The 144179-nt window shown below is 44.8% G+C and overlaps 2 protein-coding genes across 3 annotated transcripts; one reads left to right on the top strand and one right to left on the bottom strand.

Moving 5' to 3' along the window:
• Positions 1 to 23633: 23633 nt before the first annotated feature.
• SGPL1 (sphingosine-1-phosphate lyase 1) lies at positions 23634 to 90704 on the bottom strand. Its single transcript, XM_073574894.1, has 14 exons — positions 90555 to 90704; positions 71514 to 71679; positions 62367 to 62434; positions 59756 to 59903; positions 47424 to 47503; positions 46529 to 46657; positions 43838 to 43926; positions 37575 to 37683; positions 35347 to 35445; positions 34315 to 34461; positions 33689 to 33927; positions 31846 to 31992; positions 29384 to 29504; positions 23634 to 27563 (listed from the first exon to the last, which is right to left on the bottom strand). Exons 1-14 carry the CDS (start codon positions 90564 to 90566, stop codon positions 27423 to 27425), a joined length of 1695 nt encoding a protein of 564 aa, XP_073430995.1. The 5' UTR covers positions 90567 to 90704; the 3' UTR covers positions 23634 to 27422.
• A 161-nt stretch (positions 90705 to 90865) lies between these two features.
• Positions 90866 to 124819, top strand: LOC141088713 (protransforming growth factor alpha-like). 2 transcript variants are annotated; one of them, XM_073574895.1, is made up of 6 exons: positions 90866 to 90915; positions 101529 to 101623; positions 112410 to 112530; positions 113919 to 114056; positions 118059 to 118117; positions 124656 to 124819. In XM_073574895.1, exons 2-6 carry the CDS (start codon positions 101557 to 101559, stop codon positions 124661 to 124663), a joined length of 393 nt encoding a protein of 130 aa, XP_073430996.1. In that variant the 5' UTR covers positions 90866 to 90915; positions 101529 to 101556; the 3' UTR covers positions 124664 to 124819. The 2 variants fall into 2 exon arrangements, with proteins under 2 accessions (XP_073430996.1, XP_073430997.1); XM_073574896.1 differs by lacking the exon at positions 90866 to 90915 and adding an exon at positions 96101 to 96238.
• Positions 124820 to 144179: the final 19360 nt, after the last annotated feature.

Genomic DNA, 144179 nt, shown 5'->3' with positions numbered 1-144179 from the left:
TCTTCTTTAGTATACTAAAGTATTAACCGATGCGCAGCATTAAATTACCACCTATTGGTAAATATTTCAGAGGTCATTTAATAGGTTTACAACAGGTTGCCCACATACTAATATGCGTCCAGAATGATTAGTAATAGATTGTTCACTGCAAATAGGCGGCCATTGTTTTCTACAGCACATATTCCATTTAGGCCAGTTTCACACATCCGTTTTTTTTCCGACACTGAAGATGACAGTGTCCGTGTTTGTAATACTTGCGGCACCCGAGTGCTGCATCAGTGCCAAACGGACAGGTGCCAGGGAAGAAGCGCTACAGTAAGTGCCCTTTCCCGGGTGCTGAAGACGGCTCTCATCCTTGACCCCTTCTCTGTCAGCTGAGTTGCTGCGAGCGCAGCATCATTGACCAGTGGTGACAACATCAAGGTTGACGCCGGTCAGTGAGGCTGCTTTCCCAGCAGGGCTGAACTGCAGTGACCTCAGCACCGTGTAAAAAAGTCAATGCTGAGGTCACCGCAGTTCTTGCTCAGTGACTTCACCGCAGATCACCGCACTGTGAACTTGCTGATTGCTGTGAATCCGTCCACTGACCCTTAAGCTGGAGTCACACATAGTGGCTCACTAGCGATCCCAACAACAATATCAACGTGTCAGGATCGCTGGTGAGTCGCTATGTGATCGCTGGTGAGCTGCCACACAGACAGCATCACCAGCGATCAGCACAGCGATGCCGAGCGCGCTGCGTCGTGTTCGTTAGTTACCAGCGCGCTGATGCAGGGAGCTGGTAACTAACGTACACATCTGGTATCTAAGGGACGCACGTCCCTTGGATACCCGATGTGTACGTTAGTTACCAGCAGATCGCTGGTCTCCCGCCTTTCAAACGCAGCGATGCTTGCTGGCCAGCGGGAGACCAGCGACAAAAGAAATGTCCAGCAGTTTCCTACAGCGATCAGCAATACCGGCAGGGGGGCCGGTCGCTGATCGCTGTCACACACAGTGATCTCGCTGGTGAGATCGCTGTTGCGTCACAAAACTTGTGACTCAGCAGCGATCTCGCTAGCGAGATCGCTATGTGTGATGGGGCCCTTAGGGTATGTGCAAACGATCAGGAATGGCTCAGGATTTGATGCAGGTGAAATCTGCATCTCAGATCACTGGCAGGTCACCTGCGTTTTTGATACGTTTTTTCATTGCATGCATTTTTTTGTCACTTGAAATAACGCTAAATTTAAAGTTGGCTTCTGGCCAGAAAAAAAGTGTTTTCCTGTTTGCAGATATATTGGGGGTATGTTCCCACGGTCAGTAAACACTGCGGGTTGGACGCTGCATACATGTGCAGTGTCCAGATGGTACGGCATAGTTGATAGGATTATTTTTTGCACCCACGGTTTACCTACGGATATGGACATGCGGTGCATTTTTCCATACTGCAGCATGTCGATTTATGTAGCAGAGACGCTCAGTTTTCGCGACGTAAATTTGACAGACTTTCACTGGATGCAAACAACAAAAACAGAGAGGTCCTCCAATGAGAATAAAAAATATTTTATTAGGACATATAATACAAGATAAAATAGAGACGGCAAACCATACTCAAAATGGAATAGCAACAAACACATCCACTGGGTGAAAAACAGTATTTCAAATGTAAATATATAGCTAGTAAGAGTCAAATAGTATTCCATATATAGATATATAGCTGGTAAAAATTATTACATGTAGCATATCAAAGAGCACATGAAGGCAATAATTACATAGAATATATAAAGTGCAAAAAATAATTTTGTATATCAGAAAAGCTGTTTATACTACTTAGTAACATTAATAAATTTCTGGTGCAGCAATAATATAATGGAGAGAAAAATATCCCACAGTTCAAAATATAAAATCAACAATATCAAAAACCAAGATCATGCACAAAAAAGTATTTACATTTATTTGAACTCAGGCATTGCTGGTTTCCCATATTTGATCTTCCTCCATAAGGGAACAAAAGCCCAAATAAAATAGTGATGTAGATTTATAGGAAGAGAATCAGATATAAAGAAATACACCTCATAGCTGTAATGAAAACACATTTACAAAAATAATATTTACCAGAGAGAATCACCCAGGGGATGGATATCTTCCTCAGAAGGGGTGTTGTTTGTACCTGGATTCACGGTCCTCCGTGTTATAACTTTTGCCTCTGAGTATTTTTTCACTGGATGCAGTAAAACCGCATTAGCTTCCTAATCACATGCGTATTAAGTGCGGGAACACAGCTTACTACGCATGTGTACTAATTTAAATAATGCTGAATCTTGTGAAACAGACAGAAGTACATGACAAAGGAAATGGAGGAAAGCACAGAGAGGTCCCCTCCTTTTTTAATAAATAATTTTAAAATAAATAGCGTGGGGTCCACCTATATTTATTAACCAGCCAGAGTAAAGCAGGCTACTGGGACTGGTGTTTCAGGCTGGTAAGGATCCAATATGAAGAAAAGGACAAAAGCGCTCCAGCTCCCATAAAATCGTAGATTTTTATTCTTCCATTAAAAGCATTACACAAATAGCATGCTCATGTGAGCCAGGCTGCGATAAAGATCTTATTGATCGAAACGCGTCGCTTGTTCCCTGAGCTGCCTCACATGAGCATGCTATTTATCTAATGCTTTTAATGGAAGAATAAAAATCTACGATTTTATGGGAGCTGGAGAGCTTTTGTCCTTTCTTCATGTGTTTCACGCTTGTCCTGGTGGAGCTCCGTCCACTTGTGGCAGACCGGTGAGCTGGTTACTTATTCTTTTTTCTATACACAAGGATCCAATATTCTTGAACCTTACCAGCCTGATAATACTAGGCTGTAGCAGTCCTTGGATGGTTAGCCAAAATCGTGGGATCCCCTCCAAAAAAAAAAAAAAAATAGCATGGGGTCCCCCTATTTTTGTTAACCAGCCAAGGAAAAAGCAGATAGCTGCGACCTGGTATTCTCAGGCTGGCGAGGCCCATGGATTTTGGCCCTCACCAGCCTAAAAATAGCAGCCTGCAGCCACCCCACAATTGGCACATCCAAAGATGCGCCAATTGTGGCACTTTACCTGGCTCTTCCCACTTGCCCTGTAGCGGTGGCAAGTGGGGTTGATGTCACCTTTGTATTGTCTGACATCAAGCCCATGGGTTAGTAATGGAGAGGCGTCTATAAGACACCTATCCATTACTAATCCTATAGTTACATGGTAAATAACACACAGCAAGAATAAAGTATTTTAATTGAAATAATGACACGGACTCCTTTTAATAGATCTTAATTAATCCATACTTACTGCAACACCTATTCCACCGACACCCTTGTCTCCTGGAAGAGAATGAAAATAAAAAAGCAACAAAATCCTTACCTGTCTGCCGAGAAGATATACATACTGACCCACGATGAGTCCAGCTATGCTACACCTGGATGCCTTTGGCTGAATGGTGGTATTATGCCACCACTCAGCCCGAAATCCAGAACCCAGCGGAGCTTGAAGCTGTTGACTGGAGAAGATAACATGGTCCCCGGCGATCACATGCACTGCAGTTCTCTCGATCAGCTGATCGTGAGAACTTGGCTAGTGACTGGAGGTAACCATGTCCCGGGTGATCACGTGCACAGCAATTCTTGCGATCAGCTGCTGATCACGAGAACTGCAGTGTACGTGTACTTCCAGCTAAAACAAGGTACGGTATTATTTAAATTAGTACACATGTCGCTAGAGTGTGGTTTTACCCCATCTAATGATAGTGAATGGGTAAGTAACATAGAAAGACGCGCCGCATGTCTATCTCCACAGGTAAGCCGGAGACATCCATGCACGCATAGTGGACATGGGAGTTCTTGAAATCCCATCCACTGTACTGTAACATCTAGACGCTGCGGATGTACACAGCGTCCAACCCGCAGCGTTTACTGACTGTCGGAACATATCCTTATCAATCCTGATATCAGAGCACTGCTCTGAATTAAGCATATGTGCATATGCTTGATTTCCAATTTATTCATTTTCTACGAGATTATCTAAAATAGCGGAGGGCTGCACTCGGCAGTCTCCTGGGCAATGAATGGAACAGATGCCAAGCATGTGCACATCCACTCCATTAAGTACAGTTAGGTCCTTATTTATTTGGACAGAGACAACATTTTTCTAATTTTGATTCTAGACATTACCACAATGAATTTTAAACAAAACAATTCAGATGCAGTTGAAGTTCAGACTTTCAGCTTTCATTTGAGGTTATCCACATTAAAATTGGATGAAGGGTGTAGGAGTTTCAGCTCCTTAACATGTGCCACCCTGTTTTTAAAGGGACCAAAAGTAATTGGACTGATTAAATAATTGTAAATAAAATGTTTATTTCTAGTACTTAGTTGAAAACACTTTGTTGGCAATGACTGCCTGAAGTCTTGAACTCATGGACATCACCAGACGCTGTGTTTCCTCCTTTTTGATGCTCTGCCAGGCCTTCACCGCGGTGGTTTTCAGCTGCTGTTTGTTTGTGGGCCTCTCTGTCTGAAGTTTAGTCTTTAACAACTGAAATGCATGCTCAATTGGGTTGAGATCAGGTGACTGACTTGGCCATTCAAGAATATTCCACTTTGCCTTAATAAACTCCTGGGTTGCTTTGACTTTATGTTTTGGGTCATTGTCCATCTGTAGTATGAAACGACGACCAATCAGTTTGGCTGCATTTGGCTGGATCTGAGCACACAGTATGGCTCTGAACACCTCAGAATTCATTTGGCTGCTTCTGTCCTGTGTCACATCATCAATAAACACTAGTGACCCAGTGCCACTGGCAGCCATGCATGCCCAAGCCATCACACTGCCTCCGCCGTGTTTTACAGATGATGTGGTATGCTTTGGATCATGAGCTGTACCACGCCTTTGCCATACTTTTCTCTTTCCATCATTCTGGTAGAGGTTGATCTTGGTTTCATCTGTCCAAAGAATGTTCTTCCAGAACTGCTGGCTTTTTTAGATGTTTTTTAGCAAAGTCCAGTCTAGCCTTTGAAGCTTATGAGTGGCTTGCACCGTGCAGTGAACCCTCTGTATTTACTTTCATGCAGTCTTCTCTTTATGGTAGATTTGGATATTGATACGCCTACCTCCTGGAGAGTGTTGTTCACTTGGTTGGCTGTTGTGAAGGGGTATCTCTTCACCATGGAGATTATTCTGCGATCATCCACCACTGTTGTCTTCCGTGGGCGCCCAGGTCTTTTTGCATTGATGAGTTCACCAGTGCTTTCTTTCTTTCTCAGGATGTACCAAACTGTAGATTTTGCCACTCCTAATGTTGTAGCAATTTCTCGGATGGGTTTTTTCTGTGTTTGCAGCTTAAGGATGACTTGTTTCACCTGCATGGAGAGCTCCTTTGACCGCATGTTTCCTTCACGGCAAAACCTTCCAAATTAAAGCACCACACCTCAAATCAACTCCAGGCCTTTTATCTGCTTAATTGAGAATGACATAAAGGGATTGCCCACACCTGTCCATGAAATAGCCTTGGAGTCAATTGTCCAATTACTTTTGGTCCCTTTAAAAGCAGGGTGGCACATGTTGAGGCGGTGAAACTCCTAAAACCGTCATCCAATTTTAATGTGGATATCCTCAAATGAAAGCTGAAAGTCTGAACTTCAACTGCATCTGAATTGTTTTCTTTAAAATTCATTGTGGTAATGTCTAGAACCAAAATTAGAAAAAATGTTTCTGTCCAAATATATATGGACCTAACTGTATGAGGCTGCAGAGACCAGTTTTCAGGATCACCGAGGATCCCAGAGGTCAGACCCCTATCGATCGGCACATTATCCATTATCCCATGATTAGGGAATAACTAACAATAAGTAGACAGCTTTCCATTAAATACCGTACTTCTGATCCATTGATTTGTCAGTCAGTTCGTGCAGCCGAAACCACAGGCACAATGAATAGGAGCTCGATGGGTTTCCTCTGTTTCAGATAAAAACGTGGTTTGACGTTCTGTCCAGGGACCAAATGGAGATATTAGACTAGGCCGGTGCTGCCCCATATAGACGTCTCCTCAGACGGCTTCAGGTGATTGATCGATTACATTTGTATATCCGAAAAGATTTGTCAAGCAAGTAGAGTAGCTCCGAAGTAAACTCTCCCAAGCTTCCTTGGCACAATGCGCCTGCCAAGGCCTCCCAGATATTTAGAGGTAATATGGCAAATGGTTTTGTTGCCCTGAGAGGAGTATAATGTAGCTGCATAGACCCAAACTCCAGATGTGTCTCACTTACTGAGCTGCTTGCTGTCCTTCTAAATTGTTATCAGCTACTGCTCTGCCAATGCTGAGCTCAGTATAACACCACCCACATCACTGACAGCTTTCAGTGTACACTGTGCATAGGCGAAAAAAAAGCTACCAATCAGTGGTGGGGGGTGGCATTAGACAGAGCTTATGAATATAGAGGACTACATGGTAGCTAATTTACTGGTCCTCTAATAGGATTTGAGCAGATGTGAATAGCCCATACGTCTCTATAACCAGGGTACAGAATGGTGCAACAAAATCAGGGGCAGGAACATGAAGAAAAGAACAAGTCATTCTTTGACCGCTCACCCCTTTTCTTACAGCATAGTCTAGTCCAGGGATGTCACTCTTTCACTGAGGGCCACATCAGCATTATGGTTGATTTCAAAAGGCTTCTTGTAATTGTAAGCGCTAATGCATATGTACATGCAATACAGTGTGAGCATAAACTGCAAGGCACAGACTGGTCAGTGGCTATAAGAGAGTGGTCCCTGGGAGTATGGCTAAATGAGCTGTGCCAGACCTCAGAGTTCAAGACTGCTTACTATGACAAGTACTGGCTGTGTCTGCTCTGATTCAAAGATGGAACCTCACAAAAGTCCCGGCTGACTGCATTCACTTTTTGTGCTGACTGACATCACTCAGTTTCAAAGATGGCAACCGCGCCTTGCACTGCCGGCGCCCCCTCCAATAAGCGCTTGCTGTGTCCGCTCAGATTCCTTTACATTACAACTGTTGCATTTTTTATTCCACCTGCTGCTCTAATCTATCGCACAGTAAGAGACAGTTATAGTAAGTGATTATAATAGAATCAAAGAAAGGTAGAGTTGGAAGGGACCTCCCGGGTCATCTAGTCCAACCCCCTGCTCTAAGAAGGATTCACTAAATCATCCCAGACCGATGTCCTTCCAGCCTCTGTTTGAAGGCTTCTGTTGAAGGAGAAATCACCATCTCTTGTGGCAGCCTGTTCCACTCATTGATCACCCTCACTGGCAAAAAGTCTTTTCTAATATCTAATCTGTGTCTCCTCCCATTCAGTTAAGTCTCCTGTCTTTTTTGCAAACTAAACATTCCCAAATCCTGTAACCATGCCTCATAGGACAGGGTTTGCAGACCGGTCACCATTCTGGTCGCTTTTCTCTGAACTTGCTCATTTGTTTTTGTCTTTTTTAAAATGTAGTGCTCAAAACTGGACAATGTATTCCAGATGAGGTCTGACCAAAGAAGAGTAGAGGGGGATAATGACTTCACATAATCTAGACTGTATGCTTCTGTTACTACATCCCAGAATTGCATTTGCCTTTTTTGCTGCTGCATCAGACTGTTGACTCATGTTTAGTTTATGATCTATTAGTATACCCAAGTCTTTGACTTTGTGTCATCAGCAAATTTAATCAGTGTACCCTCAATTCCTTCATCTAATTCAGGGTTCCCCAACTCCAGTCCTCAAGGCCCACCAACAGATCATGTTTTCAGGATCTCCTTTGTATTGCACAGGTGAAGCAATTATCACCTGAGCAATACTAAGGAAATCCTGAAAACATGACCTGTTGGTGGGCCTTGACTGAGGACTGGAGTTGGGGAACCCTAATCTAACTCATTGATAAAATGTTGAGCAATACAGGGCCCAGAACAGAACCCTGTAGTACCGCACTTGAGACATTCTTCTAACTGGATGTGCAGCCATTTACGACCACTCTTTGGGTCTGATCACTAAGCCAGTTATGAATCCACCTAACAGTTGCCTTGTCCATTCCATACTTAGTCATTTTTTCAATAAGGATGGTGTGAGATACTACGTCAAATGCTTTGCTGAAGTCAAGATATAGTATATCTACAGCATTTCCCTGATCCACCCAGTCAGTGATTCTGTCATAGAAGGAAATTAAGTTAGTCTGACATGACTTATTAGTTACAAACCCATGCTGACTCTAGTTAGTCACATCATTCTTATCCAGGTACATACATAAATGTTGTTTAATAATTTGTTCAAAGATCTTTCCTGGTATAGAAGTCAGACTCACTGGCCTATAATTCCCTGGGTCCACCTTCTTCCCCTTTTTGAAGATAGGAACAACATTTACTCTTCTCCAGTCTTTTGGGACTTCTCCTGTTATCCAAGACTTTTCAAAGATTATGGAAAGTGGTTCAAAAATTTCTTCTGCTATCTCTTTCAGTACTCTGAAAGAGTAGGTGTAATTCATCTGGACCTGGAGACTTGAATTCATTTAGGTTAGCTAAGTGTTTCCACACTATCTTTCTGTTTATAGATATCCTGGATTCTTCTATTCCCTTAATAGGACAGTGAAGAACAGTTGATGTTATATTTCCTTTCTGAGAGAAAACAGATGCAAAGTTGGAATTTAAAAGTTCGGCTTTCTCACCATTTCATCATTTTCATCTTGTAAAAATCTTACAGCATCTGTGACTTTTACTTTTCCTTTTTTATTCCTTTTGACATCTCTTGCAAGCCTTAATTCAAAGGTCAGCTTTAGTAATCTGATTTGTGCCCTGCAGACTGCATTGTATTCTTTTAGATATGCCTCCTTCTTTCCATTTGATAAACATTTTTCTTCCTTTTTAGCACGTGTATAAGTTCTGTGTTCATCCATCCTGGTTTCCTTAAATGCTTCCTATTCTTTCCACTTTTTGGAATTGTTATCGATTGTGCTTTGAGAATCTCAGTTTTCAAAATTTCCTATACTTCCTGGACATTTTTGTCCTTAAGGATATCCAGCCAATGGATCCCTGCTATTCTCTGAGTCCCTTAAAATCTGCCTTTCTGAAATCTAACCTCGAAGTCTGAATCTTCACGTCTTCCTCCTCTAGTTATCCAAAATAGCATGGTTGCTACCTCCTAGGGTCCTAGCCACTCTTACCTCCTCAACCATTTCCTCCCTGTTTATGATTACATCCAAGGTTGCAGTTCCCCTTGTTTTCTCCTCTACCTTTTGGAAGACAAAGTTGTCAGCAAGAGGATAAGAATTTGCTTGAGAATCCCCAAAAATGTCTGGATAGTTGAAATCTCCCATGACCACTATGTCATATTTTTTGGAGAACTTGGCCATTTGATGCATAAAGAGTTCATCCACATCTTCAGCTTGCACAGGCAGCCTGTAGTAAGTGCCTACAATGGTGTCCTTTCCATTGTTCTGTCCTTGTAATCTTACCCAGACTCCACAGAACTCTCTCTGAAGCTTCAATCTCTGTGCAGATATACGCATTTCTAACATACAATGCGACACCTCCTCCTCGTTTATCAACTCTGTTTCTCGCAAATAAGTTGTATCCTTCTAGCCTTGTATTCCAATCATGTGTATCGTCCCACCAAGTTTCAGTTCAGTGAGTCCAATGACATATTTCTTTTCCTGTGTTAGGCCTGTTTCACACATCAGTTTTTTTGTGTCAGTTAAAATCCGCCAAAATGGCGGAAAGCGGGTCCATTGTTAACTGATGTGAACGGAAGCCACCGGACAGTTTTTTTTTTTACGGATCCGTCGAATCAAGAATTTTAAAGGAACCGCTGCGAGAGACAGAGAAAGAGAGAGAGAGGATTTTTTTTTTTTTCTGTCCGCCAGAAATGATTTCAGGGTTAAATTTCCTCCTGACTTCATTCCTCCAGGCATGCGCTCTATAAAAATGCGGATCATGCAGTACAAAAAACGTTACATGGTCTGTCCAGGCATCTGGGCGGACGCAAAAAAAATTGACGGATCCGCAAAAAAAACGGATCCAACGGATGGCCATCCGTCAAGATCCGCCGGTAATGCAAGTCAATGGGGAAAAAAACCGATCTGCCAAAAAAAATGGCAGATCCGTTTTTTTGCAAAAACAGCAGATTTTGACTGATGGTCAAAAACGGAAGTGTGGAACAGGCCTTAGTAGTTTCAGTTCTCCTTGTTTGTTGCCCATGCTTTGTGCATTAGTATAGAAACATTTTAGTTTGTGATTGGTTTCTCTTTCTCCAATATTTTTATTATTTAGATTTTTTGTCTTTGTCCTTCCTTTCCACTTCTAATAGCAGAGTTCTCAATAACATTTGTCAGGTGTATGGCTTTTTCTGGCCTTTTGCTTCCCTTCCCACATTGTTCTAATTTAAAACACTTCTGATGAGTGTAGCAAGGAGACTTCCAAATACATGTTTTCCAGTCTTCGTAAGGTGCACCCCATCTCTAGCAAGTAGTTCATCATATAGGTAATTCACTGTGATCCAGAAATCCAAATCCTTGCTGATGGCACCATTGATGTAGCGTTGTTCCATGGCCATCCACCAGGAGGATGGATGAGAAGACCACCTGCGCTCCCAGTTCTATCACCTTCTTACCTAAGTTTTCAAAGTCACTACAGATTGTTTCCAGATCCTTTCTTGCGGTGTCATTTGTCCCCACATGTATTAGCAGGAAAGGGTAGTCATTAATTTTTGCACCTGGAAGACAGCACATTTCTCTTGAGGTTATATCCGGTCTGCAGGAATATAGGAATGAATCTTTCCCAGAAACGCTTTTTTCCCTATTTGAGCAGTGTAAACAGACAACCAATCTACCAACTAAAAAAAATGCTTATTCATCGGGTAAAAAGATCTTTTGGTATATCTTGAAGATAATCAATCATTCTTGGCTGTGCATTGTCTTGTGTAAACAGAACCTTTCCCTGTCAAGAACATTAGCTGCCTATGTGAAGTTCGTGATCTGTTAGCCCCTTAGTGACAGAGCCAGTTTGCAGCTTAGTGACCAGGCCAATTTTTACAATTCTGACCACTGTCACTTTATGAAGTTATAACTCTGGAACGCTTTAATGGATCCCGCTGATTCTGAGTTTGTTTTTCCATGACATATTGTACTTCATGTTAGTGGTAAAATTTCTTCGATAAGTCGTGTTTATTTATGAAAAAAGCAAAAATTTTGAAAATGTAAAACTTTACATTTTTATGCCCTTACATCAGAGACATGTGTCACACACATTTCTTAATAAATAACGTTTCCCACATGTCTACTTTACATCAGCACAATTTTGGAAGCAAAATTTTTTGTTAGGAAGTTATAAGGGTTAAAAGTTGACCAGCGATTTCTCGTTTTTACAACAAAATTTACAAAACCATTTTTTTTTTTTTTTTTTTTAGGGACCACATCATATTCGAGGGATGTACATGATAGAAAATACCCAAATGTGACACCGTTCTAAAAACTACACCCCTCAAGGTGCTCAAAACTACATTCAAGAAGTTTATTAACCCTTTACGTGCTTCAGAGGAACTAAAGCAATGTGGAAGGAAAAAATTGACATTCAACTTTTTTTTTGCAAAAAATTTAATTCAGAACCAATTTTTTTTATTTTCACAAGTGTTAAAAGAGAAAAATAAACCACAAAATTTGTTGTGCAATTTCTCCTAAATACGCAGATACCCTATATGTGGGGGGAAAACCATGTTCCAGGTCACCACCTGACAGCACGCTGGAGGACGTCCTTCTTATCCACAGTGGGACAGGAAACCACGAGAGTTCAAAAGGACCCTTCCCTCACCACCCATCAGTGATTTTTCCTGTCCCACTGCGGATAGGAACGACGAGAGAGATCCGATCGTTACGAGCAGATGGTGAGGATCGGGGGGCCCAGCCTTTCCCTTCCCGCCTCAAGAATTCTGCAGGCTGACACCCACCTGAGGATCCCTCAGCAGACCCAGTGTAGTGCTGCTCCTGGGAGATGGAGTCGCTTCCCCTGAAGGGGGCTCTCGACTTCAGGCGTCGCCTCTGATGTCCCTCTGCCGGGCCGCCTCTACAGAAGCTGCATCTCGTAAGCGGTCCCGGCACCATATCACCGCCGAAGGGCATCTCCAGCAGACCAGACGCGGCATCAAATCCGGGACAGCCAGGTGAAGCACAGGGCCGGCTCAGTAGGGACTGCGCCTCTCTGGGTAGCGGCGTCGCAGGGCCCGGCGCCACTTCCAGGTCGCCGGGTCGACTTTACTTTCGGTCTTTCCGGCTGGCCGGATTGCGACCCGCGGCTGCGTCACTTCCGGGGGACGGGCCCGGGCGACGGCAGTACTTCCGGGTAGCGGTTCAGTCACAGCAATTCAAACTGAACCGCGCGCTCCCGGAGCTGAAAACTGACAGGCGACGTCTCCTCCAGGAGGATTTCGGAGCGGGTCGGACATCGCGGCGCACCGACCAGCGGCAGGTGGAGCGGCAGCCCCAGAGAGCCATTCCTACAGAAACATGGAGGATCAGGCGAAAACTGAGACGGGGCCAGAGAGCCAGGGTCACGTGAGTACCTCACCAAAGGTGACTGCAGGACCCTAAGTAGGCAGATCCCACAGGACACATTCTATGTATTCCAGGGGACCCCAGCAGAGAAGAAGGAGTCTAGGAGGAAGGAGAAAAAGTGCGCAATCTGTGCCAAAAAACTAAAGGACACATGGCAGAAGCCCTTATGTGACGCATGCACCAGACGCATAGTGGGGGATGAGCAAGCTACTATCATGTCTAACATGAGATCCATTATAAGGGAAGAGGTGCAGGCTTCAGTATCAGGCCTGAGATGCCCCCAGACTCCGCAGCCAATTCCCCAGGTATCCGGTAAAAGGCCAAGGGAGTCAGACTCCTCGTCGGAGGAAACGTCCGAATCAGGGCTAGACGAGGAGATGAGAGAACCCACAGAGAAGGGGAAAAGATATCTCTTTTCGTCCGGGGATACGGACGAACTGCTGGGTGCAGTAAGACACTATGCAGATCGAGGAACCCCCAGAGACTATCAGTGCAGGACGAGATGTTCGGGGGGAATGCGGTCGCAGACCTTGATGGTCTTCCCAGTGAATACGCATATACGAGCGATGATCTTGGAGGAATGGGAAGAGGCGGAGAAGAGACTCACTGTCCCTAGAGACTTTAAACTTCACCTGCCTTTTGACCCAGAGGAGGTCAAGGTCTGGGAGGAAATCCCAAAAATAGATATCCCGGTTGCAAAAGTGTCTAAAAAGACAGTCATTCCCTTTGAGGACTCTTCCAATCTGAAAGAGTCCATGGACCAGAAGGCAGACGGCCTCTTAAAGAGATCAACATGAAATCCAACCAATAATAATCAAGTGCCTATAAACAATACCAAATCCCGTCCGTCCCATAGGTAGTAATAATTACCCCAAGACAGAAAAGGCACTATGCACAAACAACAAAAATCATTCATTTATTGATAAATATTAAAAAACAAACAAACATGGAAAACCTCTGTTATAAGACACGTACATAGCTATGTAAATCCAAGAGATCATTAATATTGGACAATGGAGAGATCATAAATGCTGTACAATGGATGAAAATGCTATGGAAAAATACACATATGAAAAAAATATTTTTTACCAAGCAGTGAGCCGAATGAATATGCACCTATAGCTCAAAATAGCAATCATGGTAATACTGATTCAAAAAAAGGCTCCTCATGGACACCATACAAAAAAAAAAAAAAAAAAAAAAAGCAAAACTCACTCTCCCTTCAATTGTCCGATACCGCTAGGTAGCGATTCTTGCAACACAATAAGTTATGAGTGCCCCAACAAAATTAATAGCACTACTATATGAAAATCCGTGTTTGCAGAAAACGCTGCACCCGCGATCAGCAACAATTATAGCAAATATTGCTTACATGAATGTGAATAGCTGCGTGTCCCACTCCCCGACGCGCGTTTCGTCCTCTTCCTCAGGGGGCGTGTAACCAAAACAGGAAAAAAGCGGGTCTTTTAAACAGTGCAGCACCAATAGGTGTAAGGCTGCACAGCCTAAGTCAATCAAGAATGATGCTCCATATTGTGGCGCACCACATCCTAAAGCCGCTGCCTATATAAAATACTCTTCAACCCCGGTCTGTGAGACGCAAGGATACAGGTGGCCATAGTAATAGACACGTGCATGCCCGCACTCACCGTCTGGCCGGAGAAATCAGAGTCATGCAGCAGACAAAAGAATGGGCGCGCTCCTAGGAAAATCACTCAATGCTGATCAAAGACATTCCCGTGCATTAAACCATATAAAGTGAACTGTGCTCAATCATATAAAAAATATGTCTACCAAAAGTGATAAACATTAATAATATTATATTATCCATTAATACTAGATCTATTAAATTACAAACATTGTGCAAATACATATTTTTACTACACAAATAATTCATGATGTAATGTATAACCAAAAAACATTCAAATACAATAAGACATTACAAAAGACATATCATAACACCAATCAATATACCCAACGTTTTCAAAATCTTATGCAAAAAGGTATGCAATAAAGCACAGTTTTTCTTCTTATTGATGGAAGTCTTCATTATATCGTTGAAGCGGAAGAAAAATTAGTTTTCAGAACATCCCCGAATGAGAAGAAGAATACACGAGAATAAACTTCCAACTGTATGAAATAAAAAGTAAAATAATTAAAAACCCAAACTATCCCATAAAACAAATTTAGACTCATGTGGCAATACAAGGCAAGATTTTTATAAGAACGCACCGAATCCAAAACTCTCATTAAGGCCATCAGGAACTAAGGAGCCTAACCTATATATCCATTTGCATTCTAATTTAGCTAAATTTTTAGCCAAATCACCACCTCTAGGGCCAGGTTGCAACACATCAATGCCTCTAGCCAAAAACAGACTAGAATCACTGTTATGATATTGAAAAAAAATGTCTCGGTACAGTTTTCAAAAGTGCCACATCGGTCACAGTACGACCCTTGTCAATATCTCTGACATGCTCTCTGATGCGAACCCGTAATTCCCGAGTTGTTAAACCGATGTACAGTTTCCCACACGGACACTCAGCACTATACACCACTCCTTTGGTGGAGCAGGTGCTAAAATGTCTGATTGTAAATTTGCGAGTTCCAGAAACATTGGAAAATTCCTTAGTTTTAACCATGACAGACCGGGGTTGAAGAGTATTTTATATAGGCAGCGGCTTTAGGATGTGGTGCGCCACAATATGGAGCATCATTCTTGATTGACTTAGGCTGTGCAGCCTTACACCTATTGGTGCTGCGATTGCTCGCGTTCCTAGGAGAGTGGCAGCAAATTTCCAGCAGCCCCTGGGTGCTACAGGTGATCTCGCAGGGGTACAGGATAGAGTCCGACTCCCTCCCTCCAAGCAGATTTCTGGTAACCAGCTCCCACCTCCATTCTGCCTCCCCCATGTGGTTGGACATTCAGGACCTCCTGACAACGGCCGCAGTCATCCCAGTACCCGCGCAAGAGGAAGGCAGAGGGCACTACTCAAGCCTTTTCTCAATAAAAAAAAAAGCCGTCAGGAGAGTCCAGAACTATAATAAATTTCAAACCCCTAAACAGGTGGCTAAGATACAAAAGGTTCAAGATGGAATCAATAAAATCTACGATTCCTCTCCTAGGGAAGGGGGTGGTAATGTGTAATAAAAGAAGAAATGATCCAGCTGAAGTGCTCTGGTGATTTATTGAGTGCTGTTCAGACAACAGAACATTGTTTACGCGTTTCTGGCTAGACGCCCTTAATCATAATGTGTACTCTAGATTTAAAGAGTGCATATTACCATGTTCCCATCCATCCAGACCATCAGAGGTATCTCAGGTTTGCAGTCAAGAAAGAGGGCAAGATCTATCATTACCAGTTCCGCTGCCTCCCCTTTGGTCTAGCATCAGCCCCAAGAGTCTTTACGAAACTGATGGTACAGGTAGTGGCCTACCTAAGAATCAGAAATATCACGGCGGTCCCTTACCTAGACGATTTCCTCATCATAGCAGATTCAGTGGCCCAGCTCAGACTCGACTGTCAGTCTTTGTTTTCCACGCTGCAGAGCTTGGGTTGGATTATAAATTGGCAAAAATCAGATCTAATACCCAGGCCAAGGATAAAGTTCCTGGGAGTAATGCTAGACTCAGAAGAAAGAATGTCTTACCTCCCAGAAGGAAAACAGACCAGCACGAAGGAAAGGATTCGCCAGTTCGCAAAACAACGGGTCTCTATCAGGGAGGCCATGAAGATTCTAGGCCTAATGACGTCCTGTATTCCCTGCGTCAGGTGGAGCCAGTTCCACTCTCGAGATCTACAACGGGCAGTTCTATCTTCTTGGGACAGAAGACAAAGCTCGTTGGACAAGAAGATCCGATTGCCTCACCGAGTCAGGAATTCCCTGGTATGGTGGACCGTTCGAGAATTTACGCACCGGTGTCTCATGGATCCAGTTCCTGGAAGTCATAGTCACCACAGATGCAAGCCAGCAGGGTTGGGGCGGACACGTCCAAGGAAGATACTACCAAGGACGATGGGGTCGGGAGGACAGCAAAGAGTCCTCCAACTTCAGGGAGCTTCATGCGGTATGGAAGGTACTATTGGCCGCCCAGTCGCTGGTGAGAAACAAGCACGTCAAGGTACTGTCGGACAATACCACGACAGTAGCTTTCCTTCGTCACCAAGGCGGTCCAAGACACCCAGGACTGCAACACCTAGCCGAACAGATCTTCAGGTGGGCAGGCAGAACAGAACACCCTCTTGATCTCAGCAGTGCACCTAGAGGGCGACAAAAACCATTTAACAGATTTCTCAGCAGGAGAAGAGTAGTCGCAATGGAATGGGAGCTGAACGACAAGGTATTCAACAACCTATGCAGCCAGTGGGGAACACCAGAGATAGACCTGTTCACAGTCAAGCAGAACACAAAGGTCAGGACCTTCTACTCTTTGAACCCTCTGGGGAACCCAGCAGGAATCAACGCCCTATCACAATCATGGAGCAAGGGCCTGTTATACGCCTTCCCACCTCTCGCTCTCATACCGCGGACTCTCAGGAAAATCAACGAAGACAAAGCCAGAGTCATACTAATAGTGCCATTCTGGCCGCAGAGGAGTTGGTTCCCCTTGCTCAGGAAGATGGCAGAGGAAGAACCCATTCTTCTACCAGAAAGAAGGGACCTCCTCCACCAGGGTCCGGTTTGGCACCAGAAGCACTCCAATTGTCGGCCTGGATCCTGAGCGGCAGGTCTTAAAATCAAGGGGCCTCTCAGACGACGTCATCTCTACCCTGCAGGCGAGTAGGAAACCTGTAACCGCCGCAATATATAACAAGATCTGGAAGAGATTCTGCAGCTTTTGTGGAGAGACGACAGTTGAGACTGACCACCCCAACATCCCAAGGATTCTGGACTTCTTACAGGCAGGGTTCAAAAAGGGCCTTAGACCCAGTACGCTAAGAGTACAGATCGCAGCCCTTAGTGTGTTCTATGACTGCGCCCTATCAGCACACCCCTGGATAGCCCGGTTCTCCAGGGTTGTTGAGGCTGAAGCCCTTAATAAGGAAGTCCGTTCCCCCTGGGACCTTAACCTAGTCCTCAATGCACTATGTAAACACCCATACCAGCTAGTGGCAGACATAGGGATTGGTAATCTCTCGATCAGAACGGCATTTCTGGTAGCAATCACGTCAGCAAAGAGGCTAGGAGAACTTCAGGCCCTGTCTATTAAGGACCCTTATCTACAGGTGTTTGACAATAAGATTAATCTTAAGACTTGACCCGGCTTTCCTTCCAAAAGTCGTCTCAGATTCAAACATGAATCAAGAGTTAGTACTCCCTTCATTCTGTCAGTTCCCTAAGAATAAAAAAAAGAGAGCACCTACCATAATCTAGACGTCAGGGAGTCAGTACTCAGGTACCTAGACACAACCAGGCCTTAGAGAAAAGATGATAATCTCTTCATTCAATACAGGGGTCCGAATAAAGGGAGGAAAGCATCTAAATCCACAATCGCAAGATGGATTAAATCTACAATTAGTCTAGTCTATAGGACACAGGGGCAGAACCCCCCAGGGAACCTGAAAGCCCACTCAACTAGGGCCATGGCCACGTCATGGGCAGAGAGGGGGGGGGGGGAGCCTCGGCAGAACAAATCTGCAGGGCCGTATCCTGGTCCAGTCTCAGTACCTTCTCTAGACACTATAAATTAGATGTGGTATCCGCACAATTGGCATTTGGCAGAAAGGTACTCCATGCAGTAGTCCCACCCTAGGACCAGTCTCCTTTGGTACTACTCCAGCGTGCTGTCAGGTGGTGACCTGGAAAACGGTAATTAGACCTACCGGTGATTGTGTTTCCAGGAATCCATCCTGACAGCACTGTTAGTTCCCTCCCTATGATATTCATCCGTACTATTGTGATGTAACATGTATATGTGGAAATTTTGTTGAATAAAAATCTTCTTGCATCCATCCAGACGTGTTACTTTGAGAAATCACTGGAGGGTGGTGAGGGGTGGGTCCTTTTGAACGCTTGTGGTTTCCTGTCCCACTGTGGATAAGGACATCCTCCAGCGTGCTGTCAGGATGGATTCCTGGAAACACAATTACCGGTAGGTCTAATTACCGTTTTATCTGCGCACGGCAGAGCTCGGAAGGGAAGGAGCGCCGTTTGACTTTTTCAATGCAGAATTGGCTGGAATTGAGATCGGATGCCATGTTGCGTTTGGAGAGCCCCTGATATTTCTAAACAGTGGAAACCCCCAACAAGTGACCCCATTTTGGAAACTAGACCCCTTAAGGAACTTATCTAGATGTGTGGTGAACATTTTGAACCTTCAAGTGCTTCACAGAAGTTCATAACATAGAGCCGTGAAAATTAAAAATAATTTTTTTTTCCCTCAAAAATGATATTTTAGCCCGCTATTTTTTATTTTCCTAAGGGTAACAGGAGAAATTGAACCACAAAAGTTTTTGTGCAATTTGCCCTGAGTATGCCGATACCCCATATGGGGGGGGGGGTTGGGAGGAGAACCACTGGTTGGGTGCATGGGAGAGCTTGGAGAGGAAGAAGTGCCATTTTGTAATGCAGACTTTGATGGAATGGTCTGCGGGTGTCATGTTGCGTTTGCAGAGCCCCTGATGTGACTATAAAGTATAAACCCCCACAAGTGACCCCATCATAGAAACTAGACCCCCAAAAAAGCTTATCTAGATATGCGGTGAGCACTTTGAACCCCCAAGTGCTTCACAGAAATTTATAAATGCAGAGCTGTGAAAATAAAGTCTTTTATTTCCACAAAAGTGATTTTTTTTAGCCCCCAATTTTTAGACCCCCAAAGTTGGTAAATAGTGGAAACCCCTCAATTCTTGCTTCAACACTAACCTCAACACACCCCTAACCCCAATCCTAACCCTAATTCACCCTAACCCTAATTCTAGCACTAATGGAAAAATGAAAATAAAGTATTTTCTTTATTTCATTATGTTTGTCTAACTAAGGGGGTGATAAACGGGAGGGGTTATTTTTTTTTTTTTTATTTTGATCACTATGATAGTTTATCATAGTGATCAAAATGAATGAATGGAATCTGCCAGCCGGAGCCTGTAGATTCGCGGCGGGCGCTCCCGCCATTTTCTTCCGGATCCAAGATGGCGGTGCCCACCGGAGGACGCCGGCGGGACGCAGGACCATCGGCAGGGGACCCTGGACCACGGAGAGGTACCGGGGGGGGTATCAAGGACCCCATTTCTCTTTCCTCTGATGTGCGATCACATCAGAGGAAAGAGAAATTAAATGCAGAATCGCGGTATTTTTTTGCGGTCGCCGTTAGAGTTAATACCAGCGATCGCAAAAGCGTGGGGGGGGGGGGTGTGGTCGGTAAAACCCGACACGATGCATTTTCTCTAGGGTCTCGGCTACCCCCTGCAGCCGAGACCCCGGAGAAAATCCAAACACTGGGGGGCGCTATTTACCACGGCGCTGTGGTTTAAGTACCCTTAATTACCGCCGTTAAAAGGCGTATCGGCAGTCGTTAAGGGGTTAAGGCCCCGTCACACTAAACGATGCACCAGCGATCCCAACTACGATACGTTGTCAGGATCACTGGTGAGCTGCCAAACAGGCAGCTTCAACAGCGATCAGGACCAGCGAGGACGCTGGTATCTAAGGTAAATATCGGGTAACTAAGCACGCGCGGCACTTAGTTACCCACTTTTTACCTTGGATACCAGCGTCCTAGCACGAGTACGCAAGTATCTAAGGTACACAGCGGGTAACTAAGTGATGCGAGCGCTTAGTTACCCGATATTTACCTTAGATACCAGCTCCTAGCGTCTGCTTACAGCGCTGGGAGCTCGCTGATCGTCGATCTCCTGCTGCCACACGCAGCGATGCGCGCTGGCCAGCGGGAGACCAACGATCAAAAAATGGCACAGGACGTTCAAGCACGATCAGCGATACCGGGCGGGGGGGCCGGTCGCTGATGTGTGTCACACACAGAGAGATCGCTGTTGCTTCACAAAATCAGCTATCTCGATGTGTGTGACGGGGCCTTTACTGATCAGAAGATGTATGTGGGTTTATACAAGAGACCCAAATACAATTGAGCCAGTCAAGTGGTCATTTTTTTGCTGCTAGTGGAAAAACAAAAACTAACCTCACACATACAGCACTTGGATCAATGTAATTCACATGGCCAATGTCCAGCAAACAGAATGTGCATGTGGAGGGGAGGAATCTAATAGTTTGGACGAGACTTGCCTATTCCAGTCTAAGGCCGTGATCACACTACCGCTGCGGATGCATGTATTTCTATGCAGCCGCAGCTCTGGTCCCGAGTGCTGGCGGTAGCGCCGGGTGTTGATGTGAGAGGCTTGTGCAAGTTTCTCGCATCACACACGGTAGTGTGATCCCAGCCTAAAGGGGGTTTTACACATAGCGATATCACTAACAATATCACTAAAGCATCACCGATTTTGTGACGCAGCAGCGATATTGCTATGTGTGATACTTACCTCCGACCGGCTCCCCCGTTGTCCATTGCTGATCACGCAGCTCCATTTCTCGTTGGGCGCTTCCTGCTAGGCTTCCTGCTGGCGCCGACGAGCGACGCGTGGACGCGGACGGGAGGACGCAGGATTGCCGTGTCTAAAAGGTAAGTAACGACCGCTGTATCGCTGTGTGGCAGCTCACTAGCGACAATTTAGCGATGCACCACCGATCCTAATCGTTGTCGGGATCGCTGGTGCATTGCTAAATGTAAAGGGGCCTTAAGAGTTATAAACAAGCTCAATAGAAAAGAGCTAATAAGCACTGACTATGTTCTAAGAAGATCGAGCAGCATTGGCCCATTTCCAATTCAACGAGCTGTAAAGAAGGTTAATAAGCAGTAAATTGCAAAATAAATGGAAATAACACTTTAAAGCATTACTGCAGTGGTAAAAAAAAAAAAAAAAAAAAAAAAAAAAAAGAACGCTAGAGTTGTGCTTTAAAGGTGTTGTTCACTACTTTGACAACCCTTTCTTGATCGAAATGCTTGGCACTGATAAAGCCTAAACTCCTCTCCCGTGCTGGTGGCATTACCGCGGTGTCTGCACTCTCCCCGGGGCAGTTGTGACACATGAGGCCGGCACCGAGTCAGCGCTGGCGTCACTGTTCTCACCTTTGGACGTTTTGAATATGAAGGTGAAGTCAAGGCTGGAGCGGATCCTCGGCTTCCTCTTCCTGCTCAAAACATCCGAAGGCAGGGACAGTGACGCCAGCGCTGATGGGACACCGGTGTCAAAACTACATGGGAGCCCCAGGGAGAACGAGTGCCGACACCACAGGAACAGCGCAGTAGTAAAAGATAGAATGTAAAAAATAAAAAAAAAATATTGTTATTCTCACCTTCCGACGTCCCACACTCCCGTTCCCAGTAATCCTTTGCGACAATTACCGCGATGACGTCCATTCTCGCGGGATCGCGACGTTGCGCGAATGACCGCGAGACTTTGCAATCCCGCGAGAACGGACGTCATCGCTCGCAAAGGCTTACTGGGACCGGGAGCGTGGAGAGAGGCGGGAAGGCTGCGCGGGACGTCGGAAGGTGAGAACAACAATATTTTTTATTTTAAATTCTATTTTTTACAGGGATATGGTACCCAAAGCCCGGAGGACAGACTCCTCTCCTCCGAACCGTGGGTACCATCCGCAAATGTTCTGCTTACTTTTTGGTGTGCACAGCCACATGCGGAAAGTAAGCAGAACAATGCATTCCTATGGATGCGGGATCGCCACGATACCGCGAAATTGAGCATGCTGCGTTTTTTACCGCGAAGCGATTCCGCCGCGGTAAAAACCGCAGCATTAGCACAGCATTGTGGAATCCCATAGGAATGCATGGGATGCTTATTTTTCGGGTTTTCGCGGCAAAAATGCGTGGAAAATACAGCCGCGGAAACGCGAAAAAAACGGTACATGTGAACGAGGCCTTGTACTTCACCTGGATGTAAATAAAAATTGAATCTTCTTTTCAACAAATATTGAGTGTCAAGTTCAACCCACATCATCCAGTCAGCCTGGGGTCAGAACCAGAGCACTGAGTGGATTTGTCCTGACTTCCATACCAATGATCCCTTTAATAGAAGCCTGGGGTGAGAAACAGAGCGCTGAGGGATTTACCCTAACTTCCATACCGGAGATCCCTTTAAGAGAGGCCAGGGGTCAGTACTAAAGCGCTGAGTGGATTTGCCGTGACTTGCATACCAATGATCCCTTTAATAGAACCCTGGGGTCAGAATCAGAGAATTGAGGGATTTGCCGTAACTTCCATACAGGAGATCCCTTTCAAAGAGCCTGGGGTCAGAGCCAATGTGCTGGATGGATTTGCCCTAACTTCCATACAATGATCCCTTTAAGAGACCCTGGGGTCAGACCCACAGAGCTGAGTGGAACGGTCCTAACTTCCATACCAGGGATCCCTTTGAGAGGCCTGAGGTCAAAACCAAAACCCTGGATGGATTTGCTCTGACTTCCATACCAATGATCCCTTTAAGAGGGAAGATGTGTGATGGGGTTATGGGCAGGGAGGGGGATTCATTTCTGTCATGTGCGCTCTGCTCCTTTCTGGGGGCAGACTATGGCTGGGAGCTTATGTTCCCGGGGATGCTAGATTTCTCCCACCATGTCAGTGTCTGCTGAGGTGTTGTCAAGTGGGAAAACAGTTGCTCATAGCAACCAATCACAGCTCAGCTTCTTTTGAACAGCTCTGGTAAAATGAAAGATGCTTCGTGATTGGTTGGTGATACACACATACATACACCTTTATAGAGATGAAATGCTGCCGAGCATAGCCATGTATGTCCGAGTACGCTTGTGCCACATGGCGGATCAGTCATTAGCACAGTTGATTTTTAGCCTAATATCTGTATGGAATAAAGTTCTTGTTTGTAGATTTGCTTTGAAGGAGGAAAAAAAAAAAAAAAAAGCATCCAATACAAACGCTCAGTATGTTTGTCTGAACATTTGTGCTGATATGCGTAGGATGGTGTGATCAAACGTGATACTTGTGTTGTTCAATTTTGAAGCTTTGGGATTTCATGAACGATGACAAATGTTTAGTAATAAATTTAAGAGTTTTATTACATTATCGTGTTACAGTAAAATTACTCAACCACCTACAAGGTGATAAAAAGGCACTTGACATTCAGCTCAGCTAATTTCTACACATTAATTTACGACAGAAAAATCTATGGCATTTTAAATGACCGTATACGTGAGAAAAACCCTGTTAATACTTCATCTGTTCTACCTGTCATCAGTTTAACAAAGAACAAAACTGCTGAAAAAAACAAGCAAAACGGCATATTCTGAAGTTGCAGTTAGTAATAACATTAGAAATGGCAAAGTATGATTCAGTGTTATCAATACTCCATGGAAAACGTCGTCTGACCCCAAAAGCCAAGATACAGACAAGTAAGGGTATGTGCACACATTGCGTATTCCAGTGCGGATTTTTCCGCGCAGGTTTTGCTAAATCTGCAGGTAAAATGACCTGCGTTTTACCTGCGGATTTAGTGCAGATTTTGTGTGGATTTCCCCTGCATTTTGACACATGCGGATTCCTATAATGGAGCAGGTGTCAAAACGCTGCGGATCCGCACAAAGAATTGACATGCTGCGGATTCAAATCCGCAGCATGTGCACAGCGTTTTTTTTTATTTATTTATTTATTTTTTTACATAGGGTAAAATGGTACCAAATCCGCTGCGGATCTGCAAAGTGTGCATAGACCCCAACACCTCGGCCATTAGCAGTACAGGATGTTCACTTGGAGGTTTATTATATTAAAAAGAATTAAAAAAAAAAAAAAAAAAAAAAATCCAGATTTTTATTACTACTAAAAATACCCTTTTTCAGGTTTACATGGGCTTTGGAAGTGGATTTCTCCCTTTCAAATAAAATTGTTAATAAATTCCACTCCGTCGCACACCCATATTGTTCACCTACCCAAGAAAACATGCTTTCGAAAATCGCTTTTTTGCAGTTTGATAAGGGACCTAATAGCAAGAATGGCGTCCATTGCAGTGCAGTTTAGATCGTACAATAGGGTGTATACCCGTTAGGGTACATATAGCCAGTGAACAATGCCAGGCCTAGTGTTCATGGCGTCTTTGTGCATCTGTCCCATGAGTTTGTGCTTGCCTGGAGCCATAACGTTTTGCTTTCCATTTACTACCAAGGAGTCCTACAAAAAGCGATAGAGGGGTACCTGGAGTAGAAAGGTTACAGTTGAGCATAAATGAACATATTGTGAAATTTCGAATGACATCAAATAAGATGGGGAGCAACCTGTTTGGTAGACAACAGCATGGGCCTAAGGGAATGTTCACATAGCGGGCACGATTGGAAAATTTCTGGAACAATTTAATCTAAAACAGTAGTAAATTTGTCTGATATGACATTGTGAGTAGGGCAAAATAAAAAAAAGCTATACTCTCCTCCTCTGATAACACCAGACATGTCTCCAGCCAAGCCTTGTACAACCCAGCACCCTACAATGAAGCATTTCCCATGGAAAAGCGTTGGAATTAAATTCCTAAACATTTTATTTTGCTTTGCTGTTGCGGATTTTCCGATTGTAAATCTAATCCAAAAAGAAATTCAGCAGCATTTATGCAGTGTGTGAACATATCCTAAAGTTAAAAAGGGAACCTGTCACAGTGGGCGGTTCCACAAGGAACTGACAGCCGACTCAGCATGCACAGTCATATAGGGAAGACGGTCAATGAGTAGGGCCGCCTACTGGACTCCTACAAACAGCGATTTAACCAACTGAAATACAAGTTATAATGACATTGCTATATGTTATTGTGGAGACAATCTCATCAGTTGCTTCAGGTCTACAATGTGTGGCCTGCAGATCAGGTACCATTTTCATCATGGCAAGTTCCCTTTACATCCAACAATAAAAAAAAAAAAATCAAGTTTTACCATTAGAAGAAATGACCCACACTGCACACGTTAACTGTAGAGTAGCTATTCTCTCATTTCCATTCATTCTCCATAGAGATTACAGACGCAGGGACAAATTTAGAAAAATGTTAAAATAGCATCTCAGAATACAGTAATTCAAAAGGCAACTTCACACATACTATTGACTAGTAATATAAAAAATAACAAGAAAAAAGACCCTACTAAGTGCACTTGTCTATTGCCCCGCGATGGCTTCCTTATTGCATGGCCTATGGTGTAACACAGGTAGACTGCCCTTAAGATGCCCTTTATATAAAAGGTAACCCTACAGTTATGGACAAGTTCCCTTTATAAACCTTAAAAGATAGTGGTTGTGCTGTGCAGATCGTGGATCTCAGCTGGATTTCCCTATGTCACTCCTCTGATTTACAATGTGTGGCCTTAAATGAGAAATTTGGGGGCATTTGAGGATAATGCTACAAAAAGATGAAGGGTTTTGTCTGCACTCCCCTTGTTAAACATATATGCCCAATACACTGCATTCTTCCTGACAGATAATATATCCATATGCGCCACAACAGTGGGAAAGACCAATCTGTCAAGGAAAGGACAGGATTTTGCAGAGGGCTGAGGCCATTTACCTTTCTTTTTAAGCTACTATTCAGTAGTCAGAAACGGACGATCCTGAGCCCCAATGCAGAAGCTCCATCATTGCCGTCAATCCCTAGTTACCATGTGCCATTTATAATGGTGTCTTTATCTGGCAAAGGGACGTTGTAGCCCCCACAGGTCCCGGTGTGGCCGCTACCTCTGCCCATCAGTAATGGTTATTTTAGAGATGGGACGATTTTAAGTGCAGGCGGACAACATACAAGTCAACTGACGCACGTTTACGGACCCGTTTACATAGGCTGATAAATTCTGATGGAAACAGAATAGTACGACCATTCCATCCCCATCATGCAAGCTGCAAAACATGCTTCAGAAAAGGAGGATGTTTTATGGTCCAATCATCCGATGAACAATTGTTGGCTTGTGTAAACTCGCCTCATCTCATGCAGCCAATAACATTGTACAAGTAAAGTTTAAAGCGTTTTTGGTCAAGGTCATTGAACTCAGACCTGAAACGACTAAACATGGCCAATAATGGAACGTTAATAATGGACATCTGTGCATTTATATACCATATCCTAAGGGACATGTTCGGAACAAATTTTGTGAGCATACTCGTTGAAAGGAAGCGAACACAATCAATATTAACCGCTGCAGAACAAGCTTGATTAAAAAAAAAAAACAAGCCTGACCCTGACGTAGCGCAATTTTGGTTAGATTTACAAAAATTCTACTTGGAATTACCATTATGAAAGGTCATGGTACTTGTCAGGTATTGGTTCCCCTCTGCTCTATCCCAGCGCTGATGCCGCTCAGCTCAGGATAGACATTGGCAGTACAATCCTAGGATATGCCATCAGTGTGTGGTCAACAATGGTTCCGACCATTGTGACCCCTGAGCAAACATCATAGGTACATAAAACTGGACTTTCCAGTTACTTTTCTAACAGGAACTCATGTTCTTGTCTTGAAGTTCTACGTTACATTTTCTGTGTATTATGGAGTTCACACATCACGTTGTGTCACATTTCAATGATTTCAGCACACAGACAGGGACACATGGGTAAACAGATTAGAGGACATCATATTTCTATTGACAATTCTCAGATCTTACGAGGCACAAAAATTACATTTTTAATTCTGTAGGAAATGAAAAAAAAAAAAATCTTTCTAGGCAATAAGTACCTTTCTCATTGGGCATAAAGGTATCAAAACAGACAATTCCCCTAAAAAGTAATAAAAAAAAGCAGCCTCTGTGAGATTCTGCTGCCCTGTGGAACCATTCGGAATAGTACCGCCTAAAGGGAAGGAGTTATGCCTAGTGCTGGCCATGTGAGCCATTTATCTGTTTGGCACTAGGTGGCAATTCTGTGAGATACAAACAGTCCAGGTAACCTTTGGAAATTTCAGCAACCAGGGATCTATCAGGAATCGTCTGTGCCATCCCATATACTGCACCCTTAAAAGAAAAAAAAGTGAAAATTAGCATTTTCAGATATTATTTTGCTTCAATAATAAACAAGCTATGTCTGATCTGACCAGCCACCCAGTTACACGGCTGCTTGTAGAAATTTAACGAATCACAAAAGAAATTCTCCAAAAATGCTTCATACAATACAGTTGTGGTCAAAAGTATTGACACCCCTGCAATTCTGTCAGATAAGACTCAGTTTCTTCCTGAAAATGACTGCAAACACAAATTCTTTGGTATTATCTTCATTTAATTTGTCTTAAATGAAAAAACACAAAAGAGAATGAAGCAAAAAGCAAAACATTGATCATTTCACACAAAACTCCAAAAATGGGCCAGACAAAAGTATTGGCACCCTCAGCCTAATACTTGGTTGCACAACCTTTAGCCAAAATAACTGCGACCAACCGCTTCCGGTAACCATCAATGAGTTTCTTACAATGCTCTGCTGCAATTTTAGACCATTCTTCTTTGGCAAAAACTGCTCCAGGTCCCTGATATTAGAAGGGTGCCTTCTCCAAACTGCCATTTTTAGATCTCTCCACAGGTGTTCTATGGGATTCAGGTCTGGACTCATTGCTGGCCACCTTAGAAGTCTCCAGTGCTTTCTCTCAAACCATTTTCTAGTGCTTTTTGAAGTGTGTTTTGGGTCATTGTCCTGCTGGAAGACCGATGACCTCTGAGGGAGACCCAGCTTTCTCACACTGGGCCCTACATTATGCTGCAAAATTTGTTGGTAGTCTTCAGTCTTCATAATGCCATGCACACGGTCAAGCAGTCCAGTGCCAGAGGCAGCAAAGCAACCCCAAAACATCAGGGAACCTCCACCATGTTTGACTGTAGGGACCGTGTTCTTTTCTTTGAATGCCTCTTTTTTTCTCCTGTAAACTCTATGTTGATGCCTTTGCCCAAAAATCTCTACTTTTGTCTCATCTGAACAGAGAACATTCTTCCAAAACGTTTTAGGCTTTTTCAGGTAAGTTTTGGCAAACTGCAGCCTGGCTTTTTTATGTTTCGGGGTAAGAAGTGGGGTCTTCCTGGGTCTCCTACCATACAGTCCCTTTTCATTCAGACACCAACGGATAGTACGGGTTGACACTGTTGTACCCTCGGACTGCAGGGCAGCTTGAACTTGTATGGATGTTAGTCGAGGTTCTTTATCCAACATCCGCACAATCTTGCGTTGAAATCTCTTGTCAATTTTTCTTTTCCGTCCACATCTAGGGAGGTTAGCCACAGTGCCATGGGCTTTAAACTTCTTGATGACACTGCGCACGGTAGACACAGGAACATTCAGGTCTTTGGAGATGGACTTGTAGCCTTGAGATTGCTCATGCTTCCTCACAATTTGGTTTCTCAAGTCCTCAGACAGTTCTTTGGTCTTCTTTCTTTTCTCCATGCTCAATGTGGTGCACACAAAGACACAGGACAGAGGTTGAGTCAACTTTAATCCATGACAACTGGCTGCAAGTGTGATTTAGTTATTGCCAACACCTGTTAGGTGCCACAGGCAAGTTACAGGTGCTGTTAATTACACAAATTAGAGAAGCATCACATGATTTTTCGAACAGTGCCAATACTTTTGTCCACACTCTTTTTTTTATGTTTGGTGTGGAATTATATCCAGTTTGGCTTTAGGACAATTCTTTGTGTTTTTTCATTTAAGACAAATTAAATGAAGATAATACCAAAGAATTTGTGTTTGCAATCATTTTCAGGAAGAAACTGAGTATTATCTGACAGAATTGCAGGGGTGTCAATACTTTTTGCCACAACTGTATAAAAATGCAGAAATAAAATCAAGTTACCACTCCAGTGGTTTTGGCTCCTGGATCTTCCATTATCACCGACAAAGATTCTTGAACGTCCTTCACAAAAAGCTGCGCTACTCCAGGTTGTGTGTGCCGCAATGTCAGACATATATGGATACTAAGGGTAAGAAACAAGAAGGTTGGTGAAGCAATCATCATGCCATCATTACAAATCATATCCCTAAATCCCATCAGCTACTAACAAATTCATATAAGGTATAAAATGGGGATGCAGCTGGAACCATCTAATTTCAAAAAAGTGGGGTGCTGTAATTAACCAATTTAGAAACTGATGGCAGAAACATCTCAAAAAAGCTGTGACAGTGTTAACAAAAAACTGAAAAAGTAGAAGATCGTAAAAAAAAAAAAAAAAGTCAAATTTCAACTAGGTCGTGACAATGTATAAAAAAAACCAAAACAATAAAAAAAAAAAAAAAACAAAAAAACAAACACGTTAGAAAGGCAGAGTCTCTCAAAAGCAAAGCACGTCAGAGATTCACCAATCTGATCAACGGCGTCTAAAAATTGTGGAATGATTTCAATGAAATGTTCCTCAATGTGAAAATGCAAAAACTTTGAATATCCCTCCATCTACAGTACTTGATATCAAAGATTCTGGAGGAATCCATGTGAACAAGGCCGACAGGTAATATTGGATGCTAGTGATCTACAGGCTTTCTAGTGGCATTGCATTAAAAATTGGCACAAGTCTATTGTGCAAATCTTCCCACCCCCCCCAAAAAAATAAAAAAGGATATAGGAAAAGCTGCCATAGTAAATGATGAAACATGGAAGAGAAAAGTCCCAATGCGTCATCATCCCCTGTGTGTTTATTAGCAGTGCCAAGTTTTACTTTTTGCTAAAGGTTTTTTTTTTTTTTTAAGGATTTACTAACACTCCTTACATTGTTTGGCATGGGACATGGTCTATGTTCTAATTAAGTGATCATGCATGATTTCTATATAGTAACAGGTGTGCTATATGTGTGCACAATATATTTTGTGGTCATCCAGAATATATTGAAAGACCTACATCTCTTAGTATTTTCAGTTGATTTTGGAATCAATGTCTTGGTCATGTAAAAAAAAAAAAAAAAAATATAATAATATATATATATATATATATATATATATATATATATATATATATATATATATATATATATATATACATACACATACACACACACACCGTATTTTCCGGCATATAAGACAACTGGGCATATAAGACGCCATCCAACTTTTCCATTTAAAATATAGAATTTGGGATATACTTGCCGTATAAGTCGGGGGTCATCCTATACGCCGGATGTATTCTTATACGGCGTGTGCGGAGCTCTGCGGTCGCCACATATGGTGCAGGGAGGTGTCCCGATGAAGAGGTGCCTCACCGGGTTGGTGTAAGCGAATCAAGCCCGCCCTTGTATCCTATTACCTCCTTCTTTCACCCGTCCAGCCCGCCCTTCCCTGCCTTTCAAATCTCATGGGGATGGAAGTGAAGTAGCACATGCGCGCCTGCGCCGCTTCACTTCCATCCCCGCGAGATTTGAAAGGAAGAGAAGGGCGGGCCAGATGGGTGAGAGAAGGAGCAGCTTCACTTCCATCCTCCGGACACTTGAGCGGCAGAGAAGGGCAGGTCAGACGGGTGAAAGAATTAGGTAATAGGATACAAGGGCGGGCTTGAGTCACTTGCACCTTCCCGGTGAGGCACCTCGTCATCGGGACCGTTTCCTGTACCATATGCGGCGACGGCAGAGCTCCACACACAACGAATAAGACGACTCCCGACTTTTGAGAAGATTTTCAGGGGTTAAAAAGTTGTCTTATATGCCGGAAAATACGGTATATCTTTTACAACACCACGCAAGCTTTTTTTTTTTCTTCCCCCAGCTGTAGTGGGGTCACATATCCAAGTTCCCTGCCCCCAGTATTAAATTCACCAACCACCATCTTCATCTGTTAATGGCGCCGCTCCGATCGATCTCCAGCAGTTTGTGACCTGCGAGATTGCTCAAGCATTTGCTAGGCGACTCGGAGGTCACTTCTCAATGTAAGTCCTTATCAGAGCCAGAATGAGGCCAGAACATGGCTCTGATACTTACACACAGTTCGTAAATGTTGCGACTGACTTCCACTCAGAAGTGGTGATCAGAAGATGGCGGATTGGGACAAGATCTGTAAACAGCTGAAGATGGCAGCTGGTGAGTATATTACTAGGGGCTGGAAACTTATATTCGTGATACTACACCATAGCTGAAATAGAGAACGCTGGAGTGACGTTTTAAAATTTGCAATGAAAGTTTAAAGTTTTTTGTTTTTTTTTTTACAATTAACTTTCCTGGTTGCCTATTTCTCCTTTATTGTAGTTTCTTTGTCATGTGGTGCAACAGGTTTTATATAGTCTGAGCCGTTTATTTCTTTTTTCAGGTGTTATGTGTTTTTGCACTGTAAATCACTTACCTGGGTGGAAATTGGAGCGTATTCAGATTCCAACCTTTTGCTGTCAAAGAGTTGGACAATCGATAGATATCAAAAACCTTCGAACCAAATGCGATCACTGATACTTCAGGATTTCCAAAAATAAAAATTTCTTTCATTTTTTGCAACCTTCAATTTAAAAAAAATAAATAAATAAAATCAATGTCTGACAATCATTATATAATAAGCCAGAATTCTCAGACACCATCAGCTCAAAACTGGCAGCAACCAATGGCACTCAGTTAAGCACAAATACTTGGATTAAGAACAATGGCAGTAGGTTCTCTTGACTGAGGAGTCAAAATATAAAATATTGGGCTATATCAGAAAACAGTGTGTTCCACAAGGGATGGAAAGTGATACAATAATGAATGTCTACAATGAACAGTTAAGCATGGGGGAGGTTTTTTGCAAGTTTGGGGCTGCATTTCAGCAAATGGATTTGGGGATTTGGTGAGGACAAATGGGGTCCTCAAAATTATGAAACAGGCAGATATTAATCTATTATGCAATAATTCATTCCTTTGTTACTCTGCCTGAAAATGAATGAATAAACTGAAAGCTGGGTGTTACTATTGCCCTTGTCAATGGGGCATGTCCCAAAACACAACACTGATCATTGACAACATAAGATTGTGAGATGACACCAACAAGAATGATCGCATCCAGATGCAAGATTGTTACAGATTCTAGTAAGAATAATAGAGAAATATCGTCAGAGTTCTAATAAAAAGTTACGGCTTCATTTCATAGGGAATATACACATTTACTGTAATATGTCAGAATTCTTTACAAATCACTAACAGCCAGTCTCAATTATGCTGCAGCATTACTTTGAAAAAAGCTTCACCCAAGAGCGGTCTCAGGAATGTCCTTTTGTCTGCAGCCAGGCTGGTACACAAGTATAACTTCTTTTGTGGGATGGAATAGTGCAATACAATATACTGTCAGAAAACATATCATGGGCAACTAAAGGCAACACGTATCACAGTATGACTATACACTGGGTAAACTGCAGGTGTACATCGGTAGCTTTTCCAAAGATATGCTTTAAATCAAGGCTCAAAAAAGATGAAGAGGCCCATATACATACACACACACAACACTTATTTTTTGTCTTTGCCTTGTGGTGACTAGCTGCCATATATACACAGGGACGTACATCAGAGGTACACACACATAGGAGAGCACCACCGGTGTATAGCCCCAAGGAACATCCTACATACAATAAGAACATAGCCTAAGACTTTACTCAGAGAAAACCAAAAGCAAAACACAAAACAAATATCCTGGAATAAAAAAGTATCCTGTGCATATAAGGGTGTGACCGCCCTGTTTCTGAGTTGGAAAATCCATCCTGTCTGGCCTATACTATTACTGGTGGTTCAGTCCCTCTGTCCTTGTTCACATTTACGTCACTTGACAAGTGGAAAGGTTTTAAATACAAGAGTTAGGACTGTCCCACAAGGGTTGCCGTGACGTGGCGGGATGGCTTCTACATTATTTTGATCAAAATTATGTTAACTAAATACCCTTATTATTACTATTATTACTACCTTCATGCAATTTTTGCAATATATTTTTTTTACTTTTTTATTCCAGGATATTTGTTTTGTGTTTTGTTTTTGTTTTTCTCTGTGTAAAGGTCATGTGTTCATATGCAATTACATTTTGCATGCACATTAATTTACTTTTTCTGCTCAGACCCAGTTTCTCTTAAGACTTTACTCAGGAGTGTACACATGGTAAAGAGAAAATTATATTATAATGTATATACAGTTATGTGATAGAAATGAGTAGAATGCATTTACATAGGCTCACTTACTCTTTTATGATGAATCGTGCGTTTGAAATGATACTCTTGGTGGCTTCGATATATCCATCTTCTCCCATGTGCATCATTGTAGCCCAGCAACCAGCTACAATGCCACCAGGTCGCGAGCCGGCTATAGAAGGAGACGCATACAATCCGCCTGGCCAGTCAGAAGTGACAAAGAACTGGTACTGCCTATAGTCCTTGTGGCTATACAGTATCACCGAAGACCCTTTAGGAGCGTAGCCATACTGGAAAGAAGGCAGAAGGAAAAAAATAAAAAAATCAATATCACTGCAGTGTAATTAAACTTGACGTTATACCTTATTTATTGGTCATGGGAACCCTACTGACACCCCAGTGTTCAAGCCCTCAGCTAAAGGAAGAGGTGTGCACAGCAGTGTGTGGACCCACGGATCCTACATTTAGTTATACACCACGGTGCCCATCCTAACGTATTAGCTGAGCACTTCTGAACTATAGATTGAGCAATCACTGGAGATCTCAGGACTGTGACCCCCCAACAAATCGAGAAGACTTAAGCTGCTTTAACATATTAAAAAAAAATTCTTACACATGATAGGATAAATGGTCTGCCTGGGTAGAATATGATCCACACTTCTGTTTGGTTACCCTACCTTATGAGTATCGGCTGAGATGCTGGTCACTCCTTTAACCCTAAAGTCAAATGGCTTTAGAGGGTAACCGGCTTTTTTCATGAACACAATGAGGAATCCACCTAAACAGGCATCCACGTGAAATGGGATGCTGTACTTTACTGCCAGCTAAGAAAACAAACAAAACACCATCATTAAAAGGGCAAAAAACACATTCAGAGTTCATTTTAACATGTTTAATTATTCCTCTCTTCATAGATGGATTTTTTTTTCGGCTACTGTTAATGAAAACAAGCACTTTCGCAATGTAATACTTAAAGTTTGCAGCTTTTATTGAGAAAAACACTTTTTAGAGCTCAGACAAGACCACTCCTGCAGTTTAGCTTGTACATACTATGCAGAAGGTGGCCGGTATTAGGGGTTAATAGCGCACTCCAGCAATACTGGCCAGGTTCAAAACAGTGCTTACAAGATAGACACAGAAGACTTTGTAAGTACTGCAGGTGTTGTGCTGTCTGAAAATGGTGGTCAGTATCCAAGGCAAAAAGCTGTAAGCTAAAGTCGTACAGGCAGGTCCCCAGCCGCTTCTCCCTGGCCAATGTCAATGACTGATAAGTATATGTGCACATACACTTATCAGTGGGCAGTGAGAAGCCACCGAGGACCCACCTGTACAACCAGTCAATAGCACGGCTCAGTCCCAAATAGCTATTAGAGTATGGAACTGCGGCATTTCAGAGACAAACATACATGGCTGTGATCGTACATCCAGTGGCTGATGCTTGGCGACCACGGTTTGAGTTGCCGGTATCAGATGACAGGTTCCCTTTAATGACTACATAATTGAAAAATGCTGATAAGCCTGCAGAATTGTGATTGCAGCTCCAGGATGTAACTCCAGCCTTAGTACATGGTACATATGGTAACATTCAAAGGCATTCAACAATCCAATAGTTTATTTAGCTTCATTTTATATGCAAAGTTTTAATCACGCTGAGCTTTGGGAGTCAAAGTTTCACAAAGATCATTTAGCCTTCGATAAGAAGTACTTACCTTAGCTACTTCTTCTATGGGGTCAATAATGCCATGTGGAAACTGAGGAGCTGAACACACCAGCATTGCGGTGTTCTTAGAGATCGCTCTTCTCATAGCCTAGAATACAAACGGAAACACTACAGAGGTGCATCATCTAATAAATGGAGCACATACAATCCAGACACCACGTCATGAAGCGTTGGTAGAAGATAGAAATGGAATCAGTCCTCAACAGTCCCGTCCCCCCCCCCCAAAAAAAAAACAAACAAAAAAAAACCCACACAATCATATACCAAGAAAGGCGTCTCCTGACTTCCGCTAAATCTAAGCCTGTGTGGGTTTTTTTTTTTTTGTTAATCATATACCAAGAAAGGCGTCTCCTGACTTCCGCTAAATCTAAGCCTAACAAAAAAAAAAAAAAAACAACTATCAGCCACACTTCCGTAAATTTGCCTTCCCTGGGCGGAATATGCCAGCCACACCATCACTTTGTCCACATGCTCCTGACTCCTCAGACTCCTAATTCTTGCTACTGAATTGAGACTATTGTCCTCCCACCTCCAGATACTTCCCCTCAGCTTCACCCTTTATACCCTCCTGTCCGTTATGTTAGTCCCTCCCTTTGTATCCCTCCTAATTATACGTTCGGAATATGGTTACTACAATGTACCCAGTTTGTTGTATAATTATTTAATACAAATCTATTGTAAAAAAAAAAAAAAAAAAAGAAAAAAAAAAAAAAATATTGTAGACACCATGTCTTCTTTCAAGAGTATATGAGCTTATGAGCTGCCACAACAGCAAACCCCTCACTAATGACACAAATTTTGAAACTTCACCAGAAAAAAAAAAAAAAAAAAAAAAAAAAATTAATCTAGACGTGTGGCGACCATTACATTTTACAAAGTGAAAACTGCAATTTTTCACAAATAATTCTAGTGCCTGTTCTACTGTGCACAGCTTATGCCCCTGACTAGTCCGCTCTAATTATTACACTGGGTTTTCTGATTTTTAGAGACGCCCTGTAGATGGCTCGAATTGTTTTGCCTGGACATAACACATAGCAAAGGCGTGAAAGAGCAACAGAGGCTAAATTTACTGACTGACCACTATAGGCCAATCACTGCAAACACTAGGAGGCGAAATAGAAAAAGAAACCTTGAGACGTGACCCCAATTTGGAAACTACACTCCACAAGGCATTTATAAAGTGGTGCATTTGCCATTTGAACCCAAGTGTTTCAGGGTTCAGTGCACATAAAATCCATTATGTAACATTACAGAAAAAGTACATAATGTAGATTTGTTTTGCTTTTTTGTCTCACATTCACTAGAAAATGGCAAGTTTTTTTTAACTTGAAAGTTTGTATATATTTTTTCTTTAAACGTTCAGGACTTGAATTTAAACTCTCTGGTTGGTAATGTGATACGCTGCAAAATTTCTGAAGAGAGATGGAATCCGGAATTTGATCGTGCCGTAATGGGCACGTGATCAATGCCTGGACCAATCAGTTCCTGATGATATCTCCTGGACCCAAGCAGCTGGATTCAGGTTATGGAGGCACGGTGAGGGACCGCTCTGCCGGTACAATACCCACTGTAAATATACGGCGGTACTGATCAAAGCCCAGCAAGCAACAGCGTCTGCTTACAGTCGTCTGTTAGAAAGACGTTACAAATTTTCTAGAGTTTACATGACCTATACAATACTGTGTCTGCATGGTTGCTGCCAAATACTAACCTGGTGTAGTCTAACCTTATAGGCATTCTCCATTCTACCCATCTCCCAACGTACAACAAACATATTTGATATTTTAGCAATACGGTGCTGCAGGGCTAGTCTGTATACAGGGAGCTATGGACTAGAGTTGAGTGAATATCTTCGGTTCCCCGCTTATTCGTCTAGCTATAGATCTTGCCGTATAAGCTACAGCAGGGAACCCGGCTTCCTGGAGCGCGCCGGCTGATCAGCTGATCGCCGCCGTAGCTGCATGTGTCGCAGCTGTGTCACTGTCACAGCACATGCATGGAGAGCCCAACACACAGGCTCTCCATGCATGTGCTGTGACACAGCCACAACACATGCAGCTGCGGCGTCGATCATCTGATCAGTCGGAGCGATCCTGGAAGCTGGGTTCCTGCTATAGCCTATTCGGCAAGCGCTATAGCTTGCTGAATAAGCGGGGAACCAAAGATATTCGCTCAACTCTACTATGGACACAAAATAAGTTATAATAAATGTAATACCTTCACATCCACTCTCAGGGTTTTCTTATCCAGGGGAATGTGTACCATCTTCATTCCAAAATAATTTGCCGCTTTATCAAATGCTGCATGCACACTCACGGGAGCAATTCTACAACAGAACAGCCCTGTAGCGTTACATACCTATGCCCAGACATACACATTTCAGACATAAAAATCACGAGAAGTAAGAAATGGATGACAATAAAAAAACCCACAAAAAAAGAAAAAATAAAATGTTTGCTTTCTTCCACACAAATAGAATAAAAGCCGCATCATGACCTGTAACTAGAGATGAGCGAACTTGTTCGGAAAATGATCAGCAAATCCAAATGTGCCATATTCATGATAAATTTATGTTTGGCGATTTTTTCTGAACATATTCACTCATCTCTACCTGTGACTAACTGTGGGAGTAACTGCAGTTCAAAAGTATTTATAAGTTGTTGTAAAGGGAGTCTATCAGCAGGATTTTCTACCTCATCTGAGAGCAACCTGATGTAGGTAAAGAGAAGCTAAATCCAACGATGTATCACTTAGGCTACTTTCACACATCAGTTTTTTGCCGTCAGGCAGGATCCGGCTATTTTTAGAAAAAACGGATCCGGCATAAATTTTGGAGAACTGTAGAAACGGATCCGTTTTTTTGCTGGATCCGTCTAGCAGGTTATATCTGTTCCTGGGGGCTGGCCAATTGGATCTGAGCATGCGCAGACTTAAAAAAACCGGATCCGGTGGCTGGATCCGTCTTTTTCTGGATCCAGCGCATTCCGGCGCCCATAGACTTTCATTGTAGCAAAAAGCTGGAAGCGCCGGATCCGGCGCTTCCGGCTTTTTCGCCGGAGACAAAAAAACATTACAGTAGCCGTTTTTTCCAGACGCCGGAATGAGACAAGTTGCCGGATCCGGCAAAAAACGGATGAAACGCAATGCCATCCGGCACGATCCGGCGCTAATGCAAGTCAATGGGGAAAAACTGGATCCGGCATTGCATTTTGCCGGATCCGGTTTTACAAAAAAAAGCCGGATCGCGCCTGACGGCGAAAACCTGATGTGTGAAAGAGGCCTAGCCTCTTTCACATATCAGGTTTTCGCCGTCAGGCGCGATCCGGCGCTTTTGACAGAAACCGGATCCGGCGAAATGCAATGCCGGATCCGGTTTCCCCCCCATTGACTTGCATTTGCGCCGGATCGCGCCGGATGGCCATGCGTTTCATCCGGTTTTCCCCGGATCCGGCAATGTGTCGCGATCCGGCGTCTGGAAAAAACGGCTACTGTAATGTTTTTTGTCTCCGGCGAAAAAGCCGGACACGCCGGATCCGGCGCGGCCGGCTTTTTCACACAATGAAAGCCTATGAGCGCAGCAATGCGCCTGATCCGGCGAAAGCCGGATCCGGTTTTTTTGGTCTGAGCATGCTCAGTAGCTCTGCCCACTACAACCTGTCAAAGAAGGGCTGTAGGAACATGCTATATATAGTTTTCCAGTAGCCAATCCCGTTCGGAAGGCCACAAGGGTCAATTTTAAAAACCGGATCCGGCGTAATCCGTCGAAAAACGGATAGAAAAACGGATGAACCGGATGAGACGGATCCGGTTTTGTCTGTCAAGAACAAGACGGATCCGGCAGAAAACCGGATCCGGCACATCAGGTTTTACAAAACATTTGCCGGATCCGGCATTCCGGCACGACGCCGGATCGCGCCTGACGCCGAAAACCTGATGTGTGAAAGTAGCCTTAGGGTACTGGGTGCAGCGGTTTTGACAGTTTAGATTTAAGCATTGCAGCAGAGCTGAGAAAGCGAACTCCGCCCACACCAGGCTCTGGATGTACAATGTCTATAGACAGTGAGCTGCTTATCAGGGGGCGGGGTCGAGTAGGAACAGGAGGCACATGCTGCTGTGTCCTAGCAATGATAAACTCCTGGTGCTAAAACAATCATTCTAAGAAAACAAAGCCACGGAACTTAATGAAATCTGTGTTTTTAACCCCTACAGAATGCAGTATGCAGATTACATAGCAAAAACCTGCTGACAGATTCCCTTTAAGGGAACCGGTTATGCTGAATATGGGTATGATCTACAGGCGGCACGTTACATAGGAGCAGGAGCTGAATAGATTGATATAACGTTTTGTAGGAAAAGATTCATTATAACTTGCAATACTGAATCTCATAAATTGCTGCTCTCTCTCCAATTAAGAGTCCAGGGGGCGGTCCTACTCAGAAAACGACATCTATGTATGAAGGCTCCTACCAGGAAGGTGGCATGTCACTCACTGGACTCCTATGCTCACAAGAAGAGTGTTACATCAATATAAGTTACACTGAAACATTCAGGATGTCATTACCGTTAGGTCTAGTCCACCTTCTCAGCATAAATAGTTGAAAGGTAGGTCTTTAACAGAAGTTATCAAATCGGCCAGGGAATGGATTTTAAATGTAAGCAGCAATCAGTAATTAATTTTCAATTTTTTTTAGTTTATAAAAATACAGTTTTCTTTTTTCTCAGGCAGAATCAGTATATTCCCCTTCTACACAACATAAACATCTGTACTGTCAAGCCGCTACTTTGAACACCAGGTGGCACCAATATACATCCCACACAATCGCTATCTATCTTGCCATTTTAACAGGGGTGTGGATATCCACTGTGTACATACATTAAATATACAGTTGAAACCAGACGTTTACATACACTATATAAAAAGACACATATGCATGATTTTCTCAATATCAGACATGAAATCAGAATAAACCCATTCCCGTTTTAGGTCAATTAGGATTACCATAATTATTATTTGCTAAATGCCAGAATAATGAGAGAGAGAGATTTAAAGCATTTTTATTACATACTGCAAAGTAAAATGTTTACATACACTAAGATTAGTATGCTTTTAAACAATTCTGGACTGCCCATATGATTATGCCATGTGTTTGGAAGCTTCTAATGGTATTTTTGGGAACATTTGAGTTATAGACACCTGTGGATGTATTTTTAATGCACACCTGAAACACTTTCTCTGTGTAGCATCATGGAAAAAAAAAAAGTCAAGAAATCAGCCAAGATATCAGGAAGAGAATTGTGGACTTGCTCAAGTCTGGTTCATCCTTGGGTACAAGTTCAAGATAACTGAAGGTGCCTCTTTCATCCGTACAATCAATTACATGCAAGTACAAACAAGATGGTCCAGCCTTCATACCACTCAGGAAGGAGATGGGTTCTGTGTCTCAGAGATGAACTTGCTTAGGTCCGACATGTGCGCATCAACCCAAGGACAAAAGCAAAAGACCTTGTGAAGATGATGGCGGAAGCTGGTAAGACTGTCAATATCCACAGTGAAATGAGTAGTGTATCTACATGAGCTGAAAAGACACTCTGCCAGGGAGAAACCATTACTCCAAAAGAAACAAAAAAAAGCCAGATTAATGTTCACAAGAACAAAGACGTTACATATTTTTGAAGACATGTCCTGTGGACTGATGAAAATAACATTGAACTTTTTGGGTATAATGACCATCATTACATTTGGAGGAAAAAGGGAGAACCTTGGAAGCCCAAAAACACCATCCCAACTGTGAAACATGGGGGAGGCAGCATTATGTTGTGGGGTTGTTTTACTGCAGGATGGACTAGTGCACTTCACAAAATAGATGGCATCATGAGAAAAGAAGATTATGTGGCAATACTGAAGCAACATCTAAAGACATCAGCTAGGAAGCTAAAGCTTGGGCAGAAATGGGTCTTCCAAATGGACAACGACCTGAAGCATACTGCCAAAATAATAGAGTTGCTTAAGAATAACAAAGTCAATGTTTTGGAGTGGCCATCACAAAGCCCTGATCTCAATCCTATTGAAAATTTATGGGCAAAGCTGAAAATGCAGGTGCAAGCAAGGCGACCTACAAACCTGGATCAGTTACACCAGTTTTGTCAGGAAGAATGGGCCTAAAATCTGACCAACTATTGTGAGAAGCTTGTGGAAGGATATCCCAAACGTTTGACCCAAGTCATTCAGTTTAAGGGCAATGGTACCAAATACCAATGAAATGTATGTAAACTTTTGACTTTGCAGTAAGTAATAAAAATGCCTTAAAACATTCTCTCTCTCATTATTCTGGCATTTGGCAAATATTAATAATTATGGTAATCCTAATTGACCTAAAACGGGAAAGGATTAGTCTGATTTCGTGTCAGATATTGAGAAACACAGGCAGATGTGGCTTTTCATATAGTGTATGTAAACTTCTGGTTTCCACTGTATGTACACACACATTCTTTAATGTCACCCATAATCTGTAGAAATCAATTGAGAAACAAACTGAATTTATGTGAGGGGGCGGGGTAGGGAATAAAAATAAGGAAACTAAAATAATATGGTTCCAGAAGCAAAAATACCTGGTATAAATTGGAGATGTGGTTGTGTTCAGAATTAGCCAATCACATTTAGGGCACGTTCACAGTAGGTGTTTTTTTCAGCGTTTTTTTTTTGTGTTTTTCAGCATGCTTGATTTGTCTCTTGTGCATGCTGATAAAGTTTAGTATTGAAAAAAAAAGCCCTATTCCAAAGAATGAGGTTTTAGCACAAAAACGCTGCAAAATATGATACCTGCGTTTTTGAAAAAATGCCCAGTGTGAACTTGGCGTTAAACTAAAGGCTCAAGTTAAATAATAGTCGGTACACGGCTGCCATCATATATAGTGATTCTGATTAACCTTACATAAAAAGTTTAGCTGTTCTAGCAGGATTTTCAGCAATAAAGTCATGATTTTGTAAACATCTTGCAACATAACATAGGGATCATATTTTTTTAAATTCATCAGATGAGAAGGTAACTAAAAAATTCCAAGGCATTACATAGACCATGGAACATTGAAGACGGTCATCATAAAGTGTCTTAAATTTGACACAACAATGGAATCGCCTAAAACTGGGCAACGCTAAGAAACTGATGAAAAAGACAAGGAAAAAAAAAAAAAAAAAAAATAGTCCAAGAAGCTGCCAAGAGGCTTACAGCTACATTAAAAAAAACTGCAGAAATTTATGGCAGGTACTGGTTGTGCCCTGCATGTGACAACAATCTTCCCTATTCTTTATATGTCTGGTCTCAGGGGGTATGGGTGGCAAGACGGAAGCCTTTTCTTCATTGACTAGGTTTTGCCACAACCTACATCTAATCTGCCAAAAGCATGTGGGAACAGGTGTTATAGTCTAAAGAGACCAAGGTTAAAACTTTTAGCCAGAATTCCAAAAGGTATTTTCGGAGCAAAATCAACACTGCGCCCCACCAAAAGAGCACTTTAACCACAGTGAAGCATGGTGGAGGCAGCATTATGCCTTGAGGCTGTTTTTTAGCAGCTGAAACTGGGGTCTTAGTCAGAGTGGAGGGAACAAAACCTTCAGCTGCTGCTAAAGACGAAAATGAATTTCACCTTTTCGTGCATGCCTCCAAATCAACAAAACTGTGGCTTCGCCAGGAGAAAATCAAAGTTTTGGAATAGCCAAGACAGAGCGCAGATCTGAATTTAATTGAAAATCTGTGGAAGACCTGAAGAGGACACTGTACACAAGAGGTACCCTCACAATGTGACAAAATTGGGGAGCTACTGCAAGGAAGGGTGACCAAAGATTGCCAATTCTAGATGTGCCATGCTCAAAGTACTACTCAAAAAGACTGAATGCTGTCATGTATTCTAAGAGTACGTCAATAAAATATTAGTATAAGGGTGTGCATTTAAAGGGGTTGTCCACTATTAGGAGTACCCTTTCTTGAACAAGATGTTTGGCCCCAATAAAATAAAGTCTATACTCACCTCCCTTGCTGGTGCTGTTCCAGTGATGTCAGCGCTCGCAGTCCCAAAACCATGGGATCGCAAGAGCTGACACCGACAGAGCGGTATCAGCACAAGAGCAGAGTATAGGCTTTTTTATTTTATCCGGGCCAAACATTATGTTCAAGGGGTTGTCCTTGTAGTAGATAACCCCTTTAACCCATCATTTGCATATGAATGATAGCACCAATTATTTGGGAATGCAGCAACAGATGGAAGAAATATGGATTTACACTTTAAAAACCTGCATGCTCACATATGTGGTTTAGGCGTGTTGATCTTACTGACAGAATAAGCTGCATGTAAATGGTAACATATTGCTCAAATGAAATATTCTCTAACAAAAATCATGGAATTTTTTTTTCTTTTCACAAAAATACATGTGACTTCTGAAGTCCGTATTACGCTGGGATTTCTTGGAGAAGACTGTTACTTACATCTCTGGGTACTTTATTCCCTTTTCATATGCCAGATCTCTGTAGGCTTTGCAGGCCATCAAGATACTTTCAGTTCCTCCAGATGTCACCTGCACAAGTAGAATAGACAACATCTATGAGTTACTGTTGCTCCACTGAGGCGAGCTCAATGAGATTTCGGCATCTAATGATGCTGTGAAGGGAGAGAGACAGGGAATAAAAGCAGCAATAATCAGTTTCATCCACTGATGTTCATGGCTAGTCATGAGGTTTTATCTCAGGAATTCCTCAATATGTAGGTGTCGGGTTGACAGTCCTGCTGGGAGCAGTGATAGCAGACATTCCTTACAAGGAAGACATAACATGCTAAAAAAAAAAACAACAAAAGAAAATAAATAAGTTCTAATGGCCTCAGAGAAAAGTAGGACCCATCGCCTGAAAAATCACATGTGAAAATGTGCAAACATAGCAAAAGTTGTGGCAATACCCAGTGATGGATTTCCTAACGGCTGAGTGTGTGTTGCTCAATGCACAGTAGACGACATACAGTGTGTAACGTCACAAAGCACAGCTGTGTCTGACTGCCAAGTGTCCTCAGATCAGTACAAAACAAGACGACAGCCATGACCTCTGCAGATGAGCAAACAGGCTGAACACCGGAAAACCATCCTTCATTGCCAGTGCAACGGTTTGAGTTTGTTCACCTAGATTTTGCTCTCGTTTTCCTCCTAAATTTTTCTCTTTAGCCTTTTTTGATTGTCTTCAGACATAAGACACATGAAACACGAGATGCAGATGGAATTTAATGGATTCTGGAGTTTCAGGTTGGAAGATCTTGATTTGCAGGGGTTGTCTGGCCTGCTACCAAGCTTCATCGTCCCATGGTTTAGGGCAGGGGTCTCAAACTCGGCAGAGTAAATGGGCCGCACATAAAAAATTTAAGCTGGCGGGCCGCATTCCTTTCAAACTTAATACAGTCACAATTGATGGCAGTATCTAAGGGGTTAAACGGCCGCGATCGGCCGTTCAAATAGGTTGTCAGCTGCGATGTACAGCTTACCTCAGCGGATGATAGTGTTGGCTCTGCATGTGAGATGGCGCTATCATCTCATTGTACACGCACAGCCACCTGCAAAATCCAGCAATGGGGGGAAAATCATGCCTCCGCTCTCTGCGCGCTGTCATTACACAGCGCCAGAGGGATGTCATCAAGCAGGGCCACAGCCACTACGGAGCGGCGCACTCCTCCTCTCTTCTAGCGTGAGCAGTGGCGTATCTACAAAGTTATGGGCCCTGGTGCGAACTTTCAAATGGCCCCCCCCATGCCAAAACACACACACACACACACACACACACACACCTCCACTCAGAACACCTCATACACACGCGGCTCTGCTACATCCACCCTGTAAACCCCTCCTGACCCCACACAAACTTACCCGCATCCAGCACCATGACAACCAGAACAGCAGCATCCTGCATACACTGAGGCCCCTGATCATGTGACCCCTAACTCCTCCCTCTCCTGTGACCTCATCCCAGGTCCTGTGCAGTGCACACAGAGCAGCCATCGCACGCTCCTGATTGCGTGCCCTGCCTTCCCCTTCTACCTGCCTCAGGGGGTGAGACATGTGGTGCACCGTGGGCAACAGATGACTGCCTCAGGGGCAGCATGTTTGAGACCTCTGGTTTAGGGCTTAATCGAGTCCCAGAAATACACCATATTAGAGGGAAGCGCTCATCAAAAAATTACCTATTGTTTAAATCATGTTTTGTTGCTAAATGTGTATTTTTTTTCTTTAATTTAGGCACTGCTTTACAATTTTTATTAATGTGGTTGCTGACTACAAGGACAACCCCTTCTCACTCTGAATTTTTCCTCCGGTTAAAATAAAAATAGTTATGCTCGCCTCCCATGCTGGCGCTGTCCCAGAGGTGTCGGCACTCCAGTTCCCGGGGCTCACCCGTGGTTATGTCATGTGAGCCCAGGGCCCAGTCAGCGCTGGCGTCACGGTCCCTAGCTTTGGACAGAAAATTAATCAACAGGAAGGGTGAGCTGCGGCTGTTCTGTCACTTCCGGTTGATTACTTCTAAGTGCATAGGTGGGGACGGTGACGCCATTGCCGATTCACCTATTGTGAATGGTGGCTCCTGTTATCCACTATGGATACAGGTGCTACCTGCCTCTGCTAATAAATGATCTGGTGAAGACACATCCTAAAAGGACAGGAAGCAAGGAGTCTGAAGATGCCCTGATGGGCACTGTGAAAATTGCAAGACTGCTGATTTTTATTTTTACAAAATAATGGGATTAAAAAAATTATTGTAATACAAGGAACAAAAAAAAGTGATTTAAAACAAGCAATGGGTCATATTCTGATGATTGCCTCCTTAAGGCCAGGGTCACACTTGCATGTGTAATGCAAGAAACTCGCGTGAGTCACTCGCATCAATACTCGGCACTGCTCCCGGCACTCGGGACCGGAGTGTGCCGTTGCATAGAAATACATGTAGCCGCACACCCCTGTCCCGAGTGCCGGGTATCGATGGGCGAGTTTCTCACATTACACACACAAGTGTGACCCCGGCCTAAAGGGCGCAATCAGACAGCCGGATAATTTGTGCATGGATTGCAATGCAATCCTTGGACTGTCCATTGGTTCTCCTGACCTGAGTGCATATTCAAGAGAAAATACAAACTATTTTACTTACCGCTCCACAGGTCTCAGGGCCACCACTGAAAAGGTTACACGCCATTCTGACTATTTCTGCTTCCATCTTACGTACACCAGGGAAAACATCAGGATGTAGAGGATTGCTCCAGGCAAATTCTCCATACACCTATAGGGAAAAGTTTCAGTGCATGAGAACAAAGCCCTGCAGAAAGGATGCAGGGCACCGATACACATCCAACTCATGCATTACACAAAGATTAATACAATGAGGCCGAATGACCGCACATTTCACTTTTGTCCATTGGGTGGCTCTCAGTTCTATCAAAATCGACAAAGTATTTAGGAACAAAACACTAAATACAGTTGTTAATACTACATTAGTAGAATAGAAAATGTGGTTTTTATAAACAAGTTATCCTCAGTTCATTAAAAAAAAACAAAAAAAAAAAAAACAACACACACCATACTGCGGCTTGTACACCCGCTCCGTGTGTGAGTTTACGCAGAGGTGAATAGAAGCACATGGGATTTCTGTAAATCCCATCCACTGCGCTTATAATGTAGAAAGCAGCAGCGTCTTGCGATTCCTGATCGTGGGCACACAGCCTTAGTGTCAACCACATGGGAACAGAAGGAACGTCAACACAGGTGTTCTGGAGGTATACTGTCGGCATCACATTCAGTATATTCGGGTTATGTGCTGCCCATAGTGACTTTTGTGCCTGTATAAATGAGCCAATCAGTCGAGCGGTTTGCTTGTGTGTCAATTGATCAGGGGTACGTTTACAGCGATCACTTATGGGTCGAATTAATGTGGACAAGAAAGCTCGTTCCTAATCATCATGTGTCAATGGACCTTAAGAAAAAAAAAAAAAAAAAAAAAAAAAAAAAATAATATACACCACACATTCTACTAATCTGCTTATATCTACCTTTACAAGAAGCTGGGTAAGCCGTTCATCTCCACTATAGACAGTTCCAGACACTTTGCCTTGTTCCCACGAGACCTCACCTGAAACAGAAAAAAAAAAAAAAAAATCCAAATTAACACTCGAGATTGAAAACAAAACCTCATACTGGAAAAAAAAAAAAAGTGTCTAAAAACTGCAACATTACAGTATATGCCAAATATAACTGCCACAGACCTCATTAGGGAGGCATTAAAGGGAAATCGGTCACCAGGTTTTTGTTACATAATATGAGAGCAGCATGATGTAGGGGCAGAAATTCAGATTCCAGCAATGTGTCACGTACTGGGCTCCACCACTGATTGGCTGCTTTCTATATACACTGTGCATAGGTAGAAAGCTGTCAGTGGTGTGACGGGTTATACAGAGCACAGCATTCAAAGCACTGCTAGATCTGCTGAAGAAGAAAAAAAAAAACAAAAAAAAAAAACAACAAAAAAAAACAACTTTAATCAAAACTACAGCACTCATTAAAGTAAGAGATACATCGCTGGAAAAAGTCTCTGCCTCTACTCCATGATGCTCTCATACATTGTAGCAACAACCTCCTGACCGATATGAGACATAGGCAAGCCATTACATTGAATTTTTAAAAGAAAAATAAGTTAAAAAAAACAAAAACACAGGCTCTCATGTTTCCAACACTTATTTTCCTTTCTATAACCCCTTTCCAACATCGGGTGTAATAATACACTGTTGGACTCCCTCCCTTTCATGTGGGCTCTGGCGCTGAGCCTACATCTTTCCGGGCACATGTCATGTGGCGGAACAGCCGCGGGTGGAATTGCTATCCACCCGTTAATGCCACTGTCAAACTCTGACAGCGGCATTTAACACGTGCTTCCGGCCAAAGCAGTGGAAATCCACCCACCGGTGACCCCCCATCACGTGACTGAGGGTCACTGATGGGCTGGCATGACAAACAGGTCGGGGCTCATAGCAAGTCAGCAATTCTGCTACATAGAAGTGATCATCGCCTGTATGTAGCTGAGCCGATCGGGTTATGGCAGCCTCTAGTATCCCATGGAGACTATTGAAGCATGCCAAAAGTAAAATGTTTGTGATTTGTTTTATTTATAAAAAAAAGTTCAAATCACCCTCCTTTTTGCCCCATTCAAAATAAAACAAAAAAAAAATAAAAAAATAAAAATGAAACAAACACATATTTGGTATAGCTGGTTTCAGAATCGCCCACTCAATATAAAAAAAAAAAATTAACTTCATCGATAAAGAGTGTAACGAGAAAGTCTTAGTTACTCACCGGTTAACGGTATTTTTTGGAGTCCATGACAGGACCACCAGAGAGAGGGGATCCGGCCTTCAGGAACAGGAAACCTACAGATACAAAAAGGGCGGCACCTCTCCCACGCATCAGTTGGATTACAGAGCACAAGACGACCTCCAAGGTTAATGGGTACAATACTATTACTACTTAATTATTTATCACCAGTGGACATATACAAGAAGAAGACGTGCACACCCAAATTAACTAAGGGAAGGGAATATATGGGTGCTGTCATGGACTCCGAAAAATATGGTTAACCGGTGAGTAATTAAGACTTTATTCGGTCGTCCATAACAGCACCACCTGAGAGAATTACAGAGAGTAATAACTACTTTAGGGAGGGACTACAGCCTGCAGCACCCTTACACCAAAGGAGAGGTCTGCGGAAGCACCCAAGTCTAGCCTATAATGACTATAAAAGGTGCTCGGAGAGGACCACATAGCCGCCTTACATATCTGGTCAATGGAGATTTTTGATCTTTCGGCCCACGAGGTCGCCATGGTTCTGGTGCAATGCGCCCTCAGCTTCCCAGGTGCCGACCTGCCTTTTGAGGTGTATGCTAGTGAAATAGCCTCTCTAATCCACCTGGCTAGCGTATTTTTTGACACTCTAAGACCTTTCCTAGGGCCTTGATGGGAGACAAACAGGGCATTCTCTTTCTTCCAGGGATCGGTAACTGCCAGATATTCTATGAGACATCTCCTAACATCTAGGGTGTGTAGTTTCTTTTCCTTCTCGTTAGCTGGATTGGGAAAGAAGGATGGAAGGACTATTTCCTGTGTCCTATGAAAGCTAGAAACTATCTAGGTAAATACGCTGGATCAGGCCTAAGTATTACCCTATTGTCTCTGAACTGTATATAAGGAGGACGCCTAGATAATGCCTGGATGTCACTTAAGGCCCTTTTACATTTAGCGATGCACCAGCGATCCGACCCGGTCAGGATCGCTGGTGCATCGCTAAATGATCGCTAGTGAGCTTTCATACAGAAAGATCTCACAGCGATGCAGCAGCGACGCAGCGTACGATACTCACCTTTCACACACAGCAATCCTGACGTCCTCCCGCCCGCCTCCACGCGTCGCTCGTCGTCACAGCAGGAAGTCTCAGCAGGAAGCACCCGACGAGAAATGGAGCCGGACATTCTCGCGCAATCAGCGATAATCAGCAGGGAAGCCAGTCGTCGGTAAGTATCACACATAGCGATATCGCTAGCAATATCGCTATAACGTCACAAAACCAGTGACGTTTTAGCGATATCGCTTCGTGTAAAACCCCCTTTACTCTACGAGCTGACGTCAGGGCTACCAGAAGGCTACATTGAGGGACAGGTTTTTTATGGAAGCTGATGAGATAGGTTCAAAAGGAGCTTCTGTCATAGCCGCGAGGACTAGGTTCAAGTCCCATGGCATGAATCTATCCTTGACTACTGGTCTGGATCTACCTGTCGCTTTAATGAATCTATTGACCAAGTAATTACCAGCGATGTTGCAGCTAAAGAAGGCCCCCAAGGCTGATACTTGTACTTTAAGGGTACTGGTGGAAAGCCCCATGTCCAGACATTTCTGTAGAAATTCTAAGATTTGAATTATAGGCGCTGAATCCCCAGCAACTACTCCTGAGTTCTGAAGGAATTTTTTCCAAATTCTGAAGTAAATTTTGGTTGTAATGATTTTCCTACTTTTAAGTAGGGTTTTAATCAGGTCTGGGGAGAAACCTTTATCTTTTAGCAGTGACCGCTCAAACTCCACGCAGTCAGATGTAGGCCAGCCACCTGAGGATGGAAGACTGGGCCCTGGGATAGGAGAACCGGGATGTCTGGAAGAACCCAAGGATCGGACACCGACATGGTCCTGAGGCATGAGATCCATGCCCTCCTGGGCCAAAATGGAGCGATAACTATAACCCTTGCCCTGTCTTTTCTGATTTTCCTCATCATTAGTAGAGATAGGGGAGGGAAGGCGTAGGCTAGCCTGAAGTCCCATTTTATCAAAAAGGCAACTACCGCCAGAGGATTCTCTCTGGGATTTAGGGAGCAGAATTGTCTTATTTTCCTGTTTTCCTTGGTGGCGAAGAGATCTGCCTCTGGTTGTCCCCACCTTCGTACAATCAGGTTGAAGATGGAGGTTTTTAGGGACCATTCTCCTTGCCTTAGCAGATTGCGGCTTAAGAAATCTGCCGTGATGTTTTCTTTCCCTTTTATATGTAGAGCTGTTAAAGATAGAAAATGCTGCTCTGCTAGTTGGAACAAACGCTCTGCTACATTCATCAGTGGTTTGGAACGAGTCCCGCCTTGGTGATTGATATAAGCCACGGTGACCTGATTGTCAGAGAATACTCGCACGTGATGGCCCTGTAGATACACAAGGAGCTTTTTAGCTGCCTACTCCACTGCTGTCAATTCTTTCAGGTTAGACGACATTTCTGATGATGCTCCTATGGGCCCTGGACCAGAATCTCACCCATATGGGCCCCCCAACCGGAGGGGCTTGCATCTGTGGTGATTATGCGGGTTATGTTATACTCCCAGTGCACCCCTCTGGATAAATTATCCTTCTCTAGCCACCACTCTAGGTGCTCCCTTGTGTTTCGGGACAAAAGTTAGCTGGCCCCAAGAACTCTTTGATGTAATAAAATCTCACCCTGTAGTTTCCTTGCATGAAACTGGGCCCACTGGACCACGGTGATACAGGATGAGAGAGAACCCATTAAGGGATGTGGCTTTCCTGAGGGACATGGTGGGGTTATTGGAAGCGTTCAGGACCTGATAGTGTAGGCGAACAAGCTTCTCCGGAGGCAGACGGCATTCCTGTTTCTCAGAATCTAGAATTAGGCCTAAGAATTCATGTTAAGCAACCATCCTAACTGCTCTAGGGCAGACATTGCCCTTTGTAGCTGTTCCAAACAATGTTCCGCTGTTTTGCCTACAATAAGGAAGTCATCCAGGGACTACTAGAATGTCCGATTCACGTAGATGGGCCATAACCTCGGCTATAACTTTAGTAAACACCTGGGGAGCGACTGCCATCCCAAAGGGGAGGGCCGCATATTGAAAATGTTGAACTGACCCATCTAACTGAACCGCCACTCTGAGGAAACGCTGATGAGCTGTATGAATGTGTATATGGTAGTAGGCGTCTTTTAAATCTATCACCACCATAAAGCAATTTTGAAAGAGCAAGCTTATTGTGGAATTGTTTCCATTTTGAACGGGACGTATGACCAGGAACTCGTTGAGGGCCTTAAGATTTATTATAGTCCTGAAGGAGCTGTCTGGCTTACGGACTAGGAACAGAAGGGAGTAGAAACCTTTTCCCCTTTCTCCCTCTGGAACCTCTGTCAGGACCTTCTTGCGGCATAGATCATGAACCTCGGCCTCCAGGGCAGCTTTTTCTGATGGGGAAGACCTGAGTGGGGTGACCTTAAATCGATCTTGGGGAACCCAGGAGAATTCTAGTCGTAGTCCCGCAGCTATCAATCCCAGTATCCAGTTGCTACTAGAGATCAGCGACCAGGCCGGGTAGAAGGCAGCTAGTCTCCCTCCTACCAGAGCAACTAGTCATTGGGACGGCTTTTTAGCGTCACAGGCTGAACCTTCCTGGCGCCCCCCTCCTCCAAACATAAATCCTGTACCTTTCCTTCTTTTTTCATCCCATCTGCCTTGATCTCTGGACGACCTTCTAAGTAAATATCCATTCCTGATAAACGGACGTCTATAAGAAAGGTTCTGCAGACTGCGGAATTTCTTTATATCATGTTTTTTCTAACAGTTCGGTCCATGACGGGACCAAATAGATATTCCCCCTCACACGGAATGGAACAGAGTCAGGACCTGGTCTGGATATCTCCTGGCCAACACTTCAACCAGAGCGCCCTTCGGGCTGCATTAGATAATCCCACGGTCCTGGCTGCCATCCTTGCAGAATCTGCCGAAGCATCAGCTAAAAAAGCAGCAGCATTTTGGATGATCGGCAGGGTTTTCCGGATGGACGCTCTCGAGGCTCCGTCTTTCAGCTGAAAATCCAATTGATCTAGCCAGACCATCATGGATCTGGCTGTACATGTGGCAGCCACCGCTGGTCTTAGAGCGCCCGCTGACATCTCCCATGTTCCCTTTGGAAAAGAATCCGCTTTTTTATCCAACGGATCTTTTAAGGAGGCCATGTCGTCAAAGGGTATGGAGGATTTTTTGGAGGCTTTGGCTACTGCTGCGTCAAACTTAGGGGCCTTATCCCATCTGCTTACCACTGGGTCATCAAAAGGGTACCTCCGCTTGAAGGCTGGTGGCAAGGTGCCCCTTTTTTCAGGCCTCTCCCATTCTCTATCAGGCTCTGGACTTTATCATTTAATGGAAAAGCCCTGCGCTTCCAGGGATCTAGACCCCCGATCATCATGTTCTGCGCGGAGAGTTCCGGCTTTGTGTCTGCTACCCCCATGGTGGACCTTATTGCCTTGACTAGCCTATCCATTTGGTCTAAGGGAAAGCAGAACCAGCTAGAGTCCTCATCCGAAGAAGACGAAGAGGAGGCCAGGGACTCTGAGGAGTCATCATCTTTCCTAGGGGCGACCGAGGACTCCGAGCCTGAAAAACTAGCCTCTCTTCTAGAAGATTCCCCTTGTGATGGGGTTTTTATCTCTGTCCTGATTATCTCCCTCAGGCTTGTGGTGAAGTCAGGCATCTCTTCCGCTACCTGCATAAACGGGGAGAGTATAAGGGCCTGTCCATCCACCCATGGACCATCATTCCCTTTTAAACCCTACCGTCTGTCGCACGCATGGCTGACACAACTTTTTAGAGTGGGCATCAGGCAAGGGGCAACTACAGAGGGCACATTCCCTGTGCTTCTGTTTTCCCGAACTTTTCTTCCCCTGCGAAAAAAACCCATAAGGGAACACTGCATCAGGGTACTTTCACGGAGATCTCTTACTCATGCAGTTGAAGCAGGTACCGGATCACGGAGGGAGGCAGGGGGATCCTTGAGTCTGGAGGAACTTCTGCGTCTGTCCGCTCGTTCATCTTTGCTTCTTTTGCTGGCTACTTGTATGAGGCTTCACTGTGGCCTGTTTCTGCGGGCGCTCCTGCACCTCGTCCTGCTGGTTTATGGGGGCTTCCGTTGTATCCATTGCTGCAATGGGCCTTCAGAAGCACCCCAGCAGCGTCCCAGCCTGCCTTATAATGCCTCCTGATATCCGGGTCAGCAGGGTTCTGGCCGAGGGCACCTCCCACTCGGGACCCCGCCCCGTGCTCTGGCCTCCCCCCTCCGGCCGCTGCACGCGACCCAGGATAGCCGCGCTTCTGCGGGGCATACCGCAAAGGCAGCCGGCACCCGACTTCCGGTTTCGGCGTTTCCAGCCCCGCCCTCTCCGCTGCGTCACTTCCGCCGCTCACCTGAGACCACAGGAACGCGCAGAAAGGAGCGTCCCTGGCTCGGTAATGCCTCCAGCCCCCCCGCCCCATGCCTGCCAACTGGACGCCAACATCGGACCCGGATGAGGAGAGGATCGGACCCCGGGGTCCGGGTCCGGCTACCTGGGTCGGTTAGCCGCCCTGGGAATATCCTCGATGATCCATGACGGACGATCTTTAGGAAGTCCTGTCCTCTAGGAACAGGAAACCAACTGGGAGAGGTGCCGCCCTTTTTGTATCTGTAGGTTTCCTGTTCTGGAAGGGAGGATCCCCTCTCTCAGGTGGTGCTGTCATGGACGACCGAATAAAAATAAAGTCAAAACGTCAGAATTAAATTTTTTTGGTCACCGCAACATTGCATTAAAATGCAATATCAGGTAATCAAAAGGTCGTATCTGCACCAAAATGGCATAGTTGAAAATGTCAGCTTGGTGCGCAAAAAAATAAGCCCTCACCAACCAGAGATCACGAAAAATGGAGACGCTACGGGTATCGGAAAATGGCACAATTATTTATTTATTTTTTTTTAAACAAACTTTGGAATTTTTTCACACCGCTTAAATATCGTATATACTCGAGTATAAGTCGACCCGAGTATAAGCCGACCCCCCTAATTTTGCCACAAAAAAACTGGGAGAACTTATTGACTCGAGTGTAAGCCTAAGGTGGGAAATGCTCCATAGATTATTCCCCCATATGGTGTCCCCAGAAGAAGCTCCATAGATTGTTCCCCCATATGCTGACCCCATAAGAAGCTCCATAGATAGTTCCCCCATATGCTGCCGCTGCATGAAAAAAATAAAAAAAAAATGACACACTCACCTCTCCGTTGCTGGGTGTCAGGTGCCGGTGTCACTGCTGGCACCTGAGATACTCACGTGTCCTGCGTCCATGGCTGCTCACCGCTATCTGCCACGTCATCAGTCAGTGACGTTCAGACTGCAGGGTGCGCGGCGCGCACTAACCACGTCACCGCGCCCTCTGCCGTCTGAAGTCACTGACCGATGACAGACAGCAGCAAGCAGCCATGGACGCAGGACAGGTGAGTAACACTATACGTACCCGTCCTGACGCTGTGTCTTGAGCCCCCAGCTTCTCCCCGTGCTCTCTCTTCCTGCCTTCAGCGGTCACGTGGCACCGCTCATTAAAACTCATGAATATGCGCATATTCTTGACTTTAATGAGCGGCACAACGTGACCGCTGAAGGCAGGAAGAGAGAGCACGGGAAGAAGCTGGGGGCTCAAGACACAGCGTCAGGACGGGTAAGTATGACCTGACACCCCCGCCCCCCCTCCCCCTCTGTATATGACTCGAATATAAGACGAGAGGGGGACTTTCAGCCCAATTTTTTGGGCTGAAAATCTCGGCTTATATTCGAGTATATACGGTAAAAAAAGAACCTACACATGTTTGGTGTCTATGAACTGGTAATGACCTGGAGAATCTTAATGGCAGGTCAGTTTTAGCGTTTAGTGAACCTAGTAAAGCAAAACAAAAACAGTTGTGTAATGGCACTTTTTTTGCAATTTCACCGCACTTGTAATTTTTTTCCCCGTGCTCCAGTAGAGGAAATGTTAAAACCAATGGTGTCGCTCAAAAGTAAAAAAACTCGTCCTGCAAAAAACAAGCCTTCACATGGCCATATTGACCAAAAAAATAAAAGTTATGGCTCTGGGAAGAAGAGCAAAAAACGAAAACTCAGACTAAAATACCTCCAGTCATGAAAGGGTTAAGGCCAAGTTCACACAAGTGTATGGGCTCGTGCACACGACAGTGTTAAATCGGACGAGTGCCATCTGTTTTGACTGTGCTGCGCACATGTCCGATTTTCATCGGAGGGTCAAATCAAAATCGTCAATGCAAGTCTACGGATCTGTGTAAAGTGTCAAACCACACTCAGAGGACATCCGATTTTCAGAGACTGACAGAATGGAGGAGGGGGAGAAACTTCCCCCCCCCCCCCTTCTCCTTTGCACTTCTGAGAAAAATAAATTCAACGCTGATCAAACCCTGGATTAGCATCGGACCGTTAATCTCCGTTGGAGAGAATACAGTTGTCAGGGGAGACCCCTTGCTCTAAATGTTCCGTTTTTCATCCAGAAAAAAAATGGATGAATTCTCATCAGAACGGTCGTTTCTATGCAAACTTTATGTCATAAATTTTTATATAATCAACAGTAATTAAAGTTTACAGGAAAAAAATACAGTTCTTGAAAGGGTACTTCCATCTCAAAGATCCTTAGGTGGTGTAATAATAATAAACAAATCCCTCCCATTAGAAATGTAGTACAGTTTTTCTGATTCGCTATGTCTCTTTTCTCAGGCATTGCAGGACCTTAGGTATCCATGTGTTATGAATGGGTCACCGAGGAGGAGAGCAAGCCCAAGCTAAGCCACAGAAAACCAGAGAGGTTGGTATCTAAGTGGATTGCAGACCCCTGATCCTATCCACACAACTAGCAGTAGCCGTGGAGCGTACCTACGATGATCCTAGACGCCTCGGCACAGCCGGAGAGCTAACTAAGTCTAAAGCAAGAAAGGGGAAATCTAAACTGCCCCGGAGCAGACCCCAAAAGGAATAGATAGCCCCCAAACATATATTGTCGGTGAGACAAGATGAAAACACAAACACAGGTAGGAAAATAAGCTGAGCAAATGATGGGGCCCACACTGACTAGACAGGACAGGAAAGGAAAGACGCTGTCTGCAATCATGCAAAAAAAACCCTGCAAAAAGTCCAACACGTCTGATGCAAAAAAACACTGAAGTCGCAAGACTTCACCCACTATATCAGCACTCTGGTATATTCTGAAAGCAGAGCAAAAAGAGGCCAATCTAATAAGGGACAAAACAAACTGGCACAAGCAGTAACATATGGATGGTGATTCAGCACAGCCCCAGCCAGAGCTGGCTGACCCACACAAAACTGAGATCGACAAAACCAGATCTAATGCAAACAGAATAGCAAATGAACACTTAGCTGAACATGCAGGGACTGAAAGGGAAACATCAGACCTCAGGAGGCAGAAGAAAATCACCAGCAGGGATAGAGGGAGACGGCTGTCTTAAATCCCAATCTGATACCCCAGATCTCCAATCGTCGTCCTCATTATCAGGTGGCAAGCCTCTGTTAATCAGATCAGCTCCATTACCTCCAGTAACCACCAGAAGGAGCCCAGAAAGAGAACTCGCAACCCCTCTGTCAATCTGACCAGCTCCACTACCTTCAGTAATAACCAGAGGGAGGCCAGAAAGCGAATTCACAACATCCATGGTTACGACCACTGATATAGTGATGGCTAGTTGCCATAACCACGGATACCTAAGGTCTTGCAATGCCTGCAGATGAGGAAAGAACATTGCGAATCAGAAAAACTATACTACATTTCTAATAAACAACAAAATCCCAGGTACATACAGAATGTATAATCTACATTTGTATCATAAACATCACAGCCGGTATAATTTGGGAAATTACCCTATGGAGCTCCTAACACTAAGTGTCCACAAAAGATTGGAGCAATCAACACCATAATAGCAACAATCAATGTTAAAGAAGTCCTTAATTCAACCATATAAATATTAAAATATAAATATATTATTTACCACATAGTATACAGTGTAACACGAAACAAATATTTTTTCGGGCCAGGAATGCCAGATTATAAACATACACTGCACAGTGAAACAAACATTAATGAGGTAGGAAGTGTATAGCAACTCCCAGAATGCTCACGGCCCCCCAAGGTAGCGACCGCGAAACGCGCGTAGGGGCGCGTTCCTGCACGTGATAACAGACATGGGTAAGGTTAACTCCTAACTATACTTCTTTTTGGGTCTCCTACCCCTGGGTCCATTGATAGGATATAAAGGTGTGATTACTAGGACTTACTACAGGGGTTAATATCAATAGGAGACTTTAAGTGATTTCTAGTTGACATGATGTCTTTAAGTAATGTGATGACATTCTAGGAGTTTGTGTACTATACAATTCCTATCTCATTAATGTTTGTTTCACTGTGAAGTGTATGTTTATAATCTGGCATTCTTGACCCGGAAAAATATTTCTGTGTTGCAAATAATATATTTGTATTTTAATATTTATGATTGAATTAAAGACTTCTTTAAACATTGATTGTTGCTATTATGGTGTTGATTGCTCCAATCTTTTGTGGACAACACTTCTAATAAGAGGTACTTTCTAATAATATTATTACTACACCTACTACATATTGAGATATGATCTTGGAGATGGGAGTAACCCTTCAAGGATGTTAATAACTGCAGTGTATTCATAGAGATCATGTGCTATATGCATGACCCATAAGGGATACAAATTCTGTGCAGCTATAGACTTGAACGGGAGAAAAACAAAAGACTAGTGCATGCCATGCTGCGTTTTTATTTCATTCTGATATTCAATCAATGAAAAAAAAACAAAAAAACAAACAAACAAAAAGCAGTCACATCAAACATAAGGTTGTGTGAACGTAGCGTAACAGATAAGACCATTATCACACAGGTTTGACAGTTAGTTTTGATGCTTTTTTCTCTCCTGCATGAATAAGTAGATTACTTATTACTCACAGTTACTGTGAAAACACTGCAACTATTTCCTTTTTTTAAAAAAAAAAAAAATGCAATAAAAAGTGAATCAAAGACACCAAGTCTGAGCAAGCTGTGAAAATTCATAACTCAGGCCATGTTCACACACTGCCTTTTTTCCCTACAGGCAAAGAAGCGGCTTACAAAAAAAAGCAGGTATTGCTGGGTTTCTGTTGCCTCGTGTGCATGTTGGTGAAGTTTAGTGCCCCCAAAAAAGCATGATTTAACTTCCTTAGGTTCTTGCACATTTCTTGCTGGATTTTTGCACTTACCCCTTTGTTTCCTATGGGTGACATAATGCTGCAAGTATGGTGAAAAAACGCTGAAAGAAGCGACATGCTGCAGTTTGCAAAAATGCAGCAGTTTTCCAAATCAGTCAAGAAAAAAAAATGTATGCGATAAGATTTCTGAAATCTCAGACTTTGCTGGTATTGCAAAACGCAGCTTAAAGCTTGAATTTAAGAAAAAAAAAAAAAAAAAAAAGGCAAAAAAAACGCATCATGTGAACACAGCGCATGTAAGGCCCATTAAAGAGGATCTGTCAGCAGGGATTTGTTATTTAATCTGAGAGCAGCATAATATAGGGGCAAAGAGACTGACTCCCAGTGTGTATCACTAGGTAGGCTGTGTGCTGTAGTTTCAATAAAATCAGTGTTTATCACCAGGAGATTATCACTAGGGGACTAGGTCTCAAGTGCAGGCTGGCCAGGCTAATTTGTGTGAGTAGGGTTAAACAGATCTGGTCATTCTGACCATTGCTACTTCTACAACAAACATAACAGGGACGCAATTAAAGCTGCACCAAGCAGGTCAGTAAGTGACACATTGCAGCAATCAGGGTCTCTGCCCCTGAATTGTGCTGCTCTGAGATTACATAACAAAAAACAGCAGACAGACTCTCCAATTCCTTGAAAGCACAGACATTTGTTCTGCATCGTCCGTTGTCTCACGAATATACAAACTGATATTATGTGAATTAGCGTTCTGGAAGTCATACCTAGAGCAGAGTATTCTTTTAATTTCTCCATAACTTTTTCTTGTTTTAGTCCATTGCGTGGGAGAGTTTTCACAAAGCTCATTCCATCTTTCACATTCAACAGTCGATGAGCCATTTCATCCAAAGCTTTATCCAGTTCCCTCTGGATCTGTGCAAATGAAGTGTAGAGATTAGACTGGTGACCTGTAAGAAACCCATAGTCATCCTGTTCTACCGGTGGTCCGGCTTAGAAATGGAGTGCTGCGAATCCAAACTACAGTACATGCACCGTACGGCCAAGATTTACCAGGTAAGGCCGGCGTCACACTTGCGAGAAACTCACACGAGTCTCGTGTCTCAATACCCAGCACTGCCGCCTGCACTCAAAATACATGGAGCCACACGCTCCGGTCCTGAGCACCGGCGGCAGTGCCGGGTATTGAGACACGAGATGCGTGCGAGTTTCCCCACAAGTGTGACCCCGGCCTAAAAAACTTCTGTCTATGCAGTTCATGTGTACACCTGGTTACTATTACGGCCTAGTAATGGTACACACTATAATATGCAGCTCATTTGCAATTATTTTTTTGCTTACAACACTTTAGAGGTTTGTGCTCCAGGACAATAATCAAATCCAACCAAAATGTGCTCAGTCTGCTCAAACATTCCTTTTTATGGAATGACAGTATATTCAGACTACACAGGGTTTCATTGTAGTCTGTTACCATGGAGACACATTGGCGTGCATAGTAGACAGTACAGTGGATTTTGAACAAACACCACTTGTAAACTAGATTTCATTTCATATGCATCAGAAACAAAACACATCTTGGACTGCAGAGGTATAATAAAACTAGCAGTGGATTACAGTTGTTTGTACTCGGTTAGGGTGGAGATAAAGGATACTTTGCTACACTTATCTTATCGGTTCTGTTAGGACACCGATAAACGGAAGAGGCAATATGCAGGTTTATGGAAGTGAAAAGGTTCAAAGTTTACAGTGCAGTTTAGAAACAATGGACCCAATTCCCCATTTGAATTATCTTTCACTTTTTTTTCTTGTCACGTGGTGTTGGGTTTTTCTGTGAACCAAAGTCTTCAAAAAAGGCGCACACTGTTAAAGAATTCTGCACAAAATAAAAACTGCTCTTTACAATATATATATTAATGTATGTGAGTGCATGTGTGTGCTGTAAGACAGGTAGGACTGGGTTAAATGCTAGCACTACAGGTCTTCATTAGATGCACCTGGCTAGCTCTAACCAAGAACCAGGAAACAGGTTCACCCTGTGGTAGTCTGCTTAATGTTGAGTCGAGTGTGTTGAAGCTGGTGAATGACCAGCCAAAATGCGAGCTGTAGCTGGGAGAGACAAGCCAGTGTCTCTCTCTGAATGAAGACTGAACAAGAATCAGTTAGGAAAACTGAGCAGTCTGTTGTGTTGGAGCTGCAGAGTATAGTGTGGAGGTTGCAACCTGTTCAGTGGGAACGGTGCATGGAGTTGAACACTTCTGTTTGGCGCTGGAACTAAGGCTGAGGGCGCAGTCAGACAGCTGTATAACGCCGCAATGCCTGTGTGAATACTACCCAATGCCTAAAAGAGTGGATCCCTACAGTATGTATTAAGCTAAAAGGAGCAAATCAATTGTAGCAATCTATGACCCTGGCAAAGTTTATCAGAGGAAAGGATTCTCCATTATTTTGGTGTACGAGGCTTATATAATGGGGTATTTCTCTTGCATTCTAAAGCTTTTTGGATCTTTAGCATTTTTCGCAGCTGTCGGTTATTAGTCCATGGTCAGGAATAGGAGTGCCCAAACACTAGAGACACATATGGGATTTTTGCTCCCATAAGGCTGGAAGTACTTTGAATCCTGCATTACAGAAAAACAACATATACACTTACTAGTTAAGCTGGTATAGTAATCTACAAGTCTGACTGGGCCCCAATATAGAGGAAAGCAGTACAAAACAAGGTGCCTATTCACATTTGAGAAAAGTCAGTCCAACTGCTGATCTCAGAGATTTGACAACTATCTAATGTATTACACCAGCTGATGTAGGAGGGAGGAAACGCGCGACATGTTAAATTTCAATATGCCGAATCAGTAGTTCGTTCAGCAGGTAAGTCGTCACCCAAGTAGTCCGGCAGCAATGCATTTTACCCTCCCATTGAGCTTGCAGGAGACGGGATGAATGGATGCCAGCTGAACTAGCAACGATCTAAAGTGTATGGCAGCTTCACAAAGATAAAGGGAAGAAATAAAAAGTCACACTAGGATAAAAGATAATGCAAAAGTGCAAGAACATCCCCCTAATATGCTGCAGAGAAATCTGCAGGACACAGCGCTTTATTTTGCCTCTTTCAGTAGAATGACCTGAAGTAACCTCGGAGAAGGCTGGGGGGAACAAGACACGTGGAAGAAAGGACGGAGAGTCCCGTGATCATGAAGTCACCAGTTTAATGTAAAGAGCCGGCTGGAGCAAGATTGATGGCGTGAAATAACAAGGCCGCTTACGATCCTTGCCAGATAACGGCTGCAGTGTGGGCCTAGAGTTATCCGCTCCTCACATTACAGCTTGTGCAACTACTTCAAAATCCAAGATGAAAAATTTAGGCTCGAGGTCACTTACTTTTGAACCGATAATCGGCAATCTTCTGACCATGCGGAAAAATTGTTTCTTACATCGGGACTTTAGACCTGTAATAAAGAATTCAGAGAACAGACAGTTATGTCCGCATGCCAAGGTTACCAGCACAAACACAGCAAGAGGGGATTTAAAGAAAGCCAGGTTTCCCAGGCCCCCAAAAAACATCAGATATTTGGACTGAAAGATCTGCACAGAAAATAAGCTGCGTTTACATTATGTGGGAATGTGAATCTAATGGCCCCCATGCACTCTGGATCGCAGCAGATGAACCTTCGCTCGTCTGGTGGCTCTCTCAGCCATTCACAGGGGCACCCGCCCTGCCCAGCACTTCTGTGCTCTTCTAGTCACCCCCAGAAATCTATAGTGGGGGCTTAAGTGATAGAAAACAAAAGGTTGGCTGTCCAAAAATGGATATGCTTGTATTCCCCTGAAAACAAAGGCTTAAAGGGGTAATCTGGCCTTAGGCTGCAAGTCTGCACTGACTCCATGTGACTGCAGACTTGTGAATCCTTACATCGCTCACACTGCAAGGATTCACAGATGTCAATGCCGGGAGCGGGCGGTCATATTAGCGCAAGTATGCGATTTACATACTTCCGAGCACATTCCGACGAGACATGTTCAACCTCCCTCAATACACGTGCAGTGAGCATGTCTAGTCGGTATGTGACGCATGTATGCAAAAATCACATATTTGCGGTCATGAGCCTACAGCTCCTGGTATCGGCGCCAGAGAATCCTCACAGTGGGTGCTATGTGAGGACTCACAAGTCTGCAGTCACAGGGTGATTGCTTAGAAGGGAAAAACACTGAGCACAACTTAAGTAATGGTGCTAAAGGTTAGGTTCCCAAACCAAGTAGTTATAAGTTATAAACCTAGCTCTCAACTTTAGGATATTCAGAAGAATATTTATTGTAGTACGTAACAAAAAGTTTCGGTCAAATTTTGACCTTCAGTTAAGTACTGTACCAAATACGTGGTAATAGGTATTAAACCTATTGTGAACATTCATGTGCTCTTAATTGGGGTGGTCCGTCCCACTGCCTGTTGTAGTATGCTTATGGAGGCCAGCAGATGAGGCAACATATGCACGTATGCTGTTTACTGGGGAGATCCGTCCCACAGCCTTGTGTCAGCCAGTAGATGGGGCAGGACGTTCCTCCAGACACAGTATCCACCGCATGTATGTAACTGAAGGTCAAAATTTGACCGAAACTTTTTTACGTACTACAATAAGTATTCTTCTGAATATCCTAAAGTTGAGTGCTAGGTTTATAACTACAGGGTGATTGCTGACTTGTAGCGCAAGGCCAGAGAATCCCTTTAAACAAAAAAAAAAAAAAAGCAAAACTTTAAAGGATCTGTTATTTTAAGTTTGTTTACTGTAAGTGATATCTGTAATTTGTTTGGAATCCCTTCTTATGTACAGCACCATGGAATCAATGGTGATATATATATATATATATATATATATATATATATATATATAATAAAAAGGATATAGAGAAGAAAAATGTAATTCTAGAATAAGTGATAATGGGGACTGATGAGAAACTGGATGTTCTAGGGGAACATTCCACTAAACCATCAGGAAAAGCCGGATTACTTACCGGTAATGCTCTTTTAATGAGTCCACGACAGCACCCACTGGAGGTATCGGATCCGCCCATTTGGAACAGGAAACCCTACAGGAAAGATCAGAGGGGCGGTCCGCCTTTCCTCCTCAGTTTTTCGTTTCAGAGTACCAGAAGGACAGCCAAGGATTAGGCAATGTTCTCTTATTTTAACATCTTTCTTATCCATTATTTGGTTAATATACTTTAACTATTGATATCCTTAGGGGGGGGAAGTGAACGGGTGCTGTCGTGGACTCATTAAAAGAGCATTACCTGTAAGTAATCCGGCTTTTTACTCTTCGCCACGACAGCAACCACTGGAGAGATTCCAGAGACCATCACCTGGGTGGGACCACCGTGCCAAGGATAGTCCTGCCAAAGCTTAAGTCAGAGGTTGATGAAAGATCAAGTCTGTAGTGGTTATAGAAGGTAGAAGGGGATGACCAAACTGCCGCCTTACATATAGTTTCAATCGGAACATCTCCCTTTTCCGCCCAAGAGGTTGCCATTGCCCTGGTGGAATGCGCCCTGATGTTCCCTGGAGGATCTTCGTTTTTTGCGGAGTAGGCTAAACAAATGGCCTCTCTGTTCCACCGGGAAATGGTGCTCTTCGTGACTCCATACCCCTTCTTACAGCCCTGAAATGAAACAAATAGGGCCCTACTCTGCCTCCAACTGTTGGACCTCTCAATACATTTTAGGACAGTTCTTTTGACGTCCAGAGTATGGAACTTCTGCTCTTCCGGAGTAGAGGGATTTTTATAGAAGGTTGGGAGGAGTATCTCCTGAGATCTATGGTATTTTGTTGCCACTTTTGGCAGGTAGGCAGGGTCTGGTTTTAATACCAATCTGTCTTGGTATTCTTGAAAAAAAGGTGGATCTATTGACAAGGCCTGAATATCACCCACTCTTCTAGCTGAGGTCAGTGATACTAAGAGGGCCATTTTAAGTGCTAAGTATTTGAAGGGTATTGTGTCGATCGGCTCAAAGGGGTCTACCGTTAGGGCGTCTAAGACCAGATTTAGATCCCATGTAGGGACGGAGGGTATGTGGATTGGAGCTATTCGTTCACATGCTGTAATGAAACGAGTTATCCACTTGTTGCCTGCTATATTATGGCCATATAATGCTCCTAATGCCGATATTTGTACTCTTAGTGTATTTACTGCTAAGCCTTTCCCCTTCTGCAGAAATTCCAAGATTGGGATTATCGGAACTTCTGCTGTATGAGGTACTGTATGGAATTGAAGAAATTTTTTCCATATTCTAGTGTAAATTTGGGTTGTGGACTGTTTTCTACTTTGTAGCAGTGTAGTAATTAAGGACTCCAAGAATCCTCTTGTCCTCAATAACTGCCTCTCAAATTCCACGCCGTCAAGTGCAAGCTGAGCACTTGAGGGTGGAAAAAGGGGCCTTGGGAGAGTAGATTGGCAGTCGGAAGGATCCAAGGATCTGTTATTGACATAATCTGCAGCCACGAAAACCACGGTCTTTTTGGCCAGAACGGTGCTATTAAGATTATTCTTGCTTTGTCGTCTCTGATCTTCCGAATTACTTGAGGTAGGAGGATCAATGGAGGGAACGCATACGCCAGGTTGAAATTCCATGGAGCTAGAAAGGCGTCCAGTATGTTTGGGTGATCTGACGGAGATAGGGAGGCAAATGTTTTTATCTGCCTGTTCTCCTTTGAGGCAAAAAGGTCCACCTCGGGTTGTCCCCATGAGGCTACTATGTCCCTGAAGACCTTCCGATTGAGGCACCACTCTCCTTGTCATAGAGTGTGTCGGCTTAGGAAGTCTGCCTTTTGATTGCTCTCGCCTCTGATATGAAGGGCCGAGAGGGACAAAAAATAGTTTTCTGCTAAGTTTAAAATTCTTGCCGCTGAAGACATCAGAGTCTCTGATAGAGTTCCTCCTTGTCTGTTTATATATGCCACTGTGGTGGTGTTGTCCGACAGGATCCTTACATGCTTCTGTTGGAGCTGCGGAAGGAAGTTGTATAGAGCATAGAACACTGCAGTCAGTTCTTTTAAATTAGATGAGTAATCGCATTCCTCTTTACTCCACCTTCCCTGACGAAACCCATTCTCCATGTGGGCTCCCCAGCCCTGGGGACTGGCATCGGTGGTTACGATACAGGATGGAACTATAACCCATGGAACTCCTGAACATAAATGGTTATCGTCTAACCACCACTCTAGGGAAGTCAAGACTTCTTGTGACAGGGTTATTTTGCTCTGCAAATGACCACTATGTCGCTTATCCTCCTGGAGGATCTGGTGTTGTAGCGTACGGACATGGTACTGGGCCCACCGGACTGCCGGGGTGCAAGAATTTAGTGATTCTAATAGTGACATTGCTTCTCTCAAGGATACACGTGGTTTATCTATAGCTGCTTGTATTTTTTGTTTTGTGAGGGTGATTTTTACCTGAGGTAGTAGACATCTCTGGGTCAAGGAATCTAGTTGAAATCCTAGAAATGTCTGGACTTTTGGATATTGATAATCCAGCCAAGGCTCTGAAAAGAGGAGATTGCGTCAGTTACGCGTTCAGTTCATGGTTTGACTGAATTCCCAATTATTAGGAAGTCGTCTAGATATGGCACAATTAGTGTGTCTTTTTGGCGAAGGTAGGCCATCACTTCTGCCATCACCTTGGTAAATATTCTTGGTGCCGTGGAAAGCCCGAAGGGCATTGCCGCGTATTGGAAATTACAAATCCTTCCCTCGACTTCCACTGCGACTCTTCGGTATTTCTGGAATCTGTTGTGTATAGGGAGATGATAATAAGCATCTTTTAAATCAATCCCTGCCATTACGCAATTTGGGAAAAGAAGCTTTACAGTGGATCTAATTGATTCCATTTTGAAATTATAATTTTTTTATAAATGAATTTAGCTTCTTTAAATTAATAATGGTTCTAAACGTACCGTCTGGTTTAGGCACCAAAAACAGGGGAGAGTAAAAGCCTCTACCCTGTTCCTCAGGGACGTCAACTAAAACTTTTTTAGCTAGTAGGACTCGAATCTCGTCTTCGAGAGCCTTTTGCTGAAGTGAGGAATTAAGGCGAGTTATAACAAAGAACTCATAGGGGATCCGAAGGAATTCAATCTTTATTCCTTCCTTGATTATGTTCAAAATCCATGGGTTTAACGTAATTTGTTCCCACTTGGTAAAAAAAAATTTTAATCTACCCCCAACTGGTGGGTCTAAACTCTTAATTTTTATCTCTCCTATATGTTGGCCCTCTGAAGATGGTACCCTTCTGCTTTTCGTCTTTCGTGGCCCATCTGTTCGTTCTGTCCGATTGCCTTCTTCTCCCGAATGGCCGTCTTTTAAAGGTTTTCCTATAAAACAGAATGGGAGAATCACTGAAGGCCTTTTTCCTTTCTTTTGCCTTGGCGAGAATTTCGTCTAAGGCCTTTCCAAAGAGGAACTCACCCTCGCATGGGGTTGCACTAATTTTGGATTTTGATTGTGTATCCCCTTTCCAGCTCTTTATCCACAGCGCGCGTCTGGCGTTATTCACCAGGGCTGCCGACCTCGCTGCCAGTCTTAGGGTGTCCGCTGAAGCGTCTGCCATAAAGGCAGCTGCACCTCTTATCAACGGGATGGCTGCACGCAGTTTCTCCCTTGACACTCTTTGCTCAATCTGCTGGTCTAATTGATCTAGCCATACCAGCATTGATCTAGCAGTACATGTGCTGGCTATTGCGGGTTTGAATACCCCGGTGGTGGATTCCCAGGACCTTTTGAGCGAAGATTCAGCCTTTCCGTCTAATGGGTCTGCTAACAATCCTGCGTCCTCGACCGGGATCGAGGTCTGTTTGGAAGTGGAGGATATGACGGCATCCACCTTTGGTACTTTAGTCCATTTTAATAGATCTTCATCAGTGAACGGGTATTTCCGTTTTGAAGCTGATGGGAGAAAACCCCTCTGGTCGTGTTTCTCCCACTCTTTTGATGAGGTCCTTAATTGCCGGTATCACCGGAAATGATCTCCTCTTTTTCTCTGCCAATCCCGCAAACATAATGTCCTGCGCGGTTTGGGCTCCCCTTTCTTCTTCACATCCCATAGTATTTCTAACCGCTTTTACAAGGTTATCTACGCTGTCCAGTGGAAAACATGCACGTCCTTCCATCTCCGAGGATGACGATGAGGACGTGGATGCGGAGCCTGAGTTTAACTCCTGTTCTTCCTCTGACTCTGAACTAACAATGACCTGTTTCTTATGACTGGACTCTGCGGGAGTGCTGGCACGGTTGATGGCTTGTATTTCCTCCCCAATTATGGCTCGGATATCTTTGGAAGATATCGTCGACCCCTGCCTGGTCTCTTTCATGCATTGTTTGCAGAGTTTTTTGGGGTAGGAGTCAGGGAGAGGATCTGAACATAATGCGCATTCTTTATGTTTAGTTTTTTCTTTTTTCTTTGACTGAAGTGAGAGGTCAAAGGTAAAGAGAGAGGGGGGGGGGGAGGGGGGAGGTTAGCTTAATAGGTAGAGTATATACTTTGCACACTCACCCAGTGAAGCTTAATACCGGGTCGGATGGCTGAGACGGTCTGGATCGGGTTTCTGCTGCCTCGCTCCTGCGGACAGTCTCTGTCCTGACGCTGCGGTCCCTGGTGAAGTTGCCTCCAGCTGAATCCCCTGCTGGGGTTTGCGACTCTGCGGGGGACGACATGGTTCCAACGATGCAGCGCTGTTTTATCTTTCTTCTTGTCGTGCCCCCGGAAGTCGCCCTGTCACAGGGCGCATGCGCCGCGTCATCGCCATCCTACCCCGGAAGTTCAACCATTACTTCCGGGGTATAGGAGCGTCGGGTGCAGGCCGGCTTCCGCGCCACCGCTACTCACACGCGCGGCTCATGGCCTCACCTCCACGCTATATCCCCACCGATTGGGGAAGACCGGGCGGCCCTCCCCGGACCCGGTCATTACCACTGTGCCACCAGACGAGGGGGGAGCCGTCAAACGGAATCTCCCCCGACGCTGCTTCCGGACCGCAGCCCCTGCCGTTCCCGAGGAGACCGCACAGGCGGATGCATGGCCCGGGTAAGATCCTGCAGGATCCTGCTCCATTTGGAACAGGAAACCAAAACTGAGGAGGAAAGGCAGACCGCCCCTTTTATCTTTCCTGTAGGGTTTCCTGTTCCAAATGGGCGGATCCGATACCTCCAGTGGGTGCTGTCGTGGCGAAGAGTAAAATGTAGATTCTGTATGGATTAATGATACAAATCGTGGCTTTGTGTAAGGGTTACCTAAGCAGAACAGCCAGGCTCTCTGGCACTGGTAGAGCTGGGCCATTTATTATTCATAGACTGCAGCACTCAGTACTTTATGGGCTGAATAATGATCGCTATATAATGCAAATATCACAGGTGGCTGGCTGAGAGGTCTCTGAAGTTCGGAAAGGGCAGTCGTTATCTCTATGTTAACACAAAGGTTATAGACAATAGTCTCCGGGAGATAAGTCACGCAGGCAGGAGCTGCGCATCTGCTACGGCCCAATGCAGCCTGCAGGCCTTGAATGCAATTATTCCTGAATATTTAATCATGCTCACTCTCAATCACGTCGATGAATTTCCATCTTGGAAACAAAGTATGCCATAACCCCCCACACACATCCCCTGAGTGCCCCTCAATGGCACCTATAGCAATTGGCCCTCTTGCACAGATTTATGGTAGAGCAACGCTGAATTCAGACAGCCCGATCATTGTGAACGAGCACTAGTTACTCTAACTGTGCAGTCTACACAGGGTGCCGATCACCCAATGAATAAGCAAAACGCTTGTTAGTCAGGTGAAATAAGCTTTCGGTTTGTACAAGGATTAATATCCTGCTGCTGACTCCGAGAGCAATCTATTACAGGTCGCTCAGTGCGGATCCGAATGCTGCCGACTGGCACTAGGATAACTCTCTGCATTGCTCAGGGTAAATGGACCCTTCCTCACTTTCAAATCACTTTTTACGCAGTTAGTACAGATGAAAAGAAAAAAAATATCCATTAACTAAGAAAACAGTGACGTGGACAGTCAGAAGGAGAGAAAAAAAATTGTTTAGTTCATCAAGTTCATCTAAACCCCCCACCATTTACGCTTGAAATCAGCTGAGCTACATTTAGACAGGTGTATGAAACCCAGTTCCAGAGGATCACTACTCTCCATGCCACTAACTGACCTGTAGATGGGTCTGTGTGGAGTTCCCTGCACTCATCTACATTGTGGAGAAGTGCAGAACCCGCGTACCATGCATCTACATTGTGGAGACGTGCAGAACCCGCGTACCATGCATCTACATTGTGGAGACGTGCAGAACCCGCGTACCATGCATCTACATTGTGGAGAAGTGCAGAACCCGCGTACCATGCATCTACATTGTGGAGAAGTGCAGAACCCGCGTACCATGCATCTACATTGTGGAGACGTGCAGAACCCGCGTACCATGCATCTACATTGTGGAGACTTGCAGAACCCACGTACCATGCATCTACATTGTGGAGACTTGCAGAACCCACGTACCATGCATCTACATTGTGGAGACGTGCAGAACCCGCGTACCATGCATCTACATTGTGGAGACGTGCAGAACCCGCGTACCATGCATCTACATTGTGGAGACGTGCAGAACCCGCGTACCATGCATCTACATTGTGGAGACGTGCAGAACCCGCGTACCATGCATCTACATTGTGGAGACGTGCAGAACCCGCGTACCATGCATCTACATTGTGGAGAAGTGCAGAACCCGCGTACCATGCATCTACATTGTGGAGACGTGCAGAACCCACGTACCATGCATCTACATTGTGGAGACGTGCAGAACCCACGTACCATGCATCTACATTGTGGAGACGTGCAGAACCCGCGTACCATGCATCTACATTGTGGAGACGTGCAGAACCCGCGTACCATGTATGTAGACACAGTCTCATTTGCAGAAGAAAAGTGGGCATTGACCAACACTGGTCATTGTGCTGTTTGGGTGCAGCCCATGACAGACACGCACAGCACACTGACCAAGAATATGTTTGTTTGAACATAGTCCAAGAGCTGTACTGCATTTCATTCTGGAAGTATTTCCAACAAAAAAAATAAAAAAAAAAAATTTATTTTTATTTTTTTTAAACTATCGCACCTCTAGGAGAGAAAATGTCCAGAATCCAGTATCACAGAATACTTTGCATTTCATGTACCTCTGCAGTCTATGCTCTACTCTCAGAGCTGTAATACACCCCAGTAACCCAGAGAAACATTCGCCAGCAGAGAAAAAAAATTGTATATCTTGGTTGCGAGTTTACATATATATGAACACATTTATTACCTGGAAATCAACTTTGGGGCCTGTACAGAATTGTGATTTTATTGCATATATTCTACCCAGACTATATTTACTACACAAGACACACGTATGACATATGGATGAGGCAAGTTGGATCAAGTTTTTCACCTCTACAACTTCTGCCATGATTTTTTTTTTTTTTAAATAACTGCAATGACTATAAATACTTACTCTCACGCTGAAATATAAAGTTATATACCCATACGGTCACCATTGTGGAGGCAAAGGTCAGCATTATAAGATGACATGGCTCGAGATCTTTGAAGGAATCGTTTACAAAGCTTCGGAAGTCCAGCACATACTGTAGAGCTATTTCTTTATAATCCATTAAGGTTTTCTGGGGAGACAAAAAACAATAAAGCATAAAACAGCTAAAAAATGACTACACAGATAAAGCATCCTCTGTATTCCCTTGCCCAGTCTGCACAGTAAAGCAGAGTCACTAGTTTTAGTGGTTATGCAGACTACAAACGTACAGTACCACAAGCAAAGACCACTGTGTACTCTTCTGTAAGCAAGGGAGCAAAGGAAACTTTATTGTGAAGTCTAGATATGACAATAGCTATACTTCACAATAAATAGACATATTCCCTTTTCTGTCAGCACAGAGACTGAAAACTAAGGTCCATCATATAAAGCCATCTTTCCACCAATTGCCACCCCATTTTTCTTTGATTTGACAGCTCTGGCTTCATAGAGCCAAAGAAGCATGGAGATAGTAGCGTTTTAAACCTGACCCAGAAAACGCGCGTTTTTGATGCGTTTTTTTCCGCACGTCTTCTGGACCATAGGAAATAGCTAAAAACGCGGACTGAGCCGCAAAATTAATGAACATGCTGCGTTTTTAGCAGCTAAGCGTTTCCTTAGCGGTAAAAAACGCATCCATTGGCAGAAAAAAGGCCAAAAAGCATTAAAATGAATGGGAAGCTTCTTTTAAGCGTTTTTGAAGCGGTTTGACCCCTAAAAACGCTTCAAAAACGCTACTGTGGGCACACAGCCTAAAACTCAAAACGTCAGAAGAATCATAGGGCCATAATAAACTGTCAGATAAAATAATTGGGATGAAATGCATTAACAGATGATCTTGCGTAACGAACAAGATACTGCAGTTAGGGGTCTTCACAAAAGCCTGGCGACTTATTAATATGTGTGTAAGTAGATGACTTATAAAAGTGGGGACCTGTGAGGATCTGGTCTTGTTTGAAAAACTATTGGACCAATTCGCGTAGAGCGGAATCCACGGCTCTAAGGGATGCGGACTTTTTTCAGCACCAGTTATGTCGCTCTTCTTGTTGTGTATTATTAGAGATTCGCTCGCTCGTCACTTCAGCCTCTGGAATCTATGTCTATATTCAGTGGCAGTAAGCAGAAGAAAATGTGCCGGCTGGATCTTATGTTTACCCAAGGCCAGACAGGACTTTACCTTTACCACCAATCACTCCATTACTCCCATCGGTGTCTCAGGGTCCTCAATTAAGCCATTGTTCTCCCAACCACTAGTCCCATTATAAGGATGGAGATAGTGGATCCGTCACCACAGTCCCAGGTGATGGGCTCAGCATCAGGAAAATACCTCCACCAATGCACAGATAGCTCTATTCCAGGAGGGTGCGGGTGGCGGCTTGGGGTATTTAGGACACTGACGAGGGAGGGAGTGAGTGCGCGAGTGTGTGGGGTATGTTCTTGCTGGTTGGAGTGGGATGCACGTGCTACGATTGTGATATCTATCATCTGGAGGAACATGGGCTCAGACTGCAGCCTATACTGGTGGGAGATCCAAAACCTGTGGGCCAACCAAAAGTTACGAGGCAGTGTGTATCACCTGGAACGAGAGCAGTGTCAACTACCGATCCCGGGTTGGGACCTTGTGGACTGAGGGCTTTGTATTTTGGTCTGGAGTTGCTGTATGACTGGAAGGAAGGAATAAAACTAATTGCATAGTTAATCACCTAGGCAGATTATTACAACCCACATCCTCACAGAACATAAATGATCAGAAAAAGATACAATTAAAAGGGGATGTCCACTACTAGGACAACCCCTTCTTGAACTAAAATATTTGGCACTGATAAATAAAAAAAAGCTTATACTCCCCTCCCGTGCCGCTCCAGAGCTCTCATGCGGTGTTGTGACCGGTGCCCAATTAGTGCCGCAGTCACTATCCCCGCCTTCATACATAGGCTTTTTCACACAATGAAAGCCTATGAGCGCCGCAATGCGCCGGATCCGTTTTTTTGGGTCTGAGCATGCTCAGTAGCTCTGCCCACAAGACATATATAAAAGCAAGACAGTGGGACCCACAGCCACACCCAACATGCCACCCAAGAAAGCAACCAAGCGCAGCAGGAGAAGGCAGGAGACCACTGCAGCACCATCAGCACCACCACCACCCCAAATGGAGCAGCAAATGGAACATGCTGAGGAGGGGAGGCCAGCAGCAGATGAGAGACGGTAATTATCAAATCCCCCATTCCTCCAAACTAGGGCTATTGAATATCAAGATATTCATTGGCCCTTTGTTTCTCTTTATTCAACAGCCGCCCAATAGATGCAGCAGCAGCAGCAATGGCAGCAGGTGGAACACCACCCACAGGCATGGAGTGTGGCCACCAGGAAGACAGCACATCATCTTCTGGGAGCCCTCCCTCGCATCGTCAGCGTTTGACGGTAAGTTTTTATTTCCAAAATCCATCATCTCTGTAATATATGTCTATTCATTGCCTTTTATTTCAAAACAGGATTCACAAGATGAAGAGGAGCTCCCAGAAGAAGAAGGAAGGGGTGGACAGACACTTGGAGTGGGCTCACAATTGGTAAGTTTTTTGCATCAAACGCAGAAACACAACATCACACTACACACAACACATAGAAAACAATGTTCTGCAGACCACACACAGCAAACAAATGCTTACATCCAAAGACATAACATTTTTTGTTTTCTTCTCTAATCTTCCCAATCTGGTGCTCGGCCAAGAGGTCCTCGCAGTGCCTCCCAGGGTCGTCGGCGACAGCAACGCGGCGGTCACCAGCGTGCAAGTATAAATATTTTTGCACTTTTTATTTCATTTCTTTTGTGGAGGCTAATTATGTTATTTTTGTCTTTTTCTTTAACAGCCTTCACAGCGTGCTCCCGACTCTGACGGTGAGGATGGAGGACTCGATGTGGACCACCTCATCGATCTCGTCAGAGAAAGGGAGCCGCTCTGGAATATGGCTGACCGCCGCCACGCTGACCTTATCGTTACCCGACGACTCTGGGAGGAAATCTGTTCGCTCCTTGTGGGCCGCTGGGAGGACCTCGATGTTCTGGCCCAGATTAAAGAGCGTAAGTATATACAGTACCGGTTGCTTGATGTAAACCAGTGTTTCCCGAACTCCAGTCCTCGTGGTCCCCACGGATCATGTGTTCAGGATTTCTATTTACTATGGAAATCCTGAAAACATGACCCCTGGGGACCATGAGGACTGGAGTTTGGGAAACACTGATGTTGTATACTAACCACTTTGTCCTTTCTCGTTTCAGGGAACAGAATTGTGAATCGGTGGCGGTCTGTGAGGGATCGTTTCAAGAAGGAGTTCAATAAAGAGATGCGGGCCCCGAGTGGATCTGGAGGACGCAGGAGCAAGTACAAGTACGCAGAAGCCCTGTCGTTCCTCCGGGAAACAATGGTCACTAGAAGGTAAATATTACACACCACATGTGAAAAAAAATGTTAGATGTAAATTTTTTTTTTCAGCCAGGGCCATACCATGTCAGTATTTTAATTGTTTTTTTTTCTCTTTATTCCACAGCACGGTGAGCAGCACTCGGGAGCCTGCACGATTGGACCCTTCTGAGGCGATCCCTGAGGATACCGGCACCGAGGGACACTTCGACCGCCCCGGTACATCTGCACCTTCCCAGCCTTCCCACACATTCGACCCATCTGTCCCATCCACCAGCACAGGAGCATCGTGGCCGCCTACATTACATGAAGCTGCTGGTGAGGAGATCGCTTTCCCTTTACCCCACCCTTCTGCCCCTGCCACCTCTAGTACACCTGCGGGTACTGGGCGGCAGCAGCAGAGGGGTCAGGAAAAGACTTATGCGCCAGAGTTCTTGCATCTGAATGCATCTTTCCAGAACTGTCTAAAAGTCTTGTCAGAGCAAATCTCCGCAGGCTATCAGCAGATCAACTCCAGCATTCTGGAGGTGAAGACACTTCTGCAAACCATGCATTCAGAAGCAAGATCTTCGCCAAACCACACCTTTTTCAGGTCTGTTGTGGAGCGCATGGAAACGCTCTGTCCTGCCCAGCAGATGCATGTAATGCATTCATGCCACGCTGCTCTCCAGCAAGTTACCTCCCAACCTCCTCCTCCCACCACAGTAGTTCCTCCACCTGCACCCCCTCCAGCCACTTTCCATCCTCCCCCCTCCTATTACATCTACACCCCCTCCAGCCACTTTCCATCCTCCCCCTCCTATTACATACCAGCAACCTCCCCAGCACCAGCAACCTCCCCAGCACCAGCAACCTCCCCAGCACCAGCAACCTCCCCAGTTCCAGCAACCTGCCCCGTACCAGACATCTCCCCACTTCCAGCAACCTGCCCCGTACCAGACACCTCCCCACTTCCAGCAACCTGCCCCGTACCAAACTCCTTCCCCATACAACTTGCCATCAACATCATCTGCTCCTACAGTCCCTGCCCAACCCTCCACTCCACCACCCACCACCTCTTCTGCTTCCCACATGTCCACCCATTCTGTAGTTTTTTTCCACACCTTCACCTCTAACTGTTCCTTCCCCACCACGATCCCAGTCCTCTCTCCACACTCCCAGTGTCGAAGTGTCCCGCAGCCCCTCCAGCAGTATTTCCACCACACACTACACAGATTTATAATGTGTGTATTTAAATAAAAATGACCAGTTTTATGGTTTCAAAGCTTTATTAAACAAGTTTATTAAAATTTTAAAAAAGTTTACTAAAAAAAACATTTTTCAATAAAAGTTAAATTATTTTACACTGGTTGTCTGTCATTTCTTTCTGTGGCGAAAAAGGTTAAATACAGGGTATTTAAAAGGTGAAATGGTATTCAAAACTAGGTATATAACTGTGGGTAAATTTTAGCTTTTTGCCACAGTTGTGTTCCTGGTTGTGTTTGAAGCAAAGTATTTCACCTAAAAAGTTGTGTTTATTGTTGGTGATTTCATAACAATGTACACAACTTTTGTTAAAAGGTGAAATACTTTGCATAAAACACAACCAGGCACACACCTGTGGCCTAAAGCTAAAAATAGTAAGACCATGACAAGATAGCCAACTTTGGTTGGCAAAGGTATATACTGTTGGTCCAGAAGGTACACAAGTTTGGTTAAGGGCACAAATCTTTCACACTCTGTCATCCTGCCAGTGTACTCTGCCTTGAGGTGACAAAGTATATTGCAAAATTGTCCCTCATTACTGAAACCGTCACAGAACTTCTAGTGGTAATGTCATGGTAATCTTGCAAGGTGGTTTCTTCAGAGGTGTCCTCAATGGAAATGGGTTCCTTGCAGATAACAAAATTGTGGAGTACCACGCACGCTTTGATCACCTCGTCCACAGTTTCTGTCTTGAGGTTGATCGCAGTCAATAGGACCCGCCATTTGGCTGTCAGAATACCAAAGGTACATTCAACCATTCTTCTTGATCTTGTGAGGCGGTAATTAAAAATGCGTTTTGGTCTTGTCAATCCTCTGCTAGAGTACGGTTTCAAAAGGTGTTCTGACAGCTGGAAGGCTTCATCCCCTACACAGACAAATGGCATAGGTGGACCAGATGTTTGCGGCAGCGGTCTAGGTGGTGGGAACTGGAAGGTGTTTCCATACAGTTTACGCCCCATGGCAGACAGTTTGAAAACTTGAGAGTCATTGGAGCGGCCATAGGCCCCAAACCGCAATAAATTTGTATTCCGCGTCAGCGATGGCCATGAGGACAATTGAAAAATATTTCTTGTAATTGAAATATTCCGATCCCGATCCAGCTGGCTTTACAATGCGGATATGTTTCCCGTCCACAGCGCCCAAGCAGTTTGGAAACTGACATATCTGTTGAAACTTGTCAGCAATTTCAATCCACCTCTCTGTTGTGGGCTCTGGTAAAAACTCTTCAGCTAAGGAGTCCCACAGTGCACGGCATGTGTACTTCACAATTCCAGATATGGTGGAAATCCCGAGTCTGTACTGGAAATGCAGTGACGAAAGAGATTCTCCAGTTGCAAGAAATCTGTGGGGAATTAAAAAACAATAAATTAGTTTTAAATCACAGCATTACATACCAAAACTGACCTATAACACTTGGAGATACAAACTACCACCAACAAGATTGCAGTGAAAGTGTGCTCTGATGCGAGCATATCCAATAAATGTGGCTTACCTTAAAGTCACCATCAGACGCTCTGCGGGTGAAACAGAGAAGCGGCAATAGGTGTCCGCTTTTCTTATGAGGTGTGCAATGCGCTCCACCAAGTAATCAAAATTCTCCATTTTCATCCTAACATATCCAAAAAATTTATCCGGGTTTCGTCGAAGGTCCATGCAGAGTGTAGAATAGACCCCACGCGTCATTCTCTTGGCTGTGATGGGGTGGATCCACAAACGTCGTCTACGATGCCTGATGCGCTGCTGTCTCGCTCTCTCCTTCTCCAGAACAATCACCCTCAAACGATTCGCCTCCGCTATAAAATCCGCCAAATTCTTCAAAATATTTCCAATGACAACATCCATCTTCGCCAGTAACTTGCTCTTCTCTCCAACCTGCACTTTCTCCTCTACAACCTGTCAAAGAAGGGCTGTAGGAACATGCTATATATAGTTTTCCAGTAGCCAATCCCGTTCGGAAGGCCACAAGGGTCAATTTTAAAAACCGGATCCGGCGTAATCCGTCGAAAAACGGATAGAAAAACGGATGAACCGGATGAGACGGATCCGGTTTTGTCTGTCAAGAAAAAGACGGATCCGGCAGAAAACCGGATCCGTCACATCCGGTTTTACGAAACATTTGCCGGATCCGGCGTTCCGGCACGACGCCGGATCGCGCCTGACGCCGAAAACCTGATGTGTGAAAGTAGCCTTAGAGTGTTGCAAAATGGACACGAACTGCAAACAGCTAGAGGAGAATACAAGGACAAAAGAAGAGATGCACGAGAAAAAAAAAAAAAAAAAAAAAAAAAAAAAAAAAAAAAAAAACACAAATAGCCTCATGGCTCTAGTTTTGTAAAGCCCAGGTTTTGTAAAGACAAGGTTGTCCATTTCAGAACGTATTCTACAGACTTGAAAAACGAAGCCCGGCGGAACCTCGTGAAAGTTACAGGCGAATCACGCGTTGGGCGCAGGATACATGCTGGGGGGTTGAATTGGCAATATGCATGACACTGTTCATTTATACTTGTGCTATTCTGTAGCACATGTGCTTCATCTGCACACAATGGATTTCTTCATAGCATGTCACTTTATTTAATGCTATACAGTTTCATTGAAATAGGAGATGTTCCAGTTTTCACATGTGGGCAGTGATGTCAGATCTTAGCATTGTTCTGTCCGAGCACTTTTGACTTTCTGCTATTCTCTCTACTCTGTTTTATTACCCTCACATAACGCATCGTGATTTATTGTGAAACTCTATTCCCTTAATCATTTATCATTGTATTTCTATATCCATTTATATAATTGCCTTGTAATTAAAGGGTTTTTCCCACAAACGAAAGTTCATTTTAAAAATTGTGTGTATCTGACCGTGTGTGGAGCATACCACATCTCCTGGGCAGGGGAGGAAGCAAAAGACAATACTGACATTACAGCACGGGAATCACAGAGGATACGTTTTGTGAGGTAATATATTTCACTGACTGTTTTTAAACAATATTTTACCTCACAAAATGTTTCCTCTGCGATCTCATGCTGTAATGTCAGTATTGTCTTTTGCTTCCTCCCCTGCCCAGGAGCTGTGGTATGTTCTGTACATGGTCAGACACAGGAGAACACAGGAAGGAAAGAGACAGCAGACAAGGGGGATAGCACATGGGGTAGACAGGTCAAAGAAGAGAGCACAGACGGGAGTAGTCAGCACATGCGGAAAAAAAGAGAGCGGAAAGATGGGTGAGCACATGGGGGAGAGATTCTCAACGCTGCAAAGCCTGCCCCCATCGTGACATAACTGCCCGCCCGATGCGGTAGCATCAGGCCTCCATCTAGTGATTCTACAATTGTATTGATGATCAGTTGTGCTTTGGACATACTAGTGCAGCATTTATTTTATCCACATCTAAAGCTAAATGTACAGGGAAACTTTATGTGACCAGACGAAGCTGCCAGCACCATGTCAGCCCTACCTCCCGACTCCCTTATACTTAGGCCATGTACACATGCAGCATTTTTGCTGCCTTTTCTTCAGCAGTCAAAGCCTGCTCGCTTTTGTTTTTCAGTATTTTGCAGCATTTTGGAGTAGTATTTTTTGCAGCACATTTTGGGAACGAAACACCTACTGTAGACAAAGCGTACTTGTTTAATTCAGTTTTTATTCAACAATAATGCAAGTAAAAAAAGTTTAATTTTTTGCAATTTTTTCACTTTGCTTTCTATGGTTGCAAAACAAAAAAAAAAAAATAAAGTGAATGAGATTTCTGAAATCTCAGCTTTTGCTGGTACTGTAAAAAGCAAAAGTTAATTTGCATAAAAAGGCTGCAAAAACACAGCATGTGAACACAGCTTTGCTGAGATGAGGGCATGCATTTCTTGTGGATTGGGGAAAGTATGAGGGCTGCAGTGGCTGACCTCCTATGGGAGTAGGACAGCGAGCATTCGGAAATCCACTGCGCCCAATCCCTCTTCCTCCCCTACATCCCCGCCATCTGGGTTCAGCCTGGTGACCCACAAACACATTAGACAATCCTGAAAAATAGGATAGAGTACGCTGACACGTGAAGACTTGTGTACTCCTACATAGTTTTGGACCAGTTCTGCTGACGGACTCAGACTCCTTGCATTCCCATAAAACGAGACCCATGACACAGATTTGTTCACTGTGCCTTTAGCCTAAAGAGCATCTGAACTTCATTTCTTAGACTAAGCAAAAAGATAAAACCTCAAATGAGAACAACATCATCTGTGGTAGATACAACTTCCTTACATACACGAGCGTAGTCTCACCACACAAGCACCCGATAATACCTGTATATCTACTAGTAGACGCACCAAGCTACGAGAAGACGCCTGCCAGCCAATGTTATACGATATATACAAGACTTGTACTTTCATCTTATCTTGTGCAACAACACGAAAGTGCCAGTATAACAGAGATATCAGCACCTAGTAAGTAAAAGTTGAATGGGAGATTACATGCAGCACTAAACAATGTGCGGAACTGCGGTGTTCTGCTCCATACGCTGCTCACACCTGGCCACAGCATAGTAGATATGAGCTGATCCTTGGGGTGTCAGACCCTCACTAATCTATTGATGATCTGTCCCACAGACATTCCATAAATATATTGAGCGGACTGCAGAGTATGTCCAATGAGGAACGGTTAAAGGCTCTGGGAATGTTTAGTTTGCAAAAAAGAAGACTGAGAGGAGACTTAATAGCGGTCTGCAAATATCTGAAGGGCTGTCACAGTGTACAGGGATCATCCTTATTCTCATTTACACATGGAAACACAAAAGGCAATGGAATGAAACTGAAAGGGAGAAAATACAGATTAGATATTAGGAAAAAACCTTTTTGACAGTGAGGGTGAACAATGAGTGGAACAGGCTGCCACGAGAGGTGGTGAGTTCTCCTGCAATGGAAGTATTCACACATGGGCTGGACAGACATCTGTCTGAGATGGTTTTAATGAATCCTGCATTGATCAGGGGGTGGACACGATGACCCTGGCGGTCCCTTCCAACTCTTACATTCTATGATTTCAAGTCCTGGAAAACCCCCTTCAACTGAATGCATATTGAATTACTACCTTAAATATACTGGACATTATACGTTCTGGCCATAAATATGCCTCTGTACACATGACATCTGAGCCTTCTGGCAGATGTATATAACAAGAGTATCCCTCAATATATACCTCCAATGGGAAGCTACACACAATGGCCAAGTGTAAAAAATGTAATTCCACCACCAATTTGGGGTTTTGCTTCTACAACGTTCAATGTAGAACTCCCTTCATAGAATCGTAGAGTTGGAAGGGACCTCCTGGGCCATCTGGTCAAAGCAGGATTCGCTAAATCATCCCAGACAGATGTCTGTCCAGCCTCTGTTTGAAGGCTTCCATTGAAGGAGAACTCACCACTTCTCGTGGCAGCCTGTTCCACTCATTGATCACTCTGTCAAAAAGTTTTTTCTAATATCTAATCTGTGTCTCCTCCCATTCAGTTTCATCCCATTGCTTCTAGTCTTTCCTTGTGCAAATGAGAATAAAGATGATCCTTCTACAATGTGACAGCCCTTTAGATATTTGTAGACAGCTATTAAGTCTCCTCTCAGTCTTCTCTTTTGCAAACTAAACATTCCCAAATCCTGCAACCTTTCCTCATAAGACAGGGTTTGCAGACCGGTCACCATTCTGGTCGCTCTTTTCTGAACTTGCTCCAGTTTCTTGATGTCTTTTTTAAAATGTGGTGCCCAAAACTGGACACAGTATTCCAGATGAGGTCTGACTAAAGAGGAGTAGAGCGAAATAATGACTTCACGTGATCTAGACTGTATGCTTCTGTTAATACATCCTAAAATTGCATTTGCCTGTTTTGCTGCATCACACTGTTGACTCATATTCAGTCTGTGATCTATTAGTATACCCAAGTCTTTTTCATATGTGCTGTTGCTTAGCCCTATTCCTCCCATTCTGTATATGCTTTTTTCATTTTTATTGCCCAGATGTAGTAGTTTGCATTTTTCCCTGTTAAAAACCATTCTGTTAGTTGCTGCCCACTGCTCCAGTTTATTTATATCTTTTTGAATCCTCTCTCTCTCTTCTCTAGTATTAGCTATCCCTCCTAGCTTTGTGTCATCAGCAAATTTAATCAGTTTACCCTCAATTCCTTCATCTAAACCGTTGATAAAGATGTTGAACAATACAGGGCCCAGGACAGAGCCCTGTGGTACCCCACTTGAGACATTCTTCCAAGTGGATGTGCAGCCATTTACGACCACTCTTTGGGTCCAATCACTAAGCCAGTTATGAATCCACCTAACAGTTGCCTTGTCCATTCCATACTTAGTCATTTTTTCAATAAGGATTGTATGAGATACTTTGTCAAATGCTTTGCTGAAGTCAAGATATACTATATCTACAGCATTTCCTTGATCCACCCAATCAGTGATTCCGTCATCAGTTATCTGCACCTCAAAAACATTTCTAGAATTCAATCTTTTATTATTTTCGACTCTGCTGTTTCTCTTATTCATTCTCGTCTGGACTAATGTAACTCTCTACTAATCGGTCTCCCTCTTACCAGATTCTCCCCTCTCCATTCTGTCTTGATTGCAGCAGCCAGGTTCATATTCCTCACCAATGATGCCTCTACCTTGTGCCAGTCATTACACTGGTTATCCATCCACTCCAGAATCCTGTACTAACATATTACCCTCACCCACAAAGTACTCCATGGCTCAGCACCACCCTACATCGCCTCCCTTGTCTCTGTCTACCACCCTACCCGTGCCCTCCGTTGTGCTAATGACCCGAGGTTAACATCCTCAATAATCAGAACCTCCCACTCCCGTCTCCAAGACTTTTCATGCGCTGCGCCAATTCTTTGGAATGCATTACCCAGGTTAATACGATTAATCCCCACAATTTTAAGTGTGCCCTAAAAACGCATTTGTTCAAACTGGCCTACCGTACCGCCTCAACGCATTAACCTAATTATCCCTGTGTGACTCATTCAAAATTTTCACCATAACCAGGTTCCTCACCTCATGTTCTCACATGCTTTATGCATTTAAGAGCCCTCTCTGTCTGTACTGTTATATACTTAGGCTGTTAACTGGTTCATGCAGCAACAGGAACACCCGATTCTTACACTAGGGATGGTCCAAACAACGAAAGAAAGCGTTACCATCCACCTTTCGTGTGTCTTTTTCCTCAGATTGTAAGCTTGCGAGCAGGGCCCTCAATCCTCTTGGTATCTGGTTTGATCTGTGTTTGTTATGCTGTAATGTTTGTCTGACACGTCCCCTCTATAATGTAAAGTGCCGCAGAATATGTTGGTGCTATAGAAATAAAATTATTATTATTATTGTGCAGTAAAAATGACCTATCACAGCTCCAGATACCCTATCCTGCTTCATAACAGGTTTATACAGAGTAATATATATATATATATATATATCTCTCTCTATCTCCAAAAAGAATAAATTCAGAACTCTTTCAACTTTAATAGTACCCATAATCTGTACAAATATGTGGAGAATCAGAATCAAATCATCGTGAAGGAGATGAAAATAAAATTAAAATTATGTGGTTGCATAAGCCTCGTATAATTGTGTTCGGAATTAGCCAATCACAATTAAGCTCATATTAAATTGTTGTTAGTACAGAGCTGCCACCACTTACAGGGATTCCAGTTAGCTGAGCATAAAGTTGCTGTTCTACAGTAGTAGGACTATTCCTTTCGTTTACTTGGTGGCATTTTACACCAAAAGTCGCAGACTGTAAACAGCTTATAACACAGCAAAGGCACCCCATGGTTGAGAGTTAGCAGTCATGGGATGGTACACATTTTTTTCCAAGGCATTAGATAAACCATGGCACACTATGAAGACGGTCGTCAAGAAGTGGGTTAATTTTGGAAAAACAATGACATTACCTAGAACTGGGCGTTCCTCACAAATTAATGAAAAGACAAGTAGAAAACTGTTCCGTTAGCTCTCCAAGAGGACTTCTACAACATTAAGAAGTCTGTCACCCCCAAGAGAATTTTAACTAGATGTACAATTCTGTTGGGGACTTACCCACTTTAGAGGGAATCTGTCACCCCCAGGGCCATTACTGTGGGAATACAGGTACCAGAAAGGTTAAACCAGTATTACCTGTATGCCTCATAGCTGCGGTTTAGAGCTTGAGAAATACACTTTCAATCTTTTATGCTAATGATTTCTTCCAGGCTCCGGGGCGTGCAGTGCCTCCCCTCTTCATTACAATACCACCCCCTCCTATGCACTTTACACTACCCTGTGATGTGCAGTCGTGACGCCGTAATCCTGCGGTTAAGGGTACCATATCCTCTCTTCTATGGGCAGTGTCTTCATCCTTCTGAGCAGTGACTCGCCTGCGCAGAAACAGGACACCGCCATTAGGACAGATAAGGTACCCATAACCGCAGGATTACAGCGTCGCGACCGCACATCACAGGGTAGTGAAAAGTGCATGGGATGGCGGTGGTTTTGCAATGGAGAGCAGTCAGGGATTTCTTCCAGGCAGCACATGCCCTGGAGCCTGGAAGAAATCATTAACATAAAAGATTATAATTGCATTTCTCAAGCTCTAAACCGCAGCTATGGGGCAGACAGGTAAGACTGGTTTAACCATTCTAGTACCTGTTTGCCCATAGCGTCCTAGGGGGTGACAGATTCCCTTTAACAACCATAGTGTCACGGTATCTGTTACTGGTGCAGTGCCTGAGAAAATAACTTAATGCACATGTGAATAAGGGGGCTTTGGTTACGCCTCCTCATTAGCAGATTGAGACCCTTCATCCGGTTCTGATGGGCCGCGCTCGCTTCCTAGAACTTGCTCGATATCAGCTTCATTCAATGTTTATGGGACAGCAAGAAATAGCGAAGGGCTGTGCCCCGATTTATCCTGCTGTCCCATAGGAAACTGTTGAGGGAATTATATTTTTGCATTTCCTTTTCAGGGTTCCAAATAGTATTACCCTGGGGTACTGCCCTTACCAGGGAGGGAGCTGGGGCATAGGTAATCCCTGATTTTTAAGGATACACTTATAAAGGTTCTGTTTTAACAGCCGCATTGAATTAACTACATGAACAGTATATGGCTTCAGAAAAAAAAAAAAAAAAAAAAAAAAAAAAAAAAAGGAGGACACAACGGATGGCAACATACACACATGGTTGGTGAATGATCTGATAGGCTATGTTCACACGTTCCATTTTTTTATGGCAAAACCTGCTTACAAAAAGCAATTTTACTGAGTTTTTGCTAAAAAGCAATGTGTGTGCATGAGATTTCTGAAATCTCAGACTGTGCTGTTACTGTAAAACACGTTAAATCTAGAATTAAAAACCACAGCAAAAACGCAACATGTGAACACGGCCTTATTTTGGCACTGGAGCAGGAGACTGCCAAATCGCTATCTATAGACTCTTCGCAATGGAGCAGTAAAAAACAGATGGAACTCAAAAGGAAATCTGAAATACAAAGTCTGTCTTCCTAGTTTCAACCATGTCTTACAGATCCCCATAGACTTTAGTGGCCACATGTGACCAATAAAACTGATGAGAATAGGACAAAAAGGAGAAAAAAAAAAAAAACAATGACATTCAAATGTGTCACGTGGATGAGTGAATGTAGTCTAATTTGTACAAATCCTGAAAACCCCTTTAATGAAAGTCCCCCCCCCCCAAAAAAAAAAAACAATCCCATAATAAAATATTTACACCAAAAGAAATATAAAAAAAAAAAAAAAAAATTCTGTGCTCGAGGCCAAATCAGCAAATGGGACTTTTTGCTGGACCGATTATTTTCTGAGTCATAAAACGATGACTGCAAAGGTTTCGTGTCTGAATGTGGCAGCCGTCATAAGAGGGAAGAGGTGGGGACTTGTCCTGTAACCACAGCTCAGGAGGAAGCTATACACTGCCAGACAGACATGTTCTGAAGATTACACACAGGCCGATGGGACACAACCTGAAGAAACACTCAGCTGGACAAGACCATCAGGTTTATCCAGAGAAGCTGGCGGTTTCACATATCGGACCAAGCATGGGAAGAGGAGCCGATTAGCAGCACAAAGGTCATGATCTCTGACCGAGGTTTAAAGTCCAGATGTGGAGGAGATATCCGGATTTTATCAGCACCTTTACACTGCAGGTCACAGCTGATCGCTGTACACAGGGGAGAAGACAAGGACGCCGTCTACTCCTAGGAGATGTGTGCACAGCAGGTGATGTGCTGAAGACCCCAGCCCATGTACTGACATGTACGCCGTGTGCATCAGTGCTATAGATTAGAGGTTACAATCCCTCGCCGCCATTCATAAGATACAAAAAGAAAAATTAATAAATGTGAATAGCAATATATAATACTAAAGAATAACCCCCAAAACCAAGACAAAGTTTATTAAAGTTGATCTCCGGTGAAGAAAACAAGTCATCAGCCATTTGTAGTGCTGGTGATAATGTGTGGATCCATACCAATCTACAAATCAGGGTGCTTTTATCTCTGTTAGAATGGAGTGGCGGTGCGCAAGCTCTACCTGTGCTTCGTTCATTCCCTATGGGGCAGCCATTAGAGTGGAGTGGTGGTGCGCATGCTCTACCTGTGCTCCATTCATTCCCTATAGGGCAGCCATTAGAATGGAGTGGTGGTGCGCATGCTCTACCTGTGCTCCATTCATTCCCTATGGGGCTGCCATTAGAGTGAAGTGGCGGTGCGCAAGCTCTACCTGTGCTCCATTCATTCCCAATGGGGCTGCCATTAGAGTGGAGTGGGTGGTGCGCATGCTCTACCTGTGCTCCATTCATTCCCTATGGGGCTGCCATTAGAGTGAAGTGGCAGTGCGCAAGCTCTACCTGTGCTCCATTCATTCCCTATGGGGCTGCCATTAGAGCGAAGTGGCGGTGCGCAAGCTCTACCTGTGCTCCATTCATTCCCTATGGGGCAGCCATTACAATGGAGTGGAGGTGCACATGCTCTACCTGTGCTCCTATTCCCTATGGGGCTGCCATTAGCATGGAGTGGTGGTGCGCATGCGCTACCTGTGCTCCATTTATTCCCTATGAGGGTGCCAAAGGCTGAACTTGGCTTTTTACAACATTTCCATAGAGAATGAATTGAGTCTCACATGCCACACCATTGTAATGGACATCAATGTTCCTTGTTCTGTGTGGCCCCAGTTGTGGGACACCCACCAATAAGGGATTACCTCTAGCAGGACTCACGAAATGTATTCTTAAATGGGTTGTCCGGACTTGAGCTACAATAATAATTAATAATAATAATTTTTATTTATATAGCGCCAACATATTCCGCAGCACTTTACAATTAAGCGGGGACATGTACAGACATTAAATTCAATACAAGTTAAGACAATTCAAACAGTGACATTAGGAGTGAGGTCCCTGCTCGCAAGCTTACAATCTACAAGGAAATGGGGGGACACAGTAGGTGAGAAATGCTTGTTAATTCAGGTCTGGCAATTATAATAGGGATTTTCATATAAAGCTGCATGATCCGGTCATCAGCCCGTGTGTTTAAGTGCAATAGATAAGTATCAAGTGCAGTTATCGTGTGCATGGAGGGTGTGGAGACAGATGAATAGTAGGGTGCAGATTCAGAATAATATTTGGAAGGAGGGAACAGGGCAAAGTTAGTTTGCTGAGTAGTTGATGTGGTAGGCTTGTTTGAAGAGATGGGTTTTCAAAGCGCGCTTGAATAGGTCAGGGCTAGGGATCAGTCTGATCGTCTGGGGAAGTGCATTCCAGAGAGCTGGAGCAGCACGAGAGAAGTCTTGGAGATGGAGGTGCGAGGTTCAGATTACGGGGGATGTTAGTCTTAGGTCATTTGACGAAGGTACGCCGAAACGCGCGTCAGGGCTGGCACATCCTGGGGACAGAAGCAGCTGAAAGGTATCTACACTGTCCACAATTTTTGTGAATTTTTGTTTTCTATTATATGCTATAAACGCGGATTTATTATATTATTGCGGCACATTGCATTTCATTTGTGGCAGCTTATTTATTATTAATTTTTTCAGCACTCTGTTTGTGCTCTCACATATATGTGGAAAAAACCCTTTTTTTGCACACGTTTCTTGTTTACATCACTGTGGCACATTGCACTTTATTTTGTGGTAATATATTTATTACCAATTATCTTAGTATTTATATATATTTTTGTTTATATATATATATTTTTCCACACAGTTTTTTCTCGTTTGCATGAATTATATGTTGTTTGCACATAATTATATTATATTAGCACCAGCATTTTTTATATATATATATATATATATATATATATATATATATTTTTTGTTTTCACTCCATATTGTGTGATATTATTGCAGGTGCTTTTAATTGAGTGACTATTGCTGTCCCCAGGCTGTGCCTTTATTTTGGCATTGGCCTCCCCTTATTATCAATTTTAAACACATATATATATATATATACACACACACACACATATATACACACAAATATTGTTGGATATCTAATAAAATAAAAAATCTTTATCATTGGACATTGTTCTCGGTCTTCGTTTGTTTTATCTTAGGTCATTTGTAGAACGGAGGGCACGTGTAGGGCGATAGACAGATGAGAGAGGAGATATAAGGCGGTGCAGAACAGTGGAGAGCTTTGTGGGTGAGATGAGTTTATACTGGACCCTGTAGCGAATAGGTAGCCAGTGTAATGACTGGCACAAGATGGAGGCATCAGTGAAGCGGCTATACAAGCCTATAGTGACTGCTGATATGCAAACCCTCTCTCACAGGTGGTGAGGATTCTCCGATGCCAAGAAAGCTGGTCATATGAATGAAAGTATGCGATATACATACTCCCGGCCACAATCTGACTCGACTGTTTCTGGCCTCGCAATATGGTTATGGATAAATATTGACTAAAACGTCGGCACGGGGCAGATATATAGGGTAGAATGGGTCTTGGCAGTCAGCTGAGCATCTTATGTGTATGGCCATATATTCACGCACATGAACTCTTGGGTATCGCCTGCAGAATAAGTTTGCTTCGTCTTCATTCACACTGTAGGAAAGGAAAAAAAAGCTTGGCAATTTCCCAATACTAAAGTACCACTCAGTGTAAGTCTGTGATACACAGCGAGGCTCTCAGACTGGCGCTTAGGACCGTTACCTCGGACTTCCGGTTAGTCAGAAGCTGCGGTCACAAGATGGTGGAGCAGGACTGGAGCGGCGCCGAGAACAACTGACGACAGCAGTTGTTGAGTAGAATACTTGGGGCAGGGACCTTACGTTAGTGGCACCACTCCAGCCCTGAAAGTTAAAAAGACAAATGCTGGAGTGGTGGTTTAAGTGCTTTTAAATAGCAGCACTCACCCTCTGGTTAGTGGATCTGGTGGTGCTCCGCTTAAAAATGCACAAATAATCCATATGTTCCATTAACGAGGCACTCGCCCTCCATCCTTTGTTTTAATGGATGGTGAGTGCCACTTTCTGGAACAGATCGCTTTGTCTTCTTGCAGTCAGTAACAGAGCGCTGTCCCACACAAGGCTAGAGACACTGAAGGAGACCGGCTCGTTCCTAATACCCATCTGTGTAGGGAGCGGCCAGAGCTCAGCGTTTATGTGCAATATTGGAAGCTCGGGGCAACGAGCCCCCTTGTGTGCGGCCCAGGGTCCAAGCGTGCCGATTACAGACGCCATTATATTAGGATGCCTCGGTGCAGCCGGGCTCATGTGCCGGGAGAGGTCGCCTCCACATACACCGCACTGACAGGTCACCCTAAAGGACTGGAAGAAATCAATGATCCTAAAACATCTGCCCTCACAGCCGCCCAGCAGACAGGCAGCAGAAAAACCGGCTGGGTCACACTGTGTGACAAGCAGAGGGGGATAACACCCCCACAAAGCCCTGCGGAGCCCACCACCCCACGTCCCTGGAAGACTTCTGATTACAACTTTCCCAATGTAGTGAAGGAAACCAGAAACCTCCGGTGTCCGTCCACAGAAAAAACAATAAGACCACCACCACGAGAGCGGAGCAAGGTCCCAGACAACGTCCCTGCCCCCACAATAGGGACTAGGCTGCTCCAATGTGCCCAGAGCTGCCGCTGCACTACATCTCCCAGCAAGCCGGCCAGGTATCTAACTATACTGATATGTAATAAGTGTGCCATCCCTTTAAGCCCCCCCCCCCCCATATGAAGTGAAACTACAACTCCCAGCATGCCCTATAGCCATTTACGACAGCAGCAGAGTCCCCAAACACACTGCTTTCCGGCGCAACCACTTGCTGCAAAGTCTCCAGTTCTCACCTGTAAGTCCATGGCGGACACACAGGACGCAGCAGGGAGCAGCTGATAACGTCTTCCTATCTCCGGCAGCGGCCCGCTCTCCTCCCCTGATTTAAAGCTCTGCTGCTCATTGCCACCCGGCTATACAGCTCCTCCTGCCTCCCTCCCCACTCCTCCTTCCCGGCCGGCCGGAAATGGCGTGTCGTGCAGCCTCCTCCTGCCCTTGTCTCACGCGTAGAAACGACGCCATCACACATAGCAACGGCGTAAAACCGCTGTATGGGGTTAATAACGGCTGCAGGTTGTAGCGACATCTAGTGTTAGCGGGACGGCCCTCAGCTGTGAAGTCTGTGCCGGAGTACCGGACCGGAGCATCTCCCAAGTAACTGCTGTCTTCTAGTAATCTGTAGTGGAGGAAGGCTGCGGTCTGCTGGTGGGGAAGCTGTGAGAGAATGGAAACACACTGTCAAACATCCTGATGTATTATCACAGTGTGGTGGAGTATGAGCGCCATATTCCCCGCACTTACAGCCTTGGCTGCTATCATTGAGGTTATTAATGGGAAAGTTCTGCCGCAAAATGCAAACCGTTAAATCATCAAGATCTTCTGCTGGCAGCGCCCTTTGCTGTTTCTGACTACTAGCGTCCCAGATGTGCTCAATGGGTCACCAGTCCAGAGACGCTGAAGGCCGTGGTAGCGTGTGTAGGCCACGCCGGCTGCTCACAGCAGTACGAGCAATATGTGGCCTGGAGTTGTGAGGGCCTCTCCATGGCATGGCTCACATGCTCTCTAGACCAATCTCCAGCCATCATTGCATCCAATACAACAGTAGGACTCATTGCTGAAGAGGATGGGCCGCCATCGCCATCTTCCTCGGCACTGTGATGCCCTATGACAGCACACGTGTGAGGTCAGTGGATCACCTGTACTGGGCATCTGGCTCGATGTCGTGCACTCGCCGTCTGGCATGTAGAGACACTGACACCTTAGACTTGGTAGGGGATGTCATATTTCACCGAGTGGATCACAGTGCACTCTTCTTCAAATGTGAGGAGACCATGTAGACAACGTCATGTAGAGGCCCTCACGAGGGAATGGCATCGGTCCCACTCCTGGAATTATGGTTGGCATGATGTATGATGGCCCGACCCCTCTAGTCTCAATGATCTGATGGTGGATCCGGTGGTATTACAGTCATTTCTCCAAAGTGTCCCAGGAGCAATTTCAACATGACAACACCAGGCCACACGTTCCTCGAGCTACTGTGAGCAGCATCCATGGCCTTCTACGTCTCTGGACTTGTCTCCCATCGAGTCCATCAGGGTGTAATTGGTCGGAAATTGCACAGGGAGCTGCCAGCATCGGATCTTGATGATTTGCACAGGTGCATTCACTGTGGCAGAACATTCCTAAGACAGTCATTAAAGGGGTTGTCCAGGTTTTTCACAAAAGTCTGCAGCTACTCTGTGTGACTACAGACTTGTGAATCCTCACAGTGCAGGTTGTGAAGACTCTACGGTGCCAGCGGCAAGATCGGGCAGCCAAGTGATCCCAAGTATGCGATATACACACTCCCAGGCACATTCCAACTAGACGTGCAAAGCCTCGCTCAATACAAGTGAATTGAGCCAAGTCTCACACGTCTAGTCAGAATGTGGCCGGTAGTGCGCATATCACATACTTGGGGGTCACATGGCTGCCCGATCCGGTTGGAGAATCTTCACAGTATACATTGCACGCCGCGAGGATTCACAAGTCTGTAGTCACAGTGACTGCAGGGTTTCGTGATAAAACTGGACAACCCCTTTAAGAACCTCATTGATAGCAGCCACGGTATATAAGTCGGGGGATTTCGGCATGTGGCGGTCATACTCCTTACTGAATAAATCAAGATGTTTGGAATATGTTTCCGTTTCTCCATCATTCACGCATAAATAATACGTCTATCCATCCCGTGATTTCCATAATTCCACCATTTTTCCCTCTCAGTGCTGCAATTTCAGGGTTGCGGAGCGCACAGGTACACCTATAGCTGATGTCATTTTTTTCCCAAATAGGATCCAGAAATGCATATTGATAATCCCCATATAAGAGCCGCACACCGAGCCATAGCAACGTCCTGCGCTCTCATCTCTATAGTAATTATGTTCCTACAATGCTAATGCTAGTTAGGTGAAATAATCCTACAATCATCCATTCAATCAAAACGAACGTGTCTTTAATGAGAAAGTCCCCCACAGTGCCGGGAGCGTGGCCGTCTCATCCGTCACACTCTCTGATGTGTTCATACATTGCTGGGATAGATGAAACCTAGGATTATATGAGTGTAAAGAAGGGTCTGCAGCATCCAAGAAATAACACGAGATCTGGACTAAAATGTGATACACTGATGTCATAGAATTATTTATATGCCAAGTTATTAAGGCGATCCTCCCATAAGGGTGAGTGATTGCATCATTTGTATCAGCAACTGCTGCATTCTCCAGAATGACAGGGCCACAGCACTTGTAAAAGGGTCTTTTTGGATTACAAAACTGTTGGCTAGTTCTTTCGATATGTCATCAGTATCAGACTGGTGGGGGGCAGATTGTCCTTGGTTGTTTCACTAGACAGCACTCCGTCTTGCGGACAAGTCCAGCTCCCCGGAGCTGTCCCTTCTGTCTGACGATTGTGGGGGTGACGGAGGTCATATCCCCCCAATCTGACATTCATGGTCAATCCTAGGGAAAAGACCTTCAATTCTGTAGTTCCAAAAACAAAACTTTTATGAGGATATTCCACCTGTCCAATGGATAGGGGAACAAAGCTAAATCAACTGGAACCCCACCAATCACCAGGTTAAATGGAGCGGGATTGGATCATGCACCCTGCCCCTCCACTAAAGGTCTATCACTGGCAAAACCAACTGATTGTTCACCAGGATGAGCCATAACATGATAAGATGAAAATACCCTGTAAAACGGACATCTCTAATAGAGGGCTCAGTATTATGTACGGTCAAGAGTGTGCCAGATTCAGGCTAGGGATAGAACAAAAAAAATCTCAGAACGCACCTCCCCATCCTTCGTACACCCCCATCCTATGTTTACCCCCTTCCTTCGTACACCCCCATCCATTGCATACCCCCACCGTTCATACACCCCATCCTTTGTATACCCCCATCCTTTGGACACACCCATCCTTTGTATACCCCCATTCTTCGCACACCCCCATCCTTTGCGCACCCCCATCCTTCTTACACCCCATCTTTCGTCCACACCCATCCTTCGTACACCCCCATCCTTTGTATACCCCCATCCTTTGTATACCCCCATCCTTCGTACACTCCCATCCTTTGTATATCCCCATCCTGAGTACACACCATCCTTTGTATACCCCCATCCTTTGTATACCCTCATCATTTGTATACCCCATCCTTCGTACACCCCCATCCATTGCATACCCCACCGTTCGTACACCCCATCCTTTGTATACCCCCATCCTTCGTACACCCCCATCCTTCGTACACCCCTATCTTTTGTATACCCCAATCCTTCATACATCCCCATCCTGAGTACACACCATCCTTTGTATACCCCCCATCCTTCGTACACCCCCATCCATTGCATACCCCCACCGTTCGTACACCCCCATCCTTTGTATACCCCCATCCTTTGGACACACCCATTCTTTGTATGCCATCATCCTTTGCACACCCCCATCCTTTGTATATCCCCATCCTTCGTACAACCCTATTGTCATGGTCACGTGTGTCAGGACGCAGATGTTTCCGCAAGGCGGACCCATAACACACGTGACCCTGGATACACCGCCTCCAGTGGGGCGAATTTAAATAATAACCCGTGCAGGTGGATACGCCGCCTCCACCTGGCGAGTTTAGGTATTACACGTTAACATATACATTTCTGGAAACACCGCCTCCAGTAAGGCGCATTTAAATAATAAGGGGGGAACCATAACAATGGTGGGCCCTGCGATAGGGAATGGGGAAATGGAGACCTCCTGCACTCCCCTGAGCCAGTGTCCCTACACACCTCACATTCCCTAAACAGGCTCCGCACCTGTCGCCGCACGCGTACCTTAACGCCCTTGCTCGCCCTGAGCCTAAACCCTCACTAGGGAATAGGTCGGTGCGGAGACTAATCCCACCACTGCACTAACAACACACATGAGGAAAGAGACAATACAGGGGAAACACCACTTATCTTTGCTCTGTTGCGTACGCTTCTAGCAACAGAGCCCACCACCTGCGTGCATCTTCTCCTCCACCCTGATCCATCACCATAACTGGATCAGTCACCATCGTGCAGCCTGGGAGCAGAGTCCATCACCACTTGCAGCAGTCCAGTACACAGAGTCCCAAGGTGAGTCCAGCCTCTGCCAAGAATCCAAGCATGCTCGAGTCCAGTTCTCAGCAACCAAGTAGAGCATGCTGAGTGCAACTCTCTTCCTAGTCGCCACTCCTCTAAGCCATGCCCGCACTTCCCGCCGACACCATAAACTGCGACTCCACCAAGCCATGCCAGTCCTTCCTGCAGACACCATTAGCTGGCACTCATTCTCTCTGGCTGACTGCGCAGGACTCCTATCCCGCTCCATCCTTCCACCAGGCTCTCCAACAACTCAGCAAGAAATATCACCAGCGGTGAGTGAACCCCCTAAGCACACCTTTATAGGGAGTCACACCTGATCCCTAATTAAGTGAACATTAACCTAAACCTATGGTGCGATACCGCTAACCACCACCGGGGACAGTCAAAACACCTTTGAACTCAACCAAAGTAAAAAAAAGTTCACTTTGTGCTTTTAATACCGCCAGATCCAACACTGGATCATGACACCTATCCTTTCCCCCTTCAGTAATCACCACCTGTTTTACGTTTGGCTTTCCTCATTCTTGATTCTTTGATGTCTAAAATTTGCTTCTTTCTAAACACGGGGTCGCGTGTACAAAAGGAAAAAAACCTAAGGGTATGTGCACACGTTGCGGATTCTGCTGCAGATCCACAGCGTTTTTGGCCCTTTACCGTTATATTCAATGGAAAATAAAAAACGCCGTGCACATACTGTGGATTTATTTTTGCGCGGATTTGCTGCGGTTTTAAATCCGCAGCATGTCAATTCTTTGTGCGGAATCCGTAGCGGTTTTACACCTACTCGATTGTCCAGGTGTCCAACCGCAGGCTAATCCGCAGGTTTTTTGAAAAATCCGCAGTACAATCCGCAACGTGTGCACTTACCCTAATGCAGAAAAAAGTTGGGATACTTGTTCATAGCCACTAAAGTAATATCTTATCTTTCCAATGCAGGTTAGGAGCTTTATCAGATTAGCTGCTCTGATTTTCTCTACCGCTTTTTGCTTGCACTGGTTGCAGGATGTCTGATGACCCAGTATCTCGGCATTGCGCAATGGAAACCTCCTGGAGGTGTTGCTTTCTGGGAAGTCTCACCAGAATTTGGGAAATTTTCCTACTGGCCACCCCTGAAGCTTATAAGAGCTGATAGCTAGGGTTGTTGGGTGTCGAATGTCCTCCAATTGGATTTAGATGACCTTTCTGAGGGATAGGTTGTATAGGATATCCTTATACCTTTAAGGGATGATCCTGGCCAGTTGGAAAGCACCTGAGGAGTCTTCACAGTGTGTTTAGGAGGTCACTGTAATGCCCATTCCACAGGATAACCCATTTATAGAAGCAATATAAAGGTAAATCCTATTCAGAACGTTTATTCCCACAGGGTGTTTCTGGTTTTTCCACGTGATCTCATATATATAAAGCTACACGCTGGGTTAAATAAACCAGAGACATCTCAGTAGGTCATTTATTGGAAAACAATATTGTATTGTTTTTCTGGAAGCGGATACACAGTAAGACGGCAAACCTTCACAACATTACTGAGCAGGTTCTTCAAGGTGTGCTCCGAGCGCCTCCCACCGATCTGTCATGCCAAAGGCAAACCTATCATTAGGAAGACACCGTGTCACTCCTTTTGGAGAACAATAAGGACCTCACAGCTTTTGAAAATGGTGTCGGTCTGATTGTGATACTTATCCTAAGTATCAATTGTTACATGATTTTTTGTAAATCTCTGGTATTGTGCATTTTGTCATGGCTTCTTGGCTTCTGAACTGAAATGCGCCGGACAGACAAAATATAATTCACCATTTACCATTTAGTGTGCCTTATGGTCCATCAGATGATGTTGAAGGGGAAAACTGCTTGTATAAAAATCCTGCCATATACCTAAAGGTAATCTGTCTGGTATGTAATCTGAGGACAGTGTAGCATGGTGTGGGCCGGTAGCGTGGGCGAGGCTCTTGTCTCTTACGCCTCGGCACATTACTTGAAGGTGGGGGTCTTGGCTCTGTCTGTGGACTTATGCGATGGGGGCTCTATTATCTCGCAGGCTACATGTTACTGATGTTTGACAGTTCCGTGAAGGAGACCACAAGTCAAAAATAACATTTTTACTAATCGATAACATGGGGGGAAATATATACAGTAGATAGCGGGTACACAACCTATTGAACTTTACCTTCACAATAGAAAGCATATTCCACTCACAGTTCCCATTGCCTTTACGCACTTGTCCTCTTTCTTCACCGATCGTCTCTACTTCACCAGTCCAGTTAGCTAGAGTCTGTTACTCCACCCACGGTTCCTTCCCTTCAAGGGAACTATATTGCCAGTATGGCTGGTACTGTTCCTTTCTGTCCCTGATGCTGGCACACTCTCTTTGTCCCAAGTACTGTGCCCCGTGTAGGCTCGTTACCTCTCTAGTTTTTCAGTCGCTTCTCTCCTTACTTCCGCTATCCCCTGTCACGGTCTCCTCTCATGTTAGGAACACCCATGTCGCGTGGCGTGCTCACTGATAAGACCTTAGGTCTGCTTTCTACGCACACTGGGCCCTATTTGACGTTCTGTCAGGAAACTATCTATGTACCTTCACCTTAGCTCCTCCAGATGTGGGCTAGTCCCAATCATTAACTCTAAATCTCCTTACTGTCGGGCAGCACACAACATTAATGTGGCGCCCCTGAGGCTCAGTCGCCACAGAGGTACTGCACCTCCTCCTGAGGTACGAATGTCACAGTTCACATTACACAATACAATATTACACTTGTTATCCACGGGAGACATTCGGGCCCGGACCGACTGAACCACGTGACCATGGGGGGCTGTGACAAGGGAGGAGAGGTTCCGGACAGGAAGCTGTGTAGGGAAAGGGCGGGAAAGCAGAGCGCGCCTGACACAGAGCTTGAGGCAGAGCAGAGCGCGCAGGACAGAGGCCAGACTGCAGCACCGCGTTCCCAGAGAACGAGAACCTCACATACAGAGACAGAGACCAAAGGACGAGGTGTAGAGAGCACCGTATGTGAGTACATGGACCTGGTAGCCTCCGTGACTAGAGGAGACTTCCCCCCTGACAGTGCAGAGACAGTGACCCGAGAGTGCAGTCCCGAAGACCGCAGTGACAAACTGGGGCCCCTGAGTGTGGCAGAGAGACTTCCCAGTGTGCATAGCATCGTTCCTGTGGAGAGACAGACGGGGTATCATATAGAGACTCAGAGCAGGGAAGACTCAGGTTTGCAGCATCTCCCTGCTCCTGGTTTTAACCCCTGAGGTTCCAGCTTCATTTAGAAAAGAGACTCTAGAGACTGCAAGCGCCGCTGTTGTCGGTGCCAACGTGGGAGAAGTAGACCCCTCCAATCAAGCTTTCCTGTACTGATAAGTTCTATTTTCTGAGGTTAACCGTTTCAATGCCTGCATAACTATTTATTGCTTTCTGCAACTCCATTGTGCTGTTCTAATGTTTTATATTGTCTCCTTTAATCTCCTACTGCTCCTCCCTTAACTCTTGGTCTGTCTCGTATCCGTGGCGACATCCTCAGTACCTGCAGTTTATTACAGCTCTGTCATGGAGACCCTAAAAAGGGACAACCTCCTCATTATAAAGTTTTGTGACTGTTAATCTATGTTCACATGTTGCTTTTTTTCTGCAGCCAAAACCTGATCTTTTGGCAGAAAAAAAGCTGCATACAAAAAGAAGGTTTTGATGGCTGTTTTGCTGCTTTTCTTACTGCCTTTTTGTTGCATTTTTGAGGATCCCAAAGTTCAGCTTTGCTTCCATCATACAAGCATGAATAATGCAAGGTGTTAGAGCACCAATGCAAGCATATGTAAAACCGTAAACCATTTTTGGAAAAAAGGGCAAATTGATCAAATTATTTAGTGGAGAAATACTTTTATGTCTGGAAAAATAGGGTCTTCGGTAGAAAGAAGTGAATAAGTTCATGAAACAATACATACCGTATATACTCGAGTATAAGCCGAGATTTTCAGCACATTTTTTGTGTGCTGAAAACGCCCCCCTCGGTTTATACATGAGTCATTGTCCTGAAAGCCGGCGGCAGAGCTGCGGCAGGAGCCAGCGGCTGTGGCACAGTGACAGCTGCAGCCGCCGGCTTCCAGAAGACATCATACTCACCCTCCTCGCGCCTTCGCTGCTTCTCCGTCCCTGCATCTCAGTCCCTGTGCTGGCAGCTCTTACCCTGTGCTGAGCAGTCACGTGGTACAGCTCATTAAGGTAATGAATACGCAGACATCTCCACCCCCATAGACGTGGAGCGCATATTCATTACCTTAATGAGCAGTACCAGGTGACCGCACAGCACAGGAGAGCTGCCGGCGCTAGGACAATGGAGACGCAGTGACGGCGCAAGGAGGTTAAGTAGGATGGGGGGAGGGTGAGCCATGCATACAATGAAGGGACGGAGGGTGAGTCATGCATTCAACGACGGGAGCGGAGAGCCATGTATACAACAGGAGGAGCCACACATACCAGGACAGGACGGAGGAGCCACACATAGCAGGACAGGATGGGGGAGCCCACACATACCAGGACAGAACGAGGGAGCCTCATACCAGGATAGCATAAGTTGAGGATCCAAGAAAAGCACTTCTGAGCATCCGCGCTGCTTTAGTGATAAGAACTGTACTGTAACCTGAAGAAGAGGTGCGGTTTGTCACCTCGAAACGTGTAGTTTCTGTAGTACATATAATAAAGAACTTGAAAGATTTATATGGATTTCTGAAGAATTCTTATCACTAAAGCAGCGCGGATGCTCAGAAGTGCTTTTCTTGGATCCTCAACTTATGATACCTAGTGGACGCTGTCCACCTGCACGAGCTCTGCAGCAGCTATATGACTGCAACAAACGTTGAGAGTGGTTGTGTCTGAACACAACCCATAAAGGGTGAGTACTCCAGAGTACTTTTATATTTTAATTGATTTATACCAGGTGAAGCCCTATGTCTGCGCCCCCGCCCTTGTTTTCTCTCATACCAGGATAGGACAGAGGAGCCACATACCAGGACAGGATGGGGGAAGCCACGCATAGCAGGACAAGGGAGCCACACATACCAGGACAAAACGGGGGAGCCACATACCAGGACAGGACAGGGGAGCCACATACCAAGACAGGGGAGCCACATACCAGGACAGGACGGGGGGAGCCACGCATAGCAGGACAGGGATGAGGGGACAATACATACCCGGCTTATACTCAAGTCGATAAGCTTACCCAGTTTTCCATGGCAAAATTAGGTGCCTCGGCTTAACCTCGGGTCGGCTTATACTCGAGTATATATGGTAATTACAAATGTACCAACGGTGAGGAGAGCCGAATTGGTCGGGAATAGTTTACCTAAGACTTTGGCAGTGCATTTTTGTAGGGTTTACTTTCACACATTAGTTAGGGCCGTTGAGTTGGTTGAGTATGATTTAATTCCACACATTGGTCAGGCAAAGTTTAGTTTTGCACATTAGTCGGCCATTAAATTGCTCAGACAATTGTTTACTTTAACACAACACTAATTTAATGAAATTGTACTAATCCTAACAGCCATTCTCACATTTTCATGTGAGGACACCAAGATATTTTGCTTGAAACTTGAGAAAATCACAAAAATAAATGTTTTTCACATCCTGCTGTATCTGCTTTTATTTTCACTAAAATGCAGCAAAAACTAATGGCAACAGTTTTTGCTGCAATTTTGCTCTTACTCATTGCTTTCTATGGGTGAACAAACGCTGCAAAAATGCTGAAAGTGGTGACATGCTGCAGTTTAAAAACAGCAGTTTTCCTATTCAGACAGGAAAAAAACAACAACGTGGGTGCATGAGATTTCTGAAATCTCATAGTTTTTGCTGGTATGTGCACACGTTGCAGATTCTACTGCTGATCCGCAGTAGAAAATCAATGTAAAACCAAAAATGCAGTGCACATGCACCGCTCAGAATTGCTGCGGATTTGAATCCGCAGCATGTCAATTCTTTGTGCGGAATCCGCAGCGGTTTTACACCTGCTCCATTATAGAAATCCGCAGGTGTAAAAACGCAGGTGAAATCCGCACAAAATCTGCAGAAAATCCACCGTAAATCTGCAGGTAAATCGCAGGTCATTTTACCTGCGGATTTAGCGAAATCCGCAGAAAAATCCGCACTGGAATCTGCAACGTGTGCACATACCTTTATTGTTTAGTCTCCCGATAGAAGCGTTTAGGGGAGAACATGCACCCGATATACACAGTTTAACAACGTCTCTAACTACACAGTAGGAGCAGGAGTCTTCATGAAATTCACTTTATTTGAACTGATTAAACACAGCAGATTTTCTGCATAAAAAATGAAGCCGAAAAAAACAATTGTGCATGTTGTCCTTGCATGGAACTCGTCCTTTTTTACTTCCAGAGGATGAATATTTGTCGTGGTCATGTCATGGCCACAGAGGTGTACAGATGGCAGGAGAGAGATCTGACCCGAACTGTTCAGCTGTGTAAGCCGCACACAACCAGCACAGACGGTCACCCACCGGAGATAATATATACTGTCGGTTCCCGGTCACTGGCTGATGACATCATAGCATATTATAAAATGACATCACGTCATTCTTTATTTGCTGACACCAAATTACTTTCCTTCTGATTATTTAGGTTATACGGAGAATAAGATCTTCCTTGTATGAACCTGAGGCTCCAATTACAGAACACATCAGACATGCTTGGCGAGGCACTTTTTACTATTGCAGGTAGATGTTTTAAATTAGATTTAAATAAGCAATATTTTGGACTTTAAAAGTCAGTATCATGTACTACCCGTAATGTCAAAGGAGGGCGCTGCAAACTAACACTTGTTACAACATTTATTTAATTATTTCAGAAAATTACTTTATGTCTCAAAAAAAGCCATGAAAACCCCTTATAGGGTTCATACTCACATGCAAGAAACTCGGACGAGTCTCACACGTCAATACCCGGCACTTCTCCCGGCACTCGGATCGGAGCGTTCAGCTGCATGTATTTCTATGCAGCCGCACACTCCGGTCCCTACTGCTGGCGGCAGTGCCGGGTATTGACGTGCGAGACTTGTCCAAGTTTCTCGCATGTGTGATCCCAGCCTAAGACTACATTCCCACCATGAGCTGAGTTTTTGCCACTGTAGAATTCCTGTACCTATTTAACCCCTTCAGCCCCCAAGCCTGTTTTCACCTTCCTGATCAGCCCAAATTTTACAATTCTGACCAGTGTCACTTTATGAAGTAATAACTCTGGAACGCTTCAACGGATCCCTGATTCTGAGAATGTTTTTTCATGACATATTCATGAGAGTGGTATAATTTCTTCTATAAAAATTGTGTTTATTTGTGGGAAAAAAAATGGAAATTTGCCAAAAAGTTAGCAATTTTCAAACTTTTATTTTTTATGCCCTTAAATCAGAGGGTTATGTCAGTTTTGACGGTGCGATGATCCGCGTAGAACGCATCATGTTGGAATTTTATGCGGGCGCCGCATCGTCAAAACGACGCATGCGGCGGCATCTGCATACTGTGGCACGGCCTGCGTACCCAATGTTAAAGATAGGGTACACAGGCCTCATGAAGCTGCATGCAGAAATAGGCGGAGCTAACCGGAGGAAGTGTGGCGAAGGGCGAGGCTTCATGGAGGAAGTCTGCAGCCTTCCGTCCGCAAATGTGAAACTAGCCTTCGTCTGCATGGCTCCATCCCTATCCTTGAATGAATGGCTGCATCCCTATCCTTTTCTGCATGGCTCCATCCCCATCCTTGTATGCATGGCTGCATCCCTATCCTTGAATGCATGGCTCCATCCCTATCCTTGAAAGCATGGCCCCATCCCTATCCCTGTATGCATGGCTCCATCCCTATCCATGTATGCATGACCCCATCCTTATCCTGGTATGACTGCCTCTCATCAAAAAACATAAAAATAATAAACCATTACACTTACTTTCCTGCGCTCTCTCGCAGCGTCTTGTTTCAGTGCCAGCAGTCTTATATGTTTTAATAATATATAATATATATATATAATATATATATATATATTATATATATATACAGTGGAGAAAAAAAGTATTTAGTCAGTCAGCAATAGTGCAAGTTCCACCACTTAAAAAGATGAGAGGCGTCTGTAATTTACATCATAGGTAGACCTCAACTATGGGAGACAAACTGAGAAAAAAAAATCCAGAAAATCACATTGTCTGTTTTTTTTTTCATTTTATTTGCATATTATGGTGGAAAATAAGTATTTGGTCAGAAACAAAATTTCATCTCAATACTTTGTGATATATCCTTTGTTGGCAATGACAGAGGTCAAACGTTTTCTGTAAGTCTTCACAAGGTTGCCACACACTGTTGTTGGTATGTTGGCCCATTCCTCCATGCAGATCTCCTCTAGAGCAGTGATGTTTTTGGCTTTTCGCTTGGCAACACGGACTTTCAACTCCCTCCAAAGGTTTTCTATAGGGTTGAGATCTGGAGACTGGCTAGGCCACTCCAGGACCTTGAAATGCTTCTTACGAAGCCACTCCTTCGTTGCCCTGGCGGTGTGCTTTGGATCATTGTCATGTTGAAAGACCCAGCCACGTTTCATCTTCAATGCCCTTGCTGATGGAAGGAGGTTTGCACTCAAAATCTCACGATACATGGCCCCATTCATTCTTTCATGTACCCGGATCAGTCGTCCTGGCCCCTTTGCAGAGAAACAGCCCCAAAGCATGATGTTTCCACCACCATGCTTTACAGTAGGTATGGTGTTTGATGGATGCAACTCAGTATTCTTTTTCCTCCAAACACGACAAGTTGTGTTTCTACCAAACAGTTCCAGTTTGGTTTCATCAGACCATAGGACATTCTCCCAAAACTCATCTGGATCATCCAAATGCTCTCTAGCAAACTTCAGACGGGCCCGGACATGTACAGGCTTAAGCAGTGGGACACGTCTGGCACTGCAGGATCTGAGTCCATGGTGGCGTAGTGTGTTACTTATGGTAGGCCTTATTACATTGGTCCCAGCTCTCTGCAGTTCATTCACTAGGTCCCCCCGCGTGGTTCTGAGATTTTTGCTCACCGTTCTTGTGATCATTCTGACCCCACGGGGTGGGATTTTGCGTGGAGCACCAGATCGAGGGAGATTATCAGTGGTCTTGTATGTCTTCCATTTTCTAATTATTGCTCCCACAGTTGATTTCTTCACTCCAAGCTGGTTGGCTATTGCAGATTCAGTCTTCCCAGCCTGGTGCAGGGCTACAATTTTGTTTCTGGTGTCCTTTGACAGCTCTTTGGTCTTCACCATAGTGGAGTTTGGAGTCAGACTGTTTGAGGGTGTGCACAGGTGTCTTTTTATACTGATAACAAGTTTAAACAGGTGCCATTACTACAGGTAATGAGTGGAGGAAAGAGGAGACTCTTAAGGAAGAAGTTACAGGTCTGTGAGAGCCAGAAATCTTGATTGCTTGTTTCTGACCAAATACTTATTTTCCACCATAATATGCAAATAAAATGAAAAAAAAAACAGACAGTGTGATTTTCTGGATTTTTTTTTCTCAGTTTGTCTCCCATAGTTGAGGTCTACCTATGATGTAAATTACAGACGCCTCTCATCTTTTTAAGTGGTGGAACTTGCACTATTGCTGACTGACTAAATACTTTTTTTCCCCACTGTATATAATATATATATAATATATAATAATATAAGGAGGAGGAGCGCCGAGAGATGGCTGCTCTGGCATGAGGCTCCTGAGTTTTTTAGTTTTTTTCCCCGTTTAATTGTTAATTCTCCCTTTGGTTCACTCACCATTGCGTAGCTACAGGATTCGGCAGAGCTGGGAGTAGTGTGGAGACTGCGATCAGCTGGGACCGGTGTCTTTCTGTCCTCGTGGAGCTCCGTGCCTGGATCCAGCTGGGAGAGAGTGAAGCTGCTGGCTGCCTGCCAACTTTCCTACAACTTGTACCCATTTCCAGAAAGCAGATGATCCCAGGATAGGAAACCTGGTGGAGTGTGCGGTGCTGGAGTTGTTCTGGAGATCTTGTGGTCCATGTGGAGCTGTAGGGCTACAGGATTCGGCAGAGCTGGGAGCAGTGTGAAGACTGCGACCAGCTGGGACCGGTGTCTTTCTGTCCTCGTGGAGCTCCGTGCCTGGTTTCAGCTGGGAGAGAGTGAAGCTGCTGGCTGCCTGCCAACTTTCCTACAACTTGTACCCATTTCCAGCAAGCAGATGATCCCGGGATAGGAAAACTGGTGGAGTGTGCGGTGCGGGAGATGTTCTGGAGATATTGTGGTCCAGGTGGAGCTGAAGGGGTGAGCTGGGCAGGTTTGGACTGACTGTTGGCGTGTCCCCTGATGTCCCTGTCTTGTTGCACCCATGCCCTCCCCCCCAGCAGTGCCAGGAGCACCCTTTATGGAAAGTTGTACATTTAACTCTGCTAAGCTGTGACTGTTCAGTCTTTATAGCTACAAGCTGAGTGTAATCATGGCCACTGCACTCTGTAAACCTACCCTTATGATTTCAAGGGACGATTTATTATTCTGGAATCATCCGCAATTTCTCATGGACTCCCCTTCTTGGAGCATGATTGCTAATTCAACAATTGAGTACATAAAATCCATTACTTCTGTGAAACCTGTGGAGGTGTACTGCAAGAGAGGCAGGAGAGGAGGCGTCCTGGCACGCCTTTGGAGGAGAGGGTTCAGAACAGCTCTTCCTTCACTCCACTTGGCTAATGTCCGTTCCTTATCTAACAAAATGGAGGATCTGAGCTTACTTTGTAACATGAGATCTGATATGGCCAATTCAGCTGCTCTTTGTTTTACTGAGACCTGGTTGAATGAGACCATCCCTGATTGCAGTCTGGATCTACCTGGTTTTGTTATCTACAGAGCTGACCGTGATTGTGTAGCTTCAGGTAAACAAAGGGGGGGTGGGGTATGTCTCTACATCAACACTAGTTGGTGCTGTGATGTTAACATACTGGGAAAAGGTTGCTCTCAAGATCTAGAGTACCTTGCACTCAATTGTAGACCATTTTACTCTCCAAGAGAGTTTTCATCTATGGTTCTGGTTGCATTATATATTCCCCGTCAAGCATCTGTTAAAGCTGCTATTGGTGAATTAGCTTGCAAAATATCAGAATGGGAGAAAGGATCTCCAGAAGCATTTGTGATCGTAATGGGGGACTTTAACAAAGGAAAACTCAACCTGGATCTCCCCAAATTTACTCAACATATAAACTGCTTCACGAGAGAGAACAATACGCTTGATCACTGCTATACAGTCATAAAAGGGGCCTACAGGGCAGTGAGGAGAGCAGCAGTGGGCTTTTCAGATCATTGTCTAATTCAATTAATTCCAGCCTACAGGCAAAGGTTGAAAACATCCAAACCTACAGTTTATACAAAGTTGCAAAATTGCAACTACAAGCATGCTTTGAATGCACGGACTGGGAGGTATTCCAGGAAACATGCTCGGGTCTGGATGAATGGGTTGATGCAGTGTCCTCATATATCCGTTTTTGTGAAGACACGTTTATTCCATCCAAATCTGTCCACTTTCGGGGAAACAACAAGCCGTGGTTTACAAATAAAGTCAGGTTGATCCGTAAGAGAAAAGAGGAGGCTTTTAAAGCAGGCGATATTACTGAATTCAAGAAACTTAGGAACTCGCTATCTAAAGAGATTAAGTTAGCCAAACACGAGTATGCAAAGATTCTGGAGGAAAGGTTCTCATCAAAAGATACTAGATCTGCATGGAGAGGATTAAGAGAGGTCACCAATTATAAAAGCCACCCCACTATAGTGAACCCCAGCAGAAGTCTGGCAGCAGAGTTAAATGAATTCTACTGCAGATTAGAGGCAAGCTCTACAGACAGTGGCTATTCATCTCTAAGCTCCTCAGTCTGTTCATATAAAGATCATTCATTGTGCAACACCCAAGTAGTGATCTCTTGCTGCAGATGGTGTCACTGTGCATCGGTCAACAATACAGCGCACTTTGCACAAGGAGAAGCTATATGGGAGAGTGATGCGAAAGAAGCCGTTTCTGCAAGCACGCCACAAACAGAGTCGCCTGAGGTATGCAAAAGCACATTTGGAAAAGCCAGTTACATTTTGGAAGAAGGTCCTGTGAACTGATGAAACAAAGATTGAGTTGTTTGGTCATACAAAAAGGCGTTATGCATGCGCTGTATTGTTGACCGATGCACAGTGACACCATCTGCAGCAAGATGATGCTGCAGGTCTTTGGAGATGGTCTGTGGATTGTCCTTGACTGTTCTCACCATTCTTCTTCTTTGCCTTTCTGATATTTTTCTTGGCCTGCCACTTCTGGGCTTAACAAGAACTGTACCTGTGTTCTTCCATTTCCTTACTATGTTCCTCACAGTGGAAACTGACAGGTTAAATCTCTGAGACAACTTTTTGTATCCTTCCCCTGAAAAGCTATGTTGAATAATCTTTGTTTTCAGATCATTTGAGAGTTGTTTTGAGGAGCCCATGTTGCCACTCTTCATAGGAGAATCAAATAGGAGAACTACTTGCAAGTGGCCACTTTAAATACCTTTTCTCATGATTTGATACACCTGGCTATGAAGTTCAAAGCTCAATGAGGTTACAAAACCAATTTAGTGCTTCAGGAAGTCAGTAAAAAGTAGTTAGGAGTGTTCAAATCAAGAAAATGATAAGGGTGCCCATACTTTTGCACCGGTCAAATTTTGTTTAAATGCAGATTGCACATTTTCTGTTAGTACAATAAACCTCATTTGAATCCAGAAATATAACTGAGTCCATCAGTTATTAGATATATGAAACTGAAATACCTGTTGCAAAAACCAAAATTGTTATAAAGAAAAAAGGTTAACATTAATAGGGGTGCCCAAACTTTTACATATGACTGTATATACAATGTGTCACTGAAAGAGTGCGTTGTACCTCAGTGTTGGAAAAGTTCCACAATTATCCCTGTCCCCAAGAAAGTGGGATCCTCTGAGTTGAACGACTATAGACCAGTAGCACTCACATCTGTAGCTATGAAAGTCTTCTAAAGAATTATGATGTCCCACCTGATAAAATTCACGCAGAAACTATGGGACCCGCTTCAGTTTGCCTATAAGGAGAATCGTTCGGCAAACAACACTGTCAATCTGGCACTGAAGTATATTTTGGATCATACAGATGAACTGCACTCATATGTCCGGATTCTTTTCATGGACTTTAGCTCAGCGTTCAATACCATTGATCCGAATTTACTTCATAAGAAAATGGTAGCTCTTGGAGTCCCTCTCAACTTATGCTTGTGGATTTATAACTTCCTGACAGCCAGGATACAGAGTGTAAAAGTTGGACCATTCACTTCGGACACCTTGGTCACAAACATCGGGGCACCTCAGGGGTGTGTTTTGTCCCCGTTACTGTTTTCTCTCTATACGAATGATTGCATCTCTTCAGCAGACTCAGTAAAAATCTTGAAATTTGCTGATGATATGACACTGATTGGTCTCATCAGGGGAAACGCTGAAGACTTGTATCGGAGTGAGGTGAAAAGAATATGTGACTGGTGTAAAGCCAATAATCTTGTACTCAACACTAAAAAAACTGCTGAGATGGTTGTGGATTTTAGGAAAGATCAACATGAGATACTTCCAATCTACATCCATGACGAAGTGGTTCTTAGGGTCACAGAGACCAAATTCCTTGGTGTTATCATCTCTCATGATCTTAAATGGGGGAAAAATGTGGATGCTGTTATAAGAAAAGCACAACAGAGGATGTTCTTCCTGCGTCAGCTGAAAAGATATGGTTTGTCTAAGAATCTGCTGATCTTATTCTTTAATGCTGTCATCAGATCTGTGATTTGTTCCTCTCTGATAGTCTGGTATGGGGGAGCCACTGCGCATGACAAACTCCGCTTACAAAGGACTTTCAGAACAGCAGAGAGAATTATAGGTTCCCCCCTGCCTAAATTCCAGGATCTTTATGATAAGAGTATTCGATCCCACGCATTGAAAATGTCATCCGATCCCTCTCACCCGGGACACTCCTCATTCCAACTACTCCCTTCAGGACGTCGCTTCAGAGTCCCCAAATGCAGCACCAACCGCCATATGAACAGCTTCTATCCACTCTCTGTTCAACAATTAAATCGTCATGTGTAGACTATATACTGTATCTGTCTTGTTAGATGTTACTTGTTGTATCTGTTGTTATATATTATGTTGCCTCTTTGCCACAAAGAATTCCTTGTATATATGTAATATGTACTTGGCGATAATAAATTTGATTGATTGATTGATTGATATATGAATAAGTTATTTTTAGGGGTCTTTTCTGGCAAAATTACATAGCGTCAAAAACTCACCAAACGCTCCTCGTGGCAATGTAGCCTAATCTGGGCCAATCTGCAATACCAGACATAACCCATGAATTAAAGAGGTACAGTTTGTGCAAGAAAGCATCCGTGTTTTCTCACCAAACTTCTTTAAAGGGAATTTATCCACTTTTTTACTATTTAATACTAGACGCATATTCTCTTTTTCTAGTCTGTCTTTATGTTATTGTGGCGCCCCTGAGGGTTCAGTCGCCACAGAGGTACTGCATCTCCTCCTGAGGTGTGGTGCCCCACTATCCAGGTAAGGTGGAGACACCTGACCACACTCCAACACCTGCACCCCACACCACAAAGTAGTGTAGCAAAGCACCTTTGGCGGCTCCCTGCTTGGAGTGTAGCATAGCACCCCTTGGTGGCTCCCTGCTTGGAACACGAAACGTGCTGGGAGGTGGGTGAAGTTTAGTTTACACAAAAGAGTGGGAAGAGTTGAGTTCAAGTCAGTGAGTCATTCATTCAATCAGTGAGTGAGGATGTAGAAGGACAGAGAGTGAGATAGAGAAGATCCCCGGGAGAGGGATGGAAGGAGGAAGTGCTGCAGCAGGCCACAGTGATCTGGGTCTGCTGGCACAGGAAAGAGACAAAGAAAGGAAGCTTGATTCTCCAGAAGAAAGAAGGATTAACATGGAACGTAAGGAGAATAGGAGAACTAAGGAACAGGGTTGGAAGAGAGAACCCTTCCCAAGTTCACAGCGCAAGGCCGGGGTCCGGTCCCCGAGGTTGTACGGATACTAATGGTCCTGCAGCAGACACCGGAGGAATAGAAGTAGTGACCACTTTATTCCCACACAAGACTTGGAGGCACAACAGCAACATAATAGTGAGCCGGGACTTAGTAGCAAGGAGTCCCCGAAGCAGGCTACAGCTGTCTGCCGTACAAGTAGAGTTCATAGGAACATCTGACAGGAGGAACTCCAGTGTAACTCAGTACTAGGAGTACTTCATTCAAAGGCGCTATAAGAGGAGACGTTCAGAAAAGGCACATATGTTGGCGGAGTGTTGGAAAGGAGTACTTCATCTTGCCTGGAAGTTGGCTGAGCTCCTGACCCGGAGAACACGGCATGGATGCGGGCACCTGTACCTGCAACAGACTGTGAGTAAAGCTTTGGAACTACATGCCCTGGTGTCCTCCACTTATTCCTGCGCCAACCTGCCCCGCACTGCTACATCCCTTGTGCCCGACACTACACCATCTACGTGTCACTTCACCTACTCTGCCCTGGGACTACAGCCCTGCCTGTGGAGGGCTATAACATCATTGCTGCACCACACCATCTGTCCCAGAGGATCTGTCTGCTGCGTCATCTTACATCTCTATTGCCGAACACCACAGATGGCGTCACAAATCATTCATAAACTCTCCCCTTTTATAATGGGCGCCCAGGGCCACGGGCCGGTTCCCAGCTGCCGTGACATCTCCCACTGAAGCTCATCGGGCCCGGTACCGAGTACCCCACAGCCCTGCGAGGGCGACCCATTATGGTGTAACAGCCAAGATGTGGCTGGGATACGATCAGAAGCCCGCACTGTTGTTCCAGTTGCTATTTTCAAAAGGATTGTTAAAAATGTAGTAAACCAGAAATCACTTGTCTTGGCCAAGCCTGAACTGTGCAGTGGTCACTACGTGAGACCATGCCCTTCAATGGAGTGCAAATTAGGTGATATTGGCTCTTTAAGGGAACTTGTCAAATGCTACTAACCTGCAGATATGGGATTAATCTGCAGGTGAATATTGTTCTGAACCTGCTCGGCCCCTGCACTTTGAGCCCCGTTGCCGGAAGGAAATGAACGCTATTCCCTTTGGCAGCGTTCAGCTTTTAGATAAGGAAGTGGCGCCAGCACCGTTTCAGTCACTGCTCTGTGTAAAGACTGTAACTGCGCACCCAGCATTGACTGACAGCAGACTCAGCCTTAGGGCTGGCTGTGAGTCAGTGCCAGGCGCTCAGTTACAGCCACTACTCACTATGCACAGAGCTGTGACTGAACCCGGACTGGCGCTACATATTACACAACTGTTTGGCTTACAGCTACAGTATTGCTCCTGAGTCCCCCATACACAGTAATGTTCCGCTCAGGTGAGCGCTTTTGTGTTCTCCATGAGGAAGCAGCTGCCACACTCCTCTGTCAGTGGCTTATCTCCTGGAAATTAAGACGATTGGCCATTAGAAATCCAACATGCCGTAGTCTTGTTTTCTCCGGCATGATGGGAGAGAGTCAGGAGAGCCTCATATGCATTAGACGCCCAACCGCGCCCACTGGTATTGGCGGGTCCAGCTGACGACTCTTAATCTTAGGTGCCATAAAGGGAACCTGTCGCAATGTACAGGCAGTCTGATCATACAGTGCAGGAGAAGATGGGCGGAATGATATATACAGTCGGTTTATTGAAAAAGATTCAGTATAACTTGTAATTTATTCATTGATATCCCCGCTGTTTGTACCTTGTGGGAGTCCTCTGGGCGGTCATACTCAGTGACTGACAGATATTTCTGAATGCACAGTCATAAAAGGAAGACTGTCAGTCAGTAGCAGAACCTCCCTCTGGACTCATCTATAGAAATACCAAGGATTTCAATAAAAAAATGCTGAAACCTTTCCTTCAATGATATCTATCAATCTGCAGAGCTCCTCCTGCGCTATAACATCTGGCCTGCATGTCAGATACTAATTCCATCATGACGGGTTCCATTTTTGGCTCGTGCTAACAAACACATTTTCAGTCCAAGAACAAGCCGACAAAATATTGGATCAAACTCGAGCCATAGCCTGTCCGCACGATTGGCATCCGATATTCCTATTGCACTAGGCCATGAAAGTCAATGAGTCCGTGAAAAAATTTGGACTGCGCTCGGATGACATCATTTTCATGGTCTGACAGAATGGAATTCTTTCTTGAATGCTACTCAAGGATTTTGTGGCCTTTCTGCTCTTGCAGATGTGATGTGTAAAAGGATTACAGCTTCAAATTATAAATTCAGATTTGATCACATTTAATCCCAATAACTTTCACAGCAGAGTAAGCGATGCAGAATTACCGTATGACTCGGAAAGATGTCCTAGCTATCTGATACAATAGGCTTGTACGTCTAGGCTATTAAATTGCATGAAAAATTTGTAAAGTTACTTCTACTATTTACAGCTTTCTTTGTGGCAACTGCGTCATCGGAGATTTTATTTGCTGATTGTCCAGATACATACACTCAGTTTTGCTTCCATGGTACGTGCCGGTTTTTGGTATCAGAATGGACTGCCTCTTGCATGTAAGTATATACAATCAATGATAAGAGCGAGTCAGGATTTGTGTTTTCTGACCCACATAGAGGTATACACATACACAGTAATGCCACATAATACAAGTATATTACGTCATGAATGGCGCATACAGTGATGCCACAATACAGGGGTAGTAGACTTATTTTTAGGCTGTGGTAAGTGACTCATTCATGTGATGCTGTGGCCTTACCATCTGTTAGAGGTCTTTGCTGTATTATGCAGCTGACACCCCTTTGGTGATGTGTCCGATGCCGTCTGCAGCATCTAAGCAGTTAGACAGTGGGAGGGAATTTCTTCTATCACCACACTTGCACCCTTATAATACAGTTGCAAGGGGCCAATGGGTTACCCTGGAAGCTGAGGCCTAATAAAGCCTAATAAGTGTTGCACTTCTTCATCGGGACCAATCATAGTCAACCACTGTGGTTTGTCCTGATGAAGTGCGACACTTCAAAACGCGTTGACTAATAATCCACATTCATGGATATCTGACTCCTTCTTATCACTCATCCCCCAGCAACGCAGATTTAGCCCAATTTAGTCTAGTCCTTGACGAGCCTCTGACAGGAGTAACGTTCCAGGCAGTGGCGCGCGACAGTTGATAGATTCGCATACCTCTAAGTGAATTTGGCACATCTTACTTCAACGCTCATCATCATGATTGGCATACAATTTTCAGTCTTGATGACTCGGGGGCTATGTGATGTTTGGCATAAAGTTGATAGAAATTAAAAAAAAAAAAAAGAGTTAACAGTATATATTGTGTATCATCTCATTAATAGCATCCCGAATTTTTAAAATTTACTGCATTATTTATTCAATTTGTTCAGTACAAAAAAAAAAAATACTAGAATGGTCTTTTTTTTGACCCAAAGTCATATGTAGGCTGCCAATATTGTATTAATGAAAATAAAAACACCCTTCAGTAAGCTATAATGATGGCAACATAAGAAAAGTTGATAACGACCCCAAGAATAAAGGTCTAGTCCCCGATTCACTTACATAAGAAGCTTCATTAAGAGGTGCATGCCAATTAATAAATGCAGCACACCCTATCAATGATGTGCGTCGCACCAGAAATGTTACTCAAGTTTTTTCCCAGTTTCAGTAAACTGTTGCCCTCTTGAGCATTTCACTGTATAAAGCTAAAACTATGCTTTACTTCATCCTCTCCCCGGGGTCTAGCTCTGTGTCTCAGACATCTCCATCACCAGAGCCGCTGGACTCAGTGATTGGCTGCAGCGCTATTGACATGATATCAGTGCTGCAGCCAATCAACAGAGACAAGGGTAGTGATGGAGAAACAGTTCTGGACCTGGGGAGCGGAATAAAAGCCTAACTTATTTTTGATATGATTCTATGTATTTTTTCTTAGATGTTTCACAGGCTATGTTGGCAGTAGATGCCAGCAAATGGACTTGTTTCAAGTGATGGCTGGTGATCCGCGCGCCATTTTGGTTGTGTCATTTGTGGCTGTACTGACACTGATGGTCACCACTTGTCTTGGCATTTAGTAAGTATTTTCTCATGTTTCAGTCTTCTGTAACTGAACCAACATGTCTGACTTATTAGTATCTGGGGAACCTTTATGGCTTCTGTAGCACTGCAGATTGTCTGAAGGACATGAAGTAGTTTACACCAACCCACAGTCATGATGTAACCAGATGCCCCCGATTTATTTTATGTGCCACAAACAGTTTTCATGTTTTGTCTATGAGGAACTTGTACAAATTTCTTACACAAAAAGTAAGCCCCACTTTACTACTTTCTCCTTCTGGACTATGGAATGAAGAAGGATCCTCTATGTCCCCATAATAGTGACATGCCAGAAGACCCCCAGCGTTTCTATAACAAAGTAGCAGAAGGCGAAGACTTAATTGGTTCTAAAATGACTAGCGGGTTTAGCGGTGTAAGGACACATCGACTTTCTATACCCTTCTATACAGCCAATCATAGTCTAAAGGGCACAGAGCTTCTTCACTTTTCTTTATGATCTAAACGCTACAGGAGGCCATTTTGCAGAACTATTCTCACCTAGAAGTATTACGGTACATATAGGGGAGACTAGCGCCGTAATCACATACCTGCCTTTCTGTGATTTTCTGTACTTGTGTCTGTAGCAGTCACTGGAAGGGTGTTATTAGAACAGAGAAGAGGTCTCTTCTGCAGCCTTTCGAGCTCTGTATGCTCACTCTGGGCCTGGAGGACACCCTCACTATAGGAGTAGTGGAGGGGATTTCCAAAGGTGACCGTATGTGACTGTTGTTTTTATCCAAAAATATTCAAAAACCTCCATATAAATCCCACAAAATAAAATCCCTCTCAAATAGGATTACTCCCTTAAAGCAATTTTCAACCAACCTCATTTTATTCTCATGGACAAAAACATCAAATTAGATCAATTTTTTGCTTCTGCAAACACACCCAAAAAATACCATAATTACCACAGAACCGTTATAGAAGATAAATGTGGATAAAATCCACGCTGCTGTGACAAAAGACGGATCCAAATATATTGGTATACACTCTGGTGGTTTATTCAACATGTTTCAAAGCTCATGGCTTCTTCTTCAGGAAATAACCACAGGGTTCAGAATGAATGAAATTTTATCAGATTGGTTTATTAATTCAAATTATGACACTAAGGCTGAGTTCATATGTCGCGTTTTTTTTCGCGGCAGTTTTAAACGCGCGATTTTGCTGAGAAAACACGAAAAATAAGCATCCCATGCAATCCTACGGGATTCCACAATGCTGTGCTAATGCTGCGGTTTTTTTCCGCGGCGGAATCGCTTTGCGGTAAAAAACTCAGCATGCTCATTAATTTAGCGGAATCGCAGCGATCCCACACCCATAGGATTGCATTGTTCCGCTTACTTCCCGCATGTGGCTGTGCCCACCATGCGAAAAGTAAGCAGAACATTTGTGGATGGTACCCACGGTCCGGAGGAGAGGAGACTGTCCTCCAGGCTTTGGGTGCCATATCCCTGTAAAAAATAGAATTAAAATAAAAAATATTGTTATTCTCACCTTCCGGCGTCCCGCGCAGCCTTCCCGCCTCTCTTCACGCTCCCGATTCCAGTAATCCTTTGCGAGAATGACCGCGATGACGTAGAGATCTCGCTGGAGCGCGACGTCTCGCGGTCATTCGCGATGACGTCGCGGGAGCGCGAAGTCTCGCGGTCATTCGTGCAAAGGATTACTGGGACCGGGAGCGTGGAGAGAGGCGGGAAGGCTGCGCGGGACGCCGGAAGGTTAGAATAACAATATTTTTTATTTTTTTTATTATTTTTTACATCCTATCTTTTACTACTGATGCTGCATAGGCAGCCTCAGTAGTAAAAAGTTGTTCACACTAGTCAAACACTATGTTTGACGAGTGTGACCAACCTGTCAATCAGTTCTCCAAGCGATGCTGCAGATCGCTTGGAAAACGCTAGTATTCTGCAAGCTAATTACACTTGCAAATCGCTAGTTTTTCCTCGGGAAAATCGCGGGAATTTAAAATGCGATTTTCCCGCGGAAAGGAATTCCGGAATTCTCGCGGTAACTTCCGCGAGAGTTCCGCTATATGTGCACATAGCCTAATAGTTCATGTATATGTTGAAAATAACTTTTTTCCTGTATTACTACGTTACGAACTTTGACTCTATATGTCACATGTCTGAAGATTTTTTGCCGCCGATATTTGAATTCTGAATGTATATAAGCGACAGAACAGCACTGTTTGTCACATCTTTCTGTGGTTATTTCCTGAAGAAGAAGCCACGAGCTTTGAAACGCGTTGAATAAACCACCAGAGTGTATACCAATATATCTGGATCCATCTTTTGCCACAGCAGCGCGGATTTTATCCACATTTTTCTACAATAACGGTTCTGAGAGGTCAGGTTTGCTGACCTGTGGATCTGCAGCAGCTGACATCTACACACTCTTACTCTGCACCATCAGGTGAGCAGTTTTCTTGCAGGGATTGAAATTAATCCTTGGGATAAGACCCTATTTGCACTTTTTTGTCTCCTTCTTTTCTACCAGTACTATAAGTACCACAGAGGCAGACCATATGGGATCCAGCCCTAATTTCCCATCCCCTTTGCTACACTTTAGTCTTGGATGGCAAAACCCAACACCATTAAAGCAAGCTAGGTTTAATCTTCACCCATCTTTTCTTTGTAAGCCACTGACAGTATACACATTAAAGGGAATCTGTTATTAGGTTTTTACCATCTAATGTGAGAGCAGCATGATGCAGAGACAGAGTGTCACGACCCAACAGGGGTCAGTACAGCGGATGGCACAACACGCACAACGGGATGGAAAAAGTGAGATGAAGGCCCTAACAATAGGGAACGAGGGATGGGGCACCTCCTAACACAGCCTGAGCCTATCCCTAAGCTCCCTTAACGCCCTATGCGGGTCCTTCCCTCGCTGTTGTCACGTGCCTAGTCCCTAGTTGTCACCTTAATATACCCTGGCTAGTCCACTAGCCAGCAAGGACGCTAGCATCACCACTGCAGATGGGATCAACACAGGGGGTAGTGACAAACATGAGACAGGCACGGAAAGGAACAATGAAAAACTTAGCTCAAGCTTCTGCTGCAAGGTCCGCACAGCAGAGGATACGGAACCAGGACCTCAAGCAGCTGATAGCACCAGAGAACAACTCCAGAGAAAAACTCTATTACTAACAGTCAGCTTATGCATCATGTGGCTATTTAAGCGATAGTGGGCGTGGTCACCACCCACCTCAGCTGACCAGCAACGCAGCGCTGCCAGCAAGGAAACTGACATTAACCCTTTCTGGCCAAAAAGTAAAAACCACGTTTAAATTAAAGCATAACCAGAGCTGTCACAACTCATAAAAATGAGTCGTGACACAGACCCTGATTTCAGTGATGTGTCACTTACTGAGCTGCTTGCTGTAGTTTTGATAAAATTACTATTCTACCAACAGGAGATTATCACCGGAGTTGTAGTAGTTGCTGCAATGTAGCTCTTTATATCCATAAGCACCACATAACCCCGTCCCCACCACTGATTGACAGCTTTCTGCCCATGCACAGTGCACACAGAAAGCAGTGATGTGAGTGGAGTTATACAGAGTTCAGCATTGAGAGAACTCGTAGCTCTGCCGCAGAAAAAACTGTAATTTTAGCGAAATTACAGCCGGCAGCCCAGTAAGTGATTGCTGAGAATACGGAATTCTGAATTTCTCTTGGTGAATAGAATATGTGTGGGCCTGCCCTAACAGGTCAGTAAGCAACTGGCAATAGGTTTGTATATAGGTTAAATATGCAACAAAGTATTCATGAAATTTGCAGATTTATATTGCTTTATATCTTACCATATTTATATTAGATTTGACAATGGAATTAAAGGCATAAGAAGATATAGAAACCCCAAAGGCACTTAAGGTCATAACATTACAGCTCTCTAAAATGAGAAATCCCATTGAGTATTCAGTAGTGTGCATAATGTCTAACATTTGTATGTGATCACGCAACCTCTTTTACAGTTTGTGTAGGAGAGAGGCATTCAGCAAGCTTACACTTTTGAAAACTATTGATGTCCATGGTAAGTTTTTACATAGCAATGAAATTCTTAGTTTGCAGCTAGAAAGTGCTATGAAACATTTTCTGTAGGGTATTTTCACAAAGAGTTTACTTTTTACACATTTTTGGTATAAATTCTGCACTAATATTCACATGAAACATTTTAAATTCGCTTTCAACAAGCTTACCATTTATTTTAATGGTTTGGCGAGTCTATTGTACACATACAGTATTTCATTCTGTGCAGTAACACACTAAAATCCATGTAATCTGCACCCCACTGCATCAAAAACGTTTTGTCAAAGCCAAATACCAGAAAGAATTAGAAACATAACAGATGAATTTACATTATGAAACATAAAAAGGAACAAAAAAGGACAGCATAAAAAAAGTGCTAAAAACACATGCCAAGAAACGCACTAAAAAACATAAGTAGCCTAGTTTAGCTAATAGGTTCAGAAACACTGCAGAAAATCGGCAGCATCAAAAACTCACAGATACTCATGAATATATTTAGGATATGTACACACGTTGAATACTTGCAAAAGATTTGCAACATATAGGAGACAATGAAGCAGGAGCATATACATCATATAGGAGACTGTGAGGCTGGAGCAAATACATCACATAGAATACACTAGGGCTGGAGCATATACAGTGGGTAAGGAAAGTATTCAGACCCCATTAAATTTTTCATTCTTTGTTTCATTGCAGCCATTTGGTAAATTCAAAAAAGTTATTTTTTTTCTCATTATTGTGCACTCTGCACCCCATCTTGACTGAAAAAAAGACAGAAATGTAGAAATTTTTGCAAATTTATTAAAAAGGAAAAACTGAAATATCACAAGGTCATAAGTATTCAGACCCTTTGCTTAATATTGAGTAGAAGCACCCTTTTGAGCTAGTACAGCCATGAGTCTTCGTGGGAATGATGCAACAAGTTTTTCACGCCTGGATGTGGGGATTCTCTGCCATTCTTCCTTGCATCCAAGCATATTAATGGAAAGTTGAGTGGAAGGAAAAGGTGTGGTAGAAAAAGGTGCACAAGCAACTGGGATAAGCGCAGCCTTGAAAGGATTGTTAAGAAAAGGCCATTAAAAAATTTGGGGGAGATTCACAAGGAGTGGACTGCTGCTAGAGTCATTGCTTCAAGAGCCACCACACACAGATGTATCCAGGACATGGGCTACAAGTGTCGCATTCCTTGTGTCTAGCCACTCATGACCAATAGACAACGCCAGAAACGTCTTACCTGGGCCAAGGAGAAAAAGAACTGGACTGTTGCTTAATGGTCCAAGGTGTTGTTTTCAGTTGAAAGTAAATTTTGCATTTAATTTGGAAATCAAGGTCCCAAAGAGTGGAGGAAGAGTGGAGAGACACCCAATCCAAGCTGCTTGTGGTCTAGTGTGAAGTTTCCACAATCAGTGATGGTTTGGGGAGCCATGTCATCTGCTGGTGTAGGTCCACTGTGTTTTATCAAGACCAAAGTCAGCCCAGCCATTTACCAGGAAATTTTAGAGCACTTCATGCTTCCCTCTGCCGACAAGCTTTTTGGAGATGGAAATTTCATTCTCCAGCAGGACTTGGCACCTGTCCACACTGTCAAAAGTACCAATACCTGGTTTAAAAACAACATTATCACTGTGCTTGATTGGCCAGCAAACTCGCCTGACCTTAGCCCCATAGAGAATCTATGGGATATTGTCAAAAGGAAGACAAAACACCAGACCCAACAATGCAGACGAGCTGAAGGCTGCTATCAAAGAAACCTGGGCTTCCATAACTCCTCAGTAGTACCACAGGCTGATTGCCTCCATGCCACGCCGCATTCATGCAGTAATTGATGCATGTTTGTTAGGCTCTCCATGCATGTGCTGTGACTGTGACACAGCCGGGACACATGCAGCTGCGGTGCCGATCAGCTAAAATAAGCTGCAGGAGGCCAGGTTCCCTCTGCAGCTTATTCGGTAAGCGCTATAGCTTGTCAAATAATCAGGGAGCCAAACATATTCGCTCATCTCTAGTCACAACACACTTCATCATTTGAATTTGCTTTTTTAAGTCACTTTCCTTTTTTGTCTTTTGATATTAGTTTACATTTTTGGCACCAAATTCATTAAAATGGTGTATGCGATTCATGAATTTGTGCCTCTGTGCAGACTTGTGAATCCTCACAGTGTGCACACTGTATGCTGTCAGGATTCTCCGGTGACATTGCCAGGAGGGGCGGGCTCGTGACCTCAAGTATATGATGTGCATACATGCGGTCATGTGCCAACTAGACGTGTACGGCCTCTCTCAGTGCAAGACTATTGAGCGAGGTCGCACATGTCTAGGCAAAATGTTGCCAGAAGTATGCAAATTGCATACTTGTGGTCATATGACCAGCAACAGAGAATCCTTACAACACGCAGTGTGCACACTGTGAGAATTAACAAGTATGCAGTTATATAGAGTGTGTGTAGACATGTAGACTATGGCAAGACATCCAGACATCTCCTTTAGGCCGGGGTCACACTAGAGAGAAATACGGACGAGTGAGAGGCGTAAAAACCTTGCATTAAATACGGACCAATAATTCTCTATGGGTTTGCTCCCATCAGCCGTATATTTCTCGTGCATATTTTACGGTCCATGACAATCGCAGCGTGCTGCGATTGTCAGCGTATTCTGGCCGAAATACGCCAATGCAAGTCTATGGGTGCGCAAAAACAACGCATTACACACGGACCAGATGTGTGACTTGCAAGTAATACGCATCCGGTGTGCTTTAACAAAAGCTGGCAATTCAGGGCGCGATACAGTAAAATCACACTGACCTGTTTAATAAAGAAACAAAAGAATAGATATATACACATAGAATACATATCTATAATATAACGCGCTAAGCGTCACTCTGTCCGAAGCCTTTATAGTCAGCGCTATAGGCATGTGCGATTACGGCCGCACTACTGCCCCGGCCTCCAGCAGAACGTGTCAGAGCGCTGCACAGGAAAGAAGGGTGAATATAAATGTTTTTTTTTTTATATGTGTGTAGTTTAACAGAGGTGAGGGGACCATGCATACCAAGAAAGGGGGGTGACGGGACCATGCATACCACAAAAGGGGTGAGAGGACCATGCATACCATGAAAGGGGGGTGAGGGGACCATGCATACCACGAAAGGGGTGAGGGGACCATGCATACCATGAAAGGGGGGTGAGGGGACCATGCATACCACGAAAAGGGGGTGAGGGGACCATGCATACTACGAAAGGGGGGTGAGGGGACCATGCATACCACGAAAGGGGTGAGGGGACCATGCATACCATGAAAGGGGGGTGAGGGGACCATGCATACCACGAAAAGGGGGTGAGGGGACCATGCATACTACGAAAGGGGGGTGAGGGGACCATGCATACCAAGATTGGGGGGATGAGGGGACCATGCATACCATGAAAAGGGTGGGGGGACCATGCATACCAGGATTGGGGGGTGAGGGGACCATGCATACCAGGAAAGGGGGGTGAGGGGGACCATGTATACCAGGATAGGGGGGTGAGAGCACCATGCATACCAGAATAGGGGGGTGAGGGGACCATGCAAACCAGGAAAAGGGTGAGAGGACCATGCATACCAGGAATGGGGGTGAGGGGACCATACATACCAGAATAGGGGGGTGAGAGGACCATACATACCAGGATAGGGAGGGGTGAGAGGACCATGCATACCAGGATTGGGGGGTGAGGGGACCATGCATACCAGGAAAGGGGGGTGAGGGGGACCATGTATACCAGGATAGGGGGGTGAGAGCACCATGCATACCAGAATAGGGGGGTGAGGGGACCATGCAAACCAGGAAAAGGGGGGTGAGAGGACCATGCATACCAGGAATGGGGGTGAGGGGACCATACATAACAGAATAGGGGGGTGAGAGGACCATACATACCAGGATAGGGAGGGGTGAGAGGACCATGCATATCAGGATAGGGGGGTGAGGGGTAGCATACATACCAAGATTGGGGGGATGAGGGGACCATGCATACCATGAAAGGGGTGAGGGGACCATGCATACCATGAAAGGGGGGTGAGGGGACCATGCATACCATGAAAGGGGTGAGGGGACCATGCATACCATGAAAGGGGGGTGAGGGGACCATGCATACCATGAAAAGGGGGTGAGGGGACCATGCATACTACGAAAGGGGGGTGAGGGGACCATGCATACCAAGATTGGGGGGATGAGGGGACCATGCATACCATGAAAAGGGTGAGGGGACCATGCATACCAGGATTGGGGGGTGAGAGGACCATGCATACCAGGATTGGGGGGTGAGGGGACCATGCATACCAGGATTGGGGGGTGAGGGGACCATGAATACCAGGATTGGGGGGTGAAGGGACCATGCATACCATGATGGGGGGGTGAGGGGACCATGCATACCAGGATAGGTGGGTGAGGGGACCATGCATACCAGGAAAGGGGGGTGAGTGTCTCAATGACATGTATATATATAAAGTATATATATACACTCACTGGCCACTTTATTAGGTACACCATGCTAGTAAGGGGTTGGACCCCCTTTTGCCTTCAGAACTGCCTCAATTCTTCGTGGCAGAGATTCAACAAGGTGCTGGAAGCATTCCTCAGAGATTTTGGACCATATTGACATGATGGCATCACACAGTTGGCGCAGATTTGTCGGCTGCACATCCCTGATGCGAATCTCCCGTTCCACCACATCCCAAAGATGCTCTATTGGATTGAGATCTGGTGACTGAGGAGGCCATTTGAGTACAGTAAACTCATTGTCATGTTCAAGAAACCAATCTGAGATGATTCGAGCTTTATGACATGGCGCATTATCCTGCTGAAAGTAGCCATCAGATGTTGGGTACATTGTGGTCATAAAGGGATGGACATGGTCAGCAACAATACTCAGGTAGGCTGTGGCGTTGCAACGATGCTCAATTGGTACCAAGGGGCCCAAAGAGTGCCCAGAAAAAATTCCCCACACCATGACACCACCACCACCAGCCTGAACCGTTGATACAAGGCAGGATGGATCCATGCTTTCATGTTGTTTACGCCAAATTCTGACCCTACCATCCGAATGTCGCAGCAGAAATCGAGACTCATCAGACCAGGCAACGTTTTTCCAATCTTCTACTGTCCAATTTCGATGAGCTTGTGCAAATTGTAGCCTCAGTTTCCTGTTCTTAGCTGAGAGGAGTGGTACCCAGTGTGGTCTTCTGCTGCTGTAGCCCATCTGCCTCAAAGTTCGACGCACTGTGCGTTCAGAGATGCTCTTCTGCCTACCTTGGTTGTAACGGGTGGCAATTTGAGTCACTGTTGCCTTTCTATCAGCTCGAACCAGTCTGCCCATTCTCCTCTGACCTCTGGCATCAACAAGGCATTTCCGGCCACAGAACTGCCGCTCACTGGATTTTTTTTCTTTTTCGGACCATTCTCTGTAAACCCTAGAGATGGTTGTGCGTGAAAATCCCAGTAGATCAGCAGTTTCTGAAATACTCAGACCAGCCCTTCTGGCACCAACAATCATGCCACGTTCAAAGGCACTCAAATCACCTTTCTTCCCCATACTGATGCTCGGTTTGAACTGCAGGAGATTGTCTTGACCATGTCTACATGCCTAAATGCACTGAGTTGCCGCCATGTGATTGGCTGATTAGAAATTAAGTCTTAACACACAGTTGGACAGGTGTACCTAATAAAGTGGCCAGTGAGTGTATATATGTATTCTATGTGTATATATCTATTCTTTCATTTGAGATTAAACCTGTCATTAGGCTCCATTATATGTCCATTTTGCAAGCCTGCAAGAAAATCTCAGCATACGGATGCCATACGGATTACATACGAATGCTTACATGGGAAAAATACGCGGCCACACCCTGACAATGGATGACATACAGAGCACTATTTAGGGGACATTTCTCTGTATTAGGCTGGTTTCACATTAGCGCATTTTATGCGCGCGCACGGCCGGGGGTAGCTCCGCCCCCGAGCCGGCTCTCTGCCCGGCGTGCCCGCCCCTTCCTTGTAGCGCCGCCTCCTAGCGGACAGCGGCGCCTGCGATCGGCGCACCCTATCTTTAGCATAGGGTGCGCCGATCGTGCGCAGGCCGTGCGCTAGTTGCGCTTTGACCTGCGCTGCGCACTTTTGACGGTGCGCCGTGCGCGCCAAAATCCGAAAAGTTTGATTTTGGCGCGCACGGCGCACCGTCAAAAGTGCGCAGCTCAGGTCAAAGCGCAACTAGCGCACGACCTGCGCACGATCGGCGCACCCTATGCTAAAGATAGGGTGCGCCGATCGCAGGCGCCGCCGTCCGCTAGGAGGCGGCGCTACAGGCAAGGGGCGGGCACGCCGGGCAGAGAGCCGGATCGGGGGCGGAGCTACCCCCGGCCGTGCGTGCGCATAAAATGCGCTAATGTGAAACCGGCCTTACGCATGTAAAAAACGGACCGTATTTCTCGTCGGTTAGTGTGACCCCAGCCTTAAGGATCTGCGCTTACTGCTTTAGAAGCTCTGTTTTACACTGGTTTCTTTTCTTCTCTAGATGTTTAAATCTGAAAAAGAAGATTTCCACCAACCGTATTATTAAACAAGGAGAAGGCTGACGAGTATAACTTCCTGTGTTATATTTAATATAATCTTATTATAAAATATTAAATGTATAAATTATTTGTATATATAATAAAAACTGCTACAGATTACGGATAATATTTAGCATTGTGCAAATTGCCTCTTCTGAGAAAAAGAAGACTTGAACTCTACAGCGCCACCTGTTGGTAGTAGCAATCCTACAAGTCACAATCAACCCTTTAACGAGTCTTGTAATATGACTTAGGATAAAAGCCAAATCAGAATCTCAATTTGCAGACACAGTGTTTTGAGCTATTGGCTCTCGTCAGTGCAAAGTATGAGAACTTATTTGGCTAGGTGAGAGGCTCTGGACATACCAGATCTGGCTTGTCAAGGCAAGGAGGCTTATTCGCCGTTCAATGCTCCTCTGGGAAAATAATATGCAAATTGCCTCTTCAGAGAAAAAGAGCATTTAGCATTGAACATTCTTGCTGTCAACAAGATGAGTATTAGCTGTTACAAAATTCAGACTGTGAACCTGATGTCTATAGTTAAAGCAAATTTATTCACAGTAAATTCAGTTACTTTACATGATACAAGTCTTGAGCCCTTGCAGAACTACATTGGGTACAGAAATTATTCAGACCCCTTTAAATGTTTCACTCTTTGCTTCATTGCAGCCATTTGGTAAATTAAAAAAAAAGATTCTCATTAATGTACACTCTGCACCCCATCTTGGCTGAAAAAAAGACAGAAGACAGAAATGTAGAAATTTTTGAAAATGTATTAAAAAAGAAAAACTGAACTATCACATGGTCATACGTATTGAGATCCTTTGCTCAGTATTGAGTAGAAGCATCTTTTGAGCTAGTACAGCCATGAGTCTTCTGGGGAATGATGCAACAAGTTTTTCACACCTGGATTTGGGGATCCTCTGCCATTCTTCCTTGTAGATCCTCTCCAGTTCCATCAGGATGGATGGTGAACGTTGGTGGACAGCCATTTTCAGATATTCAGAGATGCTCATTTGGGTTTATAGGTCAGGGCTCTGGCTGGGCCAGTCAAGAATGGTCACAGAGCTGTTCTAAAGCCACTCCTTTGTTATTTTAGCTGTGTGCTTAGGGTCATTGTCTTGTTGGAAGTTGGCCAAGGCTGAGGTCCAGAGCACGCTGGAAGAGGTTTTCATCCAGGATATCTCTGTACTTGGCCGCATTCATGTTTCCTTCAATTGCAACCAGTCATTCTGTCCCAGCAGCTGAGAAACACCCCCATATCATGATGCTGCCACCACCATGTTTCATTATTGAGATTGTATATGAGGAGTGCCTGGTTTTTTCCACACATACCTCTTAGAATTATCACCAAAAAGTTCTATCTTTGTCTCATCAGACCAGAGAATCTTATTTCTCATAGTCTTTGAGTCCTTCATGTGTTTTTAGCAAACTATGCGGGCTTTCATATGTCTTGCACTGAGGAGAGGCTTCCGTTGGCTCACTCTGCCATAAAGGTCAGACTGGTGGAGGGCTGCAGTGGTAGCTGACTTTGTGGAATTTTCTCCCATCTCCCTACTGCATCTGTGAAGCTCAGCCACAGTGATCATAGGGTTCTTTACCTCTCTCACCAAGGCTCTTCTCCGATGATTGCTCAGTTTGGCTGGACAACCAGGTCTAGGAAGACTTCTGGTGGTCCCAAACTTCTTCCACTTAAAAGGAATCTGTCACCTATTTTTTCGACTATCAGCTGTCGGCACCGCCATCAGGGGCTTATCTACAGCATTCTGTAATGCTGTAGATAAGCCCCCGATGTAACCTAAAAGAGACGGAAAACGAGTTTTATTATACTCACCCAGGAGCTGTCCAGTTTTGGTGAACCACCACAATGCAGGGAGACTATGGTACACAAGATGAGGTGCAAACAACAAAGGGTTAATTTATTTACAGGCAAGGAATGCAGTGTTTAGGAAAATGCAGAAACAGGGGTATGCAATGAAAACAGACAATTTACAAGGATAATATTCTCTAGCTGGGTCGTCAAACAGCACGGAGCACCAACTATAACAGCCCAGTGTATTTATCCAACTGTCAAGACAACACAGTAAAGTAATGTATGATGCTACACGAGCTATAACCTATCTGGCCTTTGCTAACCTGGCCACATGGCTGCCATGCTCTAACTATTGCAGCCTATCCTAAGCCCTAGCATGTGCACAGAAGAGGTTAACACTCACAGTAGCGTTGGTATCTGAGTCCATTCCCGGGGGCCTGCAGCTTTGCAAGAAGGTGTACACACCTTCCTGGAAGCTCTGTGCAATGTGGTCTTTTCCTTGTGTACAGGTACAGTGATGCTCCTAAAAATGGTGGATTCCTCCTCTGGATTCCTTTCTTGTCTTTTCCTTGTGGCTCCTCACGGCAACATAGGAAAGCTACCTAGTTTTCCACAGAATAGTTTACAAAGTTTTTCCTTCACAGTTCAAGCACATCTCATTCCTGCAGAAATCTCATCTCTCCCTTACACAGAAAAGCAGCCCCTGCCCTCTTCAGTGCTGGCAGAAGAGACCAAAACAGTCTTTACAGCAGGGAAGCGCAGAATGTCCCACTGCTCTAACCAAGGTGTTGCTGTCTCTTAAAGTGTCAGCTTGTCTCTACGGTCCATAGCAATTCCACCCCCTTACATGCCTCCCTACTTAAAAATGGTCATCCTCGACCATCACAGCATCAAAGTTGCAGTGGGATAGAGGCACTTGCAATGCGAACAGCACCTATAGGGGAGAAAACACAAGCTGAGAAACAGATAGAGAACACTGTTCTATGTATCGGGCTGGTGGAACCCCTGCAGTAGACCTCTGGGATCTCCGTATGTCTTGACTATCTTCCAGAGGAATACTTGCTGCAGGAGTTGTAGTAAGCTCTTGTCTGGACTCATCGTCATGTGGCGACAGTGGTAACTCCAGAAGATTACCATCTCTGTCCGGCTGAGGGCCCCCCACGGTGTCAGGGCCTATCCACCATTCATCATTGATTTCACCAGCAGGCAAGACAGGTTCAGAAGGTGGAGCATCACCCTCAAGCAGCACTGGTACAGGACGGGCCTCGGAACGGCATGGCCGCAGCATATTTCTGTGGAGCACTCTAGGGGCGGATGCCCCATTTTCAACCTGCACCTTGTAGACCGGGCCGTCAGCATACACTCGCTCGATTACTTTGTTAGGCTGTATTTCCAATCTCTCACTTAGCTTTCCCCCTGGGGCATTTCTCTCTGACTAATACTTGGTCCCCGGGACGGAGCGGTATCTCCTGAATTGGTTTGTTTACGGCCCGTATGTACTTTCTCCTGTAGCTGCTGACCCACCAACTGACGTATTGTTTGCAATCGTTGCCGATGTTCTTTCACCCATGAAGTGACGGTTCGCTCCATCAGCTCTTCTGGCTGTTGTAACTTCAACTCAATGATCTCTCGTCCAGCTCTTCCAAACAGCAGCAGATATGGGGTGTAACCCGTGGTGGAATAGACCCGATTGTTTTAGGTCCAGACCAACTCTGGCAGGTAGTCTGGCCAGCATGCCTTCTTGTCCTCTTCCAACGTCCTCAGCATTTGCAGCATGGCTCGGTTGAATTGTTCACATGCTCCATTGCCTTGAGGGTGGTAAGGGGTGGTACAGGACCGCTCGATGCCATACGAACGATACAGTTCTTCCATCACCTTGCCTTGTAAACATGCACCTTGGTCAGAGTGGATGCGCTTTGGGCACCCATACACTCGGATAAAGTCTTGACAAATGGCCCGTGCCACCGACTCGGCAGTCTGATCTCTAGTCGGGGTGACTACCGCAAATTTGGAGAAATGGTCAGTCATCACCAAACAGTACTGTGGAGTCTGGGCTAAGTGTTTCACGAGGAGATAGTCAATCATCAAGACTTCCAGCGGTTCCTTAATACGTATGGTCTGGATGGGTGCCCTTTGTTCAGTACTCTTAACGAGGTCACATACCCGACACTGCCGGCAGACTTCTACCACGGACTCCAACTGGGGGCAGTACATGTACCACTGTAACCACTGTGGGCTCCGAATTCATGGGCTTCTTTAGCCACCTCCTGGGCCATTCCTCCTGGGATGACCACTTGCCACCTTACTTCAGTGTCTTTCAGCTGTTGTCTCTTACGATATAACACCGATTCTCGCACCTCCAGCCTATCCCACTGGTGTAAGACACTCTTCATCTCAGCGTCCAGACTATCCCTCTCTTGTTTGCCTGGCTTCCGCTTCTGCGCTACCTAGCATTTCATCTGTCTCAGCCCTTCGTCTTCATCTTGAACACATCCCCATTCTTCATTGGTTCTCCCCAGAGATCGGGGTAGCGCGCAGGCCTCCCTACTTGATTGGACAGCAACCATTGGTGTCCTGAACTTACGGAAGTCTGGGGTTTCTTCCTCTTCGAGTTGTTCATCAAGATCCCCCACTGGTGTTTCCACCGTCACTCGTGACAGGCCATAGGCATTAGCATTTTCAGTGGCAGAGCGATAACGGATGGTAAAGTCAAACTTGGCCAGGTGAGCCACCCACCGTTGTTCCAAGGCTCTCAATTTAGCATTCTCAAGGTGAGCTAGGGGGTTATTGTCCGTTCGAACTTGAATCTCGGTCCCTGCCAGGAAGCCTGCAAACTTCTCTGTCATGGCCCACACCAGGGCCAGGAGCTCTAACCGGAAAGAGCTGTAATTGTGGGGGTTTCTTTTGCTGTCTCGCAAGGACCTGCTAGCATACCCGATGACTCTCTCATGTGCATCCTGTATTTGGGAAAGTACTGCACCGAATCCATGAAGGCTACCGTCTGTGTATAACAGAAATGGTTGATCGAAATCTGCGTAAGCCAAAATCGGGGCTGAAGTAAGAGCATTCTTTACAGCCTGTAAGGCCTCATCTTGCCTCTGGTCCCAAGGGATGCACTGGGTTTTCGTCACTCTGACGGCCCACCACCTTTGCGAAATCATTGACAAACCGTCGGTAGTACCCGGCGATCCCAAGGAAGGCCTGGAGCTCTCTCACTGTTTGAGGGACTGGCCAGTTCTGGATAGCAGCCACTTTTTCCGGTGAGGGTAGAACCCCGTCTTGTGACACTATGTGGCCCAGGTACTCGATCTCTCTCTTGAAGAGGTGGCATTTCTTTGGCTTCACCTTCAGATTATGAGCAGTCTTCCAAGTACCCGTCCAAGCCGGGCAAGATGGTCTTCGAACAAGGCAGAGAACACAATGATGTCATCCAGGTAGATCAGGGTAGCCTCAAAGTTTAAGTCTCCCAAACACTTTTCCATCAGCCGTTGAAATGTGCCCAGAGCATTGGAGAGCCCGGAGGGCATCCGGTTAAACTCAAACAATCCCATAGGGAGGATAAAGGTGGTTTTTTCCTTGTCTTTTTCTGCCACGGCTACTTGCCAGTATCCGCTTGCTAGGTCCAAGGTGGAGAAGTACTTGGCCTTCCCCAATGCTGTCAAGGATTCCTCGATGCGGGGTAACGGTTTGAGTCTCACACAGTGCAAGCATTGAGTTTCCTGTAATCGACACAGAACCGGATGGTCTCATCCTTCTTGTTGATGAGCACCACCGGGGCCGCCCAGGGGCTCTGACTACTCTGCACTACTCCTGAATCCAGCATCTGCCCGAGTAATGTCATTACCTCTTGATACATCTTGGGTGGCATTTGCCGGTATCTGTTGCGAATTCACTTTCTGGTCTGCCTCTGGTTGCTGGTGAGGGTGGTGGAGCTGGTTGTATTGACAGAGGAGTCGTGAGTTCTCTTTCCGGGCTCCCTCTGGTGGTTGCAGGAGGTAATGAAGCTGATCTAATTAACAGAGACCTGCCACCTGATAATGAGGACGTCGATTGGACATCTGAAGTCTCTGACTGGATTTAAGACAGCCGACTCCCTCTACCCCTGCTGGTGATTTTTCCTGTCTCCTGAGGTCTTAGTTTCCAGTTCAGTCCCTGCATTCTCAAGCTAAGTGTTCTTTGCTATTGTTCACATTTAATTAGGTCTTGTCTATTCAGTTTTGTGTGGTCAGCCAGCCAGTGTGCTGAATTTCCATTCTTATGTTACTGTTTGTGCCAGTTTGCTTTTTGTCCCTTATTAGATTGGCCTCTTTTTGCTCTGTTTTCAGAATGTGCCAGAGTGCTGATATAGTGGGTGATGTCTAGTGACTAAATCAGGGGTTTTTTTGCTATCAGAAGTGTTGGACATTTTTGCAGGGTTTTTTGGCGTGATTGCAGACAGTATCTTTCCTTTCCTGTCCTTTCTAGTTACTGTGGGCCCCATCGTTTGCTCAGCCTATTTTCCTACCTGTGTTTGTGTTTTTATCTTGTCTCACTGACAATATGTGTTTGGGGGCTATCTATTCCTTTGGTGTCTGCTCTGGGGCAGTTTAGATTTTCCCTTTTCTTGCTTTAGGCTTATTTAGTCCTCCGGCTGTGTCGAGGCGTCTAGAATCATCGTAGGTACGCTCCACGGCTACTGCTAGTTGTGTGGATAAGATCAGGGGTCTGCAATCCACTTAGTTACCAACCTCTCTGGTTTTCTGTGGCTTAGCTTGGTCTTGTTTTCCTCCTTGGTGACTCAATCACAACAGAATCACCAGCCTAAACCGCAGATTCTTGGGTACTCAAAAGCAGGAAAGAATTAAAAAAAAAAAAAAGTGTCAGAATTTTTTTTATAAGTATTTTTTCCTCTTTTCCTTGGGGCTGTGGGAGGATTTCTTCTTTAATAGAGATTAAGCAATTGTCTGATCGTGTTGAGCAGCTCACTGCTGAAGTGCGGGGAATTTTCACCTATCTCGCTCAATCTCATGCTGTTGAACCAAAAATCCCTACTCCTGATGTGTTTTCTGGGGATCGGTCTAAATTTTTGAATTTTAAGAATAATTGTAAATTATTTCTTGCCTTGAAGCCTAACTCAGCAGGGAGCTCTGTGCAGCAAGTTAAAATTGTCATCTCCTTGCTGCACGGCGATCCCCAGGATTGGGCTTTTTCTCTGACACCTGAAAATCCTATTCTGACTAATGTGGACACATTTTTTCAAGCCTTGGGGTTGTTGTATGATGAACCTAATGCTATTGATCAATCTGAGAAAACCCTATTGGCATTGAACTAGGGTCAGGATTCTGCAGAGTTATACTGTCAAAAATTCCAAAAGTGGGCGGTCCTTACTACATGGACTGATGGTGCCTTGGCAGGTCTCTTTCGGAAAGGTTTATCAGAAACCGTAAAAGATGTTATGGTGGGATTTCCTGTTCCCTCTGGTCTTGATGATTCTATGTCATTAGCCATTCAAGTTGATCAGCGTTTGCGTGAACGTAAAACTACACGAGAGGCGTTGCCACCTTTTGAACAAACGTCTGAACCTATGCAATGTGATAGGGTTTTGTCTAGGGCGCAACGTCAGGAGTTTAGAAGGCGTAATAAGCTGTGTTTTTTCTGTGGAGACACCTCTCATACTATTTCTGTCTGCCCTAAACGAGAGAAACGTTTTGCACACATATTTGCTGTGGGCAGTGTACAACCTAAGTTTCTTTTGGCAATTACTCTGATCTGCTCCTTATCCACATTTTCCGCTAACGCTTTTGTGGATTCAGGAGCAGCTTTGAATCTGATGGATTTGGATTTTGCTAAACGTTGTGATTTTCCCATGATACCTCTGCGGACGCCTATTCCTTTGAGGGGTATTGATGCTACTCCTTTGGTAGAGAATAAACCTCATGTCATGATCCATGCTGGATCAGGACTGATAAAGGGCATAGGTAACCTTCTTTTTTCTTGAGCTGTGCTTAAGTTTGGTTTTTGCCCCCGGTGGCCATTAGGATTATTACACTGTGGTGTCGTTTCTTCTAAGTTTGCCCCCAGTGGTGGTGAGCGTCATTGCACACTGGTTTCTTTAGTTAAGTCACATGATTATAATGCACTTGTAATTGCTCTGGCTCTGCTATAAAAGAGTCACAGGTGTTGCAATCAGTGTTGGTGATAGTGTTGATTTCAACCATCCTTGGTGGAGGAAGGAGCTGGGGAGCATGCCTTGCAGCACTGTCTTAGCCCTGGTGTGGAAGGAGTCAGAGGGGATTTCCTTGTCACTCTGACAGAGCTTGGTGGCAGCTATTCAGGAGGAGAGCTGCATTCTGGTGGTGGACTCTGTTGCCAGGAGCAAGTTCAACAGAGTAAAGCTAAGTGGTGTTTCCCTGTTTGTGTTTTTCCTTAGTGTGTATTAGTACAGCGGTGGGGCCAGTGCCTGCGCCACCCAGCTCCCTAGCAAGGGATAGGTGTAGGGTGTGCTAGGGCGACAGGTTCCTGATCAGCGCCCAGTGCGGAACCAGCATAGGGAATGTTAGGAGCGTTAGGGACACTGACTCAGGGGAGTGCAGGAGGTCTCCATGTCCCCTTTCCCTATCGCAGGGCCCACCGTTGTAACTGTTTCCCCTTTTCCCGTGTTTTGTTGTTGTCGTACCGGCCGGCTGGCCGTGTCACACAGGACAATATCATGTGTCGCATCTTGTAGTTTCGGTTACTGGCCTGAGGATCGTGTCACACAGGACAGGTCATCGTGACATTATCACCAACCAATAACTTTTTTCTGCTGAGCCATGGACCCAGTTCAGACCTTTGCCCAAATGCTGCAGACCCTTACTGAGGAGATTAAGGGGCTGCGTGGTGAGTTGGTGCAGCAACTGCAGCAGTTGGTGGGCTTTGAGGGCTTGGTTCAGAGACAGGCTCAGCCAGAACCCAAGATATCCCTCCCTGACAGATTTTCTGGAGGGAGAGATCAATTCTTGGTGTTTCAACGAGCCTGTAAATTATATTTCAGGCTGCGCCCTCGTTCATCAGGGAGTGAAGAGCAACGGGTGGGAATCATTATGTCCCTTCTTAAAGGGGATCTGCAATCCTGGGCCTTCTCCCTACCGGACGATTCTCCATCACTGGTACCGTGGACGAGTTTTGTGCGGCTTTGGCGCTTGTGTATGGGGATCCTGATGGGGTCGCCCTGGCAGAATCCCGAATTCGTAGGTGTAACAGGGAGCCCGGGTTGCTGAGGAGTACTGCTCAGAGTTTAGGAGATGGGCCACTAATACTCAGTGGAATGACCCTGCACTTAGGAGTCAATTTGTACAGGGTTTGTCTCCAAAGTTGCAAGATACTCTGGTGCAGTACGCCGCCCCCAGGTCACTGGAGGCCGCCATGTCCCTTGCAATCCGGGTGGATAGACGCCTTAGGGAAAGACATATACAAAAAGTGCCCCCTGATGTCCTCGCTAAGGATGAGGACCCACCAGTGCGGACGGAGGAACCCAGACAGCCCGGTGTTGTTGATACAAAAAAGGGGGTGTCTGCGGTTCGTCATGGTGGGGGGGTATGCTTTTCCTGTGGGAAGCCTGGCCATTTTATGAGAGCCTGCCCAGTTCATGCCAAGTCTCCAGACGAACCTATGCAAGTAGGAGGAGCTAGTTGGTATTCGGAGCTGCCTACGGTTCGGGGAGTGGTGTCGGCATGTTTGTACTGTGGGCCGACTGGTCATGTCCTGAAGGCTTGCCTATTGCACGCCAAATTATCTGTGTCATATGAGAAGCCACATTCCCCTGGTTGCTTGGAGGGAGGCCACCAGGGAGTATACATTTCCTCCATTTTTCCCTCCCAAGGTACCATGTCAGCAGAGGTCTTGGCTGGCGGGGTACCGGAGGTGATACCGGTGCTTGTGGACAGCAGAGCAGGAGTCAGTCTGGTGGATGCTCGCTTTGTCCAGACTCATGGTCTGAGGTGTAGCACGCTAGCCCAACCTATTAGCGTCCAGGCCATAAACTCTGTTCCACTGAGCCAGGGGAGCTTGACCCAAGTCGTAGAGAATATCCATCTGCGTATAGGACATCATGAGGAGTCCTTGCCATGCTACGTCTTGGAGGGAATGCCAGTACCTATTGTTTTAGGCCTTCCTTGGCTGAAAAGACACAACCCGGTAATAGATTGGCGGGCGAGGGAAGTGGTCAGCTGGGGGCAGTCGTGTGAGGGCTGCTGCCTAGGAACTACTGTCTCTGCCGTCTCTCCTCAACGGACCCATTCCTCTCCGGTGAGAGCAGCAGATGTGCTGCAGGAGAGTAGGGGCAAGTCTCAACCCTCGCCATTGGCCAACCCTGGGAGGCGCAGACCTCGTGGTGGAAGGGGTTGGAGGGTGGTGTACCCCTTGGTGAAGTGCGGGGGTGTGAGTGTGGTGACACAGGGGGATGCCTCTGTTGTAAATCCCAGAAAGAGTTCTCCAAATGGTGAAGGACGAATGAGTGGCAATAAACGTTCAGGTCCGGACCTGTGTATGAACGAGCATGTATGGGTGGCCACCAAAAAACATCCAGTGGAAGTGTGTTGTGGAGTGTTACCAGCTCATACCAAACATACACATACACAACTCGTTCCCCAGGTCGGTGCTTCGGAGATGTGTGGTTTTTCCAGAAACCTTGCCTATACCAGCGAGCTCGTTTGTCATCAACCTGACGTGCAGGAGGTAATGAAGCTGATCTAATTAACAGAGACCTGACACCTGATAATGAGGACGACGATTGGAGATCTGGAGTCTCTGACTGAATTTAAGACAGCCGACTCCCTCTACCCCTGCTGGTGATTTTTCCTGCCTCCTGAGGTCTTAGTTTCCAATTCAGTCCCTGCATTCTCAAGCTAAGTGTTCTTTGCTATTGTTCACATTTAATTAGGTCTTGTCTATTCAGTTTTGTGTGGTCAGCCAGCCCCGGCTGGGGCTGTGCTGAATTTCCATTCTTATGTTACTGTTTGTGCCAGTTTGCTTTTTGTCCCTTATTAGATTGGCCTCTTTTTGCTCTGTTTTCAGAATATGCCAGAGTGCTGATATAGTGGGTGAAGTCTAGTGACTTCAGGGTTTTTTTTTTGCTATCAGAAGTGTTGGACATTTTTACAGGTTTTTTTGGTGTGATTGCAGACAGTATCTTTCCTTTCCTGTCCTTTCTAGTTAGTGTGGGCCCCATTGTTTGTTCAGCCTATTTTCCTACCTGTGTTTGTGTTTTCATCTTGTCTCACTGACAATATGTGTTTGGGGGCTATCTATTCCTTTGGGGGCTGCTCTGGGGCAGTTTAGATTTTCCCTTTTCTTGCTTTAGGCTTATTTAGTCCTCAGGCTGTGTCGAGGCATCTAGAATCATCGCAGGTACGCTCCACGGCTACTGCTAGTTGTGTGGATAGGATCAGGGATCTGCAATCCGCTGAGTTACCAACCTCTCTGGTTTTCTGTGGCTTAGCTTGGTCTTGTTTTCCTCCTCAGTGACCCAATCACAACAGGTATCGTTCCCGAATTGGACGAGCATCCCCGGTCAGTATCTCGTGTGTGATCGCTTCGGTACAGTCAAAATCTTCGGCGTGACGAGTGAATGTGGCCTGATTCTCCCACAGCATAGCTTCTATTTCTTGCACATGCTCAGGGCCTAGGGACTTTATATCCACTTCCATTTGATCCAGGATGACCTGCCCATTCTACTCCAGGGTTGGAGTCTATTTGGGCCCTGCCGCGACTGCCAGAGTCCACCCCGTACCTTCTATCAGCGATAAAGACATCTTCTGACTCACCAATTTGCCCTTGTGTAGGTACACCCGGGCCAGATCTATCCCTCATGGCAAGGTGACCTCCCCGGGGCCCACGTTCAAAGCTCTTATGGGCACATGTCCTCACTGGACCACCGCTATCGTGCGAGCTATCATGACTTATTGGTCACCTCCTCCACCTTCCACAGGCTGAACAATCACCACCAGCCCATCAAGGTTGCAATGGGTCCCCACTGGAAGGTGTAATATACTTTCTCGCTCGGGAGGCAGGATTACAGGCTCTTTCCCTGGGGACCTGATGACCCCTACCATCTGATAAGACGGCACACTCTTCTGCGTCCCATAGACGTGGATCAAACGCTGAAGGGCTTCTTGCGTAGGCTTGTGTGTAGCAGCCTTCTTCCAATAACTGGGTCCCCGTATCTGATCGAGTTCTCATAGGATATTCATTCCCAGTACTACAGGCACATCTTCTTTGATGGGCTCAGGGACTAGCAGGATCCCTTTCTTTCCCACTTCTTGCCCACAGATTCAAATATTCATCCACATGACCCCTGTGACCGGGATCGGTTGTTGATTGGCAGCAAACAACCGGATCAATGTCTCCTTCTCTGGCTTGGCCAGGGCCTGAAAATGCTGTTTGAAATATGATTCTGGCATCGTTGTCACTTGTGACCCGGTATCTATCAAGCAATCCACTGGAACACCCTCAAATTCGGCATGCAGGATGGGACTCCCAGAAATCAAATGTTCATTATGATAAGGAGCGGCTTCTCTCCTTGCCTCCCCCGCAGAGTGCCGCGTTACTGCGGGGGTTGGTAGTTTAACGGTGGCTGTGGCTGGCTTTGAGCATAATTCTGACAGTCTCTGGCAAGGTGCCCTTGTCCTCCACATTCTCAGCATTGGATGCCTCTTCTCTGCCGAGGAACACCCCAAGCCTGTCTTCGTGCCTCCTATGTCTGACGGGAGGGGGCCTGCACCCACTGATCCGTTATGAGTTGGGCTGAAGAGTGGATGGGTACGAGTGGATGAGTGGAAGAGTACGATGGGTAAGACTGTTGTTCTCCCATTCTTTGCTCCATCCGGGTTAATTTGTCTTGCATACTGACAAGATACCACTGCAAGTCTTGCACTACCTGGACCAGCGCCTCCTGATGATTTGGGTCCTCTCTGGTATTGACACCCTGGACATGCATCACCCCAGATGCGTAGCTGTCTTCCTTGCTTCGGGACACTGCTTCTGCCAAGATTTGACAGAATGAAAGAGATGGATCTGCACGGACCCGTTCTGACAGTGCTCTCCTCAGGGATGTGTTGTGCAGTCCCAGAATGAATTGTTCCGATCTTTGGAGCCCATCCGTCTCTTTCCTCTGCACTTCTGCCAACACTTCTTGCAGTGCTGTCACATACTGGGAGATCCCTTCCTCTTCCCGCTGCAGTCTAGAGAAAAATTTGGCACGAAGGTGTCCTGCGCTAGCTGTCTCACCATAGATCTCTTCCAAGAATTTCACTAACTCCTTCAGGGTACTACGGGTGAGTTTTGGCTGTAGACAGACGTTTTTACGGGCCTCTCCCTCCAAGGCAGTCAATGCAATGTCCTCTCCAAGGTTTGTGCTGATGTTATAAATCTTCAGGGTGCTTTGCAGTCGGGACACCCAATTGGACAGGGGCATATTATTGACGTCAAATTTTGGAAGCACACTAAATATAGTGCCCATAGGGAGTGTCCTTGCAGGGGTTCCACCAATGCCCACAGCATCCCCATGAACACTAGCACTCTCGCCGTTGCCGCCTGCTGCCTGCATCTTGGTTAGAGTAACCCTGCTCGCAGCGCCACTTGAAGCAATGGCCGGGGGACCACCACAATGCAGGGAGACTACGGTACACAAGATTAGGTGCAAACTACAAAGGGTTAATTTATTTACTGGCAAGGAATGCAGTGTTTAGGAAAATGCAGAAACAGGGGTATGCAATGAAAACAGACAATTTACAAGGATAACATTCTCTAGCTGGGCCATCAAACAGCACAAAGCACCAACTATAACAGCTCAGTGTATTTATCCAACTGGCAAGACAACACAGTAAAGTAATATATGATGCTACACTAGCTATAACCTATCTGGCCTTTGCTAACCTGGCCACACAGCTGCCGTGCTCTATCTATTGCAACTTATCCTAACCCCTAGCGTGTGCACAGAAGAGGTTAACACTCACAGTAGCGTTGGTATCTCAGTCCATTCCCGGGGGCCTGCAGCTTTGCAAGATGGTGTACACTTCTTCCTGGAAGCTCTGTGCAATGTCGTCTTTTCCTTGTGTGCAGGTACAGTGATGCTCCTAGAAATGGTGGATTCCTTTCTTGCCTTTTCCTCATGGCTCTTCACAGCAACATAGGAAAGCTACCTAGTTTTCCACAGAATAGTTTACAGTGTTTCTTTCACAGTTCAGGCACATCTCATTCCTGCAGAAATCTCAGCTCACCCTTTTCACACAGAAAAGCAGCCCCTCCTCTCTTCAGTGGTGGCAGAAGAGACCAAAACAGTCTTTACAGCAGGGAAGTGCAGAATGTCCCACTGCTCTAACCAAAGGGGTGCTGTTTCTTAAAGTGGCAGCTTGTCTCGACGGTCCATAGCAATGCCACCCCCTTACATTGGTCCGATGGGTGTCTGGTCCGGCACCTCCCATCTTCTAATGATGACGTCCTCCTTGCTTCTGTTGCGGCTTCTGCACAGGCGTAATTCTCTGCCCTGTTGAGGGCAGAGCAGAGTCCTGCAGTGTGCAGGCGCCAGACCTCTCTGACCTTTCCCGACGCCTGCGCACTGCAGTATCTGCTCTGCCCTCAACAGGGCAGAGCAGTGCACCTGCACAGGAGCCACGATGGGAAGCAAAGAAAAGGACGTCATCGTTAGAAGATGGGAGGTGCCGGACCGGACCACGACACCCATCGGACCAAAACCGGACCCGGACCGCCCCTGGGTGAGTATAATATAAATCGTTTTTCTTATCTTTCAGGTTACATCGGGGGCTTATCTACAGCATTACAGAATGCTGTAGATAAGCCCCTGATGGCGGTGCCGGCAGCTGATAGTCGAAAAAATAGGTGACAGATTGCCTTTAAGGGTTTTGGAGGCCACTGTGCTCTTAGGAACCTTGAGTACTGCAGAAATTCTTTTGTAACCTTAGCCAGATCTGCGCCTTGTCACATTTCTGTCTCTGAACTCTTTAGCCAGTTCCTTTGACCTCATGATTCACATTTGGTCTGACATGCACTGTGAGGTCTTATATAGACAGGTGTGTGCCTTTACAGATCAAGTCCTATCAGGTTAATTAAGCACAACTGGACTCCAATGAAGGAGTAGAACCATTTCAAGGAGGATCACAAGGAAATGGACAGCATGTGACTTAAATATGAGTGTCTGAGAAAATAGTCTGAATACTTATGACCATGTGATAAATCAGTTTTTCTTTTTTAATAAATTTTCAAAAATTTCTTTATTTTTTTTCAGTCAAGATGGGGTGCAGAGTGTACATTAATGTGAAAAAAATGAACTTTTTTGAATTTACCAAATGGCTGCAATGAAACAAAGTGTGAAAAATGTAAAGGGGTCTGAATACTTTCCATACCCACTGTATGTACATGGCAATATCAACACATAGTACCATAATAAAGAAATATTCACCCAAAGTCCCAAAAAACTATTAACCTGTAGATATGATTACAAGGTTATCATGAAACAAGAGTTCCTAGGAGCATTAGCTGGCAATCGTGCTGTATAAATGGACCATAAAGAGAACCTGTCAAGTTCCTTAAAGCTCTATTAACCTGTAGATATGGGGTTCATCTGTATGTTAATAACATTTTAAAGCTGCCTGCCCGCTGTACTGAAAGCATGGCTACAGAGAGGAAATGAACTTTATTGTAACCCGTGGCCTTAACTACACCCGACACTGCTTGACAGCTGACTCTGCTGAGGCACTATTGAGCTGGCTGTCAGTCAGAGCTAGGGCATGATTATAGTTGCCACTGATTGCATACTGTGCAGTGGCTCGAGCTGCAATGGCCTCGCCTCTATGACTGAAATCCGAAGGCTGCTGGGAGGGATTAAGTTAATTTCCTCCCTGTAGCTGCGCTTTCAGTGCAGCAAACGGGCAGCTTTGGAACGTTAACATGCAGATTAACTCAAAATCTGCAGGTTAATAGCGTGACAGGTTCCCTTTAAGGTCTAAGCAGGCTGCTGATCATCTTACAAAGGAGAAAATAAGTTTGTTCGCCTGCTGAAATGATCTTTTGGTTTGCACAAGAGATTATTATTCTCGTCAGCACATCGTCCTGTGTAAATAGGACTTACACTGATGAAAACAAGGGCAGTGTCATGATCCATGCTGGATTGTGACAGATAAAAGCACTTGTAACCTTTTTTTTTCCTTTAAGCTGGTTGCTTTTGCCCCCGGTGGCCATTAGGGTCATTACACAGTGGTGTCTTTTGTTCCAGTTTGCCCCGGTGGTGGTTAGCGTTATTACACGGGAATCACTAACAGGTGTGATTCCTCTGGCTTAACTATAAAGGTGTGTCATGTGTTCTCACTCACTTTTGGTGATATTGGTCATTTCAACCATCCTTGGTGGAGGAAGGAGCTAGAGAGAGTTCCTGGCAGCTCAGTCAGAGTCCTGGTGTGGAAGGAGCCATAGAGAGGAGTTCCTTGCAGCTCTGACAAAGCTTGGTGAAGGAGCAGCTATTCAGGAGGAAAGCTGCATTCTGGTGTTGGACTCTGTTGCTGGGAACAAGAGCAACAGAGCAAAGCTAAGTGGTGTTATCCCTGTTTGTACCTTTCCTTGTGTGTGTTTTAGTACAGCGGTGGGATTAGTTTCTGCACCGTCCAATTCATTAGAAAGGGATAGGTGCAGGGTGAGCTAGGGTTTTGAAGTATCCAGCTTGGCGACAGGTGAGGAACCTGTTTTGGGATCATTAGGAGTTTAGGGACACTGCCTCAGAGGAGTGCAGGAGGTCGCCACGTCTCCGTTCCCTATTGCAGGGCCCACCACTGTAACTGTTCCCTGGTGTTCCCCTTTACTCTGTTAAATTCACCCTGCTGGAGGCGGTGTATCCAGATATACATGTAATACTGAAATTCGCCTGCTGGAGGCGGTGTATCCGGCTACACGTTATATTGTTTAAATTCGCCCTACTGGAGGCGGTGTATCCAGGGTCACGCGTGTCAGAGAAATTCGCCCCACTGGAGGCGGGGTGTCCAGTCACACGTTGACCATCACAGGCAACATATGTGGACTGAACACTCTATTACAAATCACCCAGTTATTAAATGATGCAAATCAGCTAATATTTAATGCCACAAAATTGTCTAATGTAAATGGACCTTTAGTAATGAAACATGTTACAGCAAGTCAGCACAATTACACAGCTACTAGAGGAAATGTGAATCAATCCAGTTCCGACAGTAATCTGTGAACACTGGACACTGTAAGGAGGCTAATGGCCGCGTAGTCGATGGGAAGTATGTGTCACACAGATGGCTGCTCTCTGTGATGTAACCCAGAGTATTTCTTTAGTGCACATAAGCACTAAGAGGCGTTTGGTGCACCTGTGTCCGGGTTGCGAGTAACTGTGAGAGATGGGCGGGTCTGGCTACCCACATACCTCACATCTGGGTGTGGTTACAGCCTATATAATGGAGGCTGTTGTTTGGCACATGTTCTGTGACTGGAAGCAATGAGGCCTCCATTTTGTGTGTACTAAGCGGGTGGACCCGCAGTGCTATATGAACTGTTTACTTTGTGTGTTTGTTTCCATTTTGTGCCACAGAAGGCCATCTTTTGTTTACTTTAACTTAAGAAGGTTTATCGAGCGAATAAACCTGACAGAACATTTTTATGAAAACTGCTTCCTGTGCTAACCTTGACCCGCAGCCGAGTGAGTAAAACCTTACAACTCCCAGATAACTGCAATGTCACGTGTGTCATGCTACGATGACATTGCGCCAGATGCCATAATCCAAAGATAAGCTAAGGATGCCATCAGAACTCCTGCTCCATAGCCACAGATTACTTGATCTGGATGGGCCAGGTCTTGCTAATCGATTCACACCAACTCTAATAACGCAAAGCAAAATATTGAAGTGTCCAGAAACTCTGAGTGCTAATGTAGAAAGATTGAGAGTCCTTCATCTAAAGACACCCATAGACATGAGATAACAGTCAACCGAACCAAAGAATTTTGGTAGAATCGGACTACCATCTAATGTGTATGGTGCCTCCTGACTGTAAAGGCCCCTTTACATTTAGCGATGCACCAGTGATCCCAACCACGATATGACCCGGTCAGGATTGCTGATGCATCGCTAAATGGTTGCTAGTGAGCTGCCAAACAGGCAGATCTCACTAGCGACGCAGCGACGCAGCAGCGGTCGTTACTTACCTTTTAGACGCGGCGATCATGACCTCCTCCATCCGCGTCCACGTGTCGCTCGTCAGTGCCAGCAGGAAGCTGTGCGATCAGCGACAGACAGCGGGGGAGCCGGTCGGAGGTAAGTATCACACATAGCGATATCGCTAGCGATATCGCTAGCAATATCGCTGCTGCGTCACAAAATCAGTGACGCTTTAGCGATATTGCTAGCGATATCGATATGTGTAAAGCCCCCTTTACCCGACAGATTTTGTGGAGGACATACAGACTGCATGGTTGGAATGCAATCACTTTATCCTTTTGTTTTGTGGGGAGATAAGACACTGCTGGGTGATTTTGGAAGCAGATCTCCTATAGAGTGTTTTTGTGTCAAATATATTTTTTAAAAAACAAGATCACAGAAAAAGAATACAGCCTTACCAACACCAGGTCAGATTACAATGCACTTAGCAGGATGCAGCAGATCCTCATGATGAAAGCAGGAGCAGCACAGGTGCAAAATACTGATGCAAACAGCCACTCAAACTTACCAATTCATGGAGGTGGTGGCAGTGTAGTATTAAACATGCACCCAGATGGAGCTTGTATAGGACGTCAGTCACACAGATACGTGTGATGCACAGTGTCTGGCTGGCTCTGGTGGGCCCAAGGTTCTCCAGTCCGACGCTGACCTGTATCATAGCCTTTCTTGGGTGACTTTGCCCTATACTTAGGGCTATAGCTTATGAGTTTATCCAGCCTGTTTTACTCATTTTTCATTTTTTACTAATGCATTGCCAATGACTTATGCCTGGGTTACTGACTAAACTGCATACTTTGCTACACGTTTGACAGCCACATTGTACAGTCTATATCTACTGCTTTGCACAATATTACCTCTAATTTTGTGTTATACTATTGCTATGTCAGTGTGTTTCACTGTATATATCACTGTTATTACCACACATTATGAATGGGAATGTAATCCCTTTCCTTGGCTGTGGTTGTCAAACTGTGTATAAGTGTGTTTTGTCAAATGCTGGATAGCTATGCTGCATAGTTGGGACTGATTTCCCTGCACTATTTGATGCTATACACTTCATTCACTAGTTTTTGGGATGACATTATATATGCCCCACTATACTAGGCTCTCGCCAGAATTGTTGCCATTGATATAGGGTCGGGTTGTATATTTGATTTAAGGTTCCATTATGATGACACCTGAGTGTCACATTATATCTGTGTTATTGCACTTAAAATGTGGCTCCAGTATGAGGCCTTATGTACACACTATTATTAATTCCCATAAAGCTGTATCCGTTACAGGACATGAAGGCAAATCATAGATTTTGTCAATTCCTGTCACATGATTTCAAAAAGTTAGCTCAACATAGCACAATGATTTCGGTGCTTGAATCAGTGATACTTTTGTTGAGACCATTGGTCTTTAAATTAAAGTTGAGCCTTAACAGCATCATGTGTCACGTGCATACTCCGCTTGTGGTAAAGAGTAAG

Source organism: Dendrobates tinctorius, unplaced genomic scaffold, assembly GCF_039654945.1.
Source record: "Dendrobates tinctorius isolate UK_male_01 unplaced genomic scaffold, ASM3965494v1 ptg000040l, whole genome shotgun sequence".
NCBI classification, from domain to species: domain Eukaryota; kingdom Metazoa; phylum Chordata; class Amphibia; order Anura; family Dendrobatidae; genus Dendrobates; species Dendrobates tinctorius.
This window is presented reverse-complemented; position numbering and strand designations above follow the sequence as displayed.

Excerpts from the sequence above, each read along its gene's own strand:
- LOC141088713 (XM_073574895.1), top strand. The coding sequence starts at position 101,557 with ATGAACCTGAGGCTCCAATTACAGAACACATCAGACATGCTTGGCGAG. Across the intron at positions 112,531-113,918 it reads GAATGGACTGCCTCTTGCAT|ATGTTTCACAGGCTATGTTG; the intron begins GTAAGTATATAC and ends ATTTTTTCTTAG. Across the intron at positions 114,057-118,058 it reads ACCACTTGTCTTGGCATTTA|TTTGTGTAGGAGAGAGGCAT; the intron begins GTAAGTATTTTC and ends CCTCTTTTACAG.
- SGPL1 (XM_073574894.1), bottom strand. Across the intron at positions 46,658-47,423 it reads TTACCCAGCTTCTTGTAAAG|GTGTATGGAGAATTTGCCTG; the intron begins GTAGATATAAGC and ends TTTTCCCTATAG. Across the intron at positions 27,564-29,383 it reads GAGCCAAAACCACTGGAGTG|GGTGCAGTATATGGGATGGC; the intron begins GTAACTTGATTT and ends TTTTCTTTTAAG.